The 144,179-nt window shown below is 43.5% G+C and overlaps 1 long non-coding RNA gene across 1 annotated transcript; it reads right to left on the bottom strand.

Annotated features, from left to right (window-relative positions):
• Positions 1-24,026: 24,026 nt before the first annotated feature.
• On the bottom strand, positions 24,027-138,690 carry LOC144807897 (uncharacterized). The gene is made up of 3 exons (XR_013606511.1): positions 138,658-138,690; positions 55,576-55,677; positions 24,027-24,413 (listed from the first exon to the last, which is right to left on the bottom strand). It is a non-coding gene; the product is annotated as an uncharacterized LOC144807897 (long non-coding RNA).
• Positions 138,691-144,179: the final 5,489 nt, after the last annotated feature.

The following is a 144,179-nucleotide window of genomic DNA, read 5'->3' as shown; positions in this document are numbered from 1 at the left end:
CCAGCTCCTGGTTGTCCTAGAAATCTCCGGGTCCTCATGGCTGCAGAGTCAAGCAACTCCTCATCACTCCTGAAGCATCTGACATCAGTGGGCATTCAACTACCGAGCCCCTGGTCACCTGCAGTGACCCAGACTCTTTCCCCTCTGCTTTCAGGTTTCTTCCTTCCTGAATCCAGGCTTGGGTTCCACCGTGCACTTTTCACCTTCTGGGCAGTACGTCTTCACAGCACTCCATTGAAAACGACGGAGGTTTCTCACACCATTTGAACCCTAGCCACCTGGCTTCTCTGGGATAGGTAATTCAGGTACCTTGATATCCGCAGGTGGGTTGGCTCTAGAACCTCTTATGTTCCAAAGGGTTTGCTTGTAGTCCTCCTAGAAACGTCCTTAAACTGTTACTTTGCAACTGCGACTTTCTCAAAGAGTTGTACAGAGCACGCAGTCGTGATTCCTGCCTCGGCAAGGTCTCGGGCTCAATTTCCTCGGACCTGTTAATTCTCGCCTCGGTGCCTATTCTAATCACGGGCCCCACGCTGCAACTCTGGGCAATAGCTTGCTGAGCCTCCACACCGGCCCCAACAGCGCTAAGGATGCCTGGGGGTGCCCAGGAGTGGACACTTCACAGGGAAAGCCAGGAGGGGTTCCACAGCGGTATGAGTATCAGTGCCAGGAAACCGCATAGGCGACACCGCAAGGTGACCGTCTGGTGACAGTGCGCTCTATAAGTACCATGACATTTACATACCGGGCCAACTTTTCACACTGGTGAAGTCAGCATCAACCAAGAGTCACAAATCTAGTTAGGATTCAGCCTCAGCTTTGACATCAGTTAACAGAACTTGGACGCTGATTACCTACAACATCAGCAGTGAGGCATCGAAAGGCACATTTCCCCCAATTTATTCCACAGGGAGTCCGGACACATGTGCAAGCAAGCCAGCAGAGCCAAATCCTGCTGTGGATGGGACCCTCAATGAAGTTTTAGTTGCAATACAGCAAAGCGCAGGAGGAAAGGCACCTGGTCCAGAAGGCATACCTATCAACCTAATAAAGTGTGACAACAGTTTATGGGCGGTCCCATTAACTAATGTTTTCAATAATTAAAATTGTGCATCCTTACCAGACTAATGGGCCTCATCGACAATAGTACCAATATTCAAGAAGTGCGATCAATCTTCACCCAGTTGCTATCACCCAATTTCCATCATAGACATACAGGCCAAAATCTCTGCAAGGGTCCTATATAATAAGATTATTGAGTGGGTGGAAGGCAATAGGATTTTTTGATCCATGTCAATACGACTTTCGAAAACACATTGGAACACAGGAGCAGGGCCTGAACTTAGCTTAATTCTGGGTAAATCTACCATGGCAAAATGCGACACCATGTATTTTGTGTTCATGGACCTCATCTTGGCCATTGCCTGAGTGCATTGGTGAAGGCTAAGGAAAACTGTATTGGAGGTGGGGATGGATTTGCCACTTTTACATATTTTTAGATTCAAACACACAAATACACGGGTTTTAGTGAGGTTCGGAAAAAGTGGGGAACTTACAAAGGAGATCCATATTGGGTGAGGGGTGCACCAGGGTGCGTGCTGGCTCCTTAGCTGCTCATCATGTACATAAATAAGCTTGGCACCAATTTAACAGCATTTCCATCAGATGCTCCATCGATGCTTGGCAAGCCATGCCCAGTTTTGTTAAATGTAAACAATGCGGTGTTATTAGCACGCACGCCCAGAGCTTTGCATTTATCGGTCCACTCTTTTGTGGAATTATGGGCACACTTGACCTGTTGACTATTTTTTCCAAATCTTTTGTCTTGGCTTGTGGCCCAAAGAGTATCCCATTAACATCTATATTGGTAGGAACAAAAAGCCTCTCCACCACTAACGCAGTCTCTTATTTGTGGGTGATTTTCAGCTCAACTGATTTTTTGAGACCCAACATAGTAAAGCCGAGAATCAAGCTATCTAGGGCAGTTGGTTAACTTTTCAGTTTGACATCCCCTCCTGGGGGTCGTGCATTTGCTCTTATGTTACAAATGTATTCCACACAATGTGTAACGGTCACTAGGTGGGATGGGTATGCCCAGACGTGGGTCCCTTGCTTACTGTGCCACTGGATTCAAGCTTGCCTGGCTGATGAAGGATGACATACCCCGTAGCTGGTCCCAGGATGCTTGTTTCCGGTCCAGGGAGGACCTGGCTTTGCAGTTTGGTCTGGATTGTTCCCATGAGGCACAGTGTCAAGACTGATTTGCATATGTCTGGGTCCAAACTGGGGTGGTCTATTGGGCAAACTAATGATGGATTTAACCCAGATCTCTTGACTGGGGGAGAATGTTTGAATCATTCAGCATTCCGTCCATCATTTGTTGCAGTTACACTTTTCGCCCTAGGTTGGCAGGGTATGCCCAGACGTGGGTCCCTTGCTCAATTTGCCACTGGATTCAAGCTAGCCTGGCAGATGAAGGGTGTTACCCAGAAACCTGACTTGGCAGTTCGGCCTGGACGTTTCCCATGAGGCACAGGGTCAAGACTGATTTGCATATAGCTGGGTCTGAACTGCGGTGGCGAGGTGAGCTAAAGAATGATGATGGATTCAGCCCAGATCCATGACTGGGGGTGAGTGAAAAGTTTCAGCGCTCTGTCCATCATCTCCTTGTGTTTGGTTTGTTGGGGACTATCGTGTCACAAAGGTAATGCTGTGCTGGAAAAGAATGCTTTCGGGATGGATATTTCTCTGCATAAAGACCTGCTATGGTTTGGCCAAGAAGTACTCTCTAAAAGAGATCAGTGAGCATCATACAAGGGCTAAATCCTCCAGTTTGTGCTTGTGGAGGTGTTTCTATGACAGAGATATTCAAGGCAGTGATATGGGTGTCAAATACCGAATTCTCATGTTTAACCTTCCTTCATCCCACCTCCAAGAGAAAGGTATTGCTCTGAAATGCACTCTTCAGGTGTGGGATCTGCAGGTAGAAGTATTCATCAGATGTAAAAGTTCCTTACCTGCTGCAACAATCTTTCAGGGAGATCCTCTTTCTACCTGCAGATTCTTCACCGATCTGCCTACCTCTCCGTTTGATGTGTTATAGGTAAAGTTACTAAGATCCTAGTTTATGTTTTAGTAATTTACTACTCTGTCTATGTCAGTCCGGCCTTTCCCTTCCAAAGCAGGGAAAAAAATGGATCGAAACTGGCATTGCTCTGCTGGGATGGGCATGATATAGATTTGGAGATGCCTCCTGACACCACTTCTGGTGTCATTAGAACCCCGCATCCCCTACCAGCGATGTGAGGGCTTTGAAGTTTTCTGGTTCCATTCTAACAACTGGGGATGTTCTACAGGTGAGGAATCTGCAGGTAGATAGAGTATTCACCAGAAAGATTGTTACCGCAGGTATGCCACTTTTTTGTAAACTAGGTAGTATCAGGGTTGTGGGCTGGGCTTAATTATTTATCCTTTTCTTCCTCCTGCTCAAGTACGCAGGTTAAACTGCCATGTTTCCATCCACAGAAATAATAGTGTAAATATGGCAGGCGGTATATTGGTTTTCTGTTGGACCACCCACGATTTCATGCATATACCCAAGTCAACAGATGAGGTAAGGTGACAGACTGGTGATTACCTCATTTTGTGATCATTCAGTGCATCTGAGAGACGACAGAGCTGAGACAGTTTCATTTGTTTGCCTTCCTAGTGTGTAAAGTTTCCTTCCTGACAATTTAATGCACTTACTTTAAAAACCTTGAAAAAACATGAAAAATGTGGCAAAGGGTGTGAAATTCTATGCATTTGGACTTTCGTATGCAAAATCTGAACTTTTGCAAAAATGTCTATGCTTGTTTTCTCCGCATTTTCACCCCAAAACGATTCCTGCGTCTGAAAACGCTGCATGGATCTTTTTTTTTTTTTTTTTACCACGGTAAATGTTCGATATGGCAGACATTTCCCTTGAGAGTGTCACAGCCAGCGACATAATCTTAATGGGTGGTGAATCCCGTACCAATTGCAGCGTATATTCTTTTTTAATGTAAAATAGTCACACAACTCACATGTGGCTTCAGCATAATACTAAACGTTGAAAGGAAGATGTTATGCCTTACCATTTAGACTAGGGAAGATTTACATGTGCCAGGTCAAAGGAAAATCACGGAACTTTCTATGCGAAATGCTATAGTTGTGAATTTTATTAAATATAGCTTTGAATTTTATTAAACATTACTTGGATAAATGCTTTGCACGACACAAGTGAAGCCTGATGTTTTTCTGGCGCTACTTTCTCTCCCGCAGTGAGAAGTACCAGCCTACCTGAAACTTCCTCACTTTTCACACTCCCCGTTCTGCCTCCAACTATGGTGACCCACGCGCTTTTTATCTGCCTTTTAGGACTGGTTAATGTAACGGTCTAGTGTTTCATTTTGCAGTTTGCATCTGATTTGATTCTCGAATGTTAAAATCCAACATTGATACACAATTCCGCATTTGTTTCTCAGCACGTGGTGAGAACTTGGGCTCAGTCCGAGCCAGAGGGAAGATAGATGTATGTTGCTAATGCGGACTTTAACTTGCTCAAAAACTAATTTGACACACCGCTATATCACAGCAATAGCGCTATGAAGTTACCGAAGCACTGTATTAAACACTCCATGGCGGTGTGAGTTGAAAAGTGTGCACACTCACCTGTTGCGCGAGCGTTTGGGGCCTGGGGTATTGCTGAGCACTAAGTTGTCTCTCAAACCGTGGTACTGAGAGAGCGGGAGCACAAAGCAGGCTCGCAGTGTGGTGGGCATTGCACCATAGTGAGTGGACCCGAAACCACTGGTGCTGCGAGTTTGTATCACAGTGAAAAGTGAAGGGTGGCAGCCTGTGCACAACCACGGAATATGCTCGTTTTATTGCCTGCTCACCCGTGCTATGGAAGGAGAGGCGTTTCAGTGTCTGTTTAAGGACATTAATGCCCGCTGCGGCGTGACATTAATCACTTCCTGGGTTTGTTTATTCAATGACATTAATCTCACGCTCGTTGTTTTTGTTGAATGACATTAATCACTTGCTGTGTTGGTTTCCAGGAGTTTAAGCCTTGAGGAGTTGGAGTGTTTTCCGTCAGCTGTGACTGAGATTGCAGCCGCTGTTTGCAGAGTCCACAGTTCCCACCAGTGCAGTTTGTGCTCCCACTGCTGGTCTGTTAAAGGGAGGGCTGGAGGCCGCTTGTAGCATTAGATACCAGAAGGGACTTCTGGCCCTCTGTCCCCGCCTCCCACCTGCCCACATAAATAGACTTGGTGTGCTATTCAGGCAGCCCGGCGGTCTGTTTCAGAATACTTTTACTTTAAATATCGCCATTTGCCAATCCTCTTCCAATTTTCTTTTGAGAGGAGGACCCAACCTGTACCCACTTTCATTAGCTTCGCTTACTCACTTCGCTTGCTGTCATGCCCAACTTTTACGTTCCACTGTTTTCAAATGTCACCAGCCGCCACTGCTGCCAAACTCTATATTGGGTTTTCGAACCACCAATGCAGGAGATGGTTGGACAGTTGTTTTTTGACAGCGTAACCACATCCACAGACTCTAAATCAGGCCTCTAATGTCCCTTGTGTTGCATCAGAGTCAAGGTCAGGTTATTAACAAATAAAGTCAGTTGAAGAGAAAGTGAGAGTTACAGCCTCGCTCAAGGAAACTCGATCACATTGATGAGATAGTCAATCAAGTTGCAGTCCACACTTAACACTCTAATCCTTCATCCTATCGTTTAGCTTTATTTAAGCCTACTCATACAAACACAGGATTCAGACTAAAATGAGTTCTTAACAATCAGTGGGAATGAACATGAACCATATGATATGCTTCGTTCCTTTATTATGTTATCAATTGGAAAGGTTATGATCTCATATATAGGACATGGGAAGCTGCACCACAAGTCATGACAAGGTAATTAGTGAGAAACTTTGATTCCTGTGACCAGAAGACATCTCTCCTACATCACTTTGGGGAGACGGGTGATGCTAGGCCCGAGTGGTCACCCAGGGATTAGAAAGCAGGCCACCCTTATGCCAGAAATCAGCTTGTCCAGTGTGGGCTAACACATATATGAAAGTGCTTGCTTACTTCCTCTCTTGTGGAAAACATTCTACCACGAGGCCCACACAAAATGGACGTCGATTGACAACAATACTCAGATCATTGCATCTCTTCAGCTTAGAAAGGCAGAGTGCTGGGGGATGCAGTGCGTCACATGGAAAGAGCACTAGTTAATTTGGTTCAGTGTATTAGGTGCCTGGGATAGTATCCTCTGTTGCATAAGTAGTTATCCTTTTTCCACTTCACCTGTCTCTCTGCCTGGAGCCTTGGCCTCATAGACCTTTACTTGTGATTCAAGTCCTTGTGGTACACTTTGGAACTTCACTTACCTGATTCCTTTGGCTGCAGAATTGGATTGCTAGGGGACTATTCACAAAGTTATATGTACACATGAGTAAATCTATATGTGTATGGTTAAACATACACATTTGAATAACTTTGCTACTTTTGTGAAGTAAACATTTGCAAGTGTAAAGTTACTCAAAACTGAAGTTAGTCCTTCCAACTTTTCACATGTAGACCTAGATATCTGCCATCTGGATGAATATTTCCCTGTTATAAATTTTAGGGGAACAATTTAAAGTTTATTAAATATAAAAAAGAAAAATAGTAAAAATATTTTGATTACAATATATGTTGAAATTATTTTAACATATGTATTTTACATGTAAAACAAAATAAAAGACTATTTAACATTAACATACTTCTTAATCAAAGTGTATAATTATTTTGAATGCATTAAACTAAATTAAAATAATTTTAAATATGCCAAAAATTCCACTGAAATTATAACATATATATGGATATATGGTGTAATAAAAATTACAAAAAAAATATTGATAAAATGTTTTTAATTATTTGTAATTAAAGGTATATTTATTTTTACATTTAAAAAAGTTATTAACATTTTATTATTAACTAATAATTATTTTTAATCAGGTTCGTCGGGGGAAAACATGGCGGCCGCCGGCTTGGGCGGGTCGCGTCTCTCTTACGGAGCTCCTGAAAGCCCAGCGAAACGGTGTGGTATTATCGGCGTTACTTTAACAAATTTCGGGAGATGCAGTGACTCTTGTTCGGATCTCGAGACTTATTTAGCCGTTACCTTCTTTCGTTTTCCAGCGTTCTCCCCGTGACAGGAGCTGCTCTCAGCAGGGCGCTGCGGGAGAGGTAGAGTCGGCTCCGCCCGCCTGCTCGCTCGCACCAGCCGTACCCCAGATCTACTTGTCGGCTGTCACGTCAGCTGTCTCCAGAGAGCTGTAGTTCTGCCAGTTCTGTAGTTCTGCCACGGAGGTCCGCGCAGATTTCGTGATCTCAGTTTCGAGTGAGATCGCTTACCTTGTGGTTGTGTGGAGGTGCAGAGGCGCGGATGTGCGGATTCAGGGTTCCGTCTTCCACTTCCCTTTCCCGGTGGGCAGAGGCAGCCGTGGAGCTGCGAAGGAGCCGCAGAGCGGCGGCCCGCGGTGTTTTTGGGGATCTCAGCGGCCTTCTCTCCTCCCAAAAGTGCCCTGCCATAACTATAGGGCCACATCAGGTGGTGCTTCCAACGTGGAAAAAAAGAAAAATCAGAGGACTCGTCATCTTAAAGCATCAGAAGAGGAAGGTGCAGGAAAAATACCTGTTCAAGCATTACAAGCACTACCCTCAAGTAAGGTGTCTGGGCAGGGGTCTGGGGGTGTTAAAGGTGTTAAAGGAGCTAAGAACTCGGTGTTTGGGGGTGATGAGACACGATCTTTAGCAACAGATATTGTGGAAGATAATACCCTTACTGATACCATCACTGTAGTGGGTCTTGATTCTGGTATCGCAAAAGAGGAAGCAAAAGTTTTAGACTGTGACCCTAGTGAGACTACCCAGGGCTCCCAGCGCCCTTCTATTTTAGTTTTTTCCGGCGACTATACCGTCAACCCTGTCAATACAGTCACCGCAGCTACAACTCCTCGGTTGTCTGTTTCAAAAGATTCAAAACTAGGCGCTAAACCAAAACCCAAACACACTAAAAGTAGTGCGGTGAGGCTCACTCCCTCACTTAAATCATACTTCAAGGTGTTGCCTCAGGTCCTAGAAATCTCCTGCATACCTCAAGAGGAGGTTAGAAAGATGAGTGGTATAGAAAATACCCAAGGGATTGCCCCTTTAGAAGTTTTGGACACAGACTCAGGGGTTCCTGTTGATAATATCTCGGAGGAGGAGATCGGGCTTTCAGCCCCTCATGCTAAGGTGGGTGAGACTCCAGAGACACAGGAGAGGATTTCATTGGAAGTCTTACTAAATGAGATCAAAAGTGGGTTCGCTGAATCTAAGCGCAATCAGCAAGAGATAAAAGCGGCGTTCGATGCACTGGATAAGAGAGTAGATCTTCTCTCGGAGAGGACTGATACCCTCGAACGCGCAGTAGATGTCTTAAAAGCCAAACTAGACTCTGCAAACGAGAAGATAAACTACTTAAGGCGCGATGGAAATGCAACTAAAGAGAGAGTGGAATCTTTGGAGAACTACTCACGGAGGAACAATATCCGAATTTTGAAAGTTCCAGAAGGAAAAGAAGAAAAAGAGGGAGGTGAAATGAAAAAAAATTGTTGCTTCCTTGCTTAAAGAGTCCCTGAACCTGGAGGAATCTGTTGAAGACCTGGAAAAAGACATTCAACGAGCTCACAGAGATCCGTTCCGTTTAAAACAGGGGAGACTTAAACCAAGAAAGATCCTAGTCAACTTCTTAACCTATTCTGTTAAGGAGAAGATTTTGAATTTAGCACTTAAATCTACAGCTCTAAAAGCTACGGACTTCTCTTATGTTGTTAGGTCTGACCTGTCGAAAACTACCCTTGACAGACAATGGGAGTTAGGCCAAAAAATGGGAGCTACTGTCCAGATGAGGTTTCCTGCCTTCCTGAGGGTTATGTACAACAATAAAATGCATAACATCCACTCCCCACTGGAGGCAGATGAACTTCTGACATCTATTAGCGACCATCAACAGGGAAATATCTAGGGAAAGCTTTCAGACTAAATAGTAGGGAGACACAGAGACACAGAGATAAAAGACATGTGAAAACAAAAAAGGAGAAGGGGGGGAAATAGAATGAATATACATAGAAAGGGAGATAGGGGGAAGTGGGATTTTCACAGAGGGTGTTGAATTATATATATAAAAAAATATATAAAAAAAAATTGTAAAATTTCCTCATCGATCATACACCGTTCCACACTCACAAATCATTCCAAACACATTTCTGTTTTGTTCTTTTCACATTGGGAGATGTAATTTCTATACTTACCTAATGAGCTGGGGTAGGGGTATGGACATCAGCTGATGGGAATTACATTTTTGTCCTGGAATGTCAATGGCCTGCGTGTTAAGAGTAGGAGGTATAGAATATTGCAATACTTGAGAGACTCTCCAGCACAGGTCATCGTCATTCAGGAAACTCATCTTCTTCAACACGAAGCGAGGGAGATGTTGAGTAAAATCAGATGGGTAGATTGTTTTATTTGTACCAACCATAATGCGAATATTCGTGGCATATTAGTTATTTTCAAAAAGCAAATAAGAGCTCAGATTCTTGCCCATGAGGAAGACTTTAGTGGTAGGTGGCTATACGCCAAAGTCAGTCTAGAGGGTAGACCATATAATCTGGTTGGCTATTACGGTCCTAATCAGGATGACCCCTCATATCTGAACAAAATTCAGAGCCACCTCCTAACAACTCAAGGTCCAATAATCTGGATGGGAGACTTTAATTTGGCACTTAACCCAAAATTGGATAAATCTCCCAACTCAAGGGCATTAACTTATAAGAAATCCAGGCAGGTATTGGGGGTTGTTATGTCAACGCTCGGATTGGCGGACCCATGGAGGGAGAGAGCAGGTGAAGCACTTGGGGTATCATACCATAATCATAAATATAATCACAAGTCGAGAATTGACTACGCTCTTTTTAGTTATTCATTAAGAGACCCCCTAAAGGACTTAACATACCTGCCCTCACACTTATCAGATCACTCCGCTATATTTTTCTCTTTACAAACGGCTCAGCAACCCTCTCAGACTCTATGGTCATTTGACCGCACGATTCTCTTAGAGGATGAAGAAACTGACCTCCTCATCCAAGAAACAACATTTTTCATGGATACCAATATATACTCTACCCAGTTAAATATAGTATGGGAGGCCTATAAAGCTTATTTGAGAGGTTATATAACTAACAGGGCCTCTTATCGAGGGAGAATATATAGGGCAAAGATCGCCAATATCGAAAAGGATATTTCATCCTTGGACCAACGTATTGGTTCCGGAATTGGAACTATTATAGAGCAGGAGCAGCGTAAAAACATAAAAGAGAAACTAGATAATATTCTTCAAGAGAGGGTTGCATTGAGATGGGAAGCAAGTAAGTTTTCCAACTTTGAGTACGGTGAGTCCGCGGGTAAGGTCCTAGCATGGAAAATTAAATCGGATCAGGCCAAGAAACACATAAAGCACATCATTTTAGAGGGGGAGACACTTGAAAGATCTTCCATCAGAGATATTGGAGAAGCATTCTTGGAGTTTTTCCAGCAAATATATAAGGAGGAGATCTCGGTGGACCCGATATTAACATCTAGATGGTTGGAGAAGATTACTCTTCCCACTCTTAGCTCTGAACAAAGAGACCGTCTTGAAAGGCCTATTTCAGAGGAAGAAGTGAGGGAAAGCATTAAAAAGGTGAAGAGGGGTAAGGCAGTAGGCCCTGATGGTCTCCCAGGCGAATTATTTCGCGTACTAGATCCCGAAATAGTTTCTGTGCTGACAAGACTCTTTAACGACATCTTAGTAAACGGTGTGACCCCTCCTAAATCATGGGGCGAGGCGATTATTGTTCTGATCCCGAAACCCGGGAAAAATCCAGCTAAGTGTGGCTCCTATAGGCCAATCTCGCTTCTAAATAGCGATTACAAGCTCTTTGCAGCTGTGTTGGCGAATCGGTTGGGTGGTGAGGTTGGCTCAATAATTCATACAGACCAGAAGGGATTCATAAAGGGTAGACAACTTTCGGACCTTACGTATGACTTAATTGGGGCAGTGGACATAGCCTCTACGTTTTCTCTTCCTATGGCCATTATGACCCTCGACGCTACTAAAGCATTTGATCGAGTAAATTGGGCTTATTTAGCCGAGACCATGAAGAAATTTGAATTCGGTACAAATTTTCGGAGATCAATTGGACTCCTGTATACAAATCCTAGTGCAAGCATCATGGTCAATGGTGTATGTACCCAGCCCTTTCAGATTACTAGGGGAACAAGACAGGGGTGTCCCTTGTCCCCTTTACTTTTTAGCATATACATTGAGCCACTTGCACAATCCTTTAAGGACGACTCAAGAATTTCTTCATTGAAATTCGGCGGATGGGAAAGGAAAATAGGGCTATATGCTGATGATATTGTTATTTACACCAGTGATCCAGCAAACGCTTTTCCCATAGTGGTCAAAAAGGCCAAGGAATTCGGAACTATTTCGGGCTACGATATCAATGCCGATTAGACTGAGCTTATGACGTGGAATATCGCCAATCCGGGTGTTGGGGTGACGCCCTCAATCCGTTCAATCCATTATCTTGGAGTGAAAATAACGCAAGATATTGAAGTCTTAGCTAAAGCTAACCTAGATCTGGTCGCCAGAGAGTGTAGGGCCCTTTTGAGATCATGGGTGGGGCTTAGATTATCAATTTTCGGGAAAGTTAACATTGTAAAGATGTCTATCCTTCCGAAACTGACCTTTATTTTTAACACAATTCCCCTTGCATTTGACTCTAAGCAACTTCTTAAGTGCCAACAAGAAATAAATTCCTTCATTTGGGGCTATAAAGCCACGAGGTTGGCTTGGACAAAACTGAGGAGGAGGAGGGAAAAAGGTGGATTGGCCCTCCCAGACTTGCAGTACTATTCTTGGGCATTCCAGCTCTCCCACTCAAGAATGTTCTTGAAGTCACCAGATCTCACTTCAAATGGGAAATTATTCAAGGCAATGCTGGTAGGGGCAAACCTCCCATTAGATGGGTTTTTATTTAAATTTGGAGATCGAAAGTTTTTTAAAAAGGTGAGGCTGAAGACTCTATTAACACAACTGAAGTCATGGGTACAAATTAAACGTAGAGTGGGGTTGGCGTACTACTCTAACCACGCTCAGATTTGGGACTCTCCTGGGCTTCCATTGTGCCTGCAAGATTCTCTGGCAACCCCCCTAATTACAGCTGGGCTTCTTAGATGGGGTGAATTGCTATATGGAGGCATCTTGATAGGGTGGGAAGACCTTAGGGAGAAAGCAGGGCCAACACTATCAAGATTTAAATACACACAAATTAGTAGCTGGGCCAGAGAATTAATCAGGAAAGACCCTAATACCGGGAGAATTAGCCCTCTAGAACAACAATTAGTCGAAAAACAGATAGGAGGTAAGGAGGTGGCTCTCTGGTATTGGTCCATACTGGAAGAGATAGATGGGGACTTTAATCTCCCAACGGAACTATGGGGTAGAGAAATTGTGCCACTAGACGAGGATTGGTGGGCAGAATCTTTCTCCCTTTTGTATAAATTGGTCAAACCCGCTTGGCTTAGACGAAACCACCTGTTTACTCTACACCCCCGGCATATCTCTCCCCTTTACGTTTATCCAAATATCAAGAGGGGAAATGCTGTAATAAATGCCAATTGTTAGCAGCTTCCGATATACATATGTTTTGGGACTGCCCCCACATATCGACTTATTGGATGGAGATCAAAGCAACTTTGGATTCAATTATTAAGACCAACATTTCCTTAACTTTACCACTTGTTATTTTTGGCCTGGACCAGAACATCACTGGAGTAGCGCGGTCCTTCATATTTTATGCCATCCTGTTGGCAAGACGGCAGATATGTATGCACTGGGTGGATATTACCTCTCCCACTCACTCCACATGGCTAACCTCACTTTATGAAACTTCCAAGCTAGACTTGAAAAGAACATGTAGAGCCCAGAACCTCACATTTTGGAAATTTTTGACAGAGTGGAAGTGAACCTTTCTCTGTGTTCTTGGTTTTTTTTTTTTTTTTTTTTTTTCCCCCCCAAAGATCCGATGATTAAGCCCATCTACTCAATGGTTCAGTATAGTGGTCTGCCCCGATCCCGATATCTGCATACTGGATTTACTGGCACGAAGTTGCCTTGAGATCGTCAATAAGATGCATGGTCGTACCCACCAACTCATAAAAAGTTCTGCCAAGGTGTGTAGCAGGCCCGGACTGGCAATGCCGGGCACCGGGCAATCCCCCGGTCGGCTGCCAGGGGTGGGGGCCGGTTTTATTGGCAGGGGGCCGTTTTTGTTGCTCGGCCTCGGGGAGATTTTTGGTCTGGCGTTAGTCAGATAAAATAAATGTGAGACGTTAACTCGCTCCATGCAGAAGCAAAACAAAGCACAATTTCGGAATTCTCTTTCTCAATCATTATCATTTATCATCTGTAAAATGTATTGAGAGCATGTCTGTGCTTAGGGGGTGGGTTGCGCGCAGCGCGCACATGTCTCTGCCACCGCTTCTGTCTCCAAGATCTCAGTTCACCCACCTTAGGGAGGGGCGGCTGGTGGGGGTGACATGCGCATTGGAGTTCACACACTAAAAAGTTTGTGTGACCCGTGACGTGAGGCCAGGTCGAGAGGAGCATTCCAGAACAACTGAGCCAGAGACTGAGTGAGGCCCAGGCACCCCATACTCTAATTTTTCCTAGCACCTGCCTGCCTGTCCCTCCCTGCTGTCGACTGTCTGCCGTCCGCCGCCCGCACGTGAGTCACTAATGTTGTTTGTATTTTTGAAAATTGCATTTGCAATCACCAGATTTATCATGGCATTGGCACTGGGGGCCGGGCCGGGCTGGGATTAAACAAACAGACTAAGTGTCAGCGACCCTGCTCCTGACATGTCCGGGGCACCTCAAAATATTCACACTGAAATGTTCCTAATGTAAAACGAAAACATTTCAATAAAACAAATAAAATACAGTAACAGGCGGCAGCAGTATACCCCGCCTGCTTAGGTGTTTGCGTCCTGGGGAATTAACATTATCTGCCTCACAGTGTTTTACTGATCCATATGACAAAAACTCAGCCAGAAATCACACATTCAAGAAGGTGTATTAGAGCATCGCTGTTGGAGTACTGCACGTGCTCTCTACCTACATCCGGGTCACTCCCAGGTCTCACACAGAGTGTGAGGTGTGAGGTGCTGGGTAGCAGGGCAGCCTTTTTTTAGCAGCAACGGAGGCTCTAAAGGAAGGCAGCCTGGACTCACTCTCTGTGCAATATTCAGCACAGAATCTGGTTTGGAAGTACCTAGTCTGGAAGCCCTTTTGTTGAGCTTGTGTGTTGTTACCCTAGTTGAAGGCACTTTTGTTTTTAGGTACGGGTGTTGTAGTTTGGGTCTGGGCTGCTAGTCATGGTAGTGCTGAGAGAACTAGTAAGTATCAAAGATGGCACTGGATATTGTGTAAGCTGCCTTGCAATCCATTGATCGGGGTCATCCTGCATTCTCTGCTTCATTCTTTCTCCTTGGCAGCGATGTCAGAGGAGAAGGACAAAGAACAGCAGGCGGTGGGGCATGAGATACAGTATACAACACCAGCGCAATGCCTAACATATCCATAACTGTCAATGTGGAGCATTTGCTGAAAGGAAATAGTTTTTTCCCATTATCTTAAAAGGACAACTTACCCAAAAAATACAAAAACGTAAAAACCGGGTTCAAACCCAATCAACCTTCAAATGTGATGGACCCATATGTATGAAGACATCAGGCCATATGCATCCAGAATGGGAGCAATTGTACTCTAAGGACTGTTGTGAAAAGCACTTCTTTCAGCAACTGTAGCTGCTGTATATGTTTTACAATCAGTGCCTCTCGTTCCATCCAAGTCAGTGAAATACGGTTTTTAATCTCAGAGCTGGCAAGGGGTAGGTAAAGGGGTTATTTGCTTTATAGCGCCTCATGGCCCCAACTCCTGTTGGACGAATTTGAAAGTCCACAGTACAGCATAGATCTCATGGTGAGGCCCTGTTGCTTTTAGGTGCATCTTCAACAGATTACTAATGTGAGGTCAAGCACAGCGATCTCAACGTGCTGGAAGAGGCAAACTAGTGCTTGGGCAATCATGTGCATCATGGCAAAGCACTGGATTTTCCAAAATCAGGAGGACAGGTCAATTGACTAGCTTTCAGCAGCACAAACCCAAAGTCCTGCATCCTTCCGAAAGCTCGAGAGGCAGGGTTCTTCTTGAGGACAGTGGGTATCGGGATGAGAGAGGGTCAGTGCTGTGCTCTGAGGGATCTATTCAAGCAGCTGAAGGCAGGTAAGGCTGGGTATCAAAGCAATAACTTCAAAAATAAAAACGCATTAAGCCCGTTCTCTGATCACTGCATTCACAAACTCCTGTGCACTGAGCAAAAATACACAGCGGGTGGAGAGTGGGTCGGGGTGGTGAGAATCAGACAGTGGGAGCAAAATACAAACCCAGCAATAACTTCAAAATACAAATGCATTAAGTCTGAAAAAAATTAATATTCAGCACAGAAGAGCACCGTCCGGTCGCCCCCAGCCCGGCCCAATGAGGACACGTTGATGCTCATCCTGGCAGTTAGGCAATGAGGGGCACTTGTCACCGGTGAGTTGTGCTGTGAATGGGATAAGGTGGTGAGGGATAGACGAGTACGGCTTCCAACTTACCCAGGGAATAATACCGGCACTTTCTAATGTTGGAAGATTCTCCATAAACCTAGACATGATAAATAGGACTCTATAAAAAATAGTTCGTATTCCTTTTTAACACTGAGTTTCTGCCTTTTATTACTTTATTAGTCAGGGACCATCAAAGCAGCTCCTCCTCACATTTTAAAGTGTTTTTACTCTTATGTTTGCTGTTTTAAATGTGCACTGAAAAAATGCAAACTTTTGGTGATTTGTGTGCTGAGACATTAAAATTGTAATCAGCCAGATTTAAAAACAGCCAGGCACCAACTTTGGTTCTGGTTGCTGTATCTGTGGGCCGGATTTGCTTAAACTGACTGGGTTGCATAGATATGGTGTTTGCATGCACTGGGCGGGGCTGACTAGATCATACTGGGAAAAGGCTACTAGATTGGACTGGGCAGGGCCAGGATGGTTGTGTTGAGGGTTAAATGGTTTAGAATGCACTGGGCAGGGTCACACTAGTTCTGGTGGATACGAATGAGCTAGAATGAAATTCAGCTGGCTGGGATGGCACTGATGGAGGTAAAGGGGTTAGAGTGCATTGAGCGGGGGCAATTCTGCTGGAAGTGTTCAGGGTTCCAACACACTGGGCTGGTCCTGGCTGTTTCTGATCCGGGCAAAGAAGTTAGGATGCACTGAGTGGGTCAAGCTACTTCTGATTGGCTGTTAAAGGTGTTAAAAGGGACAATATTGTCTGGTAAGTGCTCCTCATTACCCAAAAGGTGAGTCATTTGTGATATTTAACTCTCAATATGGACTTCATTGCTTATCTCTACTGTGGAGAAAGTGCCACTGATTTTGCCACTCATTAGGCAGTAGAATGTCTCTCACAGGTACACTACAACCATGGAAATCTCACATATAAGCAATCTGAAAATGTGACTGCTATGCTATAAATTCAGCTTTTAGGCTAGTGTGTGGCTATGAATGATCAGATCAATGAGATCATCTTCTAAGCTGCTGCAGTGCCTGCTGCCCTCTGTTACTGTGAACTGCAGTCATGCAGTCTGTCTCTGGTTAGTGATCTTGCAGCAGTTTTAACATCTTCTTAGAGTTTCTTGTTGCTCAAATGGGTGTAATATCTGATATTTATGTTTCCCTTATCTTCATTGCTTAATTTTGCTCTGGATAAAGTGTCACTCATAGTTGTTGAAATGTCACTTATAATTACATAGATTTTATCCGCATTGCTGCGGCGGCTTTTCCCGCTGTGCGCGGCATTTAAAAAAAAGCCGCGTTACATGAGCCCAGCTCCTCATCAGCGCACGACCAGTGTACTGCATGACGAGCTGGGCTCGTCATCAGCGCGGAACGGGTTAAGAAAATGTCACACATAAGCAGTATGAAACCTTGGCAGCTATGCGAAAGGGGTCTGGCGTAAGCGCGTAAACGCAAACCACAGCACCACCAGTTGCTGTTAGCTTTTTGCCTGAACTTCTTGTACTGCCCTGCCTCACATTGATGTTTTATTTAGAATTAATATTTCACATAACGATTATGATACACTTTTATTGACTATATTTCTTTGTGAACTTTTTATAGCGCTGTACTGGAAGCTAAAATGCATCTTTGCACTTTTCAGCCTACTTCAGAAGTGAAATCCTGGAAATTTGACAAATCATTGGTCTGCATAGCTTTACAGAGCTCCACTAACTATAACCGCTATCATACAAGCTCTAATTGTCTGTATTTTCAGACTACTGCCATTTTTTTTAATATTCTGTCCTTTTGAGACCACTAGAGCAGTGGGTGGGTTGCTTGGTGCAATCCCAGTCTCACTCAGAGCCAGTTACAGATGGAATTTCCCAGCAGCACTAGTGTAACAGTTTTAGGTCTTAGAGTTTCTGGTTGCTCAAATAGGTGCAATTTCAGATATTTATATGTTTCCCTAATGTTCATTGCTCGACTTCTGCTCACGAGAACATGTCACTCATAGTCATTGAATATCACACATAATTACACTGAATTTATGAAAATGTCACACATAGCAATCTGAAACCTTGGCAGAAATGCACAGTGCAGTGTGCACTCCTGCCTCTGCTCTGCGGAGAAAAAGCACAACTGACATTGGTGAGGTGACCTCTCAATCATAAATGGCAGTGGTGCTTTTTACCCGCACAGACAGACAGAGGTGCTGCAGTGCGGTAGTTGGGTTGAATGTAGTAGTGCATGTGCCTCACACACGCAATACTAAATTCAACCCAAGTTACCATACCAATCCACCCAGCTACTGCACTGTGCGTGTAGGCTGCGGCCCGCGTACACTTACTTTCAGCGCCACACCACTGTCTACCACCACCTCCCCTCATGACCAGGCAGGCACTGAGGCACCTGACCTGCCTTAATTGTAGTCATAATGACTGGATAACCAGGTGCTCTTTAAGGTCATCATGTACTATTTACTGTGCTTTAAAAGTGAGTACACTTAAATTTGTAATGAAAAATGTGCTGTAAAATGCACTATTTTGGTCTGTCTTTTTCCTAAACTGTCCCCCCAAACCCTCCTAGTAGTGGCCAGGCTCGCTCGCCAGATGGGGGCTGCTCTGGAAAAATTTGCCAGGGCTGCTTTCAGTTCCCAGTCCGGCCCTGCGCGGCTCAATTTCCAGGGCATTGCTCCCAATGGCAGTGAGCTGGTCGGGTTGTCTTCTTCGCATCTAAGGGACGTGTGTCGGGCAGATGAGGATAAAAAAAAATATATATATATTTTTAATTTATATCGTTTTTTCATATCATACCAAATTACATGTATTTGTATTTTTAAAAGTTTAAAATAGGGTAATTTAATTTAGCATAAGTTCCAATGAGTTTTTATTTTAAGTCCCTGCCCATTATTTTTAAGGGAGAGTATTGCACTACCAGTGGTTGGCCATATGGGGTGCTGGACCTACACTAGGTCAGAGCAGGAGTACATTTACTACTGTTTCTGGTTGTTTTTAACTCTTAGTAACTATAGAAGTGAAGTTTGTAAATAGCAACGGGCTTACTCTTTTGTGGGTGGGTGGGTAAGTGGTTGCATGTCCAACTCTAAATCCCTTATTATTCTTTTTCTAATTCCTCCTATTTCGTATATGTTTCCCCCCATTTACCAGCCACTTCCCCTTGTCTCCCCGCGTTTACTGCTAAAATGTATAACTTTTGCATGTAAAAGAGGCAGAGGCATAAACCTCCACATGTAGGTTTGTGAATCGCTTTTGTTGTACATTAGTAGTATTATTGTGGTGCCACTAGGCACCTTGCTGCACTGCCCTACACCATATTGAAAGGGCAGAAATGCACCATATTTAAGCAATACAGTGCATTCCTGTCCTTTCTGCTGGTGCTGGTGCCGTTTTGGCAGTAGGCACTGTTGTGTAGTGTCTACTCTACAGTAGGAATTGCATTTGTAGACAGCACAAATGTCAGAATGGTGCCGGACTGATTCCAAGCACTCCCTCAGGATATGTTGTCCGATTGGCCAGCTTGCTCACAGTGCCACCATGAACACCCACTAACCTAGACAGGTAGGAAATGGTTCTGGCCTCCACTGAACACACAACCTTGATCATTCAGGAATCGTCGTAACAGATCTAGAGCCCTTTTGCTTAGTCACTCGTGCTCTCTTTCTCTCAGACAAATATATACAGAGTACACATATGAACGTTGTCAATGTTTATTGAACCAACGTGATTCTTGTACAAAATATATCTGCTACAGTGATAAATAGACAGTAGCAAATGAAAGTATCAGGACAGTGAACAGAATAAAAAATTCCACCATCGTGTCTAAACAACGTACATATGCAAGCATATAAAAAAATCACAATCTGGCGTACTCCTACTTTGTGTACCTAACCTAAGCGTTTTTAGTGTGTGTGTGTTCTGCCGAGAATCCCCATTCTGGATGATCCAATCCCATTATCTTATAGGAATGAATGTAGACCTGTCTTGGTCACAAGTTGGATATATCAGCAGACTGCTGGGCCAAAGCATCAACGTGTAGAGATCTTGCAAATTAGTACAAAATGCTCCTCTGCCAACACCTGGAAAGTTATGTTTTTAATAACAAAAGGCATACTTGCCTGGGACTTGATCAGGCTGCTATTGTTTTCCTGTTATAGATAGGTATGTTGCCAAAGATTAAAAAACAATACGAACATTTATACGTGTGTATAAACCTTGTACATGGTGTCAAGGTAGCCTAACCTACCTTTCCTCTCAAAAGCCCTGGAAAAATGTGTCCTGACCCAACTTGATAACCATATGACCTCATTCAATCTCCTAGACATATTCCAATCTGGTTTCAGAAAAGGATGCAGTACTGAAACTACCATGCTCAATATTACAGATGACATCCAGCGCTCCTTAGACAAAGGTGAATCCTCTCTACTAATCCTCCTTGACCTCTCGGCTGCCTTTGATACTGTCCATCATTCCACCCTTCTTAACACCCTCAAAGTTCGCTTCGGTCTCGAGGGCACCGTTCTCAAATGGTTCTCCTCATTCCTTCAAAATAGATCCCAACAAATTAAGCTCAGCCACTACCTCTCCAAGCCCCAACCTGTCTCACTTGGTGTTCCGCAAGGCTCCATCCTCTCCACTTCCTTATTTAACCTATTCATGGAACCTCTTACCCTCATCCTTAAACAAGCTAAAATATGCTACCACCTCTATGCGGATGACACCCAGCTATACTACAGGATAAAATCTCACAAAGACATCCTGCACCTCAACGAGACCCTGATTAAAATCCAAGCATGGTACCATCTTAATCATCTCAAACTAAACCCAAAAAAAACTGAAATCATCCTTTTCACTCCTAAAAACAACTCCCTCCCCATTCACCTCTGGATCAAGGATATTACAGCTCTCAATTGCCCCCTCCCCCCCTCGAATACTGTCAAATCCCTAGGCATCAGCATTGACCATAACATGAATCTCATCTCACACATCAAAAATGCTGCCAAGGGTGCCCTCTTCACCCTCCACCACCTCAAAAAACTCAAACCTTTCATACCAGCAGATGACTTTAAAACCGTTGTCCAATCTCTTGTCCTTTCCCGTATTGACTATGGTAACGCCACACTCGCTGGCACCCCTAAAGCCCACCTAGCACCGCTCAAATCTGTCCTCAACCTTGCCGCCAGACTTATCTCCGATTGTAAAAAATTCGACCACATCTCTCCGGTCCTAAAAAAACTCAATTGGCTCCCAATAGAAGGTAGTTCCACCTACAAGATTGCATGTATCACGCACAAAGCCCTTCACCTAAACACCCCCTCCTACCTGGCTGAGAAACTGCAAAAAGCTGGATGCTCCAGGTACCTGAGGAGCACCAACTCCCTTGTCCTAATCTCTCCCAGACTCAAGCACAAAAACCCCCAATCTTGTGCTTTTTCTGGGAACGCCCCCACGATCTGGAACTCTCTCCCCAAAGATCTTCGATGCAACCCCTCCTACCCTCTCTTCAAAAAAAGATTGAAAATACTCCTTCACAACAAATATTGGGGAACCTAACCTCACTGATGTCTGACTCTCTACACTACTTGCTCCCTTATTCTCGCCTCCTCCTCAACCCCTTCCCCGCCTCTCATTCTGCCTCTCCCCTTTTCTTCACTCCCTTCTCCATCTGAACTTCAAAACCCCCTTCCCCCGTTTGATCTCCATCACCCCTAAACACCCAGCACATTCTATTACCCTATTTTATGTGACTCATGTTTTAATGCACATTGTTTTACTTTATTGTAATTGTTTACCTATCTTGTAAAGCACTCTGATACCCCCGGGTCCAGTAGCACTATATAAAACCTTGGAAATAAATGAATACATTCTTGCGAAGTTGATTCTGTAAGCAAGTATAGTTTCCAAGAAACTAATCCAGACTGTCATGGATGCAAATGTGTGTCAGAAATGATAGTGTAAAAGTGAAGGAAATTTTAGGAAAGACCCGTCCATATGTAAAATGGCAGTATTTCCTTCCAGGCCTAACTAGGGGGCTGATTAGGCTGCCAGGCGGACTTTAGTCCACCCACCATCCTCATGGTGCTGGGACCGACCGCCAGACGTGCGGCGGTCTCTCAAATCTAATTAGGATGCGACCGCCTGCCCTGGCGGTCGCATTCTTCATATATGACATTGCGGCGGGAGCGTTTGTGAGACCATTTTCGATTGTTTCGAAAGTGTCATTTCACTCACTCCAAGAAATCTTTAAAAGTCCGCTTTCTAGTACGCTGATCAGCCGTGTTCACGTGACCGGGACCCTCTCTCGGAAGTCAATATTTCCCTCCGTTCGGACGGCGTCTACTGATGATTGCTGATCCATTGAACCCCACTGTAAGCTGGTGATCACTTTTCCTACAGTTTTGCTAGACGGAACTCCGTGTTAACCTTAAAACTTTGACATATATCGTTTCAGTTAACGGATATAGTCATCTGCCGTTCTAATAATCCCCAGATCCCTGTCTTGTATGTGGCAATTACACCACGACAATCCTGTAAACCTCCTGTTTGATCAATCCGGTGTCTGACGTCTGACGACTGCAGTGAACGCATCGGAATCCCCGCTTAAGGCCGTGATTCTCCCTCATACAGGTATGCCTGTTCAGGACAATTATAGCGAGAACTGTTTATTTCAATGACGACAGTTCACCTCCAATATGACTGTATTGATTACCAGCCTATTCCGTTTTTTCATAGATTTTTATTTACACGTGTGGCTATCTGACACTGACATCTCACGCAGCCTCGGTCTAAGGTAGGCTATCCATGATTCTACCACGCTATATATTGGGTAGTGATTGTGTGTACACATTACTCATTGGGTCCCTTCTTTACCACTCAGAAGCTGTACTCCTGTTGATATTCCACCACCAAGATTCGTCGTTTATAATATAACGTTACATACACGCCAGGTACGCTATATTCCTTTACTCTAAAAATCTCTGTGAAAAACACGTATATTTGCTATTTAACATCCGATGTTTTGCATTTCCAGAACTAGCCACACTGTACTATTGGAGAGAGCAATTGCAATTGAATCCCATGTGCTGTATTTCCCTAATAATTTAAGGTAGGCTAACGGACAATTGCTGCGCACCGATTATGCATTTCCCATACTGAACTGGTTGTGATTACATCCTTGAAATTTACTTATTTTAGGACCTTGATCCTTGCGAGGTACCCCTTTCAATCTCTGATCAAAGTTTCCCAGACCAGGTAATCCGGGGCTGTGTGCCCACTTCGGCTATTGCTTCACAGCTATGGTTTCTTCATCACTTGGATGATGCCCAGATCTTGTGCACGTCATCACTGGGCGTTTCTGATTAGTAGTATATAGAACTTTCTCTGTGACACCGAAAATTTGTAAGCGACCTTCTTTGTGGCGAGGTTTAATTTAAGCATTAACAACAGCTGACCCTATAAGAGATGGGGTACTACTCAGTTATTCTCTCCCCCATGTGGGTCAATACCAACTTTTGACCAATACCAGTTCTCTATCTAATCTATTCCTCTTTGGATCTCACAATATGATCGTGTGTTCTCAATTTCCCTTCTCGGCCTTTTAGTATTTTAGGTGTATTTGGGATCATTTGTGACCCTTACTAATATTAATTCATTAACTTCCCATACAGATTCGTTGCCCCCCCTTCTGCGTCCCTTGTCCTGATGAAGACCCTCTAGCAAGGTTTACACCACGCCTGCATCTGTTTGGGTCGAAACGTAGACACTTCCTCCTGTGTTCAGCCTCCTCCCTGATTTATCATTTGTGATTCTGTTCTGTTTGAGGCATGTTTTTTTTAATTAATTGATGAATTGTAATTTCCATTGTGTTAATCAATTATTATTTCTGGTTTATTGAGGCCTTAGTGACCACTGTTATAATTCCCATTCAATACCTTCACCATCCCATCACTACCCTTCCCTGTCCAATTCTTTAGGGGCATCAAATGTGATCTACTATGTATTTATTTTATGAATGATTTCTTACGATACACGTTGTGAATAAAAACAATGGTGTTATAATTTTCTTGTATTTACTTAAGTTACCTAACCATGGTTTATTCGTTCTAGTATCTGGGACCACATTGTTTAGATATATTGTTGACATCAGCTTTATCAGCATTATAAGGCTTTCCATCCCACTGAAAAGGAAATGCCAGGAATAATAATAATTACAGAAAAAAACTAAGGAATACTTATTAATTCATTTCATTTATAATCTTTATTTTGGCACAACAGAGCCATAAAAGATACATAAAAACAAGAATTACATAACAAAGTCTGTATAGAGGAATACTTATTCAATAAAGTAATTTCTTTGACAAAGACAACTTTAGGCTTGTAATCTTGACCCGAGGGCAGGCATGTATCACAAACTTGAGTTAAACTTGGAGACCAACTTGTTTAACTGCTGCCGTTTGCTCCGAATCTATGATGGCTGTTACTTTGGAGTTTCTCTTGGTGTCACTGGTGCATTGTTGCACAAGTCATCAGAACAACAGGCAAGCTTGTAGCCGTAACGCTTGTATAATGGGTCGGGGGGTTTTTGGCCTTCACAATCTGCCATCGTTGTGCATTCTTTAAATATTGCTGTAAAAAACAACAATCTAATTAGTTCATTCTATTTTCATTTGCTTCAACAAGTAAAGGACATGAATTGCCATGAAATATTACATTTCCTCCTCTTCTCCCATTCTCCAGTGCTGCTCACACTTCCTACAGCTGTTTTCTCTTTCTATCCCTGGAATAGGGATTTACCCATAAATTCCCAGGCTTTTCACAGCACTGCCTGTTCTTTTGTTGTACCCTTGTCAGTTCCTGAGGGCTGTGGGGCATTGCAGGGGATACTGAGGGGTCGATTAGGATGGTGGAAGGACTGCTACAGCCAGCCATGCGGTGGCGGTCCTCCCGTCCGCCGACTGCTAGTTCCCCCCGCTGCATTAGGATAAAGGGGAATCGTTTCTGACCGTGGCGGACTAAAAGACCATCCGCCACTTGTCCGTCATAAGCAATCATTCAGATTGCCTGGTGGACGGTCCAGGGACCATAAAATGGTGGTGGTGCCTAGCAGGCACTGTCTACCAAATTATGGTGGTAGTAATTGAAGGCCTTTCAATCGCAGCATTGATGCATGTGGGAATTACTTAGGGGGTCCCATATCTGTTGGGGGAAGTGAGGGTGCACTTGGGGAGTACCCATAGTACCCCCCCTTTATTTTACAACACTACTTGGCAGGCACCGTGTGGTTCCTGCCATGTAGTGCAGTGAAATGTACAACATGGTTTTTTGCTTTGCTACGGTTGCTGCTGTGAGCAGCATCCGCTGCAATGTTAAAAACCAAAATGCGACCGCGATGGTGGTGGTCGCATCCTGATTTGGTATGTGGGACTGCCGCATGTATTGCGGACGGTCCCATTTTACCACAGGATGGCAAACGGACTCAAGTCCATCCGCCATCCTAATGAGCCCCTGAGTCCCCTATATCGAAGATATTGTTTAGTGATAAGGATGTTCTATCTTATTTTGTTAAACTTTGCGCTTAATGTTTGTTAAGGGCTGATTCAAATATCCCTGCGGTGGCAGTACACCGGCTCGGGTTCAAGAGTCCTCTTCACTCCCCAGTTGTGGCTCTGAGGGGAAGGTGGGCTACAAGCTGCTTCTCTTACTTATGTCAAATACTGCCTCCGTTCTTTTGGGAATTGAACAGCTTCAGTGAGCACTGTTTGTTTAATTACAGTGGCGCTGCATTCTAGATAGTTTCTTGATGGCCAAGGGTGCCACATAGTAGAACCTACTTCTCGGTGCAGAGCAGAGGGGTAGTGTCTGAATATGTGGTCCCTATGGCTGATGTGGCTTCCTTTCTACTCTGTTAGAGTTCTAATATGCTCCTCTTGAAAAGAAAAATAAAGAAGGAAAAGGAGGGGTTGAGTAAAGACAGTTCAAATACAAATAAGCTTTATTTTAGTTACATACGCAACCATGAGAGTAGATCAAAAAATGTAAAGTTAAAAAAATAAAAGAAATAATTACGATCTGAACCATTGAGCAGCTACATTGCAAGAACAAGGGTGATATATGGCACAAGAGAGTGACAGTGCATCAAAACTATAGAGAGCTAAACAGATGAGTTATTCTACAAGATCAAGTTCTAAGGTGACATAACATTACAGCAATACAGTCACGCCTTTAAAACATTACCATATACCGAATATATTATAAAGAAATTGGCATAATGGCTGCTAAAATTATATAGATTGCCTTTTTGCAAGTAAAAACTGTTAAAGGGTGAAACTTTGGCTTTGAGTGCTGGACGAAATATACACATCAGAGTAAACCCTGCCCCTTGAGAATTTACAGAGGCTTATGGAGTCTCTCTTTTAAGAGAAACCTTAGGCGTCTGGATGTTTGCTTATCATTTAATATTGATTAGGCACTTGGTGGGCCTCCCAGTTATGGACCCAGATGGGTATTTAAGTGGACCATCTCACTGGTGCCTACTTGTGGAAGCATCTCAGGAAGTCACACTGTCTCCTACCTGTCACTGAGAGATACCTTCATTGAGTCAAGAACAGCGGGCAGGGATCTTGGGATTCCTCTGTGTCTGATAAGGATCTGCAGAAGATAGTGAGGTGCCTTTTTGAGACACATAATCGCCGCTGTAAGAGTAATTCATTGCCTCAGGATTCTCATGTCTCCAGACAGATCCTGCTTCTGACTCTGTCATCCTGCTCCTCCTGGGCTTCTTCAGAGTATGATGAAGAAGTGGCAGGTTTTCTGGTTGATCTGTCTGCTCCTAGACCGAAATGTGTTTTGATAGGGAAGCTGAAGTCGGTGGTCTCCTACCTCTCTCACAATCTTCAGCTGCCTGTGGAGCAGGATTAGTGAAGAACAAGTGGGGAGCAGTTTCATCAATTCCAAAGGCCCTCTTCCCCCAGGGTGTCTGTGATTACTAGTTTTTAAAATCTCTTGTAGAAAGAAAGGAAGGACCCTGCCAGAGTCTCAGTTCCTAGATTCATAGGGGAACATTGATACTTTGGCAAAAGGAGTGACTGTACTGCCTGAATGACAGGTGGTGAACCTCCTTCTAGCGTATTTATTGGGTAAACCATCCCTTCTCACTGAGAACTTTGTCCTTTCAAGCCCTGCAGATTCAAAGCCTGAGGGAAAGAGATTTCATACAGGTCTTAGTCTTGCTTTAAGTGTGGGGATCTGTTAGATATATGTCTCTCAATCCTTAGGCAAGGACTTTTAGTTTCTCTCTGTCTCTCATGCTGCATTCAGGCTGGTAAAGATTTCTCAAAGCTATTGGGAGCAATGGAGAACCTGGCCCATTTCTTGTTGGATGGTATGCAGGACTACCTATGAGCCTCAGCCATGGCTTTAGCAAGCTCAGCTGCTGCTAGGCATCAATTGCACCTTAGGAACTGGATGCAGCCCAAAAAAGCTGTCGGTTGAGAATGCCCTTCTTGGGACCAAAAAACTCTCTGATTGTAAGTGCTAGGAACTTCAGCTTAAGTCCTTTAAGAGTCAGAAGCAAATTATGCCTTTTGTCACAAACAGAAATCTTGGTAAAGAGGCAGGAAGAAGAATGAGCATGAGTCAAAAGACTGACTTCTACCAGAATAAGAACTATTTTCAGCCTAAGGAAAATCAATCACGCAGGAGAGGCAATAAAAAACTGAGCTCCTAACTATGCCAGAACCTCTACGGGGCCAGTGGGAGGTCATCTGCAGTTTTGTCATCAAATATCAGGAGATTTAATATCATATATGCATATTCAGCAGCTTGTTTCTTAGTGATACTTCATAGAATTACTTCTAGGTTTTTAAGACCCACATTTTGTTCAGATAGTTTGACGGGGAATTAACAGCTGTCTGGAGAGCAGTTCAGTACTTTGCACGTGTGTCGAAGGGAAGAGCTCTGGTGGCTCATACTGCCAATACAGTGGCAATGTCCCACTTGAATGGTCAGTTAGGTTTGGGTCTCATCTCTCTGAAACAGGTGGTGCAATAGATTTTCTCATGAGAGGAGTTTAATCTACTTGATCTCAGAGCCAATTACATCATGGGATGTCCAAAATACTCAGGTGGATTACCTGTGCGGAATGTTTCTAAGCTCCTGGTACTTTGTCCTCAGCATCTTAATCTTCTGGTTGATTCCAGAAGGTGAGGGTGTCATATACCTAACCTATTCGCAACTCATCACAATTCTCAACTCCTGAACTGCCTGTCAATGTTTCAGAATCATCTAGCTATGACAATAGATGCCCTGGCCAGCTCTTTGCCCTTCTGTCCATTCCATTGTTTCCAAGTCAGCTGGCTAGACTCCAGAGGGAATGATGTTCGTTCTGCCATTTCGGACAAGGCAACAGCTGTTTCCGCTCTTGAGGAGGTTGGCATTGGGCCCATAATGTATAACACCATTGAGCACTGCTCCCGTGTTGCAGTCGCAACTACCCCTTAATTCTCTGGCCTAATTCTCTTCGTCTGGAGAATGAGAGGGAGAAGTTCTTGAATAAGGCCTCTCTTTTTCTATTTCCAGATTAGTACAAGCTTCCAGAAGATAATCCACTAATAAGGTTTGATTCTTCATGCAGAGAGACAGATTTTTCTCTCCAGTTAAATCTTCAGTTCCTATTATCCTACAGTTTCTCCCGTTCCTGGAGTGATTTGTTAAGGGAATGTCTGTGGCCACCCTCAGATTGCGATGAACTGCAATAAAGTCATTCAGATGCCCGTGGAATGAGCTGTTTGCAGCTAAACCTTTAGTATCTAGGCTTTCTTAAGACACTGATGTCAAAAGACAAGAATTTGTAACTCACATAGAGCGGAGTCTTACGGGAGAGGCGACCACCACCTGCAGGGGGCTATGGAACATGTCTTCGGGAAAAGGAGATGTAGGATTGCTGCTACTGGTAAGGGCCTGAGCTGGCCTCATCCAGGTATAGAAAAGCTGTCCAATGGGACAGCCATTGGAGCTGTGCCTCCTGGAAGTATGCTTCAAGGCACTGGACCCCAAAGTCTTTTTGGTCCACTGGCAGCTGCAATTTGGTCAGGTTAACATGCCAATGCCTTGATCCCCATGTTACTGTACAGAGGACAATGTTCCGTTCCCTGAAGAAGGAGTGGGGGAGTCTTACCTGGAGATTCACAAAGTAGTACAGCAGACAGGGCAGTATAACAATTTTCACCAGTACAATGCTACCGAAAGGTACCTTTTGGAAGGGACCATCAGAAGTGCAATTAGTACCGGATACCCGAATGACCTTGTGGAGGTTCCCCTCATAAGGGTCCAGGGGAGTGTGGTAGAAGCAGACCCCCCAGAACTGCGTTGTCTGTGTGTACCAATTTAGGCAGGTGTCACCAACGTATATGTCCTGAAACTGTTGCCCATGGCTGCGCAGGTACCGGCCAATGGAATGCCCAACTCCTGACCTCTCAAATTTAAGTGTACAGCCATAGACTTCATTACCAGCACAAATAGCAGGGGTGAGAGCGGGCATCACTACCTCGTCCCTCAACACCCGGAAAGCAAGACGAGACTAAATGAACTAGGCGGATCTTGGATGTTGGGTTGGGGTACAATAGTTTGGTGTAAGCTAAAAGCAAAGGTCTGATTCGATTGTGAGTGAGCACTGCAAACAGGTAATGCCAGGCCATGGTATCGAATGCCTTCTTTAAATCAACAATGAGGCAAATTCCCCACGGGAACTACCCCCTTACCTGGTCCTACAAATTGAGAGGTGGCGGATATTCTGGGAAGTGCTATGGCCCGGAGTGAAGCTGAATTTGAGGCAGACACCTACCATTGTATGCTGGCCAGGGAAGCGCCACGCTGCTAATTTTTGGCAAGCTGCCACCTGCTTCAAGCTCTGCTGCTAGCGCACTTGTTCAGCGCGATCACGCACTTTGTTATATTTTCTTTAAAAAAATCGTCAACTGCTTTTAAATACATTTGGGGCTTTGTAACTGCATCGTGACTCCCCGCTCCACCACAGCTTTACAGCCGCTTGTTGTGGAGGGAGGATCACTTTTCCGACTTCCGGGTGACCACGGAGGAATGGCCATCTTTGGAAGCGGCGTTCAATTATTTCCCCGTAATTAAGGGGCAGACTATACTTAAAGAAAGTATGGCACCGAAGAGCAGCGGGCGCGCCACTGGCACGCCAAAGGCAAGCACGTCTGTGCCCGTCCGCACCCGTCCGCGCCCCTCCACGCCCCTTCCAGGACCAGGGGCCAGAAACCCTGCCCTAACGACCACATCCCCGGGGAATCCACATACTTATACCAGTTCAGAACTTCTGGAACTAAAGGTAACAGTCCACCCGCAATGTCAGCCCTCGATGAGTGTAGAACAACCATTTTACTGTCCCGTATGTGGGTTCAAGGAAATTACTAGAGATCACAACAGACAGAGAAAAACTCCATTACAGTGCTAGGTGATTTTCACATCCACCTGGATGATCTCAACAACCCTTCCGCTAAAAGGTGTCTAGCTCACATGGAAGCCTTACAGCTACCACAGCTGGTGCCCTCTGACACACATGAGAAAGGTCACCTCCTAGACCCCATTTTTTCAAATGATCAGAGACTGAAGGGACTAGACCCAATATGGATGCCATGGACTGATCATGCCCTGATCCCACTGCAACTCCAGATACCCATAGAAGGACAAATGAACATCTCTCAGTAATGGGACAGAAATGGCCGAAGACAGTGCCTGAAGCCTGGATCCTTGATCTGGAATCCTCCACGCCCCCAGACAGTAAAGATTTGAATGAAGCCCATAGTAACTGGCTAACTTGGATAAACGGTTCCATTAATAGGAACGTTAGGAAGCCAGGTCCCTTATGTCATAAAAACACCAATAGATCCTCCTGATTCTTTCCCATGCTAGTTGAGCAGAAAAAGAAATGCAAAAGACTGGAACAAGAGTAGAGGAAGCCTAATGATCCTGAATGTAAAAAACCTACAGAGCTGCCATACATCTCTATCAAAAAAGCATCAGGAAAGCACAGGCTGCTTTCCATGAAGAACAAATCACCAAATCCTCCAAATCCCACATGGAACTTTAAAAAAAATTGTAAAATCACTTACTAACACAGAACAAGGGCCAAACAGGCCCTAACACTCCAAAGACAGGTGCAATGGGCTGGCCACCTTCTTCAAAAGTAAAGTCAAAAATATTTCTAACTCTCTCCAACCCAAACCCACAAGGATTTTAGGAAATACCCCCATCCCACAATACGAGTCTCAGATCGAAGTACCTATGGCCGTACCATTTCTCATGACTATCCCTTCCATAAACCCGGACCATATATCAGACTTAGTAAGGAAAATCAAGTCAGGATCCCCTTTGGACCCAGCCCCTCCACACATTCTTGTCCAAGGAGGGGAACCCGTCTTCACTCAACTAGGGAATCTCATTGATCTTTCGTTTGAAAAGGGTAGGGTACCCAAGGAATGTAAACATGCCATCATTAAACCTTTGATGAAAAAGACGCACCTGGACCCAGCCGAGTTATCAAACTATCACCCAATATCACTTCTGCCTATAGTGGGAAAGAAGGCAGAAAAACATGTGCACACCACAATCTCCACCTTTCTCGAAAACAACGAAGTCATTCATCAGACTCAGATGGGGTTTAGACCTAAGCACAGCACCGAGTCAGCACTGTTAGTGGTCACTGAAAACTCAAAGCCATCCTAGACCAAGGAAAAATGGCAGAAGTGGTGCTCCTAGACCTGAGTGCCGCATTCAATATGGTAGACCACACAGTGCTGATACAGAGGTTGGAAAGGGCTGGAATTGGTGGAAGAGCGAAGGAATGGGTTGCCTCCTTTCTAAGTGACAGGACCTTCCAATGCGTGGAGGCCGGATTCAAGTCAGACCCCAGTTTCCAGCACCTTGGGGAGTGCCTCAGGGTCCTTCCCTGAGCCCATGTCATCCAGGAATTTGGCATCTCCATCGTGTCATACACGGATGACACGCAATTCGTTTTCTCAATTTCCGACACCCTTAACTCTGATCATCTGCAGCTTGTTCCCTGCCTTGAGAAAATTGGATCCTGGATAGCGGACTGTAGACTTAAGTTGAAAGGCGATAAGACAGGACTGATGATCCTGGAAAACAATTTCAACCCTGGCTCAGAAATCCTGTGGCCAACTAGCTGGGGACCACCCCCATCTCCCAAGCCAGCCATAAAAAATCTTGGTACAAAATCTTACAATGGAGATACAGGCCAAAAAACTATCTGGTACCTGTTTTGGGATACTACGCCTGGTTAGGAAAATCATATCCATACTTCCGGAAGATGCGAGGAGAACAGTAGTCCAGGCCCTGGTGATCTCGAACCTGGACTACGGAAACCCCCCTCTTCCTTGGTTCTCCCAAATACGTAATAAACCGTCTACAAACTGTTCAGAACGCAGCAGCTCAATTGTTACTGAACATACCTAGACGCAGGCGTGGTGCATCCATTGGGGTGTAGGGGCGTAGCCCCGCTAAGCGTCGTAGCTTGCACGCACCGCTCCTGCAAAGCAGCACAGACTGCAGTCAGACAGTCTCAGTAACAGAACCTCACGGCCGAATATCATTATCAGAGTGCGCGGTGCCAGGGGGTGGGGCTGGACTGAGCTGCTGCAGCTTGAGTGACAGTTCACTCAGTTGCAGCAGTAGTGTGCAAACTGCGCATGTGTATTTTTGGGCTTTATTCAGCCCGCACATGCGCTTACTTCTTCCCCCTTAGCGAGGGACCCAAGGGGTGCTGTTTCATGCAGCACCCCCAGGGCCGCAGCCCCCAGGGTTGAAAGGGGCGAATTGTATTTGTGCCCCCTAGCCAATCCTGGCACTGCATACAGCGCCAGGATTGGTTGGTCTCAATGGTCCACCGTGCAGCAATCCATCATTGGGTGCCGCGCGCGTGGGTGGTGCCATACTGGTGGCACACTGCCGCATTCGCACTGTATGGCCAATCACTGTGGGACTTCATGTGAAGCCATGCAGTGATTGGCCATTTCGGGACCCTGGCACGCTGTCTGTCTGGCTGCTCACAGCCAGCTCACTCCCGCCTAGTCTGTCTGACTGGACTCTGGAGTCCTGACACCGGTGGAGTAGACTCTGTGTAGAGAGATCGGGATCCGAGATCCACCATTCCTGCAAAAAAATTAAAAGTAAGATCTCGCTCTCTGTGTGTGTGTTGTTACAGTTAGTTAGTAGTGGCTCCGGGCGGCTCGGCTCGCGGCGGTAATAACTAATAAGGGATTGTTTGTGTATCAGTCAGATACTTAACTAGTGCAACAAACGACTTTTCACGACTGCCATAGGTATTGCTTTGGACAGCTGGACTAGTGGACTCGCCTGCATGTGATTCACGGGGAGTCTGTTCTTTCAAAGCTCGTAATCTCACGCTCGCCACTAGTAGCAGCCTAGCAGGTCAGAAGCAGGACCCCGGTGCAGCCTATCAGTACTGCAGGCAGGACTAAGAGGGGGGAGGGGACAAGGAGGGGGGTTTCGTTTCGTTTGCAAAGTAAACCCTGAGCGCCACCAGACAAAAAATTAAATCCTGACCTTGGGGAATGTGATCGGGTGCTCGTGTAAAGTGCTCCCACCACGCACGTGGGCCGAGTTGGTGCTACTAAAAATTGCAACAACAAAAAATAGAGCGAGAGGGAGGTTTATATTTATAGGAGGAATAGAGTGCTGAGATTGCGTCTTTGCGAGCTACAGTTTGCTCCATTGAATTCCTTAGCAAGTGGCAGTGCTTTAACCCACGGAGTTATTTTATAGTCCCACCACGCTCATATTTACGGACTCAAGGTTATGGAATGTTCGAGTCTCTTAGACTTCCAGCTAACTTTATACTGACATAAATATCGGTGAGGGGGATTGATCTTCATTGGACCAGGCATCCCAAGGAGGAAGGCAGGCGGGAAACCCTTGGTAATCCTCCAGCTCACATAGGTATTGCTGCCCACGTGCTACATTTTACTTTTACTGCTGACACGTGCAGGCCTCTAAACATTCATAGTTATTACGCAGCACAGCTTGTAAAACATGTAGCCAGAATCTGTTCTATTAAAATGATTGCATTTATTGTGAACTAACAATGACCTTACACTTTCAAAACAAAATGGCCACTGCCCTATACAGCATGCTACTCCAATTAGCCATTAAAATGAAGAGGAAGCCCATGGTGCAGTATGCAAATCAGTTTACGCCCACCACTTTGAAATGTCACCAGCCGCCCTTGCCTAGACGGCAATCAGTTAAATCAAGATTGAAGGAATTGCATTGGCTCCCGGTTCAAGCCAGAATTAAATTTCAGTCCCTCAACCTGGCTCATCGTGCCATGCACGGAAGGGGTCCGGCACTCATTCAAAACCTGGTTACCCACTACACACCCCACCGACAGCTTAGATGAAGCTCAAAATTCCTCATGAAAGATACCACAATAAAAAGAGCCAGATGGGGCGGAAGGTCCTTCGCTCATCTGATACCTCCGCTCTGGAACAGTCTTGATCCAGACATCCAATTCACTCAAAACAAAGTACAGTTCAGGAAAAAACTCAAGACCCGCCTCTTTACACAAGACTAAGTGCTCACCCCCTCTACCTGATTCATAGAGCGCTGAGATGCCTAAGGGTAGTCACACGCTCTACAAATCCCTTAAACATAAACATAAACATAAACGGGGTCTACCACCTCCTGAAGGATCTGAGAATATTGTTCAGTTAGAATTTGGCATAGGAATTTATAAACCACCCGAGAATAGCAATGGGTCTGAAAGAAGCTGGTTGTGTGGGGTTCCTGTCTGTCTTGGAGAGAGACACCAGAATGGACTCACAAAGCGATTTAGGAAGCTCCCCACCCCCTAGCACTGCTCTGTATATATCCGCCAGCCCGGGTGCCAGGAGTGATGAAAAAGTATGGTAATACTCATGGGGGAGGCTGTCTAAGCCAGGTCCTTTGTTCCAGGCAAGGTCACAGATCGCTTTTTTTCCGACTGTTGGTGTGGTATCCGTGTCCAAAGAGAGTCTTTTGAGGATCGAGATGCGAGGAGAATAATGCCCACCAGGAACATGTCCACAAGTTCTGCCGGAAGCTCTGGGGCGCCCGGTAAATGGATGAATAATACTCATAGAATGCTGGCAGTGTACCAGCCTAGTTGTGGACTGTAACTCCTGAAACATCGACCACTTTGGTTATGGGATGAGTCACTGACACCTGTCGGACTAGCCAAGCTAGGAGTCTGCCATGTTTGTTGAGTTCCCGATGGACTTTACCTGCATGAGCTGTGAAGTTATAGTGCTGTACATTTTCAAGGAGAGCAGCGTATACAATTTTCACATCTACTAGCTTGCGGGACTAGCATGGGATCAGTGTCTATTGATTAACCTTGATCAGCTAGGGCCCACTCAGCTGCCCCTATGCCACTCTCCGAGGTCCGGTGGATTACTGCTATCTGCTGGATACAGGCTCCCCTCATGACTACCTTGAAGGCACCCCATTCTGGCCTAGTGGAAGCTGTAAAGGTGGTTTTAGCAGAGTACTGCCTGATGCATACACCCTGGTATTCCTGGAACACCGAGTCAATAAGACAGTCTCACAGCAGTTTCCAAGTGGGTGTGGGAGGCGAGAGGGCCATTTGAGGTCCATGACATGCACATAATGATCTGAGACTTTTCTTCCCAGCTAGTCCACATGCTGATTAAGGGGTAGGAGCCAAGGAGTGCCGAGGAAACGGCAAAGTTGCATGTGCCGGCTATGCGGAATGAAATTGAAGGAGTAAAGCCAGGATGTAAGAAGTCGGGAACGCCATGCATCTGGAAGCACCCAGTGGAGTATGGTTAAAATTATGCTCCTGTGTGTGTAGAAGGGAGTGCGGCAGGGGAGGATGTGAGTCTATCTAGGGCTAGGTCAAGACTGCTGTTATAATCTCCGCCTAAAGCCCATGGTGACTCAATGGTATGGGTAAGTGCGGAGGAGAGAGTATCCCAGGTGGCCCCTGCTCGGCCTTCGGCGCATAAACACTTCCAACTAGAACTGGCTGGCAATCTAGGTGGCCCTTGAGAAGGGCGTAATGTCATGCTGGTTTCCGGAGAGGGGACCCCAGGATGAATCCACATGGATACACTGAACAGATTGTGGTGGAAAAAAGCCCCTTCAGTGCCTGCGCAAATGGTCCAACTCCCCGGCAGTGACATGTGTCTCTCGAGTAAAATACCCTCCGCCTGCTAGCTATTGATGTAGGAGCAGACGGCATAGCATTTTCTAGTGGAGTATATGTCATGGATGTTTAAGGTAAGGGATTGGATGTCAGGGCTGTGAGCCATATTGATGTGCAAGTGGTGCAAGCACAGGGTGCCTATAGTCAGACCCAGAATTGCCAGATCAGAGCCCTGGAAACCATGAGACTTCTACATGCCAAAATGTTGTGGTTGTGAGAGAGGAGATGATTAAGGGGAACTGTGTCAACTGGGGAGGGAGCTTACCACAACAGGTGGTGCACCCATACTGAGCATATAAATTTCACAGTGTATTTTTAACTTGCATAGGAATCAAGAGATTCTTCTCCATTATTTACCTCCAGATAATACCAATAAGGACCTTTGATGCATCTCCTGGATGTAGTAAGTGCCATAAGAACTACCGATTGAATATAGGCTCTCTGAAGCCCACTTTGTAAATTTAAAACCTGTTAAGAGAGGGGAAAAAAACAACTTCTTCCACTACAGCACAATGGATATAATCAGGTAGCTCTACAGCTTATCTGGGTTGTGGTAAGGGGATAACTGAGAAAATGAAGACTCAATCATCTAGAGGAATGATATCTTCCTGGGTTGAATGGGCAGAGTGTTATTTTAAAGAGATTTATAAGGATGCAACGTAGGTCTTACCTTCAACATATATTTTTCATGATAGACTGCATGTTAATCAGGACTTTGAGTTACACTTTGGGTTAAAGCTTATTTTGGGGCCGATGTCAGCTTGTAGACATTGTTTGCTTTCCTTTTTTATGTTTGTTGGGGTACCAGAGATCAGGTGAATTTATATGCATCAGGAGTATAGAATGGATATTAAGTAAGTTTTTTCCAACTTTATTCAGCTTTTATTCTTTAGTTTGTTCTTTTGACTGATGAAGGGAGGGGGTAAGCTTGGTCAAACCTCATTAGGTAAGGAATGCGACAAAGAAGGAAGAGAAAAGTAATACTCAAATTACTTATGAGCAATCTTCATTAATATGATTCTCCCTTACTCATTCTATTGCTTACAAAACCTTCATCCCGACCTGGTGTGCTTCATCTGCCTTTTTGTGCTAAGGGCTAGATGGTAAACAGGCTGTCCTGGGAGAAAAAAGGAGATGAATGGGTAAATCCTTATTCCAAGGATAGAAAGAGAAAACATCTTTAGGAAGTGGTTAGCGGTACTGGAGAACAGGCACATTCACTCATTATATAAGTACTGGGAGGAGTAGGAAAGAATTGGAGTAATGAAGATTACCAGTAAATAATTTGAGCACTACAAGGAGTGTGTGTGTTTCACAATTCATCTCTTCCTGGCTTTGCAGGCAAATTAACCAAGGCCATAGTTGTATTTTCTAGTGACCTCTGCCTCTCAAAAATGATTTAGTATTCTTGGACTTTTTAGGTCTTGCCTAGGCAGCTCGCAAGTGCTGTCTCACTGAGACATTTAGTAATTAGTAGGTGTGTGGAAACTTTAGCTGTTGATCTCCTATTGGTGCGTTCACTTGTCTTTTACTTTGTCTTTCTGTTGACAGGTTAATATGTATGTTTTTCCCTCCTTTTTTGTGGGGGAACGCCCATACAGCACCGCCTACCTACTGTATTCATGCAGTCAGTGGATTGAAGTGTTTCTGTTGGCAAAATAATGTTGTTGGTGGTTGCTAGCTTATGTATAACATGGATATAGTTTATTTGTACTGGCCGTAATTATGATGCAAGAGACATTTGGCGAGGCGTGGTTACAGTCGTCTTTTTAGTGGTTTATCGTAAACGAAAATGTACAGTTTGCGTGTTTATTAACTATATAGGTAACTTTGTAACACCGCGAGCACAACTTTACCATTTTCCTGTGTTTAACTTTTGTGTGTTTAATAAGTCTATAGGCTACTTTGTAACACTGCACATGTTTGTAGTTAGCTGCAATTGTTTGCACATTTAATAAGCTATATTATGAGCAATATGAGTTAAAAAAAATCCGCTAGCACGTGTAATGAGTATATAGGCACCTTTGTAACGCTGCAAGCACAACTTTAGAATTTTGCTGTGGTTACCGTTTGTGTGTCTAATCAGTATATAGGCAACTTTGTAACACTGTGCGCACAACTTTAGCATTTAGAATAGATTAAAATGTGTGTTGTTTAGTTTGTTTACGCATAATTAGCCTGTTTTTGTTTTGTTTTTGAAGTGTTGGATTTTACCCCGAAACTTATACAACAGGAGACTTTTAGGATGCTTTTGTTCACTAAACATATGTTCATCTATTATATTATATTAACACAGTAACAAACGCACCGTGAAAGCAATTTTTTCTACAGCCTAATTTGTGACAAAGAGATGCAGGGTTTTTGATTAGGCAAAAGCTTTACATAGTATATATTTTTTTAATTTAGAGACTACAAACAAAAGAGGTTTCGGTGCTTTTACACAAAATGTTTTTTTTATTTAACCTGTTTACGTGCGAGCACAACTTTAGCAACCTGCTGTGGTTGATTTGCATCCCCCAGACGCTGCAGACGAATAGATTACAATCTGTCTTGCTCAGCTTCTTTGTCCTTAATTAGCCTGTCCTGGTTTCCTTTTTGAAGTGTAGGATTTTACTCCAAAACATTACACTATATCAGACTTTGTGGCTGCTTTTTTTCCCCAAAAATACGTTTATGTATTGCATTATATTAATACAGTAACAAATGCCCAGTGAAAGCAATTTAAAAAAGAAAGCTAAGGGCCCCATTAGGATGGCAGGCGGATCGCCACAGCCAGGCCGGCGGTAGCCACCGCCTGCCTGGTGGGTGCGATCCGCCCGCTATCCGTGCCGGAATGAACTCCCGCCATTTATTATGGCTGGGGGGGTCTGTGGCGGACGGAAAGACCATCCCGGTCACCTTGCGACCGGGCAGAAAAGGGTACTATATGGTGGCGGTGTCTATCAGACACTGCCAGCCATATTAGAATGGGCATTTTACAATGCCATTCCGTGGCGGCATTGCTGCCACAGAAAGGCATTCGGAGTCTGCTTTGGGGGTCTGTTGCAGGTCCCCAGTGACTTCAGGGAGTGGGGGGTGCACATGGGGGGTACCTATGGTACACCCTAGCAGTTGCATTCACAACATGGCATGCACCACGCGGTGCCTACGATTTTGTACATGGAAGTGCACAGCATGCCTTCCTGGCATTGTGGGGGGCGGTGCTGAGTGCACCGCCTACCACAATGTCAGGTAGGCTGGATGCGTCCGCCACTGTGGCAGGCGCATCCTAATTGCAGGCACGGGATCCCCGCCCTTCTGACGGGCGGTCACTTTCTACGATGGGATGGCGGGCGGAAAAAGCCTGCCTGTCATCCTAATGAGCCCCTAAGTTTTGTATGTAATTTAACCAATGGATTTTGCTTTTATTTAACGCTATAAATGTTGTTTGTGTAGAGCTGCAAACATGTAGCCAAAGGCATTCTTTAGTGGTTAATTTGTAACTAAAGAGTTGTGGGTGTTTTACTTACGAAATCTCTTTATATTGTATATTTATTGTGTTACTTTGCGTAACACAGAGCATATAATTTAAATGTTAACAGTGTTTTAGCTACAGCCGCTTTCCCACCGTTTAATTTGTAAGATGAGCAATGCATGCCTTTTTATTAGGCGGCAGATTCACATAGCGCATTTTTCATTTACCCTGCATAACATAAATGAGACAACCTGTAGAAATAAGGGTGGGATGCTGTTAAAGGACCAAACTTGCAACGTACGAGTTTGGCAAACATGTTTTATTGTTTAGTTGTACTTAGTAACCTTTTATTGCGGAAGGAACACTTAGGCCCCCGTTAGGATGGCGGGCGGACTTTGCCTGGCCACCATCCCTCTGCAAAACCGGACCGCCCGCGATCGGATCGGCGGTCCCACCTTGGCCATTATGATGCGCCCGCCACACTGGCGGGCGCATCATGGATTCATAACATTGCGGCGGGCGGTGTTCACACCGGCACCCGCCGCAATGTTATGAATGCATTGGATGCATTTGCATACACAAAGCGGCAGGCACCGCGCGGTGCCTGACGCTTTGTGTATGCAAATGCAGGGGGGTACCCCCCATGTGCACCCCCACCTAGCCTTCACCATAGGGGCCTGCAACGGGCCCCCAAAGTGAAGACCGCCTGCCTTTCCGTGGCAGCAATGAGCAACTCCCACAGCCCATCCAAATATGGCAGGCGATGTCTGATAGACACCGCCACCATATGTACCCTTTTCCGGCCCGGCCGCAAGGCGACCAGGGCGGATAAGTGGCGGTGGGGAAATATGGCAGTGGGGAAATGGGTGGCGAGCGGGCATGGATGTCAGGCGGATCGCCACTGCCCACATGGCAGTGGCGATCCGCCCGACATCCTAATGGGCCCCTTAATATTTATATACACATAATGATTAAATATCAACTTAGGTGGAGCTACGCTGAAATATATTTTTTTGTGTGTAGTAGGCAAATCGTAGCTACTGCCACCCTTCTAGTGCTTGTGAATGGTTGAAGAAGAAGGTGTACTTTGAAAACGATATGTGTATAAAAGATTTGCAGCGCAATCCTGAGCATGCAGACAAGGCACCATAAATCTGCCTTCTTTTTGTGTATAATTAAGTCAACGCTGCCATATATTTTGGTGCTTGTTGGGCAAGTAGTTTTAGTGGTCTTGCATATAGATTTACATGTACAATGTACACAAATGTACATTAATATTTATGCGAAAAAGCTACTGATACCGGCAAGTACTTTGTTTTTGAACACAGGCATGTGTAGTCATTAATGAAGGTGTGCAGTGGTGTTACTGACCCGGTCTCCCCACCGCATTACCCATTTGCTGTTTTTTTTAGTTGCCTTTTTTCGAGCATAGGCTAGTCAACTTGTATGTACACACCCTCTCTAAAACTTGCTATGCCACACATAGACCACAGTGCTTGTATCTGCATTCCACTGAGCCGCTGTGCTCTATGCTTTCTTGTGGTGCACACAGGGGTTTATGCTAGGAAGATATGAGGCAATAGGTGTTACCATGTACATGTAACAGCCTAGTGCCCCACAAGGTGGTGGTGGGGATTTGAATCTTGTACTTTTTGTAGCTATATGTGACATTTATTGTCTTAAGTGTGCCTTCTGCTTATTAATAATGCCTTTAAAGCAATATTTGTGTGGCCTTTGGACTCTGTGTGTGTCATTTTCAGGCCCATTTAGCCTTGTTTACCGATACATGAGCCTTTTAATTATAATAATGTATGTAACAAAGCATATTGACTAAACTTTCATAGTTTTAGCTGAAGCTGCTTTTTGTAAATTAGCCTTTTTTTGGTGCCTAAGTAAGTTAACCCACCCATATATTTTTGTGCTTTCCGTACACGTAATTCCAGTGGGCTTGTAGATAGATTTACATGGGCAATGTATGCGAATCAACAGCAAAATGTATGCGGCAAAGCTACTGTTACTGGCAATTAATGTGTTTTTGAAGACAGGCATGTGTAGTAGTTATTGAAGGAGTGCAGTGCTGCTACTGACTCATCCCCCCACTGTATTACTCGTGTATGGATTTTTGAGTCACATCCTTTTGGACGGACGCCAGTTACACTGTATGTACACACCCTCTCTAAACACACACTTTCTAAAGCTCGCTATGCCACAAAGAGACAACAGTGCTTGTATCTGCATTCCAAGAACCTCTATGCTCTGTGCTTCCTTGTGGTGCACACAGGGGCTTATGCTATGGAGATATAAGCCAATAGGGTTCACCATGTACATTTTACATTCTGGGAGTTGCAGTCCTGGTTTTCATCCATCCTCCACACTTGATTTCCATGTTTTGTAACAGGGGGTCTTGGAATGGAAGCGTGGTCTCGGGGAGTCATGAGGCGAAGCTGGACCCCAAGTTCTGGGGTCCTGTAGGGATGGTGTAGGGTTGTGTTTGTAGGAGAGTAGGGTCTGCTATCCTATGTTCACCCCAAATTTTTGCTTTTTGCTTCACTGGTTTATGACTTAATGTGGCTGTGGGCCTGCTAATCAGACCCACAGCCTGCTGTTCTCTCTCTAAATTAATGCCAATGCACACCAGGTGCGTTACGAATTGGAACTGGTTCACCTTATTGGCCCCTGTAACAGTGTACCCCAGGTACCCAGGGCATAGGTGTTTCCAAGGCCTACCAGGGGCTGCAGCACGTATTGTGCCACCCCTGGCCTGGCCTCCATATTTGACACAACTGGCTGATCACTCAGCTGGGGCAAGTTGGTGTAATCACCTCTTGCTTAGGTATAGTATGCCTATATCTAACTTAAAATGGACACATATGTTCCTGTCAGCCACTCCTATGGAAGGCCTCATCAATCCTGGAGGCAGAGTGCTTGGAAATATGTGAGATAGTGCTCTAGCATGAGCTGAGCCTGTCTGCAGCTTTCGGAACCACGTCCTTTAGCTGTTCCATGATACTGCCATACCATATACTCTTAAGTGCATTATGAACCTCGCGGTTAAATGCTATCTTTGGTTTGCTTTATCAAAACATGTCGAGTAAGGTGTCATACCAATTGGGATACTACCCCCTTCGCCAGTTCTGGCGACGGGGGTAACATTCCACCCTTCTAGAGGGACACAACATGTACATAACCTGAACCCCGGTTAAAGTTAAACATGAGCCTCAGCATCACAAAATGGATGCTGCCACCACAGACACAAGTATGACCTCCTGCTGCTGGGAGTCCTTCCAGCGAGGGAGGCTTGGACAAAGGGTTTCCTGCCTTGGGAGGTGCTAGCACCACCCCAGACAGGATTTTGTGTATTGGGTAGGACAGGGCTGAATAGATTGAGACATGCCTGGGGCACACAAGGTGTCCCTGTGCATAGGACAGTTGAAACCGGTGCTGGGGCTCTCCAGCCCCAGTCTTGGCGCGAAGCTGGACAAAGGAAAGGGGGTGTAACCACCCCCCTTCCTGGTCCCACCCAGAGGAGGGACCTAGCAGGTAATCCGGCCCCTAGATTTGGAATAAGAGTAGGAGCTGTGTCGCAAGACTTCAGATCATCCTGAACTTGACTTGAAACTAAGAAGAAGCCTGGACTTCGACATTCTGCTGCACAGAAGACTGAAGAGAATCTCCCTTGTGGCCAAGGAGTGACCACTCTGTGAATACAGGCACCAACCAGCAACTCAACGTCTGCTTTGCCGCCGCCTTCCGCCAGAGCCCGAGCCCAGAACCCAACAAGACCTGAATTCCCAGACATCTCACAGCCCGATCCACAGTCCCTGAAAAGAAGAGACCCGTGGAGGCACCGAGAGACGTGGGACCGGCCATCTTGAAAGTCCCCCGAGAAGCTGACTGCGCAGCACCCGAGGCACCCTCGATGCTGTGCTTTGGGGTTTCAGAAGCCCCACCACTGAGCAGCACTTGCACTGAAGATCAGCCCTCCAGCATCTCCACGATCTGCGTGGGGCCCTTCTGCACTTTGCCACTTGATGCGTCATCCCGGTCGCTAGCCCGTTGGCTGGTGGCCATCTTGGCAAAGAAACCTTCAAACAACACCACTGGTCTGGTTGCTCCAGAATGGCCCTCGCTCCCCTGAAAAGGAGAGCCCGCTCTGACCTTGCTGGTCCGAGTAACAAGCTTTCTACACTTCCTGCGTGGCTTGCATTAGCCAAGGCCTGTTTGCTCCAATCAAGTTGCCGACACCGCCATCAGCTAGAACCTTTGTGTGACAGCTCGTGATTGACTCCTAGAAGTCCTCGACCTCTTCGTGTCCACGTGGCTGCAGAGACAAGCTACACCTCTTCGCCTGTTTGCACCCGACATCGCCTGGTTCCATCCTGGTGCCACGGTAGTCACTGGCTAGTGGCTTTGAACATTGTCCCCTCTGCTTTCAGGTCTTCACATCTTCAGATCCATCCTTGCATCCACCGGAACTCTCCTCGACGACCCGCCTGCAGCATCTTCATCTCCAGGCACCATCGACCTGCGTGACGAAACCCGACACATCTTCGCACCTGTGGGTGAGGTAACTCAGCAACGCCGGTGTTCCTACACTGGTACACACCTCTAGTGCCTAGATCTAAAGTGGTGTCCTTCTAGATCAGTCGGAAGATTCCTAAAACAGTAACTTTATAACTTTTACGCACCATTGACATTGCATTGGTGCATGCGTGTGCTTTAAGTGCTGCACCCGAGTCCGACGGGCCTTTCCCGACTACTTCACTGTTAGTCCCGAACAGCTCCAGCGATTCCCCAGGCCCTAGGCCTATTTCCTTTCCCATTGGTGGTTCTTATACCACTATTTTAGTATATGGTTTAAGTGGCCCCTAGGGCTCATCCATATTGTGCAACTTTCGTATATTTAAACTGTGTTTTGTTTTAACGCATTTGCTTCTGTGCTCATAAAGAGTATAGGGGATTTTGTAGTAAATAAATATATATTTTCAATATATATCTGTGTGGTGTCCTTTCATTTGGTATTCAAGAGGATTGTGTATGGTAAAACAGCTTGCTTCACATGCCTTTACAGAGTTTAGCCTAAGACTGCTTTGCCCATGCTACCACTAGGATAGCTGGTCTATAAGGTTGACTTACCACCAATCATCATAAGGGTTGCTTGGCATGGTACAAGGTGATCACTAGAACTAGTGAGCATCATATACCAGGCCAACTTCTCACATTGGTGAGCAGCGTTTGGGATTTGAGCTTGCTGTTGTTTTACCATTACAATCTTTGAGAGTATCACTTGAAAGATCATACAGGTACCTGTTAGGTACATATAAAACAAGACTAGTATACTTAAGTTCTACTGAAGTAGAGGATAGGGAGTAGCACACCCTGACTACAACTACTAAATAGTTTTAGTAGGTAAACACCAGTGTAGGTAGATTGCAACATATCCACCCACACTAGAGCAATGTCTGGAGCAGAGGGGTCCACTGGACCCGTCCCTGTTGAGAGTGACCCTCCAAGGGCACCATCCAAATTTGCTATGTTGAACTTTAAAGAAATGAGGCAGATGTGTACCTTAAGAGGTCTCAAGACGGGTCCAACCCCTACTACAGCACACCTCAGAGAGCTTTTATACCAGTCTGAAGCTCTAAAGACCTCCCATCCTAACCCCAAAGGGCCTGGAGAAGGAGGCTCTCCCTCTGAAGATGATAACACTGATGCCCCTGTCCCTGTCATCCAGAAAGATGAGGAAAACCAGACCACTGGAGATACTCAGCCTGAGGATGAGGAGGAGGAAGAGGAGGAAGAAGAAAGTGATTCTGATGATGAGAGACTTAGTCAGGTGCCAGTCAGGAGACTTAGCCAGGCTAACTTAAGCCAATTCGGGACTGAGTCAGGGTCCAACCCACTCAGACCCCCAAGTGGACTTAACCAGGAGTCTAGGAGGAGAAGGAATCACTCAGGTGAATCTGACACTTCCCAAGCTTCTAGAGGTTCTCATGGTCACTCCAGAAGGGGGTTGACTAGCCCTCAGAGAAGGGAACATGAGGCCAAAATGAGAGAGGCTGAGCTTAGGATCCAGAAGCAAGAACTAGAAGTTGCCCTGGCCAAAGAGAAACTTGCTAGAGCAAGACAGCCTAGAGAGAGTGGATTAGGATCCACTGGTGGCAGCACTATCGCTAAGGATAAGGACAGGTCCTATGACAATAGAAACCTGAGTAAGATTGTGCCCCCCTACAAAGCTGGGGATGATATCCACAAATAGATGACGGCACTTGAGAGAGCCTGCAGAGTACAGCAGATCCCTCAGGAGCAGTGGGCAGCAATCTTGTGGCTCTCCTTTGAAGGTAGAGGCCGAGACAGACTCCTCACAGTTAGTGATGGGGATTCTAGATACTACCTGGTCCTGAAGAGTGCTCTGATAGATGGGTTAGGCGTAACCACTGAACAGTACAGGTTAATGTTCAGAGAAACCCAGAAGACACAGACTCAGGACTGGTCTGAATTTGTTGAATGTGCCACTAAGGCTCTGGAGGGCTAGTTGCTGGGAAGTAAAGTTACAGACTATGAAGGATTGTACAATTTACTTATGAGAGAACAAATTTTAAATAATTGGCAGAACCAGCAGTTGCATCAACATTTGGTTGACTCAGATCTGACCTCGCCCCAAGAATTGGGAAAGAGGGCAGACAAATGGGTTAGAACCAGAGTTAAGCAAAAGAACCAGAACCAGAACCAGGGTGGTGACCAGAAGAAAACAGACCAGAAGGGTGGGGAGCAGAAAGCTAAAGACCAGAAGTCTTCAACAGGGCCCCAAACTAATACTGAGGGTGGGTCCCAAACTTCCAAGAAGAAGAAGAAAGAAGGTCAAAGAAAACCCTGGTGTAGTACTTGCAAAAACACCTCTCACTGGACCAGTGAGTGTAAAAAGGGTGGAGCCCCCAACACTGCAGCCCCTAAGGCACCTGCACCCAATAGTACAGTCAGCAGCATTGGTCCACAAACTAAGGGGGTAGCAGGTATCACCTTGAAACTGAGGGAGAGTCTGGCCTAGTCAGAACCCCTACACAGGCTGTTCTGATTTGTGATGTGGAAATAGATTTGTCCACTACTGTCAGCCCCAGTAATCTGGGCAAGTACAGGCAGACACCTTTGATTCATGAAAAAGTGGCTCAAGCATACAGGGACACATGTGCCAGTGTCACTATGGTGACACCTAACTTTGTGGACCCTGGACAATACATACCAGGTGATAATTACCTGGTGACCAATGCCAGCAATGTCACTACTACACATAGTGTGGCAATTGTTAATTTCTCCTGGGGAGGGGTAACTGGCCAAAAAAGAGTTGTGGTTAGTGCTGATCTCCCAGTTGAATGTTTGTTGGGCAATGACCTGGAGAGCTCTCTATGGTCAGAAGTTGAGTACAGGACTCATGCAGAGATGTTAGGGATATCATCACATGTCCTTGCTGTGACCAGGTCACAGGCCAAAAAGTGCCTCTCTGAACCTCAGGTCTCGGATCCTGGAACAATGGACCAAGCACCTTCCAAGACGAAGAACAGGAGGGTAAAGGCTGTGCCTTCCCAACTGCCTACAAGTGAGGATCAGCTTTCACAGGAAGATGATCTTGAGACCCCTGAAGGAACTGTCCCTGAAGAACTTGAACCTGATCAGGTTGAGTTTCTGGGGACAGGGGGACCTTCTAGGGCAGACTTGGGGCAGCCTCAGTTAACCTGTCCTTCTCTTGAACCCCTCAGGCAGCAGGCTGCTGCTGAAGCTGCTGGGAATGCTCAAGGTACCCATAAAGTATATTGGGATGATGGGCTCCTTTATTCAGAGGGTAGAGACCCCAAGCCTGGTACAACCAGGAGGTTGGTTATACCTCTGCAATTTAGGGGCTTCCTTCTAACCTTGGCCCATGATATTCCCTTAGCAGGACACCTAGGCCAGAACAAGACTTGGGACAGGCTTGTCCCTCACTTTCACTGGCCTCACATGTCTGAAGACACCAAGGAGTTTTGTCGCTCCTGTGTAACCTGCCAAGCCAGTGGCAAAGCAGGTGGAACCACAAAGGCCCTCCTGATACCACTACCTGTGGTGGGGGTCCCCTTTGAAAGAGTGGGGATTGATATTGTAGGTCCAATGGATCCCCCTACAGCATCTGGGCACAGATTCATACTGGTGGTGGTGGACCATGCCACCAGGTACCCAGAGGCAATTCCACTTAGGACCACAACAGCTCCTGTTGTGGCCAGGGCCTTACTTGGAGTTTTCTCCAGAGTGGGGTTTCCTAAGGAGGTAGTATCCGATAGAGGGGCCAACTTCATGTCGGGATACTTAACAGCTATGTGGAAGGAATGTGGTGTCAACTACAAGTTTACCACTCCTTATCATCCACAATGCAATGGGCTTGTTGAAAGGTTCAACAAGACCCTAAAGGGTATGATCAAAGGATTACCAGCAAAGCTCAGGCGAAGATGGGACATCCTTCTACCCTACCTTCTGTTTGCTTACAGAGAGGTCCCACAAAAGGGGGTTGGCTTCAGCCCCTTTGAATTGTTGTTTGGGAACCCTGTAAGAGGATCCCTATGTCTGGCGAAGGAAGGATGGGAGTTACCTCTCAAAAAGCCTAAGCAAGACATAGTGGACTATGTACTTGGTCTCAGCTCCAGGATGGCTGAGTATATGGAGAAGGCATCCAAAAACCTTGAGGCTAGCCAAGAATTACAGAAAGCTTGGCATGACCAAAAGGCTGTCTTGACTGAGTATCAGCCTGGACAGAAAGTATGGGTGTTGGAGACCGTGGCCCCAGCAGCACTCCAAGACAAATGGTCTGGACCCCATACAATTGTTGAAAAGAAGGGAGAGGTTACCTACTTGGTGGACCTAGGAACTCCCAGGAGCCCCCACAGGGTACTCCATGTCAACAGACTGAAGGCATATGTTGACAGGGCAGACATGGGCTTGCTCATGGCTACAGATGAGGGGCAGGAGGAAGAGAGTGACCCTCTCCCAGACCTGTTAACTCAGAACCCTGAAGATGGCTCAGTTGATGGTGTGGCCTTAGATGGCAGCTTCACTGAACATCAGCAAAATGACTGTAGACAAGTTTAGCAGTCATATAGACATATGTTCTCATTGACACCCAGTCAGACTAACTGGTGTACCCATGTGGTGGACACTGGTGACAATCTTCCTGTGAAAAACAAGATTTACAGGCAACCTGACCATGTCAGGGACTGTATAAAGACTGAGGTGCAAAAGATGCTGGAATTAGGTTTTATTGAGCCTTCAGAGAGCCCCTGGGCTAGCCCAGTGGTTCTGGTCCCCAAACCTCACACCAAAGATGGCAAGAGAGAGATGAGGTTCTGTGTGGATTACAGAGGACTCAATGCTGTCACCAAGACAGATGCACACCCTATTCCAAGGGCAGGTGAGCTCATTGACAAGTTGGCTTCTGCCAAATATTTGAGCACATTTGATCTGACAGCTGGCTATTGGCAAATCAGGTTAGCTGAGGAATCCAAAGCCAAAACAGCATTTTCTACCCCAGGAGGCCATTACCAATTTGTGGTGATGCCCTTTGGTGTGAATAATGCACCTGCCACCTTCCAAAGGTTGGTAAATCAAGTCCTTACTGGGTTGGATGACTTTTGCGCAGCATATCTGGATGATATTGCTGTCTTCAGCTCCACCTGGGAGGATCACCTGGTCCACCTGAAGGAAGTGCTAGAGGCTCTGCAAAAGGTAGGCCTCACTATCAAGGCCACAAAGTGCCAGATAGGGCACACTAGTTGTATACTTGGGCCAACTTGTATGTGGAGGCCAAGTTCAACCACTGGAGAGTAAGATCCAGAGCATAAAGGACTGGTCCCCTCCAACTACCCAGACTCAAGTCAGAGCTTTCTTGGGCCTGACTGGGTACTACAGGAAGTTTGTTAAGAACTATGGGTCCATTGTGACTCCTCTTAATGATCTGACATCCAAGAAGATGCCCAAAAAGGTTCAGTGGACAGTAAACTGTCAAAAGGCATTTGATGACCTGAAGAAGGCCATGTGCTCTGCACCTATCCTGAAGAGTCCTGACTACTCAAGAGAGTTCATTGTCCAAACAGATGCTTCTGAGTTGGGAGTGGGAGCTGTGCTTTCACAACCTAATGTAGATGGTCAAGACCACCCCATTGCTTTTATTGGCAGAAAGCTGACCCCTAGAGAGAAACGTTGGTCAGCTATTGAGAGGGAGGCCTTTGCTGTGGTGTGGGCCCTGAAGAAGTTGAGACCATACTTGTTTGGCACTCACTTCAAGATTCAGACCGACCATAAGCCCCTCTTATGGCTTAATCAGATGAAGGGTGAAAACCCCAAACTACTCAGGTGGTCCATTTCCCTACAGGGGATGGACTTTACAGTGGAGCACCGCCCAGGGACTGACCATGGTAATGCAGATGGTCTCTCCAGGTACTTCCACTTAGAACATGAAGACACAACTGGTCAAGGTTAGTCTAATATCCCTGCATTTGGGGGGGGGGTTGTGTAGGAGAGTAGGGTCTGCTATCCTATGGTCACCCCAAATTTTTGCTTTTTGCTTCACTGGTTTATGACTTAATGTGGCTGTGGGCCTGCTAATCAGACCCACAGCCTGCTGTTCTCTCTCTAAATTAATGCCAATGCACACCAGGTGCATTACGAATTGGAACTGGTTCCCCTTATTGGCCCCTGTAACAGTGTACCCCAGGTACCCAGGGCATAGGTGTTTCCAAGACCTACCAGGGGCTGCAGCACGTATTGTGCCACCCCTGGCCTCCATATTTGACACAACTGGCTGATCACTCAGCTGGGGCAAGTTGGTGTAATCACCTCTTGCTTAGGTATAGTATGCCTATATCTAACTTAAAATGGACACATATGTTCCTGTCAGCCACTCCTATGGAAGGCCTCATCAATCCTGGAGGCAGAGTGCTTGGAAATATGTGAGATGGTGCTCTAGCATGAGCTGAGCCTGTCTGCAGCTTTCGGAACCACGTCCTTTAGCTGTTCCATGATACTGCCATACCATATACTCTTAAGTGCATTATGAACCTCGCAGTTAAATGCTATCTTTGGTTTGGCTTTATCAAAACATGTCGAGTAAGGTGTCATACGAATTGGGATACTACCCCCTCGCCAGTTCTGGCGATGGGGGTAGCATTCCACCCTTCTAGAGGGACACGAAATGTACATAACCTGAACCCCGGTTAAAGTTAAACATGAGCCTCAGCATCACAAAATGGATGCTGCCACCACAGACACAAGTCTGACCTCCTGCTGCTGGGAGTCCTTCCAGCGAGGGAGGCTTGGACAAAGGGTTTCCTGCCTTGGGAGGTGCTAGCACCACCCCAGACGGGATTTTGTGTATTGGGTAGGACAGGGCTGAATAGATTGAGACATGCCTGGGGCACACAAGGTGTCCCAGTTCAAACCGGTGCTGGGGCTCTCCAGCCCCAGTCTTGGCGTGAAGCTGGACAAAGGAAAGGGGGTGTAACCACCCCCCTTCCTGGTCCCACCCAGAGGAGGGACCTAGCAGGTAATCCGGCCCCCTAGATTTGGAATAAGAGTTGGAGCTATGTCCTAAGACTTCAGATCATCCTGAACTCGACTTGAAACTAAGAAGAAGACTGGACTTCGACATTCTGCTGCACAGAAGACTGAAGAGAATCTCCCTTGTGGCCAAGGAGTGACCACCCTGTGAATACAGGCACCAACCAGCAAATCTGCTTTGCCGCCGCTTCCCACCGGAGCCCGAGCCCAGAGCCTGACAAGACCTGGATTCCCAGACATCTCACAGCCCGATCCACAGTCCCTGAAAAGAAGAGACCCGTGGAGGCACCGAGAGTCGTGGGACCGGCCATCTTGAAAGACCACCAGGAAGCTGACTGCGCAGCACCCGAGGAACTCTCGACGCTGTGCTTCGGCGTTTGAGAAGCCCCACCACTGAGCAGTACCTGCACCGAAGATCAGCCCTCCAGCATCTCCACGATCTGCGTGGGGCCCTTCTGCACTTTGCCACTTGATGCGTCATCCCGGTCGCTAGCCCATTGGCTGGTGGCCATCTTGGTGATGAAACCTACAAACAACACAGCTGGTCTCGTTGCTCCAGACTGGCCCTCGCTCCCCTGAAAAGGAGAGCCCGCTCTGACCTTGCTGGTCCGAGTAACAAGCTTTCTCCACTTCCTGCGTGGCTTGCATTAGCCACGGCCTGTTTGCTCCAATCAAGTTGCCAATATGGCCATCAGCTAGAGCCTTTGTGGGACAGCTCGTGATTGACTCCTGGACATCCTCGACCTCTTCGTGTCCACGTGGCTGCAGAGACAAGCTACACCTCTTCGCCTGTTTGCACCCAACATCGCCTGGTTCCATCCTGGTTCCACGGTAGTCACTGGCTAGTGTCTTTGAACATTGTCCCCTCTGCTTTCAGGTCTTCACATCTTCAGATCCATCCTTGGATCCACCAGAACTCTCCTCGACGACCCGCCTGCAGCATCTTCATCTCCAGTCACCATCGACCTGCGTGACGAAACCCGACACATCTTCGCACCTGTGGGTGAGGTAACTCAGCAACGCCGGTGTTCCTACACTGGTACACACCTCTACTGCCTAGATCTAAAGTTTTGTCCTTCTAGGTCAGTCGAAAGGTTCCTAAAACAGTAACTTTATAACTTTTACGCACCATTGACATTGCATTGGTGCATGCGTGTGCTTTAAGCGCTGCACCCGAGTCCCCCGGGCCTTTCCCGACTTCTTCACTGTTAGTCCCGAACAGCTCCAGCGATTCCCCAGGCCCTAGGCCTATTTCCTTTCCCATTGGTGGTTCTTATACCACTATTTTAGTATATGGTTTAAGTGGCCCCTAGGGCTCATCCATATTGTGCAACTTTCGTATATTTAAACTGTGTTTTGTTTTAACGCATTTGCTTCTGTGCTCATAAAGAGTATAGGGGATTTTGTAGTAAATAAATATATATATATTTTCAATATATATCTGTGTGGTGTCCTTTCATTTGGTATTCAAGGGGATTGTGTATGGTAAAACAGCTTGCTTCACATGCCTTTACAGAGTTTAGCCTAAGACTGCTTTGCCCATGCTACCACTAGGATAGCTGGTCTATAAGGTTGACTTACAACCAATCATCATAAGGGTTGCTTGGCATGGTACAAGGTGATCACTAGAACTAGTGAGCATCATATACCACGCCAACTTCTCACAGTGTTGAACAGAGTAGGTAGCACTCATTTTGAGGTAGTATACAGGGGTGGAAGTCTAGTTTGTCTGTGATGTTATAGTGTTTGCATTATGACTCAAGTACTGCTTGAAGGAAGACCAAAACTAGTTGTGTATGGTTGCTTGTGTTTGCACACGGTAATGTTTGCTTGTGCACATCCGTTCAAGTCTCCAGGTGACTGCAGAACTGAGTGACTGTGTAAGTCTGTGTGTGGGTTGTACACATGCCTTTGGAGTTGCCTACAGGTTGTGTGGCCCAGATTGTGGTTTTGCCCAGCAGCATAGGGAGGTGTCCACGTAGATATAATTCTGTTGTAGGAGTTTGTGTGGGTTACACTCGTTGTTGGGTTGAGGTTGTGCTGATTGGTGTGCTCTCTGTAAGCATATGGAGGTGTCCATGTGGTTGTAATGCCCTTGTAGGTCTGTTTATGAGTTACAAAAGGCACTCTTGTGTTGGCAGAGGTTATTTTTGTTCTTCTATGCACAAATGGAGGAATCAAGGTTGCTGACATGCTGGTTCAACTGTAGGTCTGTGTAAGTGCATTACACAAGGCTTTAAGGGATTGTATTGAGGTAGTGTGTGTGAGGCAGTTTGTGTGTTCTTTCACAGGCCTAGGAAGGGTGGCAGCCTGTGTGTAAGATATGTGGCCTCATGAGCTTCTGTGGAGTTTGTGTTTTGTATTCTGTGAGTTTTTGTTTAGCACTGTGGGGGTCCGTATGGGATGTATGACGTTACAACGCATGCATTCACAACGCATGCCATCACAACGCAACTTTTACAACGCAGGTGCCATCACAACGCATGCCACTACAACGAATGCCATTACAACGCAGGTGCTATTACAATGCATGCCATTACAACGTAAATATAGGTAAGTATTTAATTTTATTAATATTTTTTTAATTTTAATTAAATTAAACAAAATATTTATTAAATTATTGTGATTAATTTTTAATTTATTAAAATATTTTTTAAATTACAATTCTAACTCCAGGTGGGTGTAATAGTAGGGTAAGTGTTGGAAAGTGTAGGGGTTAAAATTGCTATTCTAACTCCAGGGGGGTGTAATAGTAGGGTAAGTGTTGGATAGTGTAGGGGTTAAAATTACTATTCTAACTCCAGGGGTGTGTAATAGTAGGGTAAGTGTTGTATAGTGTAGGGGTTAAAATTACTATTCGAACTCCAGGGGGTGTAATAGTAGGGTAAGTGTTGGATAGTGTATGGGTTAAAATAACTATTCTAACTCCAGGGGGGTGTAATAGTAGGGTAAGTGTTGGATAATGTAGGGGTTAAAATTACTATTATTAAATGAATTTAATTTAAAAATTAACAAGTAATTAAATAAATTAAATTACAATTAAAAAAATAAATGTATTTAAAATATTATAATTATTTTAAATAAATTAATTTATAATACAAATTAAAATTAAATTAAATTAATATTATTAATAAAATTATATATTTACCTATACTTACGTTGTAATGGCATGCGTTGTAATAGCACCTGCGTTGTAATGGCATGCGTTATAATGGCATGCGTTGTGATGGCACCTGCGTTGTAATGGTTGCGTTGTGATGGTACTGCGTCGTAAAAGTTGTGTTGTAATGGTTGTTCTCCGTCTGTATGTGGCTGTGTTAGTATTGAGATTGGTCTGAGAGAATTGTGTTGTCCTGAATACTTTGTGTGTGTGCTGGAGTGTGTAGTGGGTATTGGAGACATTGAGCTTCTATGGTGTGTAGAGGGATCTGTGTAGGGACCTGTGTGTTGCTACATCGATGTATGGTTCTGTGAGACTAGGAGCTTCTCTAGAGGTTGTGTGTAAGGGTGGCTTGTGTGCAGCGCATTCAATGTGTATACTTGTTGGGTTTTAGCGCTGCATGCCATCTGTTTGAAGCTTCTTGGCTCTCTGTCGCTGAGATCAGACACCTCTACTGGAAGAGTTCACTTTAGTGTGGGGGAAAATCAGTGAGATAAGCAGCAGGGAGAGAGAGCCAGGGCACGAGGAACCAAAATATCTGTAAAAACAAGCATTGGCATGGCCAATAGGTCTCGCCTTTAGGACCTTATAAGTATTTAGTTTTCCAGCACAATATCCTAGGTGCAAAAACATTAACTGTTGCATGGTTAAACACCTAAAGGTTCCAAAGACGAGACCTATTGGCTATGCTTGTTTATTTTTGTGTATTTTGCATGCACCATAAAATGGGAGGACAAGGGCTGGGGGCAGGAGTTGTTGCAGCCCCTATAGCATCACATACGGCTCTGGTTCAAGTGGAGCCAGGAATTTACAGGCCCAGTATTTTCAGATTCAGTAATATTAAGCTCAGAACTACCAGGGTACTCAGAAGAATGGACCAGAGTGGTATCTAATTGAGTCATACTCCTCCAGACCTCTTGGAATGAGAGTCTCAGTGTAATTGTTAGATAACCAGATGTCAATTAGGGGTAGTTCATAGTAGCAACTCCTACCCCTCGCCCTACCTTTCATATCCATGTTACTGCCATTGGTAATTCTTGCTTGTGGCAGTGGAAGAGGTTCAAGTCCTTACCCTCTAGTCTATTGTGGAGCTCTTTCTGATCACACAGCTAAAGTCTGGAACCAACTCCCTCTGCTGGTTACGTCTCAAACCAACCATACTAAATTTAGGACACTTAAAAATGGGGCTATTCAAACAATATTCGTGCATTTGAGCATTTGGGGTATTTTTGTCTTTGCAGCAGTATTAGCTGTCTTAGCTTGTACCAATCAGTGCCAAGAGGCCTTTCTGTCTCTGTTTGTGCTTCATAAACTTTTAAATAAATAAAATACTCACTTGGCCCCAAACGGAGGTCTAAACACGCATCCATATTACGATCACAATCCACGATCTTCTCCTCTTCTCCCGGGTAGTAATAGTGACATCTGAGGGCTCCACCTACAGGGGTGATGAGAGGAGAGGAGAGGGGAGGAGAGGGGGTAGTGAGGGGACGGGATGGCACAGCAGGGCAGTGGAGTGGATTGGAGGGGAGCGGAGAAGGAGACCAAAATTAGACATATGTCAGCCTCAAATGAGTGTGAGAAATGGGAAGAAATAAAGGAAGTGTGACAAAGAAGGATTGCCTACAGGGTAAGGAGAAGGAAGGCTGAAAGACGCCAAGAACATTTTTGAAAGGGAGAGAAAGAGAGACAGAGGAAAGTAACATATTAATAAGACATTAAATATCCAGATATATGAACTGAAAAGTAGGAAATACAAAAACAGGGTATGGCCAATAAGAGATATAATTAATCAATGCATTTTTCATCCAGAATTTTTAGCTCCTTCTTTAACATACTCTTCCCCCCTCCACTTTCCTTTCACTGATGAGCCAGGACAAAGTATGTTGGGAGATGGGGTGGTTGATTAACATATGAAACACCCTTCTGGATTAACTACAATGATCATCATCCAAAAATACATAATTTTGGTCATTAACCTTAAAAAGTTCTTCATAAAAAAACATACAATAACACAGAATTTGTTTTCGTAGTATTAATAAAGTGCACCATAGCACGGGGTCCGAGGAAGAGAAACTCCACATTGGATCAGAACACAGTCCAGTGATAAAAACCTAAAAATCGATCTACTAGTCATCTGACTGAGTTTAAAAATCTACTGATAGAACCTGTAGATCTAGTGTTGTAGAGATCACCACCCACCTCCACAAACACATGTGTACAATAGGCAGTCAGTAATTGTCTTGTCCAGCGTAATGGCCCAGGCCGAGATAGGTATGTGATGTTTCGATTCTTCATTGTTTTCTTGCCTTGTGCCCACATGCACATCCGTTCCCTCTGCCCTTGTTCAGTCTAGTGCCCGCCCCACTCTCTGACCAGAAGTGGTATGTAGTGTCTGTACCCTCCCCTAGGTCCGAGTGCAGGGTCCTAGTGCCCCCTGACCCCATGTCACTACATCTCCCCCCTTGTCACGAAAGAATGTGAAGAGAGAGAGAGATATTGTGTATTGTGTCGAAACGATAGGGAAACAAAAGATAGATAGAGAGAGAGAGAGAGAGAGAGAGAGAGAGAGAGAGAGAGAGCGAGAGAGAGAGAGAGAGATATGTAAAATGGAAAGAATGGAGAGATATGAGGTCATCCCCTTCGCTACATTTCTTCGATCAGTCTTTTTGTCCTTTTCTCACTCTTTTTGAACAAGTCCCTTCCTCTTTTTTTGTGACTCCTCTGCTTGTCCTTCATTCTTGTCCAGCCATCTTTCTTCCTTGTCAGTTGCTCTTGTTCTCTCCCGTGCTCCGGGAGTCTCTGCCACAGCGCCCTCCACGTCTTCGTCGATGGTCTTCACTCCTTTGAAATGAGAACTGTTTCTTGTTATTCTGTATGGGCCTTCTTCTGCCGTGATCATTGGCTCTTTGACCTCAGTTACCATTAGCTGCCCTTTGGAGAATGGACTGTCAGACGTTCTCCGTTGCCGCTGATGCACTATCACTTGGTGAACGCTGACGACATTGTGGTGGTGACTTCGGATCCCGTGCTAGCAATAAGGGAGGTTGAATGCTTGACACAATCATTTGGACAGGTGGCTGGCTATAAACTCAACATCTCTAAAACCCAAATTGTCTGTTCAATGGGGCTGTGCGTTAGTGAGCCACGAATGACGAAAGAGGCTAAGGGGTCCATTAGGATGTCGGGCGGATTGCCTCCGCCAGGGTGGCGGTGGCCACTGCCACCCTGGCGGAGGCAATCCACCCGACAACCACTCTTGTTTTTCCACTCCGCCAGATTAGGATGGTGGAGGGGACAGCGGTGGACGGAAAGACCGTCCGCCGCTTTACCGCCGCGGTCGCAAAGGCGACCGCGGCGGTAATAGATTAATATGGTGGCGGTGCCCAATGGACACCGCCAGCCATATTACGATGGCACAATGTAGGGGCCTTTCCGCTGCGGCAATGCCGCCACGGAAAGGCAGGTTTAGATTGCTGCGGGGGCCCCCTGCAGGGCCCCCAGGTTGCCGCCACTGTCGGGGGGGCACATGGGGGGTACCTATGGTACCCCCTCACATTTACATATGCAAAGCGGCAGGCACCGCGCGGTGCCTGCCGCTTTGCATATGTAAATGCATCAACTTATGTTTTGCAGAGAGCACCGCCCGCCACAATGTAAAACATATAGGATGTGCCCGCCACTGTGGCGGGCACATCCTAATAGCCCCAACGGGACTCCCGCCCTTATGGCGGGCGGTCCCGATCTCCGTTAGGGTGGCGGGCGGACAAAGTCCGCCCGCCATCCTAATGGACCCCTAAGTACTTAGGGATTAAAATTAGGATGTGCGTACATGAGATAATTGATGTTAATTGGAATGATATGATAGGAGCTGTCAAGAGTCAGTTAGAAAAGCTAGAATGCTTGCACTTGTCTATGGTTAGGCGCCGCAATGTCCTCAAGATGAGTATCCTCCCCAAAGTACTTTACTATTTCCGGACTATCCCTTTGGAGCTATCCAGGGCACAATTAATGCAGCTGCAAGGCATTTTGGATAAGTTTATTTGGGGTTGAAAGAAGCCCTGTCGTGCTTCTAAATATATGACATTACCTCTGGAACGTGGTAGATGGGGTGTCCCAAATTTTATTCTTTATTATCTAGTATGCCTCATACAAAACTCAAGGTTTATGCTACTTGGGGGGAATACACGGGTGTTTGAGACACCTAATGTCTATCAAATGATATTGGGTGATTTGGCCTGTGAAGCTTTGTTGAAGCTTTATGAACCTAGTTATTTTAAGCGTACCAGATTCAAAACGATGACCGCAGCTTATAAGGGTTGGAAGTGGCTTCGGAAATTTTGGATATTCAACGGCTCAATTTCTATACACCTTTAGACTTGAGGAACATATTACCATCTATATTCTGGGACGCTAAGATGCGGATTTGGAAAGCTAAAGGGATATGCCGTCTGGGGGATCTTTTCAAGGATGGTACACTGGCTGAATTTACTGATTTAATGGAGGTATATGTGGTGGCGAAGAATGATTTTTTTTAAATATCTGCAAATACGGTACTTTTTGTATAAACGTCAACTACAACCTATTGTGAATAATGAATTCATGGAAGCTCTTTCAAAGGGAGCTAAGATTGGTGTCTTGTATGAAATGTTACTATCAAAACAATCGGATGAAATTGAAAGGCAGGATACCGAATGGCAAAATCGATTGGGATGTTCGGGTGCAAGATTCAATTGATATGGCAGGTGCAATAGTCTTGTCTGCTAATTTACGTACTCAACACTATAAAACTGTGTTTAATTTGTATCATACACCAGTGAAAATGATGAGGTGGGGAGATATTTATGATGGAAAATGTTTTCGATGTCAAATGGATGCAGCAGATATTGTTCATATATTTTGTGATTGTAATGCACGTTCTCCGTTTTTTTTAAGTATGGAGGAATTTTTAGTTACAATAATGAAGGTGCAATTTCATATTAGTCGGGAACTGCTGCTGTTTGGGGTTGGTATTGATGATGAAATGGCACAGAACTGCTATCCCCACCGATATTTTCTTTTCATGGCTATGGCGGTAGGTTCCATTTAGAATTTAACTTATATCGCATTAAATATATAAAAAAAAACAACTGGGGTTGAAGATATGGCAGCCAATGCTCCAACATTTTGAATTTTCATTTGGATCATAATTTTGTTTGATATTTGTCATAGTGTTATAGTATTGTTTCAAATGCTATTGAATTCACGCTTTATTTGCCTTCTTTTGTCTGCTATGAACTGAACAAATAAAATAAAAAAATAAAAAATGAAATGAGAACTGTTTCTTGTTATTCTGTACGGGCCTTCTTCTGCCGTGATCATTGGCTATTTGACCTCAGTTACCATTAGCTGCCCTTTGGAGAATGGACTGTCAGACGTTCTCCGTTGCCGCTGATGCACTATCACTTGGTCTCCTTGCTTGAGGTGCCCTTTGGAGGCATGTCTACTGTCGTCCGCGTAAGCTTTCATCTTCTCTTTTGCCTCCTGGTCTCTGGCACTGTACATCGCTATGGGGTAACCCAGTGTCCCTCAGAACCTGGGCAATAACATTTAGTATAAACAATGGTTCTGTCCGGTATGCAACCTGATTACTTCAAAATGTGAATAAATCATTCCAAGTTTTGATTAGTCATATGGTTACTTAAGACAGTACTCTACTAAGAACATATTCAACATGCAAATCCAAACCAAGGAGAGATCAGGTTAACAATATATTTTTAGTCTATGAATTGCTCTCATTCATAAACACCCTGTTTTTTACACATGAGGATTAATCAAGGAATATATATACTTTATACAGAACGGCGCTTTTCAATATAGTGAGTATATTGTGACATATAGTGCACTGATGACATATAAATAGTGATTTATATACAAGTGAGTGAAGGAAGGGGAGGGGGAAAGGAAGGAGAACAGTCTTTTGGCCAGTAAAATTTTTCAATTATTATAAGTCCAGCATGCCACTTCAGTTGGCCTTGGTTGACTGGATATTCTCTGCAGGTCCAATGGTTTTAATATCGTCGATGTTTCGACGCTTTTGACGCCTTAATTGTGGGTCTGTGGCGGGTCTTCTTCAGGACAGTGGGCAGGGTGGGGTAGTGATATGGCGCCTGTTGGTCAAAGAGTATTTAATCAGGAAAGGATTTGCACGAAGTTATTGATGGAAAATACTATTATTGTATGGAGTGAGAGACACTCGTTATTTATACACTCACCTATGGGCCTCTGCATAGTATGGACCCCGGAATATTACTGTTAGAGAATCGCCAATTCTTATGGCATGCAGGCGCTGAGCAAACTCGAATCTGTTAAATAAAATGTATGGTAATGTATAGTCTATATCGCTTAGTCTATTGTTTCATCAAAGAAATTCATTAGATTCAGTGCCGTTGGATTGTAACCCAACTTCATAGCGCTAACATCACACTCACCCAATTGTTGGGACTAGCGGGTCCCTTTATGAATCAGTTGTTTTATAAACAGGGGACCCCTACGTATTATTAAGTTTGCTAATTGTAGGGACTAATTAGACAGGTAAGTAAAGAACTTAATTAGCAAACACTAAAATATCTACTGCCCTAATGTGATCCATATATCATTTACATATAACAAATGACGTTTAAATAGAACACATGATAAGTACAATATGAGTTTGAAATATAATTTAGTATTGATGTATTTTTTTTATAAGAAAATTATTGTTTTGTCCATTATTTTCTTCTTCTTTCTTTGGTTATTTCATAAAATTTGTTTCAAAAATACATAAATTTTACATAGAGAAAAAAAGAATACATAAAAGCATATAAATAACGTAAATTTGGTCGATGTTTTTACAGATGTAGGCAATATGTTCTTAAACAACGCGCGTTTCGGCCTGTAGCCTTCATCAGGTGATCCGTCCTACATATACAACACAAACATTTACAACACAAACATTTTTTACACAAAGATCTGTAAAAAAGCGAAAAAACATATCAGTCATTTGATAACTGTGGTTTAAAGCAATTGTTGCTTATTCCAAATATATGCAAACGTAAATGGCCAGGGTCAGTTCAAATTCAAAATTGTTAAACTATAACACCTTCTAACTTATCTCTATTTTTAAGTGATTACATGAGGTATGGTTTTTAAATAAAAACAATCTTAAGTAAGGTTACATACTGGGTCATTTCATCAAACATTTGTTATTCACTTCATATTGTAATCAGGAGTTCATTTCTATTTTTTACTTGATTTTTTAGTAAACAATTATATATAAGTATCCCTTTCTCATTAGGTTCCCCTTTAAATAGTCTGTTATATACTCAATGTTTTCATCATAAATATCATCATTTTTCATTTTGTCTCAAATAATACATGGTTAATACATTCTTGTTTCTTACAATTCATTGTACCTGATGATTAATGTATAGATAGTCCGGCTGACTTAAATAGTTAATATTTTGTTCAATGCACAGAGAATTAATGGTTGAAAGAAACGTTTCCCAGGATCGAAAAACAGAAGAAAAAGAATAGTAAGAATTTAAAAGAAAAATGAAAAACAAAAAGATGTAGTTTAGTATTAGCAATTCATCTTATCTCTATATCAAGGAGAAGATAGCCAGTTGATCAAAGCGTGATTGTTATTCAACATCATCACTTACTTATAAAATGTCTCATGCGGTTAATTACTCTCTGGAAATTACTTCTATTTTAGCACCTCCACTGTAGGCTCTTGAGGGGAGAGCTCAAGACTTTTATTTATATTCTGCAGAAAGAAAAAGAGCCTATCAAAATGTTTTTGTTTCCACCCTCAATTTAATGGGGCAGAGCATGGCTAAGTTGTAATTATTAAACATATTCGGTCCCAAATTTGTTCGTAGAGAGACAAGTGGAGTTGATGTTATACCATATAGCTGTCCTATTACGATGAAACTTGTAAAACAGTATGCATATATTCTCGCTAGTTTAAACTAAAGGCAAGATTCAATATTAACAGATAGGCACAGGAATTAGCTACAATTGAATCCTCACCTCCCACAATGTAATAGGGTCTTTAGATGCAAGAGGATAGTACCTTATATTAATCTTGGACTGTCATTGATAGCTCCTCCTTTTGGTGTATTTGTATACAGTGATGCAGCTGGAGAATGACATAAAAATATAATATATAATTCCAGTCAATACGCTAATATCGGGTCAAGACGTGAAATGCATTCATTATTACAACTATTGTTGTTTAATTACCTTAGTTTAACTCTGTACCGCGGTAGCGTGGGCTTCGATTTTGGGGCGTTTTTAACGTTTTGATGCAATCTTTCGGTTCAGAGACCTAGTAGTGCCTTCTGGATTACTTCTCTCGGAAGTGTTCTTAAAAATAAAGACACAAACAAAAGCGTAATAAATAAAACACCAAAGACATGGTTTAAATAGTACGGCTGAAGTTATCTGATTACCTTAAATTGAATTAAGCACGCTATATTTTGAGAATTTTGTTCAAATCAGCTCGAAATGATGATTCGGCCATGGATAAAGAGGGACTATTTCTACTTTCTTAGTCCATATGTTCGATGATAGTTTGCTTCTCTATCTAAAAGAGAGAACACGCAAACAAGATAGCAGGATTTAGAAATACTAAATATGCAAGATAACTTAATCTGCTTGTGGTGGTGACTTTCGCTATTTACATACCTATAATCTTCGTGGGCTTGTAGTGGTCTGGGGTTCTCTTGTAACCGGTCACGCGGATCCGACGGTGAAAGGAACGTTAGTGCATGTTTATTCCTTTATATATTAGTACTAACTAGCTGAAAGCGTCTAAAATTGGCTCAGCTGGGCAAACGTCCTATGGCGCTTAGAGAAATACAGTTAAACAAAATGGAATCCACTCTGGAAAGTGGTCGTGATCGCTAAAGTGATGGGGAGCACACAGTGTTGTTTAAATGCCCCTCACACACCAAAAGGCCCCTTGGTGTCATGCTTCATCATCGGGGCCTTCGCACCCCTCTACGGAGTGCGGCGTGCTACGACTTGCGGCTACATAGGAGCACTTGATAGTGAACTACGTGTGGGTATGTGTTGAGGGAAGCAAAGTGAGTGAGTGAGGTGAGGTGAAAAAAGTGAAGTTAAAAAATACCTGGCTCGTAGGAAAAACAAAATTTATTATGTCCTCGGCTGGTATTATTAAAAAGGTGCAAAGAGGGTTGAATATATACGTGTTAGGGTATATCAACCGGGAAGTGTCAACATGTTTCGGAGTACAAGGACTCCTTCTTCATGGCAAGGATATGCACGTTATCCTCAACTTACTCACATGGGATGTCAAAGTGTATTCTACAAAAAATAAAACTAGGTGAAATGTACCTATCAATGTTATTTAATGGACATGCTCAGTTGCGCCCAATTGGCGTTGAAGAGAACCTGTGGAATGAAAAGACATAATAAACATCATAGTCGGATGTCCAGGAACTCAGGAAAGGGCAATACTTTCAAATGAGTTAAGGGTAAAAAAGAACCCAAAATGAGGTTCAGTGACCCTGTAAAAGAAGACATAGAAAAAAGACACACAGTAAACATAGACACACAACTACATTGTGAATTTAGTGCCCCCTGGTATGGTGGTGGAGGAGAGGGCTTACTTATAGTTCAAGATTAGGAGACCTCATGAGCCTTAGCGTGGTATTGGGGGATTTCTTCCTCACTGCTCAGTTTAAGCAACCTAAAGGATATTAAAGTTGGATAATAGGTTGTTTTAGTTGTAAGTTCAGCGTAACATAAAAAGTACAATGGTACATACCACTAGTTCGAGCCCTGCTGACCCAACTCACGGTAAAAGCCTGGTAGAATCGCCTGCCTGCCCACAACGCTGCTCCGATGAAGTGAGGAGTGAGGTTGGCGGTTTTCTATTTATACTACCGTACTGCTAATTAGGTAAGAGTATATTGGATAATTGGGTACGGAAGTAAAGCCCAAATAAGGGTGTGCTAGGCACCCGGATCCGCTGTTGCGCTGTCGGTAGGGAAGCGGATGCGCACGTGTTGGAAGCTAGTGTGGAAAGACTTGCGCAACCGTGGCACCCGGAATTCCTATGGGACGCGCATGCGCTAAAGGTTAGCGCGGATGTATCCCTTCTTTTCTATGCGCAGGGGAAAACATGCAACAGTACACTACATGCTTACGGGATGCGCATGCGCTAAAGATTAGTGCGGATGTATCCCTTCTGTTCGTCAATGCGTGGGGGAGCAGTGCATGCTGCCGGATAGTCTTATATACAACCAGGGGCAGAAAAATAATAATTTTGCAGTGATTGCGGGCCCTGTTCCGTAACGGGTCCAAATGGTACTCATTATCAAGAGATTTTTAAATTGCGGATGTTTTAACGGGCCTGAGCAATCCTGGCCTAAGTTCATACCGTTAATAAACATTTGATAACTGTGGATTATTCAGTAAGACATATGGAAAATAAGTCTGGAGTTCTTTATAGCATGGTGAGTAAGGTGTCATAGTTTACTCAACGTAGCTGGCTCCAAGGAATAGAGTCATTCAGCCCAGAGTTATCTGTCCCCAGGCGGAACACCCACCGCTGCTCTTTTTCAAATAGCCCTGACTCTGTAGGTAGTTGTTCAATCACTGTCCACTGTAATTCATTCACACAGTGTTGGTGTTCCAGGAAATGGGCTGTCATTCTGGTGGTTGACTTTTTGCATCTAATCTAGAGAAATACGTCATTTCGAAGAGACTTGTTTATGAAAGAAATAAACGGTGGACTAAGGCGGTTGCCAGAAGCGAAAACTCGCTATTCTGTCTATATTTTTCGAGACCCGGACACTAATAGCGGACAAGAGTATTCTCCTTGACCGATTTCTTTGCCAATATGATTGCAAACGCGAAATATACTAATTATCAATTATTTATATATTGTAGTATTGATTTAGTATATAATACGAGTCTTTATGATGGCAGTAATAATAAATTACATTTTCTTTTATTAATTAGAAATTCCTAATCATTACTCTGCATTGAACCCAGGGTAGTGAAAAGAGGTGATTTATTTATCCATAACACACATTTCAGTGCATCAGTGTATATTTTAACCAAAAGGTCAGAACTAGCTTAGATGATCAATATATTAAGGGGATACTGATTAAAATGTATTGTATGCATAAATGTATCCAATATTTTCCAGCCATGATATATCTGCCATACTCTCTATATACAGACTAAGAATAAAGACTTCTGTAATTAATGTCTTATGGCTATATAATAGCTTGTTCCCATGGAATTTCTAAATTAAGTCCCGATTTTGCTGTCTCTAAGGAAAAAATCCAAAAGACTTCTCGTTTGTGTCGAATCTTATCTGGCCATAAACCGGCTTTAGGGACAATTTTTTCCAGAATAATCCACTGGATATCTTCTGGTTTATGGTCGACTTCTACACAGAGAGCCACTAATGGTGCATGCATTTTTCTTGGTTCTAATAGCTGATTTATGTTCGGTTAATTTGATGTACATGGATCTGGAAGACTCTCCCACATATCCCTTTTTGCAGGGGCATAACAATAGGTAAATGATATTTTTGGTTTTACAGTTCGTCATGTAGTTGTTCTTTATTGTGATGCCATTGAATAGAAAAGCAGTTGTCTCAATGGTTTGTGGGCAGATTTTGCAGTTCCCACATTTGAAATTGCCAGTCACCGGAGCCCCGGTGATCAGATTTCTATATAAATTCCCTTTAGCTACCGTCATACGTGATCTTACCACCAAGTCTTTGAGATTTTTATTTTTGCGATATGCAAACAAAGGCTTAGGTATCAATTCCTGTTTTGTTTTATTTACATTTAGTATGTGCCAATGGGAATATAAAATCTGGCGAACTTGATTGTTAAGTTGGGAGTGTCTAGTAACAAATACTAGACTGGCATCTTTCTTAGGTTTGGTATTATTAAGTAAGAGTTGCCTATCATAGTACCGAGCTCTTTTACATGATTCCCTAACTAGCCTATGTGGGTAGCCTCGTTCTATGAATTTCTCCTTCATTACAGCAGCTCTCTCATCAAAATCTGTAAGATGGGTACAATTCCTCCTAAGTCTTAAAAATTGACTAAAGGGTATACTGTTCTTTTGTGTCATAGGATGGAAGCTGCTGTAATGAAGGAGAGTATTGCGAGCACTAGGTTTCACAAACAGATCCATGACAAGATGATCCTCGTCATGTTTTATGGTCAGGTCAAGAAATTCCAGTTCTGTTTTGCTTTTCTTTTCCGTGAATCTCAGGTTGGGATCACAGACATTCAACCATGACATGAATTCCTGTAACATATCCTCCTCGTCGTTCCAAATGAATACAATGTCGTCAATATATCTTGACCAGTAGAATATTGACTCGAAAAATGGAGCTACCTCATTGAAAATGTGCTTAATTTCAAAGTGTGCTACATAAATGTTAGCGATCGTTGGGGCGCAAGATGCGCCCATGCTAACTCCCTTCGTTTGCCTATACATGTTACCACGAAATTCAAAAATGTTATCAAATAAGATGATCTTAAGACACTCTAAGATGAAATTTATATTGCAATCTATGTCATACTGTTCTATAAACCATTTGGTCGCATCTATGGCACCTATACATGGGATATTAGAGTAAAGACTCTCGACGTCCAATGTCACCATCCATTGACGGTTAGCATTGAACGGTGTGCCTTCAAGTTCTTTGATAACGTGACGAGTGTCCTGAATGTAACCTGGTATCTTATCTATATGAGGACGCAAAATAACATCCAAATATTTAGGGATTGGCTCAGTAACGCTCCCAATAGTTGTTACAATGGGGCGAAAAGGTGGATCCCATTCATTTTTATGCACTGTTGGGATTCCGTAAATGCTAGCCATTCTGGGATTGTCTATATTCATGTATTGATGTTCTTTTGTACAAATATCGCCATTATTTAATGCTTTGGTAGTTAATTTTGATATTTTATTTTTAATTTTAGACGTAGGATCTTTGAAGATTTTTTAGTAGTAGTTGGTATCGCTCAACATATTTTCTATTTTTTCAATGTATTTATATGTATCTAGGATGGCGATCCCGCCACCCTTGTCACAACTCTTTACAGTTATTTTATTAGAGTCTTTGAGTTCCATTAATGCGTGATGTTCTTTATACGTTATGTTGTAGGGGGTAGGTGGTACAAATTTGGTGGCATTACTAAGTTTTTTCAAAACTATTTTTTCAAAGATTCCTACCTCTGGTGCAATCTATTCCAGGGTGGGAGTAAAAATAGATTTAGGGTCCAGACCTGATCTATTAAAATCTGAATTGTCAGTTTCTCTGTTGGAAAAGAAACTTCTGAGTCGGATTTTGCGGAAGAAGGTTATCATATCGTTGAATAATTCAAATTTGTTTAACCCAGAATGGGAAACAAAAGAAAGTCCCTTAGATAAGACTGAGTAGGTAGAGTCACTGGCTTCATGGCTGCTCAAGTTGAATATAGGGATGGTTTTCATTGTCGCCAGTACCTGGCATTTCGTGTTTCCAGGTATCGGTCTGGGTTCAATTGTTGATGGTCCTGGAAATTGGATTGATATTGTACCTGAGGTTGGTAGGGTTGTTGATACTGTCCTCGTGGTGGTTGATATTGTGCCTGAGGTTGATATATTTGATCTGATTGAAACTGGCCCGATGGTTGATAAGATTGATTTTGTTGTTGTTGGTATTGGGGACGATACCGAGGTCGATAATTGGGTCTCCAATTTCCTCGATTGCGGTAGCGTCCTCCTAAAAATGACAGTCCAAGATTAATATAAGGTACTATCCTCTTGCATCTAAAGACCCTATTACATTGTGGCAGGTGAGGATTCAATTGTAGCTAATTCCTGTGCCTATCCGTTAATATTGAATCTTGCCTTTAGTTTAAACTAGCGAGAATATATGCATACTGTTTTACAAGTTTCATCGTAATAGGACAACTATATGGTATAACATCAACTCCACTTGTCTCTCTACGAACAAATTTGGGACCGAATATGTTTAATAATTACAACTTAGCCATGCTCTGTCCCATTAAATTGAGGGTGGAAACAAAAAAATTTTGATAGGCTCTTTTTCTTTCTGCAGAATATAAATAAAAGCCTTGAGCTCTCCCCTCAAGAGCCTACAGTGGAGGTGCTAAAATAGAAGTAATTTCCAGAGAGTAATTAACCGCATGAGACATTTCATAAGTAAGTGATGATGTTGAATAACAATCACGCTTTGATCAACTGGCTATCTTCTCCTTGATATAGAGATAAGATGAATTGCTAATACTAAACTACACCTTTTTGTTATTCATTTTTCTTTTAAATTCTTACTATTCTCTTTCTTCTGTTTTTCGATCCTGATAGGGAAACGTTTCTTTGAACCATTAATTCTCTGTGCATTGAACAAAATATTAACTATTTAAGTCAGCCTGACTGTCTATACATTAATCATCAGGTATAATGAACTGTAAGAAACAAGAATGTATTAACCATGTATTATTTGAGACAAAATGAAAAATGATGATATTTATGATGAAAACATTGAGTATATAACAGACTATTTAAAAGGGAACCTAATGAGAAAGGGATACTTATTTATAATTGTTTACTAAAAATCAAGTAAAAAATTAGAAATGAACTCCTGATTACAATATGAAGTAAATATAACAAATGTTTGATGAAATGACCCAGTATGTAACCTTACTTAAGATTGTTTTTATTTAAAAAACATACCTCATGTAATCACTTAAAAATAGAGATAAGTTAGAAGCTGTTATAGTTTAACAATTTTGAATTTGAACTGACCCTGGCCATTTACGTTTGCATATATTTGGAATAAGCAGCAATTGCTTTAAACCACAGTTATCAAATGACTGATATGTTTTTTCGCTTTTTTACAGATCTTTGTGTAAAAAAAAATGTTGTCTTGTAAATGTTTGTGTTGTATATGTAGGACGGATCACCTGATGAAGGCTACAGGCCGAAACACGCGTTGTTTAAGAACATATTGCCTACATCTGTAAAAACATCGACCAAAATTACGTTATGTATATGATTTTATGTATTCTTTTTTTCTCTATGTAAAATTTATGTATTTTTGAAAACAAAATTATGAAATAACCAAAGAAAGAAGAAAAAAATAATGGACAAAACAATAATTTTCTTATAAAAAAAATACATCAATAATAAATTATATTTCAAACTCATATTGTACTTATCATGTGTCCTATTTAAACGTCATTTGTTATATGTAAATGATATATGGATAGCATAGCATTAGGGCAGTAGATATTTTAGTGTTTGCTAATTAAGTTCTTTACTTACCTCCCTTTATGAATCAGACCACTGGTCCTGATACTGGACATCATGGAGCTCATTATTTCCATTAGAGGCTCTGTGAGTTGAAAACCAGCCGCATTATTAACGCGATCTGGAAGACAGGAGGGGGGCAGTAAGCACGGTATTGCAAAATTATACAGTGATATCGAGCTTCGCCCGACATGTGAAGAATCGTCAGAGTGTTAATAAGACCTGTCTCACCTGGAATACGAGTCACAGTCTCTTGATCTGTGGTAGGAGCGAGATCCGTTTCTGTCCGCTCGCTTGTAGCAATGTTCTGTCAGCAACCCTTAGCGGTTGGCGCCTGTTGAGACTAGTTTATTAGCCTCGAGGACGTGCCGCCGTGGGAGCGTTGCCTCGTCACTAGGCAACCAGCGGGTTACGCATGCACCCGTTATCGTCCTCATGACAAGGACCAGCACAGCATTCCCCGTTGCTAGGTAACGGTGATCACCTAATTACATATTGTATACAGTACCCGAGTTATAAGGAATTACCCTGTTTCATATCGCACGGGCTGCTGAATCTCGTCGAAAGGTAATGGCACATTTCGACACCCTGCATTGCCAGTTAATTAGGGCGGCCGCATAATGTTATAAGTATATTTAAGGGTTCATCGGGATATGTGACAGTCAGCAATTATTTAAAACACATAAAATGACTGATGGATATTCGTACATGGTAAAAACAGATAATGAGCAATTATGCAATGTACAGCCGTACATTCAGGATAATTCGCCATCAAATATACCGTATTCTCACAATTTTAGAGTTGTATTACATTGCATTAAATATGGCTCATAGTGCATCCGATGTCTTACATTCAGCAATAGTGTTTACATTTTAAGGTATATGAACACTTGGGTATATGCACAACAATGTAGCCAGAACTAAACTACACCTGGGAAGGATCAGGATCAAATGTATAGGGGGAACGAACTGGTTACAGTTAAGTGTTGGCGAGTTTTGCGAATTTGCGTTTTGCGAATTTGCAAAAAAAATCCACGAATTCGCGAATTTCCCACCGAAATCGCGGATTTTTGGGCAATTGCACTGTACTTGAATGGAGTACTTTCTAATCAGTAAGTGCTACCTCATTGGGTAAATGTATCATGCTTTTCCTACACTTCAGCTGCTTAAAGGCCCAGAAGAGTTGTCTCCAGTGACCCTGTGTGTCTGTAACTTTGCCACCGCGCCCATAGGTGCCGAGGTCCCTCGAGTGAGCTGTTCATCACAGTGGGGGAAAGGGCGGGAAGAGGTTGCATAGCCTAGTGGGTGTGGGGCCGGGCTTCTGTGCGAGTTTACATGCCTCTTGTTTATAAAGGGTCAGAGACCGATCAGAGCAGCAAATGAGGAGAAAGCAGTAAGTGCTACCTCGTTGGGTAAATGTATCGTGCTTTTCCGACACTACAGCTGCTTAAAGGCCCACCAGTGACCCCGTGTGTCTGTAACTTTGCCACCGCGCCCATAGGCACCGAGGTCCCTCGAGTGAGCTGTCCATCACAGTGGGGAAAAGGGCGGGAAGAGGTTGCATAGCCTAGTGTGTGTGGGGCCGGGTTTCTGTGCGAGTTCACATGCCTCTCGTTTGTAAAGGGTCAGAGATCGATCAGAGCAGCAATTGAGGAGAAAGCAGTAAGTGCTACCTCGTTGGGTGAATGTATCATGCTTTTCCTGTACTACAGCTGCGTAAAGGCCCAGAAGAGTGACACCCGCTTTATTATTTCTTTGTAAGTGCTTCCTGCTGAGGTTTAATTTTAGTGACAGAAGCCTCATTGCCTAATTGTAACTATTCTCTGACCCTGCTTCGTGGGTCAGAGCAGGGTCAGAGAATAGTTGCAAGTAGGCAACGAGGCGCCGCTCAGGAAGCACTTACAGAGTTAGAGCAGGTGCCCAAGTTGAAGTTAATTTCTTTGTAACCATTTTGTAAATGGTTACAAAGAAATTAGCTTCAACTTGGGCACCTGCCTTAACCCTGTAAGTGCTTCCTGATCAAAATTCGTCCCGCTCGCGGATTCGCAGATCTTGCCACAATTTCGCGCGATTCACGGATCGCGAAATTGCGGAAAATCCGCAAAATGCGCGAGCGGAAAACAATTACTGTTAGGTGCTGGTTTGTTTTGGGTCTGTATGAAATGAGTTATGAGAAAATCTGCAAAATCCGCGAGCGGAACGAATTTTACGCCCATGCTTAGTTACAGTTGCCCCATTTGTTTGGCCGTCTCCTCTCTTTCATTCAGCCCCTCATGTACTGCGTTAAGAGAGTGTATCCATCTATACTCTTTGTAGTTGACTGACTTGGAGATGGATCCACCTCTTGCATCGGGTATTAATTTCTCCAACACCCTCCATTTGATGTCTTCTGGTGTGTGCTTATGAGTGTTGAAGTGTTCTACTAACGGAGAACCCATAGTGCTGCACCTAATTCTACTCATATGTTGTAGAATCCTGGTTTTCACCTTTTGATTTGTCTGTCCAATGTAAGTCAAAGCACACGGGCAAGTGATGGCATAAATAACCTGTGTGCTATTGCAATTAGTGAACTGCGTCAAGTTGTACGTTCTGGTGTTATGGATAAAACTTGGGCCTTCTAAGCAGTAGTCACAGGCCTTGCAATTACCACATTTGTGGTGCCCAGTCAGTGGTGGGAGATTCAATATATTTCTCAAATCCGTCTGTTTAGGGGGTTCCAGAAAGACTTTCACCATCTTGTCTTTTTATGTTCCTGCCCCTTTTAAAGGCAAACAAGGGTTGTTGTGTCATCTGTAGTTCCCCTTCTACCAGGTTCCAGTACTTTTTTACGATCTTTTTTATATCGTTGCTCCTAGTATTGTATGTGGTGATGCACACAATTCCACTGGGTTCATTGGTTTATCTTTGGTCTCCAGTAGCTTGTCTCTCGGTTGGTACCAAGCACGCTTCTTGGCACATTTCAACAAACCAGAGGGGTATCCACGGGTCCTCAATCTTGTGGTCAAATCGTCACCCTCCCCAAAAAAGTATTTTCTCTGAGAGCAGTTCCTCCTTAGTCTTAAGTACTGGCCATAAGGCAAGTTGTCCCTCAGGTTTCGTGGGTGGTGAGAGCCGTACATCAATAATGTGTTCCTCTCCATGGGTTTTCAATATAAGTCACTGTATAATAATCCATTTTCAGCTTGGAAAGTCAGGTCCAGAAATTCGATTGATTCCCTACTTTGGGCCATTGTGAACTGAATGTCTCTGCTCCTTTCGTTCAGCCAAACATGGAACTCGTTCAGCTCATTTTCATCCCCTGACCAAATCATCAAAACATCATTGATGTAATGTTTCCATCCATCGATTCTATCTAGAAAAGGATTGGTCAAGTCATACAGGTGTTCCTCCTTGTATTTATCCATGAATATATTTGCCAGACTTGGGGCATATGTTGCGACCAAGGCAACTCCCTTGCATTGATAATAAAACTGCCTTCCGAAGACAAAGTAGTTCCTCTTCATCGCTATTTCTAGTAGCTTAATCAGAAATTCAGTCGGGATCCAATGTGGTCTACTTCTTCTGTCGAGTGTAGTTCTAATAACTTCTATTGCACTGTCTTGAGGAATGGAAGTGTATAAAGATGATATATGCTGCTGTGTTCTGATGGTCTCTTCACTTCTAGCTGTGGTAGCCGTATTCTGCTTGTCCTTCCCAGCACTAACTCAGCTGGACATCTCCCTGTGGATCTGTGGGGGGTGTTTTTATAGTCTCGTAATACTTCACAGAGCGCCTGTCCTATAGAGATCTGTGCCAGTTTTGCTCTTTGGACAGCTTTCTTTATGTTGCCCATGAACTTCTCCACCATGCCATTCGTTTGTGGCCACAGAGGTGTTATCTTCCTGTTATGAATGCCTTGGTAGGTTATGAATCTTTTGAACTCCTCCCCTGAGAATATAGGACGGTTGTCTGTCTTTAGTGACTTTGGTGATCCCCAGGCGGCAATAATTTCATCTAGTACCGGTAGTGTGCCGGTTGCTGATGTCAAGGAGACATGGCATACTCTGTGAAACCTCGAATATTCGTCAATGATCACGAGCAGATAGTTGCACATGTCTAACGGCCCATTGAAGTCTGCCACCAACACTGTCCATACTGCCTTTGGAAGTTCTGACATTTTTAATGGTTCCGGCTTCGCTGGCTAGCCTGTTGTTTGACAGATGTGACAGCTCATGATGGTGTCTTCCAGCATCTTGTCTAGACCAGGGAACCATACCATACTCCTGCAGCATCTTCTTTGTCGCCACTATACCTCTGTGCGCCTTGTGTGCTAAACTGACAGTCTGTCGACGTAGCCCTTTTGGTATTATTATCCTTGTTCCTCGCATTAGTATGCCATTTTCAGCCTCTGATAGTTAGTTGTGTATCTTCTTGAATGCTTTTATTTCCTCTTTGTTGACGGCGTCCCCCATTGCGCAGTTGTTGTTGTATCTCCATCTTTGCTGTCTTGTTGTTGCTTTCACACTTGCATTGTGCCATCCTTTTCTGTCTCCTGTTCTAGTTCAGCCAGTGTTATAGGCGCCGGCAAGTTCTGTCTTAGTACGAAGTTGAGATATTCTTCTGTCATTTAGGTCTTCTCTGGTGCCTATGGTAAGGGGTTTTGAGATATATAGTCAGCTTGGTTGTGTTCTTTGTCCGGCTTATGCACTATCTTGAAATCGTAGTCCATCAGTTTTATGACCCAGCGCTCAATGCGAGGCGGCATCTTTGCATTCGGATTGCCATATATTGTCACCAGAGCCTGATGGTCAGTGACAATGGTAAATGGTTTTCTGTAGATGAACATGTGATAGTGCTTGCACGCTCAGACCAGTGCTAAGTTCTCCTTTTCAGGTTGGGAGTATGCTCTTTCAACATCAGACAGACTTTTGCTTGCATATGCAACAATTTGTCTTGGTGTTGTACTAAGATTGCCCCTAGTCCTACCGGGCTGGCGTCTATGGTCAGCTTAGTGCATAGCAGCGGATAGAAATAGACAAGGTGGTCTACGGCCATCATGGCTTGTCTGATGGCTTTGAATGCACAGCCACACTCTTGTGATCAGATGAACTTATGACCCTGTTTTGTCAGGTCCAACAGTGGTGTGCTCACCATGGAAAAGTTCTTTATGTAGCAGGCACAGTAACTAGCAAGACCAAGGAATGACCTCACTTCTGCAACATCTATTGGAGGATTCACCTTTTTTAATGTCTCTACCTTACTGGGGTCTGGCCTCGTTCCTTTTTTTGAGAAGATATGCCCAAATAATACCAGTTCAGTTCTTCCCAGCTCACATTTGTCAGTGTTTAACGTAAGTCTTGCTTGTTCCAGCTGCAGGCATACTTCACGTAGGGCAGTGTCATGTGCTTCATCGGAACAACCAAACACCAGGATGCCGTCGCTGTAGTTTAGACTGTTCTTTACCGACCTGATCACCTGCCTTATTGTTTCCTGAATATCTCCACAGCTGATGATACGCCGAAACTCAGTTGTTTGTAGCCAAACAGGCTCATGTGCGTGGAGAAGGTTGTAATGTATCTCAATTGCTCGTCGAGCTCCAGTTGATGGTACCCTTTTGCACAGGTCCAGCTTCGGTGTGGCCCAAGGCGTCGGTCTCTTTCAATGGCTGTGTTTGGTATCCTCATATGCGGATCTTTGAGGTGTTCTTTTTTGGAACCGCCACTATGGGAGACACCCAGGGAGTTGGCCCTTCTGCAGGCTCAATTATGTCTTGTACAAGCAGACTTTGTATTTCCTTTTCGACCTGAGATTGTAGGTGTATGGGCACTCGTCGGTGATGCTGCGCCACAGGTTTAAGTGGCTCGTTAATGTGCAATGTTATTTGTTTCCCTTTTAGACGCCCTGGGCCTTGTAGTATGGCTGGATGTTCTTGTAGAATGCTCTGTTTCTCTGACATGTGGTATGTCATGGCCAGGAAGCCCATTACCTGCGCCGTGACATTGCTCAGTAGGCATGGTGTAGCACATGTATCTCTTCTCTGCATGACTGGTCCTTGTACGTTAGTGTTTCTATGAACTTCCCCATGTTTTCCACCGGCTTCTTCGAGCCCCATGTGAAATATCAATGGTTGATGGTGATAGTGGCGGTCTTATCTTCATCTTTCTGTATTCCGACGTGCACAAAATGTTGCACGTGGTCCCACTATCAACCATGAAGCGTGTGCTGTGGCATACTGTGGAGAAGCGTGGCTCAGTGGTTAGAGGCGGCAGACTTGGAAACTGAGATCGACCGTGGACCAGGGTTCGATTCCCCGCCTCGGCGGGTCTCGGGCTCAAAAATTCCACGGACTCGACAATTCTCGCTCCGGTGCCTACTCGAATCACGGGGTCACACTCTGCAACTCTGGGCAATAGCTTGCTTAATCTCCACTACGGCCCCACGCGGCGGGATGCCTGGCTTTCACCTTGTGGACACCCTGCCGGGGATTCTCACAGGGGAATACCAGGACGGGTTCCCTAAGCAAGCGCCAGGATGCCCTTTGGGTGACAGGTTTGCGCTATATAAGTACACCTACATTTACATACTTCATCAATCTCCTCAGTTGCTGTTTTCTTTATTTGTTGCTTCTCCACAGTGTTGATGTGTTCTGCCCCTCATTCCTCCTTGGGTGCATCTGACATCAAATACAGTTGTTCCTCCCTTTACAACGCGACTGTTCCTCCCAATTCACCTGAGGAACTGAGATTTGCAGTCTCCATGTGCCTGGCATGCCAGCTCGTTGCTGCTCGCGGTCTTGCCGGTCTTCCTCTCTCGTTTCTAAACTGTCTACTCAGGCAGGCACTTGCAAAGTGATTGTCTCTGTTGCACTTTCTGCATTTCTGACCCATTGCCGGGCATGCACCGATGTGTGGGAAGTCAAGGCCACACCAGTAGCACGTACGCTTGTTCTGCCCTTCTGTCATTTCAATGCTCCATCTCTGTGGCGTGTGTCATTGCTCTTGCTTCTCCTCGGGCCATTGTCAGTATTTTCTCCAGCGTCATTGGTTTCTTCTGAATATGTGTGCGAAACTCCATGGACTGGCAACCTTCGATGATGCACAGTCGTATCGCTTGTTCATTGTCGAACCTGTCAAATTCACAATACGTTACTAGCTTTCACAGTCTGGTCGTGAAATCGTCGAGGGACTCCTCAGCTTGTTGACACGCAGTGTTAAATATGAATCTCTTGAAGTCGAAGTTGTCTTTGGGAGTCGAACTCCTCTGTGAGACACTGTATCAGGCCCTTGTACGTCGCTGTTTTGTCGTTGGGGAATGTTGTGAGCGGGTCTTCTACTTCATCTCCTGCGAGATTCAAATAGAGGTTAACGTGTTTGGCCTCTGCAACGTCTGTGGCGCGCATGTAGCGCCCAATTTACCGAATCCAGCATTCCCACCTGATGCCTGTCTGGGGTTACGATATGCTGAATGGTAGAGGTCTGCAAAATATTGCCTGTGCGCTGGATTTGTCACTTTCGTTGGCCATTGTTCTCCCTTTTCTTTGTCTTCCTTTTATAATACTGTGTTCCTTCTTTCTTTTTTTTGTGCTGCAATTTCCTTTTAATTCTTTATTTTCACCTTTTCTTCTGGCTTTTTGTTACTGCCTGTCATCAAAATGGCCGCCTGGCCCTCTCCAACCTCTTATTCGCCATCCAGTCTGACTCTAAGGTGGCTGCCGGAACTTTTATGGGCGAGATTTGCGGTCTATTGCATTGCCTGTCTTCAAAATGGCCACCGGGCCTTCCTCAGCTCTTTATTGGCTGTCCCGCCTGACTTCAAGATGGCCGCAGAGCTCTTGCGAGATTTTGAGTTGAATCTCAACGCGGGACGCTCAGGCTCTCGTTTAGTTAGGCGGGCGGCTTTTCCACGATCGGGCGCCTATTTAGCACTTCCCTCACCTCACTCTCTTTGATGCGGCTCCCGATGTTGCCATGGATGTCGCACACAGGCCAGGGTGGGCTCCGGGCTCCACTTCTTTCATGATCGGGGTGGGCCCCTGATTTCGCGTCTTCTCTTCTTTGGGGCCTGATGGAGCAGGGTAGACTCCTGGTTTTCTTCTTCTTCTTGGCTCCCAAAGTCGTTCCGTCAATCGGCGGACCAGGGTGGGCCCCTGGTTCTACGTGGACATGGTTGCGACGTTGTTTCTCGTGGTGGCTACGGATCCCGCCTGCTCATTGCTAGTTGTCGTGTTCAGCGAAATGACCCACCCTGAGACAGGTAAGTGATGCTTCCATTCTTCATTGTTTTCTTGCCTCGTGCCCACATGCATGTATGTTCCCTCTGCCCTCGTCCAGTCTAGTGCCAGCATCGAGCTGCACACAGCACAAATATAATACAATGAGGAACAACAGACAGTGCATTCATAGTATAAACTATTATGCACATATTAAAAAACTAATATAAATACATTAAATAATACATGAATTCAATGGTGCCAGATCGAATGCTGATCTCAAGTCCATGAGGGAAATGTATAAATGATCATTAGTTAGTTTAGTATGCTTCCACAAAATTAATGTAGAGCGAAGACCTGAACGACGGTCCATATTGCTACTCTAAAGTCTGCTTAAAAGGGTGACAATATGCTTTTTTTTTTTAAATATCCAATCCTCCAATTCATTAAGGACCTGGTGAGCGAAGAAGGTTGTCAAGTAGGATTATGGTCTTATGATTCGATGGATGTCCTTGGCCCCTTTTTGTATAGACTGGAATTATTTCAGTCCCTGACCAAGAAAATATTTCTGGAGATCTTTGAATAAAAGAATTTCCAAAAATATTCATTTAATTCAGCAAATATTTGCTTGTGAAGCTTAACTAATTAGATCTGGTCAACTGGACAATTAATATAAGGTTCATAAAGATTGTAAAAGCTTTGGTACATTAAAGCTACTGTGTTCTGATTTCCTACAACTCTAGGCCACTTGACAAACGTATGGTTATTCTCAACCTGAATGACAGGGTGAACAATCCTAGGGGAATCTAATCATCTACCTAGCATGGGGTAAAACAACTGCAAGTTTAAATGGATAATGATCACTGTCGGACCTAGCATCGACTTTAAAAATCAATCGAATTCATGCCAGATAGAAATATCCAATAAAATGTAATCTTGCAGACTAAAATACAAGCCTCTGATAAATGTGTTATCTCTGTTGGTCAGACAATGACCTTACCTTCCAGGCACATAGGCTATGTTGCAAAGTTAAAGAAAGTAATTGACTGGCTTTAAAGGTATGGGGAATGAATGAGTTGGAGTTAATAATAGTAATGCCCCTCTGTTCATCTTCCAAGTCTGTTATTGGTTACATTCATTCAAGGGGTATGAAAGTTATTGTAAAATCAACCCTGTAAGGCAAGTGGGCTTAATGACATTATTCGCTAAATAATGATCTAAGGTTACAAGAACAGGAGACGTCTTATGGCTCACTGGGGACAATTGTACAGATTACATTTATGGAAACGTTCTTGCCCAATCCCCACTAGTAATCTACCCAAAATGTCCTTAATGACAAGTGATAGTTATGTATAGTTACATTTTGAAAAGATCTTAACCTAAATCAATAATCCTCCAGACCCTCTGCCAGAGGTGAAAAGCTCAGCTGTAGATACAAAAAGTCATGTAGTCTGGGCAGAATGCCGAATTAGTTAGTTAACTCTCTTCAACAAGTCATGTGTGGAAATCATTCAAATAGGTGAGCCAGCCCGGGTCATTTAAAGGTTCGCCCACCTCTGTAACAGTAATAAAACATGTACTCCGGGCACCGTATAAAGTTACTCTGGATGGAGTTGGACCCATTAGTAATTTGAAGTCCTGTTCAAGTATTGGACTAGATTCAATGCCAGGCAAATGGGAAAGATTATTGTTTTTATCTGGCTGGTGGTAGAATCAGCTACTTGGACAACACAATCCTAGCCGCTGTGTCCCCTAAAGTTAACATTGGCAAGTCAATAAATATTGTTTAAGCCTACCAGAGCTGCAGAACAATTTTAAAACTCTTTCAGACTCTCTGGACTAATTTCCTGTCTCTATGTAGGAGGTCGAATAAAAAGAAAAAGCAGTAGGACAGCAATATTTGATCCTAGTTGTGTGCTATTCCTACATTGGTTTAAAATGTAACATACCAAATCATGATGTTTACAAATTATAATAACACAATCTCCAGGAAAACTCTTCTTGGCATACCCAATCCACCCCACTCTCCTAACCATCAAATGTCATTCCAATCCCTTTTGTTGAAGTTGGCAAGATTAAATAGTCAATGTCATACCTATTTTTCAGTTGTGCAGGAGACTCGCTCACATTGGTACACAAGGATGGAGCATTGTAAGTATAACTATGCATCTGTAAGCATCGGGTGGCACCTTAATGGTGTCACAAGACTTATTCCTTAGGGGCCTAACTGTTATAGCGGTCTCTCGAAGTCAACCCTTACCAGCATTCCCTATCTGTTTGCTAACGCTACTGCTAGATTAGTTTTTGCCTCCAGCTTGAAAACTCAGGGTCCATCAATTAGCAGGGGCAGATCTGATAGCTCTGTACGAAGAACAGCCTCTACTGAATCCCCTCAACAGCCAGACCAGAATAAGGAAAGCAAGTGGGGCAGGACAAACAATAAGAACAAATGGAGTGGGAAATATTTTTTGAATGCCTCTCTAAACCCATGAGGTCCTCCCCTAGGATAGAAAGTTTAGCCAATTCTTTCTCAAACACTACTGTGCGCTCAAATAGAAGGCTAAAGATAGTTTCAAGCAGAGATTTAAGACCAGTGTATAACACATGCCAGCCTTTGTTAACACGATCCTATGCCCATACTCTTAATATTCTCCCCATGGTTAGTTCTATAGTAAATAATCTGGTTATGGTATCGGACATGCAGACAAAATAGGTTTATATAACAAGTGGTAGTCTTTGAGTATGTTCTTTTGTTCTTTTATTTTGATGGTTTGCCTAGCCAACACGTGTTTCATCGTGGGTGAGTGCCCACTTGACTACTTCAGGGCTCTAGCAAGTGAAGACCTTCATTTTGTTCTCCCTTCCAGTTTTACTTCCATCCCGGCTGTCTTAAATCTGTCCCTGTTCTGTTTGAAATCTTGTTCCCCAGTGTGATGGTGAATTATTCTATTCAGCCATCATTTCCTAAGTTTCAAATAATGGCCGCAGGTGGTCTCCTGTTGCAGGTTCCTCTGCGAGTGCGCTTCGGATCCCCGTCATTTCGATTTCTCCTGATGACTTGACAATGTGTAATATTTCCATGTCTGTGGCTAGGGTACAGGGACAAACAGCATCAGTGCAATGGAAATAATGATTTCTTTTATCAGGTGTTAAGTCGGAGCAATGTAGGATATAGAGTTGTATAAATTTGAAACAGGCGTTGTAAGACACTAAGGTAGGGTAAATTGACAAAATGTACCATTCGCTGTCAGTGCAAGCGTGGCCAAGCTCTGTGTCCCAATGTTTACGCAATGCAGTGAGAGGAAGGGCTGTGTGAGTGAATAAGGCACTGTCCAACCACTGGGTCTGAAGGACACTCGTACCTAAAACATGAAAATATTGAATGACAAGATGCTGGGTGAATCCCAGCTGTATCTCACCCCATGACTGGCTCAGCACACCAATAAAAGAGGTGTGTAATAAAAACTGTCCAGGAGAGAGCTTAAAGTCAACTGGTATGTCCTCCATTGAGAGGAGGGTTCCGGCAGGATATACCTAAGTAGTGGTGAAATACAGTACGTGGTTTAGCTTTCGTTAATGAGGAAGTCGTGGTTTAGGCAGTAGTTGTTAGGTCATACATTCACCTAAACCACACTGTGTAAACTCGCTGCACGCCAGGGAGTTAAATCACGAAGGGAACTAGACACGCATCCACGGGTCATACCACGCAGTGGAAATGGTGGAGTGTGAAGAAGCATCTATGAGGTAATAAACAAAGCCCAATTAATGCATTGGTAAGCAACCTGGAAAAGAGACGCCCTCAACTGCAAAGCCTTAGCGAGGGGATAGAAAGTGGCACGTATCTGGTCAAAGTCCCAAGAAGGGAGAAGAGTGTTGTATATGTTATGCTAAAATTGTAGTACTATTGCTTTAATGCTTATGCCTGTAGTTTATCCTTGAAATCCCTATTACAATCTGATGCTATGGTTTTGTAATGTTCCATGTTCCAGAGAGAGGACTTATCCCACTCTCTAGCTGGAGCAGATGTGGTACTGTGTTCCTCCACAATAAATCTTATTAATTTTGTACTTTCTGGCTATTATTTACTACAAAATTGGCGATGAGGTACTTTGGTCTGCTACCAAAAATACAAGGAACACAGGAGCGACCTCATTTTCGTGGATTTTATTGAATTTTGTGGACTTTATTGAAGCTACATTGGACTTTTATTCTACTGCGACATATCAGATTTTATCTTGGACCGTAGTTGGCATTTTCCTTGACTTCTAATATTACTACTGAATCGTTTGGAGTATATCCTGCTATTTTTTTTATGTACATCAACCTATTGCCTGTTGCGGATTCTTACTCAAGCTTTCAACAAGTTGATCTATTTCTTCACGAATCATAAGGTAATTTATTCACTTTACCTTACTTCATTTTTGCTGGTTTTCAGCTTAAAACAATGGAACATCCAACATTTACACTCGCGAGCGCTTAGCGGACTGTTTACCTGCCTCACGCTTTGTTTTCATTTGAAGTGCAGAGCGAGCGTCCCACCAAGCATTCCTTCACTCTAGCCCGACAACAGCTCTCGATTGTTTCACGTCGCGCATGACGCAACTGGGCATACGTGAAAGCCATATATCGTCGGGCAGACGAGCGCTTAAGGATTTCAACACTCTTTGTGAAAAAGAACGTCTTTGCTGCATCTTTCAATAAGGAAACAAGAAATTCCTACATTTACTGGCAGGAATAGGTTTGAGCACATAATTGTACTCCGTTTTTTTTAATTCTTTGGTCTATTATTTTGTTTGTAACTTACTGTTGCTTAGCTTTTGGATTATATTATTTTTTCACAAGATATCATGTCATGAACAACATGTATTTTTAAGGAATGCTCTGTCCGTCCACATGACTTTCTGATTAAATATTATGTGTACTACTTTATTCAAACTTTTACTTAAAATGCAGTTTGATCCTCCATCCAAATTTCTCCAATCAAAAAGAGATCCACCCATTCCTTGGAATAGATGTAAGGAAGAATTTCTAACATTTTTGAAAGCCATAGATGGCGACAGATTTTCTGCAGAGAGGAAGAAGAACATTTTGTTGCATTCACTACGGTCCGAAGGACAAGTGGTATTCAGAACTTTAAATCTTATTAATTTTGTACTTTCTGGATATTATTTACCTTAATGTATTAGTTAAATTGCCACCCGCAAACCAGTGTGATACCCATTGGAGTTGGGAAACCAAATAATAATGTTTAAGGTTGGGAACATTGAGCTCTCCACTTTCTGTTGGAAGATAAAGATTGAGCAGCGCTTCTCTGCGATTTGCATTGCACCAGATACGATTACCGGTGTAGAGACAGAATATCGAGTTGGAAATATCGTGACACATAAATATCAACAGCAAGAATATAGCGGTCATGAATATCAACTTTCAGGTAAGAAATATCGTTAAAAAAATTCCGGAGTCATTAATATCGTTTGCAAAAATATGGTTGTGTAAAATATAAATTTTTAAAAGTGTGATGTATTTTAGTATATATTTTAAATGTATCTGATCTATTTTTTTGTAAAAGTATTACTTTTGTTTCCAAAAATATGTATGTGTAAAATGTTTAGTAGTTAATAATTTTATTTCAATTCATCTTTGCGTTTATTAGTTCTGTAGTGGGTTGTGGGTTTATAAGGGAGTAGGCTGAGAAGTAATTTAATTATCAGAAATACATTATTATGTTTTATTTATTAGTATTTATTTAATTTAGATTACATAGTGTTATTTGTGGGAATTCATGTTAATTGTGTCATTTTTTAAAGAGCAGGTTGTGGGTCTTAGGAGAATAGGGTGGGTAGTAATTTAATTATAATAAATGTATTAATATTATTTATTTAATAATATTAATCGAATATAGATTTTATAGTGTTAATTTTGGGAATAAATGTACTGATAATTATTTATTAATTGGTTGTTAATTATTATTAATTATTTAATGTGTAATGTGTTAATTGTGTTATTTTTTAAGAGCATTTTGTGGGTTTATGGGGGAATAGGGTGGGAAGTAATTTAATTATAATACATTTATTAATATTCTTTATTTATTTATTTTACATTTTATAATAGGAGATGAAAAGGGGGTGTTAGTTAAAACGGTATGATATGGTGTTTGCCTGTTTTCGGGAGTGTAGCAGAGGAAATTTATTGACAGGTGACGGAAAACCCCTAATTCTGAACAGGGTCCGTCTACAAATAACAAAAAGTCCTGTGCACACGTATAAAAGTAAAATAACATAAAATGTAGTCGTTGTTCGAGAATAATGACAAAGAGTTATTTCTTGATGTGTAGAATGTAATGGTGTGCAGCTTCACAGGCCAGCCAACATATGTTTTGTCATGGTTGTAAAACCCTTGAATCCTTCAGGACTCAGGTAAAGTATGGCAAGTCCTTGGACCTTTCAACTGGTGATAATTTGGACCAAGTGGGTCCTAACAATCACTCCAATGCATGAGTTTTCAGACTTTCCGACTCAACAAGGTGTTGGAGTAAGGAGTTACAGGGCGTACTCACCTTCGCTTTTCGTACGGCGGATGGCGCCACGTTACTCTTATTTTGCCTGAAAGAGACATTTCGTCATACAGCATTAAATTATACCATTTTGGCATAAACAGCCAGGTTCCGCGACGGATGTTGAATATTATTACTTTCCTTAAGAGATTCACTGAAGAATTAAAATAAGAAAACTCACGCATTGGAGTGATTGTTATGAGTCGCTGGGTTGGAATTATTACCAGTTGAAAGGTCCAAGGACTTGACATATTTTAACTGAGCCCTGAATAAGTCAAGGATTTCACCCAATGACGAAACACGTGGTGGCTGGCCTGTGAAGCTACACACCATTAAATTCTGTACATCAAGAAAGAACACTTTGTCATTATTCTCATACAACAACTACATTTTATGTTATTTTACTTTTATGCGTGTGCCCAGGACTTGTTGATATATTTTATAATGTTAATTTTGGGAATGTATTTATTAATAATTATTTATTAATTGGTTATTTTAATTGATTGGTAATTATGTCAGTTTTGTCATTTTTTTAGGAACGGGTGGTGGGGTTTACAAGTGTAAAGGGTTGGAAGTAATTTGTTTTTAATAATTATTAGTTAGTTAATGCTAATTAATTATTTAAAATTTTAATTTGGCAATTGTGTAATTAATTTTAGATGTGATTTGTGGGGTTTATAGTGGTAAAGGGTGTGTAGTAAAGTATTTTAAATTAATTAATAAATTGTTGTTAATTGATATTAATTCATAAATTTGAAATTAAATATGGACATTGTGTAATGTTTTTTAGGTGTGGGTTGTGGTGTTTATTCTGGTATAGGCTGGAAAGTAATATATGTTTATGTTTAATTAATCAATAATTTGTTGATGATTAATATTAGTTCATCAATTGATAATAAATTAGGGAAATTGTTTATTTTTATTTTGTGTGTGGATTTTGGTTTTAAAGGGGTAACATTTGGAGAGTAAATTAATGTTCATTCCGGTTCATTTGTTTTTTAATTAATACAGTTTTTAATTGATAATTATGTTAATTAGAAAGGTACTTTTTTAAAATGTAGATGTGTGTTGTGAATTGTGTGGTGTTATAGGGTAGGACATATAAAAGATTACATGTATGTAATATTTAATGATTTTCTTTATAAATAATTTCTATTTATAAATAGTTATTTGTTCGTAAAATATTGTGTAAATGTTTTTGTGATGTATTCCTATAGGTTCTGTATAGATCCCCCTATTCCTGACCCTATTCTGGTTAACAAATTAACTAGCAGCCATCCCATGATGCAGAAACCGTTATCTGATTAAGCCAGACCACGGCACAGGAGTGCGTTATCTGATTAGGTCATAACGCTTGCCATCTAATTAGGCAAGCAATATTCCTCCAGCCCCTGATAAGGCATACAGAGTTCTCAAAACAAATCAAACCTATGACAACCTGGGAAAATCCCTGCAGCCATTGTTTTGATTTCTCAAAGAACTTCAGTAAAAGAATGTGCTAACGACCAGCTCGTATGACATCCTTATTGACGTATCTATGTCCATCCTTACGTCAATATCGGCACCTTACAGGTATAAATATTACCGACATTGCCTTAAGCAAACACACACGGTGGTGACGAGATCGGAGCAGCGAGACTTGCCGAAGCCCAGCAGAGAGCGAAGCCCACTGGCGCTGCCCCGCCTTCCTGAAGCGCTGAGAACGAGACGCTGCTTTCTCCTGCCGAGAAATCCAGCTCCGGCGCTTCAGAGCAGCCCTCGCAGGCAGCTTGGAATATCGAGACCACAGACGAGAGATACCATCCCTCAGCCATCCTAGATTCAAGGTACAGAACTGAATAACCCTTTGCAGAGAATTCTTGAGTCAGGCACTTGGCAAAACAAACTTAACTTAAACTGCTACTTTCTATCCCCGCCCACGTATTAGGCTTAGGTCAGGTACACTGGGGTAGGCGTAGTTAGAAGCACCAGTTGAGTACGATTAGTCAAATGATTTATATATATGTATATATTCTGTCCATTTCAAAACACCATATGGCTTAGAAACCATATAAATGTTTTTACAGTATTATTTTATACTTCTGCTTTTATTGTATGCACTTTACTTAACCATAAGTATTGCAATAATATCGATTCATTTCTCTTGTACGAGAAAAGAGACTGATCAATAAATAACATCTTTTATTGAACACGCCCGTCTCTTCCTTTTCTCTACAAACTGGTGAAACTAAGAATGCACGTACTGACTGAGTAAAATAAGTTGTCTTTTGTTTTCACACGACTCTAGAGATATACTCTTGATTAGGGGAGAGCAAAGTTGTCATGTTCTATGGTTGTCAGAAACTAAATCCCTTCTTGTCTATCCAGGGAGGTTCAACTCCTCCTTGCCTATTCGAGAAAGTTTCTAGTGAACTCTGAGCTAGCTGGCAAACCCAAAACTTTAAGTCTAATATCGACAGTAGAAGACCTAGTTAACGTCTGGTCTAGGTCTATACTATTGGAGGTATTATTCCAATGCGCAGAGCCTATTGGGATAATAGGAACTACACTACATGGCGCCCAACATGTTTGGTAAGGCGATAAAACTAACGCAAGACTTTAGAGTAACTCAGTCGTGCTCTTTCACTCAGACCCTTTTTTCCCATAATACTCCAAAGACGTCTGGAGTGGGTGAGAGGTAAAATCCGCCAAACCTCGCACGAGGGAACTCCTATGTATGGTTCTTGGTTCAATCAACGTTGAAGGATACACTGTTCCAAAATAATGTGCATCTAATCTTTGTTTCCATAAGGAACCTGATCTGCAAACAAACAGAATAACCTTCCTGACAGTAAAATGTCAGAAAGTGATGACGAAAGAGAGAGAGTTAGATTAGCAGCTGAACTAATAGAAGCTGATAATACTATGCAAGAAGCAGACCCGGATATAAAACTCATCCCGGTCAACATAAGAAGATCTATAACGTTAAAACTTATAGACAATGGACTGACACCAAGAGGTGGTACAGTCATATTCGTAATTGAGGCACACGAATATCGGCAGACAGAGGTATTCTATTCATGGATAAACTTTCCAGCAGCAAATGCTGTAACAAAGGAGTTCCACTGTTATAAAATAGAGGAACCTCCTAATGAGTACACTCCTTTCGAGGAAGTGGAAGTACCACTCAAATTCCAAGAGCACCTGCTCTTGTTTAATGGCGCCCTAAAACATAATAATCACATCACCAGGCTAGGTCCACTAGGTAGACCAGGAGCAACGTGGCCGGTCCTAGCCGGATACACACCACATCCAGACATCGAAAGAATGTCTGCAGCAGATGTTTTAGTACAACTAAAACAATTAATTAAAATATATAGACAACAAGTCCAATATGTAATGCGGACTTCATTTATCCAACCAGTAATTAAAATTCCACAGCTGACCCCACATCAGGGGAACACAAATAAAATTACACCACAGAACATACAGTCCTGCCTAGGTAAAGTACCAGCTAAACGGGAACAAATACCATTCTGGTTAGCACAAAAAATCACCCAAATAGAGGCGGTGTTTCCAGACACCACCCCTGTGGATAAACACAGGTTTCTGACTATCTGTCTTCCAATGGGAATCACACCACACGTGGAGGACTGTGACACTTGGGGTACAGTCTTTGCTTCCATTTACACAAAAACACATGGAGCTCCATCCATGTCAGTAATACCAGATGTGCTAAAACAAATTCAAGACGAATACGGTCCAGAACCCGCTTTAACTCTCGGTATGAAATTACTAAAAGACTTCAAGCAGGTCTCGGCAATATTACTAGCCAAAATAAAAGGAGAAGCAGCGAATGTGGCGATCCGCCAGAGGTTAAAAGAGACAGATATAGCAGACCAACCAGCTGAAATTGCCAGAATTATAGAAAAATCCTTTGAAGAACTAGGTAGAGATAGTTTGGGTGGAATACCAGTGAAGCCCCAACTAATTGTAAGTCCTGAAAAAATATTTATTAAAAATAATCTAAACAGTCAAAAGAAGAACTGGGATGGAAACAAACAATCCAATCCAAAAGAAAAGAGATTCCAGTCCAGAGGAAGGTCTCCTCGGCGGAGAGAAAGATCTCCGGACCAAGGACCCAAGTCTCCCCAAAGGGAGCCCTCTGTGAAAAGATACAACCTTAGAAATAGGGATAACATAAAGAAACCGGATAGATATCAAGATTTTGATACACGTCCCTCTCAATCTTTTCAGACTTCCTCGCAGAAATCGGAAAGAAGAGGACGATCGGAACCCAGGTAAGGGCACGTCAAGTCCAAAGACAAGGAACCTGCTCATCCAAATAAAAAATTACAGTTTCCAAAGAAGAAGGTAGCCAGTATTAAAGTATTCAACAATGCCGAGAATACTGAAGGACACAGCTGAAAAACAGAGAGTGGGCTCAGACAATGCTAGACAGCGCAGCAGAAGTGAGCATAGCACGCAAAGTTCTTATGAATCATCTGGAGACAGTGGACACGAATGAATACATTCAAGTGGAAACTGCAGACACCAGAGTTAGCAAACCTCACAAAATATATGAAATAACTTTACGTATAGAAGGGGATAAGACTAGAAAAATAAGGGGCCTTTTTTGGGATAATCTCTCCAAGGGCTATGACATCCTTCTAGCTGGAAAAGATTGGCCACCAGAGTTTGTCAGGGAGTGCCCACATGGCGAAGAAATAATTATGCCTGCCTTCTCAAATCATATTCCAATTCATAAAAAATATACACTTGCAAGAAAGTGGGCAGTAGCTCAAGCTCCTGCTTTATATAAAAATCAAGTGGGATGGGATGAAGTATCTCCTCCACACAAAATCCAGTTAAAATCACAACCTACTGCACAAAGGCAGTATCCAATCAAGCAGGAAGCTAAAAAACAGGTAAAAGAAATTCTAGATCAACTAGAATACCAGGGGGTGATTGAAACTTGCACCTCACAAATGAACAACCCTTTGTTTCCTGTCTCCAAACCAGACAATTCATATCGTCTAGTTTTGGATTACAGACACCTTAACTCATGTTGCAAAACTTTTGCAGTACAAAACTCGCATAGTGCTGCACTAATGAATAACATAGTGCGCAAAAAATATAAAACAACATTAGACATCTCTAATGGATTCTTTTGTCAAAATATAGCACCAGAGAGCAGATACTTATCAGCGTTCTCAATAAATGGCGCTCAAAAAGAATTCTGTCGGTTACCCCAGGGGTACAAGAACAGCCCAGGATTATTCTCAGCGAGAGTAACAGAGTTACTACAAACATATGATGACGAAGCATTATCTTATGTCGATGACATATACCTAACAGATGATGACTTGGATACTCACTTGAAGAGAGTGAACACCATAATACTTGGGTTCGCAGCAGAGGGTTACAAATTCAACTTTAAAAAATCTAGAATTGCCCATCTAACAGTCCTGTTCTTAGGATATGAATTATCTAGTGAAGGCAAAAGCCTGGCTGACAATTTCCTAGAGAAATGTGCCGTACTCCAAGCACCTAGAACACTAAAAAACCTACAGTCAATTCTAGGTTTCCTAAATTTCGGAAGAACATACATTGCAAATTATGCAGAAAGGGTCAAACCCCTTTATGATCTAATAAAACCAGATTTTAAAAAAACAAATTGGACTCAAAAACACACAGAAATTCTGAGATCCTTACAAACAGATATGTTAGTTAAAACAAAATTAGAAACACGTGATAACACACGCAACCTTGTGATTCGAGTCATCCCAGGAAGATGCGGATTCACATACCTGACCACTAACGAGGGAGAAAAGGTACCAATTGCATTCAAATCACACTTGTACACTAAAGCTGAAATGAAATTTAGCCCAACGGAAAAAAATCTTACTGCAACACAGACAGCTATAGCAAAAGAACGAGCCCTTTCACAAGGTAAACGAATAATAATCGTTACACCGATACCAGCCCTAGAGGCTGTAACAAAAGCAAGCATACCGAATGCTAAAGCGCTCCATCCGCGATGGATACAATGGGCTAATTCTCTTGCTGCAACAGACGTGGCATACGAATTTGATCCTAACTTAAAAACACAAGAGTTTCTCCAATACGAATTCGAATGTCCGCCGCCGACCGAAATTCTGCCTCTAGAACGTTACGGCTGTATAATATATACAGACGGATCAGCACAACCCGCAGTAGGAGGTAAACAAGCTTACAGTGCTGCGTGTGCGATTGTAAAAGGTCGCTGGCACGATGGGAAATTCAAACCAGCGGTCACTAAAACACAATCTCTAGGAGATTGTACAGCTCAGCGAGCAGAACTACTGGCATTCAAGATGGCGCTTGAAAATACCGATCGAGAATTCCCCACACTCATAGTGTGTGATTCGTATTATTGCGTTCAGTCTTACAATGAATACTTACAGATCTGGCTTCAGAATGGTTTTAAGGATGCAAAAGGAGGCACAATCAAGCATAAAATGCTTTGGGAACAAGTAGTTCTTTTACAAAAGGAACTACCAAAGACTCACGTGATACATACACTGAGTCATCAACGTGATGGCGTTCACGTTGCAGGGAATTCATTGGCTGATGAGGCCGCGAAGGCAGCTGTGCAAACGGCTTCCGTAGCTGCCATCACTCGGTCAAAAACAAAAATAGACAGCGATATATTACAAGCTGTCAGCGCTACAGTAAAAGATGCGATAGAAACACTCCCGAAAGGCTTTCCAGTAAAGTACTCATACATAACTGATGCGAATAATGTTCCATTTGCTCAAATCCCTGGAGTGGGGGATAGAGTAATTCCAAACATGGAACATAGGTCAGGACTCATCATAGCGGCACACGAAGGGCTTGCTTCTGTACATGCTGGCGTCTAAGCCACAGTTTCGTTATTAAAACAGAGATACTGGTGGCCACAAATGCGAAGACAAACAAGGAACTATGTTCTAGAATGTGAAATATGTCAAAGAATGAAAGTATCAACAGTGAAACGACCAGCACAGACGCACCTTCTAATCTCAGATAAACCATTAGCCTGTGTTTACCTAGACCACTGTGGTCCCTTACAAAGGGATGGTAACTATAAATATATCTTGGTCGCAGTGGATTCATGCACGAGATTCATATGGTTGTGGCCCCAGCGATCGGCTGACGCCAGAACTGTTATAAAAGATTTGCGAGTCTTTATCGGCACATACGCAATTGGCATGCTACATTCTGATCAGGGTCCTGCATTTAGCTCTCGAGCTTATAAGGAGGCCATGACCAGCATGGGCATTGCATTGCGGTATTCTTGTCCATTTCATCCCGAGGGAAACGGAATTGTTGAAAGAAAAAACCGTGACATAAAGCAATCTATAACAGCAAAGGTATTAGGTTCGGGAGCTGGGTGGGTCAAACATCTAATAAGTGTCCAACGTAGTCTAAATAACTTGCCAAGAAATTCTCTGAAGGGATTCAGTCCGTACGAATTATTGTTTGGAACTAGGATGTTAGTCTTAGATCTTGACAGTCAGACTTCAGTGGTGAAAGAAAAAAGCTTTGATATCAAAGATCGTTTGGCTATTTTACAGGACTTAAACGAAACAAGAAAAGACCTGAGCAACATAAAGTTGAAACAACAGCCAATAACCACTGAAGAAACACCGCCTGTCCCAGCAAGACCTGTCTGGATTCCAAAAATCGGGGATCTAGTCAGAGAAAAGATCGCGGTAAAGAAGGAATTTGGGCCTTCTTACAGAAAAGCAGTTCCTGTCTTGTCTATCAACGGGACAAGATCAGTTATACTACCGCCGCTTGCTGGTAAAAAGGAGAACCGAGTTGTATCCATTGACCTGGTAAAACCACAATCATGTGGCCGATAACAAACAGTAGGCCAAGTGGACTCCCGATAAGTAGCAGAACACCGAGGTTTGCTACAAGTACAGAGGTGCTAACTAAAAGGCTAATCACATTCGAAACACCTACAGAACAACAACAAGGACTATGCAACAATGCAATGGAACTCACACCTCTGAACACCCAAATAAAGACATTTAGTAGAGACACATCAACCTACAATGAAGTAACAAATGAATATGCTGAAGCTGCAAGAAACAGTAATCCTGAAGCAATTGGAACAATTGATAGAACAGCATCCGGCTACTTCATAAACATCAATGATTCCTCTGAAGACCTCAGTGAATCAAAGGCACAGCCATCAACAAAAACCCTTAAAGTCAAAGCTAAGGAGCTTTTGAAACAACTGAAAGAAACCTATCTGATTTCTCCATGGATTGAATTTTGGGTGTCCTTTGGTGTATTTATCCTCATACTTTGGCTCATCATGGTACTATGCTTGGGACGCTTCATTGAGGGAAAATATGCAAAAATGGACACAGCAAGCCAGAAAATCAACTTGATCCTCAAGCCACACACGTCTTCACACGTCAAGAAAAGATAACTTTCTTCAGTCAACTTCACAGCCAATCCTATACCGGGTGGGGTAGCATGGGACAATACTGACTATGAAATTTATGGTCCGGTTGAGATCCTCAAATATCCACACCAAATTAAGATCTCGTTGAGTGACTTTGTAAAACCAAACTCATTTGCTGATGATTGGGACTTTGAAAGTATTAATGACATGATGTCTGACCTAGTGATGTCTGCTAAATTTACCAAACATGATTATTTGCAGGGTTCATCTAATTATGATAGTATGTACTGCTACAACCACTATGGTAACCATTTTCTACATAAATCTGCACAACCTAGAAATGTTTTAAATTATAATCAATGGGAACATTGTGCAACCCCTCCAAAAGGAAGCTCAAGAACCGTTTATGACAAATATTCATATTTTTCAGGGTTCAATACAAGTAAAGCTGAAACATTTTATTTTAAATTGTCAAATAAGACAGGAACAAAAACCATGCTTACAAACACAAAATTGATATATTCGGACTCATTTTTTGAACAGATGAATACATTTGGTTTTGATTATTGGGATAAAAATGTGGAAGTAAAAAGTGTTTGGGGTACAAAAGAATGGCAAGTACAAAGTATAGAATCATTGTTTAGAGCCTGCATGATCCCAGAACAAATTATATTCTTGAATGAAACTATTCAACAAACTACCTGTCTTGGCCTAGCCAAAATCAAAGACTTAAATAAACCGTCTATTCCAAAACCAACAATGAACAGCAATAACTCTGCGGATGAAGAGATAGACGTAAACTATGTACTAAACCAAAACAGAACAAATCCTGATTGGAAACAATGGTTAATCTGGCCCACAGATACTAATAACTGTCAAGACAGATTCCTGAACAAAACACAGGGGTTCACATTGACCAGGCCAGACCCTAGATATTCCCAAAGACAACACCCAGGGATAATCACCACCTACAGTGTGGGCAAACTCTGCCTTCAATGGCTACAAACTTCCACACTGACAGAGATTAAGCAACACCTAACTTTACTTACTGATGGTGCTGACTTGCGTGATTTCATTATGGGACCGTGCAAACAGCGTCAAAAACAATTCATAGCAGCCTCTATATATGCAGCTTACAACGAGGCCTGGAAGATAACTCAAATTGAGACAGCAGAAAGTATACGGGAAATTGACCGTATTAATTTGGAAAAATCACTTTCTGTAGTGGACAATGGGTTAATGACTCTGTCCTCCAGAATCTTTTCATTGGACAGCATTGTGTCTTCAGCAATCGACATATTATCGCAAGACTTACTGTTGTTACAACACGGTCAGTCTCAATTGCGTTCTATTGTACAGCTTGGCTGGACGTTACAAAATCTGCGTTCAGGCTATGTGCCTTGGCGTTTAATCAACACAACGTCACTATTCAATATCTTTAACCTTACTGATAAACAAATCAGTATGGCACAGAAGGGTGCTGATTATACAATCCTGAGCATTGAGAAACTCGAGAGATTACCATTGACAATGTCAGAACTACCTGTCATTGAATGGATAATACATGGGATAATTAATATTCCGATATCTACTTTCAGGTTTCAATACTGCCAAAAATATATACAGGCTGGCATGTATGAAAAATTCGGAAAAGGGTACATTAAGACAACATGGAACTTGCCCTATTCACATGCATGTGTCAGTAATAAAGGACAGAAAGTGTTTCTTAGTGGCAATAATTGTGCAATGTCACTAAGCGGTACACTTCTGTGTAATGGAATTAGTTTGCATGGAGCCTGTGAAGGGAACTCAAATAACCTTTCATGTCACCAGCTAGGCGCACCTGCAACAGAGATAGAACCATTCTTTACAAGACTCTATAACGGGAGTTACATTCTAATTGTGGATCACAGATGTTGTAGTCTACTGCCCGGGGTTCCTTATCTCGTAAGTACGACTGCGAAGGTCATGTGCTGTGGACGCTTATTGTTCCCCAGCTCCTTTCCAGACAGGGAGGCAAGGGCATGGCCTAACTTGAAAATTACTTCTATTCGAGTTGATACTTCAAGCAGAATGAAAACAGTGCTTCTTCAGACGCCGACCAGGCTCACGTCATCAAAAGAAACGTATGATCTCCTAGTCGCAAGGACGACTGCAGAGATTCACTCATTGTTATCAACTAATTCCTCCATACATTTCGCAGAAATCCTGAAAGAAATCTTAAATATTTCTGATACCAGTGGAGTCTCAAATGTATTTAAGACAGTATTTTCGATGGCATTAACACCATTCAAAGCCATACTGGGTATTTTTCCAGACCTCGTCCATTCGATTTTTGGAGGAGTTCCCCTCATTTTGGGACTAATTGCAGGAATACTATTCTTAGTCCTTATATTTCGTTATGGCAAACCATGTCACAGACAAAACACCCGCGACAAGGGAAGAAACAATCCGAGCCATTGGATACCGGGACCGGATATCAAAAATCCTGGGACTAACCCGGCTTAGAGACCTGAACATGACTTGGTTTCTTTCATTTCGGCCGATATGGCAAAGATGTGTTTTACCTGTATTAAGGTGCATGCTGTGCGGAGAAGAATGCGTGTTGGACACCTGTCTGACGCTACAATCGGATGCGCCAATGGATGCAGAAACATTGTTGGGTCCGGTAACGGCTCATGCATTGTGCTGCCCTCAACGGCTGCCATTCCTGATGACGGCATTCGTGGAAACTTCACCACTACGATTAAGGGGTAGTGAAGATCAAGATGAAAGCAGCATCGATCAGGTACAACCTTCTGTCAGCAATACCACTCAAAACGTCAATGGAGACAATCATGCACATGAATGCATGGTTACATCTTTTTCCGAGTTAGTGGAACTCTCACAGGAAGCTGTTGACAGCTTTTTCAGCAGTCTCAATGATATGATGTTCTCACCAGAGCAGAAATAACGACTCTTGAACAAGCTAGCACACGGCGTTCCCGACACCTTGAATTTGGCCTTCAACTTTAATAATAAAGTAGCAAGATCAACTTTTCCTCCAGTCCACGGACAGCAATTTTTTTAGCAGCCCCAAAATATTTTTTATAATTTTTCGGGACACTTATCTTCTGCTTAAAGTAAGAACTATTCTTAGAGAACTAATTTCTGTTTTTAGAAACTTCATAGACATTAGCTGCCCGCTGGTATGTTCATAAATATTTTTGAACTGTGATGAAGTGGTCTTGAACTTTTCTTCTGTATTAAGAGCCATTTCATGTGTAATTCTCATATTCAATTACTAATAATGTATACATATGCGTGATTAATTTAGCATTATTCTACTGCTTAAGTGCATATAGTACATGTGACTATTTTTTTTCCCGTATATTACATAATTTCGAAATGCATTATGTGTATTTTGGGGTGGTAAGGTATACACGATACTCTACAGTGTGTTTTACTATGCCTAGATTCGTAAATATGGCGATAGTTAGCGTGGAGTGGGTGTGATGTATTCCTATAGGTTCTGTATAGATCCCCCTATTCCTGACCCTATTCTGGTTAACAAATTAACTAGCAGCCATCCCATGATGCAGAAACCGTTATCTGATTAAGCCAGACCACGGCACAGGAGCGCGTTATCTGATTAGGTCATAACGCTTGCCATCTAATTAGGCAAGCAATATTCCTCCAGCCCCTGATAAGGCATACGGAGTTCTCAAAACAAATCAAACCTATGACAACCTGGGAAAATCCCTGCGGCCATTGTTTTGATTTCTCAAAGAACTTCAGTAAAAGAATGTGCTAACGACTAGCTCGTATGACATCCTTATTGACGTATCTATGTCCATCCTTACGTCAATCTCGGCACCTTACAGGTATAAATATTACCGACATTGCCTTAAGCAAACACACGCGGTGGTGACGAGATCGGAGCAGCGAGACTTGCCGAAGCCCAGCAGAGAGCGAAGCCCACTGGCGCTGCCCCGCCTTCCTGACGCGCTGAGAACGAGACGCTGCTTTCTCCTGCCGAGAAATCCAGCTCCGGCGCTTCCGAGCAGCCCTCGCAGGCAGCTTGGAATATCGAGACCACAGACGAGAGATACCATCCCTCAACCATCCTAGATTCAAGGTACAGAACTGAATAACCCTTTGCAGAGAATTCTTGAGTCAGGCACTTGGCAAAACAAACTTAACTTAAACTGCTACTTTCTATCCCCGCCCACGTATAAGGCTTAGGTCAGGTACACTGGGGTAGGCGTAGTTAGAAGCACCAGTTGAGTACGATTAGTCAAATGATTTATATATATGTATATATTCTATCCATTTTAAAACACCATATGGCTTAGAAACCATATAAATGTTTTTACAGTATTATTTTATACTTCTGCTTTTATTTTATGCACTTTACTTAACCATAAGTATTGCATAATATCGATTCATTTCTCTTGTACGAGAAAAGAGACTGATCAATAAATAACATCTTTTATTGAACACGCCCGTCTCTTCCTTTTCTCTACAAACTGGTGAAACTAAGAATGCACGTACTGACTGAGTAAAATAAGTTGTCTTTTGTTTTCACACGACTCTAGAGATATACTCTTGATTAGGGGAGAGCAAAGTTGTCATGTTCTATGGTTGTCAGAAACTAAATCCCTTCTTGTCTATCCAGGGAGGTTCAACTCCTCCTTGCCTATTCGAGAAAGTTTCTAGTGAACTCTGAGCTAGCTGGCAAACCCAAAACTTTAAGTCTAATATCGACAGTAGAAGACCTAGTTAACGTCTGGTCTAGGTCTATAATATTGGAGGTATTATTCCAATGCGCAGAGCTTATTGGGATAATAGGAACTACACTACATTTTAATATAATCTTTGTGGGTATTTGTTATATCTATTTACCATCATAATATTTTTCTATGTTTTGTAATTTTTTATATTTCTATATATGTTTTCTTTTTGTTTTTTAATAATCTTTTGTGTTGTATATATATATTTTTTTTAATTTTTAACTGACACCAGTGGAAATATTATTTTTTCCTCTCTGCTATCCAACACTTTCCCTACTGGTGCACTAACAGGAGTGGAAATAGTAATTTTTAACCCTCCGCTATCCCATATTTTCCCTACTGTTGCACTCCCTGGAGTGGAAATATTAAGTTCTACCCCTCAGCTATCCAACACTTTCCCTACTGTTGCACTAACTTGAGTGAGAATAGTAATTTTTACCCCTCCTCTGTCCAACACTTTGGGGCCGATTCCGATCCTGGAAAAAAAACGTCAGTGCGATTTGTATCCGGAGCCCTCTCCGTACGACTCATACACATGCCTACGACCCGACGAGTACGGTCCACGTCAGGTAAGGGCTATTCGTATGGAAAAGCACACAATCACATACATACCGTACGGTGCGTACACCCCATGATCGCAGGGGTATGGTGCGTACCCCTGTGATCATGGGGTGTACATACCGTAACCCGCGATCGCAGGTACCCCTGCAATCATAGGGTGTAGGCACCATACCTGGGGGGGGGCATTCCGTACCTGTTTCCAGATGAACTCTGCTCCTCCGGACATTTTCGGCTCCCGTAGAAAAAGCGTCGTACAGTGCGTACCTCACACGTATCGTACTTGCCGGGTTGGGAAAAGCAGCCGCGTACAGCGGGATCCGAGGGAGATTCATATGGGGATTTTATTCGTACGGTCTCTGTACGATTCGCACGGAGTCCAGATCCTGGTACGAATCGCACTTCGTCGTACGTACGGGGGACGTTGCAGGGTACGATTCGTATGGGAAAAACACTCCGTACGGCTATTCGGAGCAGTTTTGCCGAATCCAAATCGACCCATTTCTGTACTGTTGCACCCATTGGAGTGGGAACAGTAATTTTTACCCCTCCTCTATCCAACATTGTCCCTACTGTTGCACTTACTGTTGTGGGAATATTAAGCTTTACCTCTCCGCCATCCAACATTGTCCCTACTGTTGCACTCACTGGAGTGGGAATAGTAATTTTTACCCCTCCGCTATCCAACACTTTCCGTACTGTTACACTCACAGGAGTGGGAATACTAATTTCCCCCCGTCCGCTGTCCAACACTTTCCTTACTTTTGCACTCACTGAAGTGGGATTAGTCAATTTTACTAGTCCGTTATCCAAAATACTACTGTTACACTAACTCTAGTGCAAAAGTTTACTTTGAAGATGATTAAATATTGTAATGTTTTAATTTATAATATATTGTTTTTTAATTAGATTTTATGTTATTAGTGTATGTAAATATATATTTATTTATTTGTATATTTTTATATATTGATAAAATTATAAAATACATTACAATTAATAGTTTATTAATTGTTTTAAAGTATGAATATATATATATATAAATATATGTATTTTTAAATATTTTCTTAATTGAATGTCTTTTTTATATTTCTTAAAATGTAAATTAAATGTACATTATTTTTTTAAACATAATTGTATTACTTAATATATTAAATTCAATATTTTCTTCATCTATCTTTATTTCGGGGGTCGATATTTTGTCAGTGAACCGCGATAACCTACCGTACGTTCAAAAGAGTGAAAGAATGGCCAGTGTATAAAAAGAGGAAGATTGGCAAAATAACATAATAGCCTCCACAAGACCACCGTTTTCATTAGAGTCACCCTTTATGCCACCGATAGTGGCATAGTTTGCAAAACAACATCTTGAAGTCCAGAAGGTCCTCAAGTTTGTGGTAAATACGTATCTCCAAGTAAAGAAATATGGATAGCTGCCATGCAAGTTTTAAGCCATGCATACTAAACAGCAAGTTTGGAGTTTCAGTGCTAAAAGGGAAGAGATACGACTTAGTCCAGCTCCATAAATGCTGGAAAAGTCAGTCAACAAGTCAGCAGTGGGAGGTATAGACCAAGCATCATTAAGATAGAGCAGCATGCTATCAGCATGAAGGTAGACAGGGTGTATACCGTTTTGTAATAGCATCCCCCAGGGCACATAGACAATGTGCCAAATGTTCCAGAGCCAAATTAAAAATTGGAGGAGACAACGGGCATTCCTTTTGGGTACCTCTTTATGTTGCAATGGGATCTGAGATATGGCAACCAATTTTAACTCTGGCCATGGGATTAGTGTAAATAATTAAATCAGTCGGAGAAAGCGAGGTTCCAGTCCACATCAGCCAAGCACTTCAAATGAAAAATGTCATTTGCGAGAATAAAAAGCCTTGTGCAAGTCCAGGACTAGTTATCTTGAAGGGGATATTGCTGTTGGGCATGCTCAAGAACCCCATAAAGATAGCGGAGAATCAAGGAGCAGTATCTGGAAGGTAAACAAACATATTGATCTGAGTGAACCAGCTGCGGAATCAAGGGGGCTAGACGATCCATCAGAACCTTTGCCAGAATTTTGTAATCAGTATTTAGCAATGCAAGTGGTCTGTAGGATTCTAGGGAAAGCAGATCTCCATCCGGTTTAGGCAATGAGAGGAGTAGGTCATCACACTATGAGGGCGGCAAGGCCACTGCAGTAAGTGCAGTGTCATACAACATTGTCAGATGTGGTGCCAGTAATGGTACATATACGTTTTAAAATTCAGACTGTAACCCATCAGGCCCTGGGGTTTGCTAGTGACAAGTGCACGTATCACTTCAGGCATCAGTGATTTCTTCATTGAGTTCTTCCCTGCACTCCAGCAAGATCCGTGGCAAGAAAACTTCACTGAAAAAGTCACTAATGGCTCCCAAGACAGACACGGATGTATACCACAGGGTGTAATGACATGTACAAGCAGAAAGTATATCCCGCTGTTTGTGGAGTAACTACCCTTCATCTGAACAAATACACAGGAGATAACATCGGTCCACTTCCTGATGGCTCAGTAATTCCAGCAGCATACCCTGATAGTTTGCATCAACATGCACTCTTTTAATGTGTTCGACATAATTAAGACAGAGTAACCTTTCCAATAGTGTAAGATGTTCACACTGAAACTGATGCAATCGTGCCTGGGCAGAGTTAGAAGACTGAGCCAGTTCATCATGGCCCATCAGGTCCTACCAACCGGGAAATCTCTTTACTGAGATGACAACTCACATTAAGGGCGTTACCTATACATTGCCCTCAAATTGATACTTTGAATGCATCCCATTCTATCAAGGGAGATAAGGCTGAACCACTGTTACCATTGAAGTATTCTGTGATATTATCAGTGATGGAAGCATGAAGGCTTGTAGTCTCCAAGTAGGTGTAGGTGGGAAGATGTAGCATAACTGCAAATGGAGCCGGTTACAGTCAGAGTGTGTTTGGCTTAGATGGTGAATACATGTTATATGTGGAACAACATCCTGCGTAAAAAATATTCTGTCACGGTGGACAAAAAGTCCATGTGCATGTATATACTAGGAATACACTCTGGTATTGAGATGTCGGAGGTGCCATACATCTAGCAAGTCCCAGTGTTTTAAGCATTTAGTGAGGATAAGGACATTGGAACTGGAAAAAGTACGGGGTCAATCCAGGACCAAGCATCTTTAGGGTCAGCAAAAGATGACGTTGCGCCGTTGATCTGGACACAGAGATGGTTAGGGAAGAGAAGTGCATATTGGATGTGATGTTCCCTCAGCTTGTGTTCAACCTCAAGGATAGTGCAACATTTCCACCAAACCGCTAGAGTGTAGTCCAGGAACACCAATACTCTGACATTGTCAACTATCATGTTTCCCTGCTTACGTGCCTCGCTCAAGACAATGTCCATCTCTGTAATGCATAAGCCGTGCTATCAATGAATGGAGTGGGGCACCAGCAGTTGTAGTTGTGGCTTTTGCTGTATCTATAACATTATCACGCCCAGCCATATCATCCTGATTGGTACATTTATCGTTCTCAAGACAATCCGCTCCCCCAATATTCGCTCCGTCTGCTCCGTCAATCTGATCAGTTGGGAGAGATATTGTGGTGTCAGTAGCATCAGAGTGTAGAATATTTGTAGGAGAGAAGCTGCTGATTAGGCTGTTATTGCTATTATTACTATCAAATGCAAGACTGACACGGCTCCTACTTCCCTGCACTGCAGTCTTTAGCACCTCGGCCATTACAAGACTTGCAATGGAATTTTCGCAACCACATGTACAAAGGATTCCGTTTGCGTGGCCAGACTGCATCAAATTCAAGATAGACTTCCCTATTTGTGACCCAGGCCCGGGCTGAGCCTCCACTTTAAGCCTATCATTGCTACCAGTAGCTGTTTGAGAAGTATTTACAGTGAATTGTGGCTCTCCAGTTGCAGAGGGAGCGGTATTGTTTACCCACGTTATTCCCGGTTATCCCAATAGCCTTCTCCTTCTCCTTGGTTCTGCCTGTGTGGGGATTTTCTTGTGCAGATGTTTTCCCTGAGAAAACAGGTCGTACTATAAAAGCAGTTAAGGGGGTTTGAGGCGTATACGAGAGCTGGAGCAGACCTGATCTGGAGAACCACTGAGCACAGTGGCTTTGGGAGACCCTTCGGTTTAAGTTCAAAATGTGACACATCCACCGATCTTGTAGTGGAGGATGGAAAGAAAGAAAAAAAACAAGTGTCTGGTGTAGGTAGACTGTGGCAGGGACTGGACTGAATCCCATCCCAGAGGAGAAGGCAAAGCAGACAAAAAGCAATTCCTATTGCTTGAAAGTTCCCCCAAAGTCTCAACAAAGTCTCAGCAAAAGGTAGGAATAAAGAAAAAATCAAAACAGAGCAGACCTTGAGTGTAAAGTGCCACGACATCCCTAAAAATGCTGCTTCCACCGCTTCTTGCCACGGTCAAACCGCTCCAACAAGCAACAGGTCCACGAAAACCGCCTTGAGAATCAAGGAGTAGGCAGCCAGCAGTAGGGTAGAAGGAAACCACAGAAAGAGGATCCTCCGACTCCCACAGGTCCACAGCTGACAAGTGAACTGTTAGAGGAGCCAGGGAGGCAGCCGTAGAACAGACAAGAACCAGTGAGGCAGCCCCGCAACCCAGTGGGGCCACTTGAGTAAATCTTCATGTGTAAATTTACTCTTAAACGTTGTATTGTTAGTACTTTTAAATATTCACCACTTCAGATTCTAAAGACACTTGAACAGTGATTCTTAACAGTTTAACGGTCTATGGATCCACACTGAGTCACTATTGGAATCCAGGAATCCCCATTGAATCATTGTTGGGATCCTGGGTCCCACACTGAGTTATTACTGGAAGCCAGGGACTCCTGTCTATGCATGTTCAATGATTTCAAGCAATCAATCAATCATGGTTTATGAAGCGCAACTACTCACCGTGTGGGGGATAGGGCAGCTGATCTGTTTGAGCGCTGGGGTTCAGTCAAAGAGCCAGGTCTAGAGATCCTTCCTGAATTGGGTCAGCGACTGGGTTTACCTGAGTAGGAGAGGCAGGGTGTTAAAGGTCTTTGTTACATGGTAAGTGAAGGATCTTCCTCCGGTCCTGGTCTTGGTATAGCTGATCAGTGGGACTGTGGACAAGGACACTTGGGTGGAGTGGAGGTATCTGGTGGATGATCTTCATGGTTTTGAGAGTGTCATTCGTGGTGAGCAGGGTCCAGTTGAGCAGGGTGTTGTCGTTGAGTGCAGTGCTTGCGGGTATGGTGGGAGGTGCTTGAGTGTCAAAGCTGTCGGAGATCTGCTTGATCTTGTGGTGGAAAAAGGTGCAAAGTTTGTTGCAGAGGTCTAGGGATGGTGGGACATCTGTGGTCTGACTGTTGGGTTTTGCAAACTCCTTGATGGCAAAGAATTCTTTGCTTTTGTGGGCGTTGGCGATGATGCTGTCAAGGAGGGCCATTTTCTTTGCGGTTTTGAGGAGGAGGTAGTGGGCGGTGACATCGACTTTGACGGTGGCGTGGGCTACTGGAGTTTTGTTGTTCCTCCGTCTCTTCTCGAGCCGTTAACAGGTGCATGTGGACCAACCCATAAATAATTTGAAAACAATCCAGACACAAGCTTTACAGACAAACAGACACACATATATTTAAATATTTTATTCAATTCACAAATAACTTTATCAAAAAATCTACATTTTAATTTTATAAGGAAGATTGGAGCTTTTCTAAATTAAGTTGAGGACACGCAGGGCCCAATTCACAGAATTAACTTAAGACAAAATCCTAAACTTAATACTTTTGGTATTCACAGAAGGCATTTAGTAGTACAAAAGTTAGGATTTTGTCTTAAGTCTGTCTTAACACTGTCTTAAGTCTGTCTAAAGTCAAACTTAAGACAACACTTAATAGGTGATCATTTTGGAAGCAGATTTCTCTATCTGCTCCTAAGCAGTTTGGGATCAGATTGAGAAATGTATCTTCCACTTATTTTTTATTGTAATTAAAAATCCTCTTTAATCCTCTTTAATGGTAAAGTTGAAAAAACAACAGCGAAAAGGGTATAGTTGAATTGTAGGTAAATATGCAGAAAGTTCCACTGTTAAAAATTGAGTTTCTGTTTGGCAGATGTATGCACCCTTTCCAAGCAGGAACCACAATCCTAGTCAGTGAGTCACAACACAACCTAAATTATGCTGTGCTCACTCTCTGGTAGCAGTCAGGTTTAACTTAAGAGTCAATGTGTAAAGTATTTGCGCAACACTTCAAAAATTAACCCAGTGAAAACACCACAAAAAGCCTCCACAACAGGTTGGAAAAATAAAGCTTAATTTTATAACTTAAACAGGAGTGAATGACAAAAATCCAACAACTAGAAGTTGAGATGTGAATTTTTAAAGAATACAGGTAAAGTAGCACTTAGAACAAAAGGTGGTTAAATGAGATATCGGGTCAAGCTGGACCGGGCCAAAGTCGAATGTTCAAGCTCACCGCGATAGAGTGCAGACTGGATACAAGGACCCACTTAGGCCAGCTGAACAACAGTACCTCGATCTAGGCCTGCGTCGACATCAAAGAAGATGCAAGGTGCAGCCAAAGTGAGCCATGTAACAGGTGAGATGCGTTGCGATTCTGCATGCAATGGTGGCGATGCATTGGTTGCAAGTGCGAGGAGGTGCAGGTTCCGAAGGCGATGTGTTGCTACCGTTTCCACAACATGCAATGCGCAAATTGTGAATGCGATGGGCTGGTTCCGATTGGAAAGCATTGGTTCTGTTCCACGATTTAATGAGGACGCGCTGGTTCCAATGATGATGAGAGGGTTCTGGTTGTACTAGCACTGTAGGGTTCAATTCCAAGGGTCAAGGGCTCTGGTGGCACCACTAAGGAGTACAGCTTCACAGCTTGTACAGTTCATTTGCAGGTGCAGGTAATTGAAGTCTTTGATATCTCTGAGACTTAGAACAGGAGGCAAGCTAGCAAGCCCTTGTAGTCACTCTAGGTTCAAGTGATGCAGGTCCAGTTCTTCTCACCCAGCCAGGAGAACAAGAGGTGGCAGGGCAGCTCAGGAAGGTAAGAGCACAGCAAGCAGAAGTCTAATGGATTGGCAGTCCTTCTAGTAGCACAGCATTTATGCTCCCTGGCAAAGTGGTTACAGGTCCAGAACTGTACTGAAGACTTTGTGTCAGAGGTCCAGTACATTTATCAAGTTGTGCCTTTGAAGTGGGGGAGGCTTCAAAGAAAGCTTTAAAGTACACAGAGGTCCTCCCTTCCTAGTATGGCTCCAGGCTCACTACAGGGGATATTTAACCCTTTGTTTGAGGCCAGGACACAGCCTTTTCAGGTGTGTCAGCTCCTCCCACCCATCCTGCCCAGAATTGCCAATAAGGGTGTAGATGGCCCATCAGTCACACCTAGTCTCCATTTGTGTGTGGCTGTATAGAGGTAAAACACAAAGCCCAACTTTCACCCACCCAATACATGTAGTCAGAGACAAGCAGCAGGTAAATACAGGCTAAAGTGAGAAAACGCAATCTTTCCTAAAGTGCCATTTTCAGACTTGTAGAGGCACCAAACTTGAAAAATCTCTCTCTTCACAGTTAGCAATTACACTTAAAAGATGCCATAAGGTAACCTCAATTTTATCCTACGGGAGACATAGTCCTTGTAGTAGTGAAAAAAGACTTTGGGAGATTTTAACTACCAGAACATGTAAAACTTAAAAGTACATGTCCTGTATTTTCAATACATACCACCCTGCCCAGTGGGTCATACAGGGCCTACCTTAGGGGTGATGTATATTTATAAAAAGCGAATGTTCAGGCCTGGGAAGTGGTTTATCTTGATGGGTCACAGTGGCAGTGCAAAACTGCACATGCAGGCTCTACAATGGCAGTCCTGAGTCATGGTTAGAGGGCTACTTAAGTGGGTGGCACAATCAGTGCTGCAGGCCCACTAGTAGCATTTACTGCGCTTTACTAGGAGCATATAAGTATATTAAATAAGCCAATTGGGGTTAAACCAATATTATCATGTTTAGGAGAGGGAGCTAAGACACTTTGGCACTGGTCAGTAGTGGTAAAGCACACATAGTCCTGAAGCTAGAAAAAACAAGGTCAGAAACTGGAGTGAGACAAGCAAAAAGTTGGGGAAGACCACCATAAGGCTATCAAGCCTAACAACCACTTTTAGAAAGTTGGCATTTTTCTGCCCTAACCGAATGTGCCTTTTTGCCAGAGTCCTTGGTAACAGTGCTGTTAATTTCCATCCTGTAGTGTGATGTGTATTCTTTCAAAACAGGTGTCAAAAGGACCTAGGCTTTGTAACTTGTTTGTTCTCCATACAAAGTCAATTGTAACCTGCGGTTGTGTTTAGACACTGCACGCATCTCCCGTGGGCCTCCTACATCCTAACCTTAGGTGGTTCTAGGCAGCCCCAGCGATTCCACAGGCCCTAGACCTGCTTTCTAACTCACTCATGGTTCTTAAACCACTATTTCAGTATATAGTTTGTGAGGCCCCTAGGGCATAACGTATACTGTGCAACTTATTGTATGCTAATTAAATTCCTTTTATTGTACTTTTACCTCTGACCTCATAAAGAGTGTAGAGGGGTTGTGTTTAGAATAAATACATATATATTTGATATATACCTTGTGTGGTGTGCTTTCATTTGATCATTCAAGAGACTATAATTGGCAAAACCACTTGCTTGACATGTCTCCAAGTCTTAGCCTGAAGGCTGCTCTCCACAGCTACCACTAGGATAGCTTTCTATAAGGTTGACTTTATAACCTACCATTAATAAGGGTTGTTTGGACTGGTGCAAGGTGCCCACTAGAATAGTGGACATCATATACCAGGCCAACTTCTCACATTGGTGTGCATCAGATGGGATAAGAGCTTGCATTGTTTTACCAAATAACCTTGAGAATATCATTTGAAAAATTACATCAAGGTACCAATAGGTACATATAAATCAAGCTGATAATACTTAAGTTGTACTGAACTTAAACGTTGTAGGTGGTAAGGGCCTAGCACACCCTGGCTACAACTCCTAGAGAGGTTCTAGTAGGAAATCAAGTACTGTAGGTAGGTGCACACACCACACCTCACTAGTCATGGCTTTAAAGGCAGGGTCGAGTGTGCTTCTGCAAGAAGACAGCCCAGTACTGCCTTCTAAGTATGACACATTATCTTTCCAAGAGTTAAGAGGTTTGTGTGCCATAAGGAAATTAAAGCAAGGACAGAGTCCCACCACCCAACGCCTAATTGATATCTTAGTGGCAGATGACTTAGCCAAAGCATCAGAGCCAGATACCCAAGGTAGTAGGGCGGGGGGCCATCCATCATCAGAAGAAGATCCTAGTGCGGTTCCCCAACAGGACTCAGAGGATGATTAGTATGCAGACCAGGAAGTGGTTAATGAACCCAACCTGGCAGACACAGGACCACCTGGAGATGGAGTGGGCCTTCAAAGGTCTCCCTCTATCCCCCCACGTAGGCCTACTGGTGGGCCTAGAAGGGTAAGATCACCTTCAGTGGAATCTAACCATTCTGGTTCATCAATAGGGTCCTCTGCCTCATCTCATAGGAGAAGGGGGGACATGAGAGGAGGGAACATGAAGCTAGGATGAAGGAAGTCCAGCTTAGGATCAAGAGACAAGAAATTGCCCTTGAGAAAGAGACCCTGGCTCTTGAAAGAAAGAGACAAAAGAGGGAACTAGAGTCCCCTGGTGTCAGCATTATCCCTAGTGGTAGGGATAGATCTTATGACCATAGAAACCTAAACAAGATTGTCCCTCCCTATCAGACTGGGGATGACATCCACAAATGGATTATTGCACTGGAAAGGGCCTGCAAAGAACGGTAGGTACCCCAGGGGAACTGGGCAGCAATCGTGTGTTCTCCTTTGCAGACAAAGGTAGAGACAAGCTCCTCACTGTAAGAGAAGAGGATGCTGACAAATACAACATCCTGAAGAGTGCTCTAATTGATGGGTTTGGCCTAACCACTGAATAGTATAGGTTGCAGTTCAGAGATACAAAGAAGGCACAGACTCAGGACAGGACTGACTTTGTAGATTGTGCTACTAAGGCTCTGGAAAGCTTTTTACTGGGCAGTAAAGTGTGTGACTATACAGGATTGTATAATCTAATCATGACAGAACAGATTCTTAATAATTGTCAGAACCAGTTGTTGCATGAGCACTTGGTTGACTCTGATTTGAACTCTCCCCAGGAATTGGGTAAGAAGGCAGACAAATTGGTCAGAACCAGGGTGAAGCAGAAGGTACAGAACCAAGGTGGCGACCAGAAGAAGCAAGACCAAAAGGGTGGGGAGAAAGCTAAAGACAGGAAGTCTTCACAAGGTCCCCAAAAAGCTTCTAATGGTGGGGGTCCCCAACAATCCAAAAAGAAAGAAGGTCCAAAGAAACCATGGTGCAAGGTTTGTAAGACTAATACTCACTGGACCAGTGAGTGCACTAAAAAGGAGACAGCTCCAACCACCATTGCCCCTAAGGCAACTGTTCCCCCTAGTTCAGCTCCAAGTGGTGGTTTTCAACAGAAGGGTGTTCTAGGGTTAACCCTGGGAACTGAGATGGGTTCTGGCCTAGTCAGAACACTAACTCAAGCTGTTTTGATCTGTGATGGAGGTATGGATATGTCCTCATCTGTGAGTCCCAGTAATCTGGGCAAGTACAGACAAACTCCTTTAGTGAATGAGAGAAAGGCTCAGGCCTACAGGGACACCGGTGACAGTGTCACAATGGTGATACCTGACTTTGTGGACCCTGGACCGATCATACATTGGTGAAACCTACCAAGTGACCAATGCTAGCAATGTTACTACCACACATAGTATGGCAGTTGTTAATTTCTCCTGGGGAGGGGTAACTGGCCTTAAGAAAGTTGTTGTAAGTTCAGATCTCCCTGTAAAATATTTGCTTGGCAATGACCTAGAGGCTTCAGCCTGGTCTGAAGTGGAGTTTAGGACACATGCAGAAATGTTAGGTATCTCAGCACATGTTCTTGCAGTGCCTAGGTCACAGGTCAACAATTGCAACACTGAACAGGCACTGGATTCTGGAATAATGGACCAGTTGCCTACCAGGAAAAGGAGCAGTAGGGTTAAGGCTGTGTCTTCCCCCTGCCTCAGAGTGAGGATCAGGCTTCTGAGGAAGCTGATTGTGAGCCTGAAGAAGGAAATGTCCTAGAAGAACTGGAACCTGGTCAGGTTGAGTTTCTTGGGACAGGGGGACCTTCCAGGGCAGATCTGAGGCAGGCGCAGTTGGACTGCCCTTCTCTTGAACCCCTCAGACAGCAAGCTGCTGCTGAGGCTGCAGGGAATGCTAGTGGAACTGTCATGGAGAGGTGCAATGCCTTTACACTGTGTTAAGTTAGCATGAGCTTATTAGAAGTTTAAACGCCATTTTCCTTTCTGCTGCCTTTGCACACGGCACACATTATTATAAATGTTTATAGTCTAGCAGACTGTTTTGCTTCACACGAGAATAATATGTTTTCCTATAGTAGCAGCCTTGCTTGGTAAGCTTTGTCTGAACAGTGAGTGCCAATGCCGTCAAGGTCATTTCAACACAGTGGTTGTTTTTCGATCTGATCAGCGCACGTTCTAGACATAACATATATGCAGCTGTGGCCACCTCTGATTTTGGCGAACATTCGCCTGCAGAGTGCTGGTGTAGAAAATGTTGTGATCCATTTCTACTAGGACCAGAAGTATGGGGCCGTCATTGTAATCTCAAGAGACCTTCTATAGATATAAAATAATATACTAGCAAGGGAGGGTGAGATTTAGGTGCAATCTAGCCATTTTCTATTTAGCATTTTAACATGCTTTCTCCCTTTGTATTTTATGGAATAGTAACTATGCTGATAACCTTGTTGCTTATAACATGTCTGCTTGTATTAGCTAAGATACTGCACCTGAGAACACGGCATTAGAAATAAATATTTTAAACTTGCATGTGTCTTCATTTACTCCCCGTTTTGGACTGGTATGAGAGTATAACAAAAGAGTGTTCATGTGTTCTACATTGCCTGAGGTATTCTAAGTTCCATTTTCTGGGTTGTCTTATCATTGGGGGTATGGACGGTCCAATGAGACACTGATTGCAAGTCTGGTAGGGGATTTTGGATACTAAGGTGAGTTTTGGTACACCCTAATTCACTGAGGTTCCAAGTCTCTATGCACGGTTCTGTGTAGGAGCAGAATCCCTGTGACAGAACCCATAAGGTTTACTGGGATTAAGGGCTCTTGTATTCAGAGGGCAGAAACCCCAAGCCTGGTGATTCCAGGAGGTTGGTCATGCCTTTGGCATTCAGGGGCTTCCTGTTCACAATAGCCCATGATATTCCCCTTGCAGGAAATCTTGGCTAGAACAAAACTTGGGACAGGCTTGTCCCTCATTTTCACTGGCCCCACATTTCAGAAGACACCAAGGAGTCTTTTCACTCCTGTGTAACCTGCCAAGCCAGTGGCAAAGCAGGTGGCACAACAAAGGACCCCCTTATACCACTACCTGTGGTGGGGGTTCCCTTTAGAACGAAGTGGGATAGACATTGTTGGACCAATGGATCCCCAAACAGCCTCTGGGCACAGGTTTATTCTGGTGGTAGTGGATCATGCCACCAGATAGGCAGAAGCTATACCACTTAGGACCACTACAGCACCTGTTGTGGCAAGAGCCCTTTTGGGAGTTTTCTCAAGAGTTGGTTTCCCTCAGGAGGTTGTATCAGACAGAGGTCCAAACGTTATGTCTAGTTACTTGATTGCAATGTGGAGGGAGTTTGGAGTAAACTATAAGTTCACCACACCCTATCACCCACAGTGCAATGGTCTGGTTGAAAGATTCATCAAGACCTTAAAGGGTATGATTAAGTCTCCCAGGAAAGCTCAGGTGGAGATGAGGTATCCTGCTATCCTGCCTTTTGTTTGCATACAGGGAGGTTCCTCAGAAGGGGTTTGGCTACAGCCCATTTGAACTTCTGTTTAGGCACCCTGTCAGAGGTCCATTGTGTCTAGTGAAGGAGGGATGGGAGGTACCTCTCAAACCCCCTAAACATGACATTGTGGACTATGTACTTGGTATCCGCTCACGGATGGCTGAGTACGTGAACAAGGCAACCAAAAACCTGGAGGCCAGTCAGGAATTACAGACATCCTGGCATGACCATAAGGCTGTGCTGGCTATTTACCAGCCAGGACAGCAAGTGTGGGTGTTGGAGCCTATGGCCATCGCAGCTCTCCAAGACAACTGGAGTGGACCCACACTATTGTTGAACAGAAGGGAGAGGTCACCTATTTGGTAGATCTTGGAACTCCCAGGAGCCCCCATAGGGTGCTTCATGTCAACAGACTGAAACCATAAGTTGACAGGGCAGACATGGGCTTGCTCATGGCTACTGATGAAGAACAGGAGGAAAAGAGTGATGCTCTCCCAGACCTGCTCTCTCAGAACCCTGATGATGGGTCAGTTGATGGTGTAACCTTGGCAGGTAGCCTCACTGACCAGCAGCAAAGTGACTGCAGACAAGTTCTGCTGCAATTCAGACATATGTTTTCACTGACTCCAAGTCAGACTACCTGGCGCACTCATGAAGTAGACACTGGGGACAGACTGCCTGTTAAAAATACGATTTACAGGCAGCCTGATAATTTCAGGGACTGTATCAGGACAGAAGTCCAGAAAATGTTGGAATTGGGAGTGATTGAGCCCTTCGAGAGCCCTTGGGCCAGTCCGGTAGTCATTGTGCCAAAACCTCACCCCCAGGGTGGTAAGAGAGAGATGCGGCTTTGTGTAGACTACAGAGGTCTCAATGCTGTCACTAAGACAGATGCCTATCCAATACCCAGAGCAAATGAGCTCATAGATAAGTTGGCCTCTGCCAAATTTCTGAGGACATTTGATCTGACAGCTGGCTACTGGCAAATCAGGTTAGCTGAAGATGCCAAGCCAAAGACAGCATTTTCAACCCCTAGTGGGCATTATCAGCTTGTGGTGATGCCCTTTGGTCTGAAAAATGCACCTGCCACATTTCAAAGATTGGCGAACAAAGTCCTCTCAGGCCTGGATGACTACTGTGCAGCTTATCTTGATGATATTGCTGTCTTTAGTTCCACCTGGGAAGATCACCTGATCCACCTGAAAAATGTTTTGGAAACCCTGCAAAAAGCAGGCCTAACTATTAAGGCTACTAAGTGCCAGATAGGGCAGAGTCAGGTTGTATACCTGGGCCACCTTGTAGATGGAGGCCAGGTTCAACCATTGCAGTGCAAAATCCAGACCATAATGGACTGGGTTGCTCCAACCACCCAGACTCAGGTCAGAGCTTTCTTGGGCCTGACTGGGTACTATAGTAGATTTGTCAAGGGTTATGGTTCCATTGTGACACCCCTGAATTACTTACTTCTAAAAGATTGCCAAAAAAAGTTCAGTGGTCAGTCAGCTATCAAAAGCCATTTGATGACCTAACGCAAGCCATGTGCACTGCATCTATTCTACAAAGTACTAATTACTCTAAAGAATTCATTGTTCAAACAGATGCTTCTTAGTTCGGGGTAGGGGCTGTGCTATCACAATTCAATGAAGAAGGTCAGGATCAGCCAGTAGCTTTTATTAGCAGAAGGCTGACCCCTAGAGAGAAATGTTGGTCAGCTATTGAGAGGGAGGCCTTTGCTGTGGTTTGGGCTCTGAAGAAGCTGAGGCCATACTTTTTTGGTACTCACTTCACAGTTCAGACAGACCATAAGCCCCTCTTGTGGCTAAAACAGATGAAGGGTGAAAATCCCAAACTGCTCAGGTGGTCCATTTCCCTACAGTAGATATAAAATAACCTACTAGCATGGGAGGGTGAAATATAGGTATATTTTAAACCTGTTTCCATTTAGCATTATAACATGTTTTTTCCCTTTGTATTTTATGGAATAGTAACTATGCTGATAATCTTATTGCTTATAATATGTCTGCTTGTATTAGCTAAGATACTGTGCATGAGAACACGGCATTATAAATAAATATTTCAAACTTGCACGTGTCTTCTTTTACTCCCTGTTTTGGACTGGTATGAGAGTATAACAAAAGTGTGTTCATGTGTTCCACATTGCCTGAGGTAATCTAAGTTCCATGTTCTGGGTTGTCTAATCATTGGTATTATGGAAGAGCCAATGAGACTCTGATGCTAGTCTGGTAAGGGGATATTGGGTACTAAGGTGAGTTTTGGCACACCCTAATTCACTGAGGTTCCAAGTCTCTACGCACATTCCTGTGTAGGAGCAGAATCCCTGCAACATGGCGCACATACGATGGGTGTCTTATTACATGACGCTTGAGTAGTGCTTCAATCAGTCCTTAGCCCCTTCACTATTGTTTCCAGATAACAGTAGTGTCGGACAAACCTACCTATAGTTACATAGGTCTTTTTAAGCTTGAATCTTTCAAAACAGTTTCTTTATGAATTACTACCCAGTTGTGCTACTTTGTTTTACATTGTACCTTTTCCTCTCTGTGTTACTATTGCTAACATTGACATACCGCAGCATAGTCAGATTGCGGTCCGCAATCATTTGCAAGCTTATACCGTTGGTTTGGAGGGCATGGCAGTTATTTGGTGGTGAGTGCTGAGGTTGCTTCCCCTTTTGAGATATTCTATTCATCGGTGACGTTTCCGGCAGTTGATGTGGCTACTCAGGTGTTTAACACTTACACTCACACTGCCGTGCCTGGAGAATATGTCCCTTATAGGACACAGGAGATTCTGATTTCTGCATGACAGCACCGTGTTTGGTTTGATGGTGCCCTTCCCCACAGTGTAACGGCGGCTAGATTGGGTTCTTTGTACATTCCGGGCACTTCTTGGCCGGTTTTGGCTGGATTCACTTCGCATCCTCGTTCAACATAAAACCCGCAATTTCCAGGGCGGGCCCCTGGTGTTGCGGCCCTTCCAGCTGGACCGAGCAGAATGAAGCTTAGTCCCGTGATGGTCAATGCAGTAATGGGCAAGCGTCCCCAATATAATGATGATATGCCTTTTTGGCTTGCCGAGAAGTTTGACCAGCTGGAAGCAGTTTTTCCTAATTCGACTCCCATTGAGAAACAGAGGATTCTTACAATTTGTTTACCCAAGGACCCAAGGAGGTACCAGAAGCCGGTGACTGTGAGTCATGGGGTAGGATTTTTGTGGCAGTGTAAACGAGGTGCTTCGGCACTCCGTCAATTCTTCCGATGGTCATTAAGCGTGTTCAGGACGAACACGGACCGGATGCTGCGTTTGAGTTGGGAATGAGACTTGTGGGCTCATTTGATGTAGTTTCCGATCTGGTCCTTTCTAATATAAAGGGAGATGCGGTGAACTTTCAAGTGACTAATACCTTACGCGAGGTACTCGATGCCGACAAACCCCGACAGTTACCGAGAATTATTACGGTGGCTTATAAAACCATTGGCCGCAATAGTTTAGGTGTCAAGCCTTTTTCTGCTAAAGATAAAAACCAAACTCAGGGTGCGAAGTCTAAAATGGATGTTCAGCCCACAGTTCCAAAGAAAAAATGAAACAGAAATAAAAAACTGGGGAAACCACAGCAGAATCAGGAGTCCCGTCCCCAATCACCAATGCCTGCGTCTACTGACCATGTTTATGATTTGTGCGACCGCAGTACAATTAAGTCGCCTGATAGATTTCAGTTTCCTGATCAACGCTCTCCTTGTTCTTTACAAGACAGATTGGCCTCTTCGTTCAGTGGTTGAAGCGACTGCAGATGTTGGGGTGGCCCGCGGAGAAAGATGGAAAAGGCAAGCAGGACGATTCTTCACAGAAGAGACCCCAGTTTCAGAAAAAGAAAGTTGCCGCTTTACCAGCGAGATATGCCACAGATAGTGATAACCCAGCTTCGGAATCAGACATGGGCGCTGACGTTGTTGGACAGGGTGGCAGAGATTACCATAGTGCGAGAGGCCCTGCGTCCACTACTGAAGGGAACAGCGACTGACCAATATGTTGTTGTAGAGACAGCTGATACTATAGTAGCTCCCCCTGATAGGCTTTATGAAATTGTCCTTTTAATTGAAGGTGACATACAACGTACAATAAAAGGGGTATTTCGGGAAAATCTTACAACTACCTATGACATTTTGTTAGCGGAGGCTGACTGGCCCCCACCTTTTGTTCTCGCAGCTCAGAGAGGGGAGGAGGTAATTATCCCTAGTTTCGTGCACACAGTGTCTAAGGAGAATGCGCTGAATTTTGCAGAAGAGTGGGCTAAGGCCCTTGTGCCGGCTTTGTACCATACTCACTGTGGCTGGGATTAATTTTACCCACACCACGAGATTCCCTTACAGTCTATGCCACAGCCTCAATCTCAATATCCCATACGGCGTGAAGCAAAGGCTTCCGTTGCGGAAATCCTTGAACAATTAGAGTATCAAGGTGTAATTTAAACTTGTGTGACACCGATGAATAACCCACTTTTTACTGTGACCAATCCTGACGGTTCGTACCGTTTGGTATTGGATTACCGGCATTTAAACTCGCATTGCCGTACCTGTGCAGTACAGAATACCCACGGCTCTGCTTTAGTGGATGGTCTTGTGTGCAAAAGGTTTAAAACCACACTTGACATAACCAACTTTTATTTTGCCCAAAATTTGTCAGGAATGAGTTCCCTGTGGACCAGTTTTACCAGTGACAGCAAACAACACCAATTTCAACGCCTGGCCATGGGCTATAAGAATAGTCCGGGTTTGTTTGCTGCCCGCATTGTTTCTCTTTTGGAGAGAGTTGACCCAGATGCGTGTTTGTATGTGGATGACATCTCACTGACGACGAAATTCGGGTGCATCTGTGTCGCTTTGACCGCATTATTTGTAACTTTGCGGACTTCGATTACAAATGTAACTTTGCAACGTCTCGCATTGCAGAGTACACAGTGTTGTTCCTGGGCTATGAGCTCATCAATGAAGGTCAAGGTTTAGCTCCTCACTTCTTGGAGAAATGTGCACAGTTACGCGCTCCTACAACACTGAAAAAATTACAGGGATTTTTGAATTTCGAGCGTACATATATTACCGATATGCCCAGCGTATCAAGCCATTGTATGCTTTGATACAACCTACTTTTACCAAATGGTGCTGGCTGCCTGAACATTCAGCCATTTTGCAATCTTTGCAGGCTGATCTTCTAGAATCTAAATTCTTACTGACTCGTGATAACCACACCAACCTGGTGATAAGAATCATCCCTCGGGCGGTGGGTTTCACATACCTTACTTTTAACGAAGGTGACACAGTGCCTATCGCTTACAAGTCACACTTGTACACTTCGGCTGAAATGCGTTTTTTCCCTGTGGAAAAAGTTTTGACAGAAGTGCAAATGGCAATTCTTAAGGAACGTGCACTGTCGCAGGGAAAGCGCATGTTGGTTGTTACCCCGTATCCTGCACTAGAGGCAGTGACGAAAGCCAGTGTACCAAATTCTAAAGCTTTGCACCCACTTTAGATACAATGGGCTGCATCATTGACATCTCCGGATGTCACATTTATTTTTGATGCCTCCTTGCAGTCACAAGAGTTTTTGCAGTATGAGTTTGTGCATCCTGCACCATTAACTATGCTGTCTTTGGAGGACTTCCATTGTATCATTTACACTGATGGTTCAGCGCAAGTTGCGCATGGGTCTAAGCACGCATACGTTTCAGCTTGCGCCATTGTGGTAGGTACCATGGTGAATGATGAGTTCAAGTCGGATGTCATACATACTCAGATATTAGGGGACTGTACCGCACAATTGGCAGAGCTCCGTGCTCTGATGCTTGCATTCGAGTACGCTGATTCTTTTGGTTTCAGAATGATTTTCATGATTCCAAGGGTAGCACGATAAAACATAAAATGATCTGGGTTCGAGTGGCTGAACTTAAAGAGCAGCTGCCACTCGCGTATGTAATTCATACTCTCGGTCATCAACGTGTGGGAGTTCATGCTGTTGGCAATAGTTTGGCCGATGAGGCTGCAAAAACAGCAGTATTGACGTATTTGGTTGCAGCAGTTACACGTTCCAAAAGTAAGATTGATGATAACATCTTGGCGGCCGTTGCCGCTACTGAGAAAGGAAGTACATATCCTAAGGGGTTCCCTTCGAAGTATTCATATCACTTAAGTCCTGATAAAGTTCCTTATGTGAAAATACTGGACGTTGGTGAAAGATTGATTCCCAACACGGACCACAGGTCCACACTGATTATAGTTGCTCACGAGGGTTTTGCGTCTGGCATGCGGGCGTTTCGGCTACTGTATCTCAGTTACAACAGCGTTTCTGGTGGCGGGGTCTGTACAAACAGACGGATGATTATGTCCTTCAATGTGACATTTAACAGCAGAATAAGCCTTCAACTGCTACGTGTCCGCCCCAGACACAGTTGTACATTTCTAATAGACCACTTGGTTGTGTTTACTAAGATCACTGCCGTCCTTTTTCCTCTGATACTGTGTATAAGTACATCTTAGTTGCAGTTGATTCTTGCACCCACTTTGTTTGGAAGTGGCCACACTGCAGCGCTGATTCGCGAACTGTCATAAGAGACTTGCGTATCTTTGTAGGAATTTTTGCCTGAGGTACCTTCCATTCGGATCAGGGTCCCACGTTTGCCTCTAAGGCGTACAAGGATGCCATGAGTTTGTTGGAGGTCCAAGTCAAGTTTTTGTCTCCATACAGACCTGAGGGTAATAGTGTTGTGGAACACATGAACTGAGATTTAAAGCAGTCTTTGACAGCTTGGGTTATAGGCACTGGCAGGAACTGGCTGGCCCATCTCAATAGCGTGCAATGTGCACTTAATAATCTCCCTAGAAGGTCTCTGGGTGGGCGGACCCCATACAAAATGCTCTTTGGTATCAAAATGTTTGTCCCGGACCTTGAAGATCTAGACCAGGCGGCAGTTGCTGCCCCCTTTGACGTAGATGAACATTGTCATGTTTTACAGAATCTACAAGAGACGAGAGACAGTCTTGCAAAGGAACACTTGCCCTCCAAATCTGATGCTGCGTTGCAGATTCCGGTAGTTGGCTGGCTACCCCGAGTTGGAGAACTGGTTCGAGAGAAGATGGAAAACAAGAAAGAATTTGGTCGCTCATATCGACCTCCAGTTCCTGTACTTGGCGTGCAGGGCAGAAGAACAGTCATTTTACCACCGCTTCCAGGTCATAAGGAAAAAAGGTACATCTCCATTGACAATGTCAAACTACACGGAGTGGCCAATTCTTTTTAGTATGACACCAGCGGTCTCCTGTACATCTTTTTTAAGACATTCAGTTTTGGCCCCGGTTCCTGCTAATAGGCCTGATGTTGCCCTCGAGATGCCTGCAGTTTCCAGTCCTTTATTGAGTTCTCCACCTGATGCTCATCTTGAGACTGAATATACTTACCCCACTGACCTATCGATGCACAATTTGCATACTTGTTTGGCTACAGAGTCCAGATTTCCATTTGACACTGACTCTCACACATCGAAGACCCCTTCAAAAATTTCTATTTTTGCAACATGGTTTAAAAAACATTTTTTGATTCCCCCTTGGACCTACATTTGGTTGGTGCTTTTTTCAATTTACTCGTTCATGTCCATTGGATTTGTGGTGTAATTTTTGTCCGCCTTGTCAATGGACACTATGTTGATGAAAGAATATGCATTCGACATATTAATGGAACATTGCCACCCCATTCCTAATCACACAGATTGAAGAGGCACCTAGCTTTTGTTAACATCACTGCTTGGCCCGTCTTAGATGGGATTGTGTGGGATGCTATTAGATTTCAAATCCACGGACACACGGAGGTTATAAATGTCCCAAATGTCTTCAGTGTTTCTATGGGAGATGTGATTAAACAAAATAAACGTTCTGATGATTGGGATGTTCAGGCCGTAGAAGGTTTGTTCTCTGATTTGAAATATTATGCTGCCTTTGATGCTAAAGATTTGTATTTAGATTCCGCAAATTATGGTGATTTGTATTGTTATTAGCACTTTGGGAATCACTACCTGCATAAGGCTAACACCAAGAGGAATATGGTTAATTATACACAATGGGAACATTGTCCCGCTCCTGTTGAAGGCAGCTCCCCTTCTCTTTTAAAGAGGTTCACTTACTTTACTGATTTTAATCAGTCAAATCCCAATGCATTTTATTTTAAAATGATTGAGAAGTCCACTTCCAAGGTTAGACATACCCACACGAAATTATTATATTCGAAGTCCTTTTTAGACCAATTGGCTGTTGGGGGCTATGAACTGTGGAAGGATACTATTGATCTTAAATCTGTTTGGGGTTCTAAAAGTTGGCAAGTACAAGGCACTGAGGCTTTGCATTGTGCATGTCTAATCCCAAACCATATGTTGTTTTAGAATTTTACAGTTTCAAAAACGATTGCTTTGGATTGGCTACTACTAAAAAATTAAATGCTCCTTCTTTTCCTGAATTAGAGGAATACTCCGGTTGGGATAATAATACAAATTTTTCAATTAGAGAATTACAGACGCTGTTACTGAATTCTACCTTTAACATATCCAGTTTGGATCCTGAAGGTTGGTTGCTATGGCACAAAAGTGCAGATTCTTGCCAGCATTCTTTTCTGTGTTTAGCTCAAGGCTATACACAGGTTAGAGTGAATCCCCATTTTGAAAGTGGCCATTCTGTGACTACCTTTTCTGTAGGCAAATTATGTCAGAGTTGGTTCAAACATTCCACTTTAACGTCACTTAAGCTGCATTAGTCTAAATTGACTGACGATGTTGATCTGAATGATTTTGTCAAGGGCCCGACTTCCGGCAGGTTGAAAAGATGGATATATGCTTTTTACAACGAAGTTTGGAAACTGTCCCAGATTGAGGCTGCATCCCGCATTAGAGTAATAGATCAAGCAAATTTAGAAAAAGTGCTAGTAGTTGTAGATAACAGCATTAACACGCTTTCTTCCCGCATTTACACATTAGATAATATTGTTTCATCTGTGGTTGATATTGTGCAAGAGGATGTATCTGTTTTGTACCATGGTCAAAATCAATTGCGTTCTGTCATGCAGTTTGCCTGGATTTTGCAGACATTGAAATCAGTGAAAGTGCCCTGGCACTACATGAATACTTCATCATTATTTGCCCCCTTAAATTTGACTGAAAAGCAACGTTTTATGTCTATGAAAGATGCAACTTTTTCTATGTTACATATTGAAAAGTCAGAACCGTTAACACAAGGGAAAGCGTTGTATAGCGTGTGGGGAAGAATTACTATTCCCACTCCAGCGAGTACAACAATCGGGAAAGTGTTGGATAGAGGGTGGGTAAAAATTACTATTCCCACTCCAGCAAGTGCAACAGTAGTGAGAGTGTTGGATAGCGGGTGGGTAAAAATTACTATTCCCACTCCAGCGAGTGCAAGAGTAGGGAAAGTGTTGGATAGCATGTGGGCAAACATTACTATTCCCACTCCAACGAGTGCAACAGTAAGGAAAGTGTTGGATAGCAGGAGGTTAAAAATTACTATTCCCACTCCAGCGAGTGCAACAGTAGGGAAAGTGTTGGATAGCGGGTGGGTAAAAATGTATTTCCTACTCCAGAGAGTGCAACAGTAGGGAAAGTGTTGGATAGCGGGAGGGTAAAAATTACTATTCCCACTCCAGTTAGTGCAACAGTATGGAAAGTGTTGGATAGCGGGTGGGTAAAAATTACTATTTGCCCTCCAACGAGTGCAACAGTAGGGAAAGTGTTGAATAGTAGGTGGGAATTTTTCAAAATTAATTTACCTCCCACCATTTTCCCCTCTAAACGTCACCTACAATATTGTATAATATTAATAAATTAACATATTTAATTAACAATTAATTAATTACCTAATACCAATTAATAATACAATTAAAAACCATAAAATCTAAATTAATTCACACAATTAACACATTATATTAAAAATAATACAAATAACAATAAAATTAAATTACTTCCCACCCCACTCCCCTATACAACCTCAACCCGCTCATGAAAAAGTACACAATTAACATATGTACAAAATAAATATTAATAATAATATCTAATTAATTACTAATTCATAAAAAATTATCACAATTAACATAATTATTAATTGGCATTGATCAATGTATAATAAATTAATTGACTTACTTAAGAATATAAATGCTTAAATACTAAATTATAAATTAATACAATAATACATTAATTAATAAATAAATTACTTCCCATCCTATTCCCCTACAAACCCACAACGCACTACGAAATTAAATTACACAAAAATTAATTAACATCATATTCAATACTTAAAAAAAATTCAAACACACATTACAAAATACATACATACTTTTACCACAAATGCCAACATACAAAACATACAAAACACTTAAAAAAATTGAAATTGTTAGCAATGATATTGTGACAATCGACATTACTAACTTCAATATTGTTAAAATCAATATTTCTTACCTGCATGTCAATTTTCTTAACCACTATATTATTGCAAATGGATATCCTTTCCACTCAATATTAAAAACTTGATATGTTGTCCATTCGATATTTTTTATTCGATATTAAGACTAGTTACCAGTATCACTACAGCAATAATATCGACAAACAAAATGTAAAGAAGGTAAATATTGTTTAGGTAAGTATAGATCTACTATTCTTATCTTTAAATCTGTGTACTTTGGGAGATATGTATATATATCATCAAGGAATACTGACGGAGAGTAAAGTTTAGCACACATATTCTTACCCATCTATTCTTCTCTTGGTGTTTTGGTGATTCATAATTTTGATACAATATTAAGGTAGCACGAAATTAAAGACTGGGACCATACTGCTTGAATAGACCATCCTGCTCCTTAATCTATGTTTTTTTCTGCGACAAATAAGGTCACTGCTTGTGGGCCAGTGGGTTTCATCATCCTTCGGGGACTGATCTTCGGTATTCATCTCGTACCAGAGCTCAAGAAGTGCTGGAAGGGAGCTTGTGGTAGGCGTAATCTAGTGTTCCTTTCCAGGATACATTGCCACATTCACATGCAGCATATCTAGAAATGTTGCTGGTGTTCTGTGGCATTTAATATTAACAGCAGGGGATAAGAGAGATTTAGCAATAAGCCTACTTTCCACCACCCCATGCGATTTAAAAGGAGATTGTTGAGTTGTCTGCAGGTGAAATCAGGCTCCAGGCCATGTTGTGATTTTCTGTTCCCTTCATTTATGTACTTTTTGCTAAATGTTCAAGTTCCAGTAAATTTCAAACTCCTGCCCAGGTAGATTAAGTGAGAAGTAAAACTCATGTTTCCAAAAGGAGGCTTGCTTTGGTTCTTTGATCACATGGTCAAGTCAGGCTGAAATAGTCATGCAGTGATCCTTGTTTGGATTCTGCATGTGGTGAAGGCACCAGGGAAAATGATAGATTTAGCACTTAAATTTGAAAGGAAAAGAGAGGCTTTGAGTTCAGATATACCTCATGCTGTGCTGTAGTGGATTGAACATATCAAGATACAATTTGTGTGCCAGTCTGTAACATTTGTTCACCTAGAGTGGAAGAGATTCTGATGATAGTTAGGTAGCAAGGGATCTCCTGGCACAAGATGTCCCATTGAAAGAGAGATAGGTGATATAGCAACATAGAAAATGATAGACAGAATGCTGAACATTTTTAGACATTCATCCTATGTCGCTGTAAAGAGGCGCTGGAGTCGGTAATTCGAGTAAAAATAGGTTTATTTCACAAACCAATAAAGACCCACGTCCTGTAACCACCAACTCCAACCGCTTCTGCCTTCCCTTCTAAACCTGACATAACAGCATTCTAAAAATGACCTAATACATTCTGCATTACACAGTGAAAAGGAACCATAGTAACAGAACATGAGAAAACTTTATTGGAACTTGAGTATGAGAACACACCACAGTCGCGGATTTGCATTAAATTCATGTTTTTTTTGCTCGCCATGCCACCACAGTTTGGACACAGCCATATGCAAATCAGTCTTGACCCTTCTACTCCATGCGAATAGTCCTACCCGATCTGCCAAGCCACGTCCTTCCTGGACCAGAAATCAATTTTCCTGGGACCAGTCGTCCTCAGTGGCAAGGTGTCTGCCAAGAAGTGGGCCCCGTCCTCGCTATGCCACTGGATTCAAGCTATTCAAAAAGGGGGGTGGTGATGGACAGAGTATCTGAATTAAGCAGAACACTCCTACCCAGTCAAAAGATCAGGGCTTTATCCATCACCGTTTTTTAGCTCACTGCACCATCCCAGTTCAGAACCTGGCTACATGCAAATTAGTCTGTCCCTGGCCCAGTGCATCATGGGAACAGGGCAGACCAAACTACCAAGCCAATTCTTTACTGGAAAGGAAACAAGCTTCCGGGGACCGGTTTCTGGCATTACAGCCATCTTCGGCCCGGCTTGCTTGAATCCTGATGGTGCAGTGAGCAAGGGACTCACATCTGAGCATACCCTTCCACGCTTGTGGTGGCCAAAACGATTCAAAAAGGGGGGTGGTGATGGACAGAGTATCTGAATTAAGCAGAACACTCCTACCCAGTCAAAAGATCAGGGCTTGATCCATCACCGTTTTTTAGCTCACTGCACCATCCCAGTTCAGAACCTGGCTACATGCAAATTAGTCTGTCCCTGGCCCAGTGCATCATGGGAATAGGGCAGACCAAACTACCAAGCCAATTATTTACTGGAAAGGAAACAAGCTTCCGGGGACCGGTTTCTGGCATTGCAGCCGTCTTCGGCCCGGCTTGCTTGAATCCTGATGGTGCAGTGAGCAAGGGACTCATGTCTGAGCATACCCTTCCACGCTTGTGGTGGCCAAAACGATTCAAAAAGGGGGGTGGTGATGGACAGAGTATCTGAATTAAGCAGAACACTCCTACCCAGTCAAAAGATCAGGGCTTGATCCATCACCGTTTTTTAGCTCACTGCACCATCCCAGTTCAGAACCTGGCTACATGCAAATTAGTCTGTCCCTGGCCCAGTGCATCATGGGAACAGGGCAGACCAAACTACCAAGCCAATTCTTTACTGGAAAGGAAACAAGCTTCCGGGGACAGGTTTCTGGCATTACAGCCGTCTTCGGCCCGGCTTGCTTGAATCCTGATGGTGCAGTGAGCAAGCCAGAACGTGGTAAACTATGCTTTGAAAGACCTCCCATGACATGATCACATGCTCAAGCATGCTACAGTCTTCCATTTTTTTAGGAGCTCAGAACAAGAATAAGCAAAATTCCAAGACACCAATTTTGAGTACATATCCAAAAAAAGAAAGGGCTCCAATCATATGGCCGGGATGCCCGCCACCCCCTCCCAACACATATCCCCAAGGATGGGAAGTCGGACAATTGTTGAACTTTTGGAAGACGGGAGGGAGTCACCCTCCCGGCCGTATTTATTAAAATATGAAACAAAATTTAAAACATTAAATAAAAGTTTCATCATTATGCATTATGTACAATTTGTCATTTATTACATTTCGATGCAGTCATGTACTTTTGGCTAACATCCTGAAAATGCTCACCGATCATGACCTTACCGCCCCACAAATAAATACGACAGTTGTTTACCTATTAAAAAAGAAAAAATTTCACATCATCTCACTGTTATTACTGATCTTTCCTGCAAGAAGAAGTTTCTCCAATGCGAACCGTATTTACATTCTCAAAATTCCTTTATTCACTCCTTCAAGGAAAAAAGGCCTATACTTTCATCACTCAGAAAAACTTTATTTTTCTCCAAACATTTGCTATCAGGGGCTGGTGGGTGGGTCAAAATTGCTGCTTGTTCCGTCGAGGGCTCACGAGCAACGAGTGGGTGCAACCTTCCGATCCGAGGAACAAGAGGACGATCTTCTGGATTCCCGCTCCTTTATCCTTCTGCGGGAGGGCGTGTACCCGTCCCCGATACGCCTACTGGGCGTGGTCTTCCATCGAGGTGTCTAGGACAACCCCTCTCGGGCGGGGGAAGGCGCGCCCCGGCTACGCCGCTTTGGGCATACCAGCCGGGCTACGCCCACCCGCCCAAAATGGCTTCCCGGGAGGTTCGGGCACCCATCCATACGTTCGGGGGGACCGAGCGGTCGCCCCTTTCCATATGGCCGGGATGCCCGCCACCCCCTCCCAACACATATCCCCAAGGATGGGAAGTCGGACAATTGTTGAACTTTTGGAAGACGGGAGGGAGTCACCCTCCCGGCCGTATTTATTAAAATATGAAACAAAATGTAAAACATTAAATAAAAGTTTCATCATTATGCATTATGTACAATTTGTCATTTATTACATTTCGATGCAGTCATGTACTTTTGGCTAACATCCTGAAAATGCATACACTCTAATTCAAATTGTACATCCTAGCATTAAAGGCCAACGGCAAGGTCTTAACCGGTGTCAGATCCCTACTACCAACTCCCGCCCTCACTGAGTGAGCGGCGCATGCGCAGAGGGCTCTACCCTCATTGCCAACTGTAACTTCCCTTGTCGTGGTGGGGGCCCCCTTTCTACTCGACGCCATCTTAAGGGTCGTCCGAGTTCCCGTATGAGGTCTCTGTAGGAAGGACAGCGTGGACTCTCCCCCCCAACCCCACACTCTCTATCCGCCGTCGCGGATATCCGGCCCCCGGGAAATTAGTAAGGAGGGGCATATAACCGCCTCCCCCTAGGCGCCCCATCCTTAGTGGGTGCCGCCTCCCCGTGGAAGGGGCCAATGGCCGTCTTCCCCCGGGCGCTCCCATCCATTGTGGGTGGCGCCCCACTCTAGGGACCTTTAAATTACTGCTCACCGATCATGACCTTACCGCCACAGACCGGATAGTTGACCGAGTCAATCATAACACAGCCCCTCCCCGTGCCCACACCATAATCTGTACAGTACACAGCTCCCTGCATTCTGTGCATTCCAATCACAGCCTGAACAATACACAGACAGCCCTCTGCCTTTTCATCACAATCTATTCAACACACAACCCTTACAGCCTTTGTACTCCCATCACCACACAGTCACTGCAGCTCCCTTCACAATCTACACAACACACAGCCACTGCAGCTCCCATCAAAATCGACACAGCCCCTGCAGCTCCCATCACAATCCATACAACACACAGCCACTGCAGCCTCCATCACAATCCATACAACACACAGCCACTGCAGCCTCCATCACAATCCATACAACACACAGCCCCTGCAGCTCCCATCAAAATCCATACAACACACAGCATCTGCAGCCAGTTTTCACCACCGCAACATGCATCCTGCAGCCACATGACAAACTGTGCACAATACAGACCCTGCAGCCTCTGCAGTCTCCTTTACAATCTGCACATACATAGCCCCCTGCGTCCCCATCACAATATGTACAATAAACACTCTCTGCAGCATAATCGACCATCAAAAAAACCCTGTAGACTGAGCATTTTCTACAATAATCTATATCCGCACCAACTGTATGTACGTTCTTGTCACAGTCTGTACAAAGCACACACCCCTGAATCCTTATCACAATCACACAACCCCTGCAATATCTGCATATCCCATCAAAATCTGAACACACATCTCCTATAGCAGTAGCATCCCATCACAGTCTGGCAAAGAACAACTAACCCCCTTCAGCCCCTGAATTTACCATGCGAACTATGCAATGTGCAACCCTTGCATCCTCTGTATCCCATCAAAATCAGTTCAACACAACCCCTGCATCCTCTGTATCCCATCACAAGCAGTTCAACACAACCCTTGCATCCTCTGTATCCCATCACTATCTGTTCAACACAACCCCTGCATCCTCTGTATCCCATCACAAGCAGTTCAACACAACCCCTGCATCCTCTGTATCTCATCACAATCTGTTCAACACAACTCTTGCATCCTCTGTATCGCATCAAAATCTGTTCAACACAACTCTTCCATCCTCTGTATCGCATCAAAATCTGTTCAACACAACTCTTGAATCCTCTGTATCGCATCACAATCTGTTCAACACAACTCTTGCATCCTCTGTATCGCATCAAAATGTGTTCAACACAACTCTTGCATCCTCTGTATCTCATCACAATCTGTTCAACACAACTCTTGCATCCTCTGTATCGCATCAAAATCTGTTCAACACAACTCTTCCATCCTCTGTATCGCATCAAAATCTGTTCAACACAACTCTTGCATCCTCTGTATCGCATCACAATCTGTTCAACACAACTCTTGCATCCTCTGTATCGCATCAAAATCTGTTCAACACAACTCTTGCAGCTGCTGAATTCACCATGACAAATTGCACAACATACAGATTTTCAAACCCCATTCCAACACACAGCCCCATCTCTTTCTGCACAACACACAGCCCCTGCAACATCAACACAATCTTCACAACACGCAGTCCTACCTTAATCTGCAAAACACAAAGCCCCTGTGGCCACACCATAATCGGCACAACACACAGCCTCCGTAGCCCCATCACAATTTGCACAATACACAGCCGCAATCCACACTACACACAGCCCATTTAGCCACCCCATAATCTGCCAAACTCACAGCCCCTGCAACACAATCACAATCTACACAACACACAACCCCTGCACCGCCTCACAACCTGCAGAACACACAGCCCCTTATAACTTCTGCACCCCTCACAACCTGTACAGCACACAGCCTCTGCAGCCTTGGCATTTCACAAAAGGTGTTGAGTAATGATTTGATATTGTACCCAAGACTATAAAGACACGCGGACCGCCGTAGATAACGAATGGCTGGCTGTCCATAGTGGCATTTGTTTGTTTCTCCTGCTACAACTGTCGGCTAAACTTGCTACAACTCTACGTGCACGCACGGTTCAACTTCGAAACATGCTCATTCAAGCAGAACTTACTTTGAATTAGGTGACGAGAATGGCAAGACGTGCTACATAAATTAACATAAATAAAATCTAACAAAAATCTGCAACAAAGGGAGGAAGCATGGATTACAAAAGGGTTGCGAGAGTGAGTAAAAGACACAGGGAAGAGGAGGGTGATCGAGGAAGAGGCACCAGGCAGCTTGGAATTCGTCAACCGCGCTATTAGGTAGCGCCAAGCAGAGCTCCTAAGAAACACGTTGGGCGAAGCACTTATTTCTTCCCGAAAGCCCTGGCTGTGCAGGAGGCAACGCAATAACAGTTAGCTTCTGTGAGAAGGTAGACAGGTGTGAGAGGGCAGTAGCGGAGGTGTCTCTGGCACACCAAGGGCAGTGCAAAGAATGGAGGGCGTGTGTTAAGGATCACCAACCAAGGCAAGTTGATAATTACTTTATGTCTTCAAACCAAGACAATGCTCCTACAGACGTGGAGCGCGGCTGCTGTCAGATCGGCGATCAGCTGGTAACGGTCACTTCTGACAGTTATCAGCTGGGGACCTCACTGCTGGTACGGTATCCTCGCAGGGACACTGGCAAGCACACAGGGTAGGGTGTCCCATGAGGGACACACGTATTATAAACACAACACATCCCCCTCCTTAGGGGAGAACTGGAACCAACAAGAACAGGACGGGAGCATAAGTCTCCGCTATCCATATATATATAGTCCCTAGGTTCAGCTGGCGATCACATCAGTCTACCAGCCTTGGTTCTGTCCCTAGGTTGCGCCAGGTCACAGACTGGGATGGCAGGTAGCCTGCGCCTTGCGCCTACAGGTCTGGATGAAGAGGCCGAACGGTCCCCTGATAGGGTGTCATCGTGCACACCAATATCACTTCTCCGTCCTGGGGTTGCAGAAAGTTCAACGTCAGATTCAGTGTCAGAAAAATATTGTCTTGCCGTACTTCCCTTCCGCGTACTGGATTGCTCTGCAATAGCATCAAAAAGTGTGTTTACCACCGTATCGTTCTCGGGATGTATGCGAGCTGACAGTGCTGTGGAATGCCAGGCCTTCCCATCCCTCTGGCGGGCAGAATTGCAGTACCCTTCACGAACGGTTACAGGTTTGGTGTATCTCTCTTGACTCTTGCCAACGTGTCAGTTTCTTCTTGTTTTCACCACATATCCTGCCTTGATTTCCACCTCCTTGCATCCATTTTTTTTGTCGTAGTAACTCTTGCTCCTGGATTGTGCTTGAGCCAGTCTTTCTTTCACCACCTCAGAAGACCAGTGTACTCTGCGGGCAGCCTTAACCCAGCCCACATTGTCCTTCGTAAGTGGAGTTCGTCCGCGCATGAGTTCGAATGGGCTGTGGCCAATAGACTCACACGGCGTTATTCTGTAAGCCCACATTGTCCTCATCATTTCTTTCTTCCAGTCCAGTTGGTTAGAGGTGGCTATCTGAATGATACCTTCAAGTACTTCTTTAAATCTCTCTACGGCTCCGTTGGCTGCTTGGTGATATATTGATGTTGTTATGTGTTCAATGTTGTGCTTCTTCATGTATTCTTCGAATAGGTCTGAGGCAAATTGTACGCCGTTGTCACTTACAACTCTTTTGGGTAAACCCTCACGCGTAAAAGTGTCTTCCAAGAATTGGACTACGTGTTGAGAGTCAGTTTTTCTGGTGACCCTTACTTCTGGCCATTTCGTGTAGTGGTCAATTATAACAATTATGTATTGTAGTTTGTTCTCATCAGACACCGGTCCTATCATGTCAATGCCAATCATTTCCCAAGGCATGGATGGGCATTGTATTGGCTGCAGGGGAGGTCTGTAAGTCACTTGAGTTTTGTCTGCTTCCACACATAACTTACAGTTCATCACCTTACTTTCAACGTCTCGGCTGATGCCTGGCCACCAATACATGTTTCCCACCTTGTTTTTACTTTTACCGTTGCCCAGATGTCCTTCATGACATTCTTCCAGTATTTTCTTCCGGATATCCATCGGCGGTACGTATCTACCGCTTCTCATAAGTAGTCCATCTTCTATGGATAATTCATCCTTCACTTCCCAGAAAAGTTTCATTCCATCTTTTAGTTTATCCTCGCAAGACCAAACTGCTTTGACCATTTGAATTACAATTCCTATGTCTTTGTCCTTCATTTGTTCCTCCATCCATTCATCCCTTGTTATTCTGCAGGAACATTCCCATACATTTGCCATGCATAACTCATCCACTTCATTAGTTTCAGTGTCATTGTTGGTCTTGATAGGCATTCTACTTTGTAATTCTGCGCAGTCGTCGGTGTCTGTCATGCTATGCACGGGCTCACGGCTGTTAGGATCCAGCTTGATTCCCAAACTTCCTTGGTCCAACCATCCAAGTACAGATGGTCCAACTTTTGATACTTAGGGGCAGATTTATGATAACTGGCACATCCCCAGGGATGCGCCAGTTATCTTGCGCCGCTGCTCCGCCACCCATGGTGCGCCGCATTTACAATGCGGCGCACCATGGGGCAAAAATGGCACAGATGCGTGACGCATCTGTGCCGTAAAGGTGGCGCATTGCTGGAGTTGCGTCAAAAGCGCGACGCAGCTCCAGCAAGGCTCGGGGGTGCCCCATCTTCACAATGCTGCGTCAAGACCTACGCCTGCTTCAAGCAGGCGCAGGGTTTTGATGCAGCATTGGCCTGAAAGTGACTAAGTGAAATCTTATAGATTTCACTCAGCCACTTTTAGGATGCGTTCCTGCGCAGGAACGCCCCCCCTGCGCAGGAACGCCTTCTTATGCCACAGGGCTTTACAACGTGACGCATCTCCTAGATGCGTCACGTTGTAAATAGGGCACATTGTTTGCACCGCCGTTGCGTCAAATAAAGTGACGCAATTGCGGCGCAAAGAGGCGCAAGGGCCTCATAAATCTGCCCCATAGAGTTTACATTGAGCCTCTCTACTCTTGAATATGAACCTGAGACTTCTGTACCCTAATATTTTAATAGGTTTCTCATTGAATGATTTAATAATTATATCTGGTTCATAGAGTTTCTCACCGATCACCTCCTTGAATTTTGCTTCCCATACCTTTTCGTTCACGATGGTGTAAGGCGAGCCTGAATCTGCCGCTATGCTTATTTCCACTCAACTAATATTCATAGTACACATCGGTTTTCTTGTCTTAGCTCCTTTTCCTTTTTCTTTTACCTCTTCTTGTTCATCGTCTATGTTGAGGATGTACATGTTGATGTCTTCATCTGTGTCGTCATCCAACTCATCTTCATCGTCTACCACTGCTTTTACATGTTGTGGTTTTTTCCTATAACATGCCTTGTTGAAATGTCCAATTAGGCCACAGAATGTGCACTTTGCTTCACGGGCGGGGCATCTAAAATCATATGCCATGTGTGCAGTGCTTAGGCATCGGTAGCAATATCCTTTCCCCCGTTTCTCTTGTCTTCTTTCTGGTTGGATAGTGTCTTCCTTTCTTACAGTGTGCTTGCTAACTTTCCAACTCTTTTGATCGGTCACTTTGCTGACATGGTCACCTTCTTTCTTTATCTTATCGTCATTTAACACAGCTTTGGCACATCGTCCAGTTAGTTCAGCTTTCCTAGCTATATCTATAATGTTCTGCAGAGGGTACTCCCCCTTGGCCCATAGATTGTCTTGAATGTTTTCGTTGGAGCCTTGCATTACAATTTGATCTCTTATAAGTTCATCGTGTAGTCCTCCAAAACGACAGTTAATTGCTAGTTCTTTTAGAGCCGATACATAGTCGTCTATCGTCTCTTCCTTTCCCTGTTTTCTATGGAAAAATGTATATCTGTCTACCTCAACACAAACTGTAGGTTTATAGTATGCATTTAGATCATCAATTGCGTTAGAGAACACATCACCCTCGTTTTCACCTCTTATTTTCTTGTTTATAGAATTATAAACTTTTATCCCTCCTGCACCTAAGCTGTGCATCAGCATCTTGTACTTCTTTTCCGGTTTTATTTCTGCATCCTCCCCTAGTGTGGGATGTAGTTTAAGAAATATTCCCTCCACTCTTCCCATTTTAATACTGGTTCACTGCCTGCACGCAGGAATGTCTCAGGTGGTGAGAGATTCCAAATACAACCTGTTACCAAGTCACTCATAGTGGCCTTCCTAAAACAAGAGAGAGGGGTTGCTAGTAATCTTTAACTGTTGTTATGGTTAAGTGCTTGTGTTGATATTTTTACACTGGCTTCTATTTTACTGTCTATGTTTTTTTCTGTCTGTTTTTTTTTATGGCACATGTGTAAACTTAATTTCTTTATATATTTGTATTACAGTTTTTTAAAATGACAAATACCGTTTTTACTCCGGTGCTTTATTCTGTGTGTTCGAGTCCTCTGCTTCATTGTGCACGTTTGTTTTTCCTGAGGGGTTCGTTTCTAGAGTCCTTGCACAATGCCTAGTCCGCAATCTGCATTGTATTCCCTTTTTCACACTCAAGATGGCCGCTAACGTCGTTCATGTTTTGACGCGATGACGTAGTGCCGGCTTTCTTCTCCTCAGCTGAAGCGGTTGCCTTGTACTACGACGGTTGAAATATGACGGTTATGCCCGTTGGTGTGACAGAGTCTTCAATTCTCCTCAGGTTCCTTATTTTTCAAACATTCAGTCTGTACGAGTACTAATTTCACGTTTGGACTTTTTCTTGTGCAGCAGTTGTACGATTTAATTCTCTATTTTCTTCCGACACTCGTTTTCATTTACCATGCGCACATTCAGTCTTTTACGTCTCCGCTAGTTGCGTTCCTTTAAGTCAGTCTATTTTTCTTTTTATTATCTTTTTCCTTTATGGTTCGCTTTCATTCAGCCTAACTTATTTACTTTCAATTTACTCATACGGTATTACTTCCTCGATTATGTTCCTGCTGATCTTTAGTTTTTTTTTTCCTTCCGCCTTACTTGTGCTTGTTCTTTTCTTTCATATTACCGCACAGAGCGCTGGCTTAGTTACCGACTGACAGTTCTTAAATTTCTTCTTGTCTTGTTTTCTTTGCTTTCTTCTTAATTTCCTTTTTGGGTTCGGTGTTGGCTTGTCGTCACCACTATTGTTAAGAATCACCAACCAAGGCAAGTTGATAATTACTTTATTTCTTCAAACCAACATGATGCTCCGACAGACGTGGAGCGCGGCTGATGTCAGAACGGCGATCAGCTGGTAACTGTCACTTCTGACAGTTATCAGCTGGTGACCTCACTGCTGGTACGGTGTCCTCGCAGGGACACTGGCAAGCACACAGGGTAGGGTGTCCCATGAGGGACACACGTATTATAAACACAACAGCGTGTGCTGTGGGAATGTTGGAATGTGTGTGCGGTGTCTAGCTGCCTGGATACAAAGGTCTCTGTGTGGGAAAGCTGGGCGGCGTGTCAGAACTGCTCAGCCTTTGCCCGATGCCTAACTGTGAGAATGTAAAGAGGTGTGAAAGCACGGGTTGAGCGTGGACTTTGGGGAAGGGAGGGGGGCTTTTCCAGAAAGAAAGTGCTCTGCAGGTGAGGGTGGGCTGCTGTGGGCAGGTGAGGGGTTGGACAAAACAGGTTGGGGAATTTGGGGGTAAAGAGGAGGGTCTGATCTGCAAAGCCTGTGCCCTGCAGGCGAGAACAAGCTGGCATACACTACAGGATTGGGGGTTTGCTGTGGGAGGAAAGAGGGGGGCTGCAGGGGACAGTGGGCTGGCACTCCCTGCAGGCCCGGGTATTTGCTGTAGGAATGTGGAGGGGTGGGGGAGCACAGGCTGGGAGGGAAGGCGAGGGCCTGCCCTGGAAACCAGTGCGCTGCAGGGGAGAGTGGGTCGGCGCTCCCTGCAGGCCCGGGTGTTTGCTGAGGGAATGTGTCCCAGGGGGGTGTGCGGTGAGGGACCCGTGCACTGGGGGTACTCTTGAAATGTGTGCCCCCGGACCCGTCAAGTGGGGGTACTCGTGGACTGTGTGCCCCGAAAGCCTGTGACCCGTGTATTGGGGACACTCTGTAGATGTGCCCCTCAGTCTGTGATTCGAGGGTCTCTCCAAGCCCAGATCTCGTGGTGCCAGGCGCGATGTACACAAGACGCTGCCAGCCCAGCTTCGCTCACGTTTCCTGCGGTGAAACCCCCCCCAAAAAAATGAAACCTATTTTTAAAAGGTTAGCGTGTGTCGTGAGTCTAGAAATGCGATCCAAAGATAACGGTTCGGTTTTGCTCTGATGCACAGATGCTTTAAAGTGCAATTTCCTATGGAGTGGTCTGAAATCAGCTGGCGTTTATTCGAGAGATTTCAGGACGTCTGACATCGGGCTCCCGCGTCTGTCCCTCACACATTCTCACGCGCACTGTCTGCTGAACTTCTCCAATTCTTAGAGAGGTGGGGTTGCGAGGGCAGGGGGGGGTTAAGAGGGGGCGGGCCCACTGGAGCTTATGTGGTATTTTTGCAGCTCGGGCTCTCCAGGTTTTGCCCTTAAACCCATCTCCTTTCGCTTCATAGTAGTACGGCAATCGTCTGATTGTGCAAACGAATAAATAAATATATTATAACACAAGACCGAAAAGCCTTCTCTCAGAACTCCTTAGCGGACAACCTGAAGAATCTTTTTTGCTACAGTTCCATGAATGTCGCTCTTTTACACGCTTTACCCATAAAATACACGTATAATTAATTATATGTATAACATGCATTAGCACCACTCTTTTAGCGGTGCATAATTTGCGCCGGGGCTTGCAGGGAGTTGCAACCTGCGCTAATTTCTGGCTACCGGGAGGTATTTTTTATTGCCAGATTAAGACGGAAAACAGTGACAAGTGAAAGGAGGGATGAAAACCGAAAGAGTGAGATAAGAAGGCAGTGATGGATGAAAAGAGGCATGAGGCAAAATCAAGACTAGTCAACCCTTGGTGTTCGTCGGCACCGAGCCGGGAAGCTATGAAACACACTTTATCGCAGAGGGCCCCCAGGGATCGCCGCGTCGGAGCGGCTGGCTTTAAGTGCCTGCACGGGGATTACTCATCCCCCGGGGCAGCGTCTGACAGCCGGCTCGCAGTCAGATAGCAAGATACCCCTTTCATGTGTACCCCTCAATCTTCCCATTTACTCTGTGCAACGTTTGTGCTTGTGAATGTGAACTTTTAAGGAACTGGTATGTTCGGTTCAGTGTGGCCCCTCTATGTTACTTGTCAAGTGGCATGCGTTTCTTGCGATTAGCACATTCATGCACTGACCTTCAAAACAAGCAACAAGCATGAGCGCCTCGCAAGGAGGGGAGGTGCGGAGGTGGAGGAGAGGAGGAGGGTGGACGCGATTCACTCGCGGGAGCGATAATTGCTGCTAGATGGTGGCGCGCTCCAGCGAGTGAATATCTCCTACGTGCACGCGTTGCCATTGAAGGCAATGGAACGCGTGCACGTGCTTGGCTGAAAAGGGAAAGCGGCGAGAAAAGGTCTTTTTCCTTTGCAACACATGCACGTTGCGAAGGCCAAGACCTAAAAATGTAAGTACTTCCTCCAAAAGTCCAGTTTATTTTTTACTATCATTATGCCATAATTATTTACAGTGTACTCATCTTATTGAGCTTCCATTTCAGGAGTGTTGGAGCTTTGAAGTCATTTGCCGAGAGTCACAGGATGTTGAGCTGATGCCAGGACTTTGTGACCCAGTTCCAAAGTCTGCGGTTCAGATCATTGCCAGTTCCAAAATCCCTACTTCCCATAGCTGGATGCAGTAACAGAAAGCTTACAGAGGAACCAAAATTTTGCTCAGGTGGCACACTATGGAAATCACAGAAATGTAGTTTATATGTTTAAGCCATGCGCCTAAGTGCTTAGGCAGCGTCACCTTGTGGCACCTGCACTCTTATTTTTATGCTACTTAAAGCACTGAATTAAAATATTCTAAGATACTAACCCAGAAAAAAGTCTTCCTACTGCATAATAAAGTGAAAATAGGAATTATCCGTATGTGCTATAATTAGGAAGAAAAATTGGAGATTCAACCAGGAAATTGAATGAATAGTTTCATGGTTTTATGAGCTGGATGTGTGACCCCCACTTGGAGGTTTACCTTTTGTGATTCAGCTGGCTCAGTTAGCTCCTCTGGGACAGAAAAGCCTTTTATGAAAAACACAAAACAACTTGTGTCAGAACACATTGGGCAATTGCAAAACTAAAAAAGTCAGCAATGGGTGATGTCACGGATGATATAGGATATCTTTGAGCTATGATTTGACACCTGGCCAAACAAAGTAAATTGATTTTCAACTATTTTATTAAAGACAAACCAAGTTTTAAAGCAGGACACTTGAAAGATGGAAGAAGAGAAAGACGGAAAATGTCACATAGGGAGAAAGCAGGAAGCTGCAAGAGTGACGTAAAAATGGAGACGATTTCTGCTAATGCATTAAAGAGGCCTGAGGTGCTTTGACATTAGGAGCACTGGCATTTAATAGCAACATCCACGGGCTTCTGAGCTTAGCTATGGGAACCAGCACAAGTTAAGCACTGATGCTACGCAAATTATGTGGAAGCAGTCCATTAGGAACCTGGTCTTCATAGACTCTGCTGCTGTGCAGGTAAAGCTTTGAGATGGGGGTGCTGCAAGAGGAATGGATATGTGGCTGGGATACACAGCTGAGGCCCTCCAATGATGGCAATGTGCCAGATATTCTGGCTAGTTCACTACTGTAGAGCAGGACCAGTGAAAGTGGAGAAGGTTTAGGGATGGTGGCATTGCCTAGTGACCGTGGTGGCAGGTGCACTAAGGTGCGAGGATGACAGATGGCCAGAGGCTGATGCAGACCAGCCAACTCACACAGAGCCACAACGTGTCACACAATATCAGCTCCCTTCACACCGTCTCATGGTAAGGAGCAGGTATCACACTGTGACAGGAAGGACGAGCTTGAAAACCACTGCAAAGAGTACATTTCCAGCTCATCTTTCAAGGCTTTGAACAGGCACCAGCTTCGGCAGGCTTTTTTTTTTTTTTACAAGATCGGGGTTTGGGCGAAAGGTGAGCACATTGGTACTTCTTGGCACCCTGTAAGGCCCCGCTACCTTCTCACACAGTGACTTTTTTCTTGGTTGGCAGGTCTGGGCCATGGATGCCAAATGCATGTGGAGCTATGTATGTTTCAGTGACCTGCGGTTGATTCACGGCGGGCTCCGTCGAAGGTGTGTCTGGACTGTGGGTAATAGAGGGCTGTGGATGGATATATGGTGGGAAGACATTTACCAGGGCACCAGAGAGGGTAGCTGAAATTAAATGCATGGGGTAGTGGAGGTCAAGCATTGGGGCATATTTATAATGTACCAGCAGCACTTTTACGCCTCTGGAGTGTCACTTTTGTGACGCTCTGGAGGTGTAGTGCAATGGCCCATATTTAAAAGGCCACTCACAGCCACCCTGAGTGGTTTTTTATGGCCGTGTAAATATGGAATAAGACAATGGCTTACTCTGCATGGAAGGGGCGTTCCATGGATGCTGCTGTGAGTGTCCACACGCAACACCCCTGGCTTTTGAAACTGCCCCAGATTTACAACTTACGTAAACCTCAGGCAGCGCCAAAACTAATGTTTTCCAAAAGCAGGCGTAACTATTAGAAATGTTTGCATTTCTCCTCATTTTTTTTTGTTGCTGTTTCCACATGTGCTGCATTCTGCGGCAGACATATAATTAGGAAAATGTCTCCTTTGATTGTTATTGTGCAGGAAGGTGTCCCTTACTGCACACAAATAAGTATGCAACAACACAGACACCCTTGCACCATGGTGTAAGGCTGCCTGCATTAACGCTCAGCTGCAGTTTTGGGCCCGGCAGAAAGGACAGGAATGTGGAGTATCTTGTAGATACGGTGCATTCCTGCCTTTTTCATTTGCCGTGGGGTGGTGCAGCTAGAAGGCTTGCAGTGCTGCCCAACGCCAAAATATTGTAAACATGCCCTTCATCTGTATCCACATCTGCCAACCCTGGGTTGGAAAAAAGGAGGAATGGACTCAAAATATCCTTCTAAACATGAATTCCTCTTTTAAGGCATTGAGGGACCCAAGGAATGATCAATTCCTATGCAGCCCTTCAATCAATCAATCAATCAATCATAGCATTTGTATAGTGCACTACTCACCCGGAAGGGTCTCAAGGTGCTTGGGGGAAGGGGGCAGCTACTGCTCGAACAGCCAGGTCTTGAGTTGTCTCCCTTCACTGTCAGGTGCCAGCCATTATAATTGCTTTATTGGTAATTACATTATGGTAATTAGAGTGGGTTGCCCATGACAGTGCTCTTCAAAGGAACTATTGTAGCAGAGGAGCTCTTGTGTGACAGTTGCTTTGCTTTGAAGATGACTGTTTGGGGTCCGGGCAAAGTATGTAACTACGTGCAGTTAGTATTAAGTTTGATACATTGCCAGGCCCAACACAGTACTTCAAAAGACAACTGCACCTCTTGGGTTTTTTCCTGCCTGGAGCAGCGGATCAGCCATAATTCTACTCGGGTGGGAAAAATAGGCTAAATGACTGTGTTCTGCTCACCTCAAGGGAATTTCACCCACCTCTAGTGGGCTGGTCACTGATTAATCCCTTTGCCTGTTTCTCGGTTTCCTAGCGCCAAGACACCATTGGTAATTGTGCGCTGTATACATTTATAATATAACATAACATCTCGTCACACTGTCTTGCTGCCAAAGCCCCCCTATTAGCGCTCACCTGTGGGTGTCTTGTGGTTGTCGTCTGCTGCACTGGGCTCTCTCTGCAGTTCTCACTGTGCCAGGGGCCCTGGCTTATATAAGACTGCAACTGATGATGAAGGCCAGTGACAAATAAACAAGACACACATTTTCAATGACACGCACGCTGGCATCTCAGCCTACCTAGCTGATCAGGTGGTGACGCTAGAAAGACGCTTGAATGCATCATCATTCCTCTTCTATTTGTACTTCCCTATCATGTGTTTAAAGATGTGTTCTTCCATCGCTTCAGTGATTAGCATATCTGGCTCAGTGAAATGGGCATGTGTCCTAGGATTAATAAACACCATAGGTTCATGCTGGTGTGTCTTCTGAAAAGTAGAAAAGACCATCCAGACTCGTCTTTCTTTCAGTGCTACTATTTGTAAAGTTTTTCCCTGCTGGATTACAAATTAGAACCCAACAACCTAAACCAAATCTATACTTTACTTCCACCTAAACTGAAACCCTACACCTAAGCTTGACATGATAATTTTACATGCTATGCATTTTATCTACTTTGTTATATGTAAGTTTTGTTTGAATATAATATAGATGCTTTGTATTAGGTGTTTTGAAATATACCCCATAGAAAATACGTTACAAAATATTTGAATCCTACCTTGCAGTCCTTGCTTGAAGTGTGTCAGAACTAAAGGTGACACATAGAGCTCTGACAAAACACTTGAGTGTGATCCTGGAGTGCCATCCACATTCCAGACCTGCTATGCCCATGGTATTACAAACTTGTTCAATAAAGTATGCTAAATCAACCAGGCAGTCCCTTTTGTGCTCACTCCCTAACGCACTGGCACATTCTGTCCCTAACTCATTAACCTACTCAATAACTCACCTACTCCCTCCCTCACACACTTTCTCATTCCCATACTCACCTTCAGGCTTACTTGCTCACTCGCTGATTCACTACGTACACACTCCATCGTATACTGAACTGCAACCCTCATATTGGACAACATATCTGACCCCTTACATCTGGTCGTATGACAAAGCCATGCATGAATTTACCCCACATTCCTTTACAACCCAGTCACTGCCCCATCTGCATCATTACCACGAGTTACTTTACCAAGTAAGTCCTTAAAATGATTTGCTTTAGGGGTTGCTGAACTTTGGAATAGTATAAATTACTATTCCAACTCCACTCTACGCAACAGTAGGGAAGGTGTTGTTTTTAAAGATTCCAAACCAGTCCACCAATGTGCCACCTAAAGCAAGTCACTGCAACAACTTGCGTGGTAAAGTAACGCATGGTAACATCGCAGCCGGGGTACTGACTGCGTTTTGAAGGCATTTTGTTGTTGTGACTGTGGGGTAAAGGATGTTTCCTAGACCTATAATAAGAAAAATATAAAGCAGAACATGAGTAACATTAAATAATGTTTTCCCAAGGTCCATATTCTCTCCATTATGAAGACAGATTAATTTGTCTAAGTCCTCCGGAGATTCAAAAGACAAGGATTTCTCCTTGTAAGTAACCCTCAATAGGCAAGGATGCACCAGACCATATCTAGCATTCATGGAACGTAGAGAAAGACGTAGTAAAATAAATTCCTTCCCTTGAGTAGCTGTCTCTCAGGAGACATCCTGTGAAAAAAAGACCTTCTGACCAGACCACAGCATTTGCTTTCTTTGTTTAGCCACCGAGAGGACAATCATCAGATCAGAGCACTGAAAAAAGAAAGACCAATAATGTCTCTTTGTTTTCCGATAAAGATGATGTTGAAGTTTTAGGGTCAACACAATGTGCTCTTTGGAGATTGAGATTGGCTGCATCCTTCTTGCCAACAATTTTTGAAATTTTTAATATTACTGTTTTCCAAGTCTTCAGTAAATGTCCCTGGACATCATCTGAACTTCATCATTCATATCTTGGATGTCACTAATTCGTTGTTCTACCTCAGACAACTTAGAATCTAGGCTTGACCATTTCTCATGAATCAGTTGAAGTGTAGAGTTCGTTTCCATCAACAACAACTTTAAATGCTTTATTTCCTCCATTAAGTTTTCTACTGTTAGAGGTAAGAGCGTATTCGTCGGAGAGGTAGGATCCTCTTTTTGCCTCTTATTATGTTACTGTTAGAGTCTTTGCAGTGAAGTTGCATGGTCATAATTAATGACACAGGTTTTTATGTAAGAGGAAGAAGCATAGTCCGTACTCGAAAACATGAGGAGAAAGTGATTATGACCTAAAAGAATTTTACAGCCTCTAATATGCTTCCCAAACATGTAAGGGGACTCTTGACGAGCCAATAGCCAAGACTATAAATATATGATAAGGAATAATAAATAGCAGTCAGTTTTTGATGAAACTACCTGTCGGTACCTCTCAGTCAGTATATCATATGGAAGAGCAGTACCTTATTGTGCCTCAGCAGGGACCCAAAACAACTTCTCCATCTCCAAATGTATTGTGCAGTAGCCAGAAAAAAATTATTAAATACAATTCAAATGGGAGGTCAAGCAAGCGTGAACTTCAAAGCGTTACCGCGGGCCAGGAAAGATAAAAAATGGCGGCCATGGAAGCCCGACATGAGGAAATGGGAGTGGATCGGAAACACTATGCAAAAAGGCAGTAAAACGGTCTGTAAAGGAACCGGCTCACTCCCAGCATGCTCCACTGCCGCCAAGGCATTCCTCAGGTAAAACGAGAGGCACCCTCTGGTGAGGTTCCAACAGGTATCTCCAAGGCGCCAAGACTCATGCCATGATGGTCATCTTGTGGGCAATCCGGCCACGCCCTTGTCTCTCCTATCTTTTCTTTGAGGATATCTCCATCCTGAATCGGGACATCTCCGCACATGAAACTATACATTTTTGTTGTAAATTGGAGAGAAAGAGGGAAATTACTGTAAATTGGGGAATACTTAAGACTAATGGGTAAGGATTAAGGGAGGAGTAAGGAGATGTTTAGGGAGGGTTAGGGAGGAGTTTAGAAAGGAAAAAACAACCACCCTTAAATGAGTAACCCCCTAAAATATTCACAACCTGCCCTTCTGAATTTACTACCAAGGAGCCAAACTTTCATAACTATACTCCAGCTCTGGGCTGGAGGGAATCCAGCACTAGACATCGCCAATTACTGGTACTTCAATACCCTCCAGTTGAAACATTTGGAGTTAGGGACCACACAGAAACTTATGTAGAAAAATTCTAAAATATGTAATCTATATAAAAATAGTAATGCATTTTATTTAAGGTTGTCTCTAAATAAATAAAACATGAATTTAACTTTAATGTTTATTGATTACATTTATTGCAATTAATTTCATACATCCCTTTAACAAATGTTAATAAATCATCAAGAAATATATATATATATTTTTTTTTAGTTGGGAATCTTTATTTAATTTCAACTTCAGAAAAATATTTGTATTTTAAATTAATATATTACATTTTTTAATTAAGTTAACAATACTGTAACTAATTAAAATGTTCTACATTAAATAATATATAAAAATAATATTTCTATTTCTTTTAAGTTTAATAAACAGTTATTGGCCAATTCACAAAGTTAAACTTACACCAGTAAATCTACATGTGTAAGTTTAGTCATACAGTTTTTACAGTTTTAAGCAAGCTTACTATTTTTGGGTATTCATCATTTACAAGTGTATATTTACTCAGAAGTGAAACAGGGAGTGGACTAAAGTTACAAGTGCAAAGCCATTACAACTAAAGCAGGAGTGGTAGTACCACACAATATTTTCTATGCATTTCTATTTTATATCCTTGTCACCATTATTTTTTTTGGGTATTCAAGTACCATTGGTTGGGGATGAGTGTGCTGGACTTACTCAAGTTCCAAACTGAAGTACATTTGCTAAGGTTTGGGTCCTTTTAAAAAGAAATTAGCAATGCCTCTTTGGGCATGGTAAAGCCAGCTCCTGAAGGAGTCCTCTGAGTCCGGCCCCTAACCCATCCTTCCATGATTCACAGCAGAACCTCCCTGGGGTCTTGTTGGAGTGGACTGTATAATGCATCCTAAAATTTGTATCTCCCCTCAATATCGCTTGATGAGGGGGCATTCCCAAATTATGTGGTAGAATGTTCCACTGCCTCCTGGCACCTAACACAAAGGGAGCGGCTTACCTGACCCATTCTTCATAGACTCTCAGGCTGTAATAAATCCTGTGAATTAGTCGTACATTGGGTGAATAACGCAATGACCATTTATAACATAGGAGTCTAGAGGGGTAGCCTTTTGCATCTTTGTGTCTGGATGTGCCTATTGCTAAACTAGTGTTTGTCAGCTGTCTCGAAGTCTGTAGTCTAATGAGGCAATAGAGGTCTCTGTTGTTCGCATTCAGGTTTTACATCACTGGGCTTAATATTTTGTTAAATCTGTGTGCCATCTCTTTGAGCTTGTATGATAATTTCTCACATGCCATTAAGAATCAGTGGTGCTGGAGCCATAATTCTATTGTCAGCTCTATTGGGTTGCTTCGTAGGCTCAGTATCATTTGTTTGACCGCTAGGAACAAGTGGGAAATATGCTTCCCTTTAGTAGAGTACAGTGGGTATGTGGGCACTGCAGGGGTGCCTAAGAGTATTGTTGTTGAAACACTCAAAAACCACAGTGAGAAGTAAGTACACACATGCAGATATTACACCAAGGTCAATTCACCATTTGATTTTCTTACAGAAATCCGTCCAAACACAAACTGAATAGTCCGACTTTGAAAAAATAGTTTAAGAACTGAAATTACTGCAGATTCCAGTTTTGAACATCAATGAGAACGGTACACCCCCCAGCAATAACAACTTTATAGGGTTGTTGAGCAGGGATTAGAGTAAAATTCAAAAATTATGTTTTATGTTGGATTTTTTCACCATAGACCAAGTCCCGGTCCTGAGGAGAACCTGAAAAATTGTGAAGGGTTCTAAACGTGTTAAACCAGCCGGTTGGAGGAAGACAATTTTTTAATAAAACATTAGAAAGTAGGAAATACAGCAAAATGTGTGTTCCTACAATATCAAACCCCCACTAGCTTACACCGGCAGGATGTATTTTGTAGCTGATTTAAAAATGAGAAATATGCCAGGTGTCTTGCTCTTACATTGAAGGACTGGTCTGACTCTTTTTCACAATTGTATTGTCTTTTCATTTAAATGTCATTGATTGAGTATGTTTAATCCTCATTGTAAAATGTATATATGAAAAAAAAGTTTGCCCTTCTAAAAAGACATGCGATGAATGTTTGTAATCGTTTTCTAAATAGAGAAATGAGTTTGAAATATATCACACATGCCACTATAATTGTAAATGTGGCTCTAACAGCAAAACATTATAATTTCATTTTAGCATCTAGACACTGAAACTGTTGATATTCATTTGAAAGAGGCTCAGTCTGGGCGCTAGGAATGGGCCAAACCCCCCACTCTTACAAATACTCTTGGAAAAACAGCATAATTGTTGGAAAGTTTTGCAAATGGTTTTAAGTTGGGCTACGAAGGTCCACGAGAGCACCGCTGAGCTTAGAA

Source organism: Lissotriton helveticus, chromosome 1_2 (assembly GCF_964261635.1).
Source record: "Lissotriton helveticus chromosome 1_2, aLisHel1.1, whole genome shotgun sequence".
Taxonomy (NCBI): Eukaryota; Metazoa; Chordata; class Amphibia; order Caudata; family Salamandridae; genus Lissotriton; species Lissotriton helveticus.
Note: the sequence above shows the minus strand (reverse complement) of the source record. Positions and strands in the feature narration are given on the sequence as shown.